At 35.5% G+C, this 122500-nt stretch overlaps 3 protein-coding genes and 2 long non-coding RNA genes across 5 annotated transcripts in view; 4 read left to right on the top strand and 1 right to left on the bottom strand.

The window, feature by feature from the left end:
* Positions 1 to 36756: 36756 nt before the first annotated feature.
* LOC127840807 (uncharacterized) lies at positions 36757 to 38183 on the top strand. Its single transcript, XR_008030558.1, has 2 exons — positions 36757 to 36870; positions 37738 to 38183. It is a non-coding gene; the product is annotated as an uncharacterized LOC127840807 (long non-coding RNA).
* A 4732-nt stretch (positions 38184 to 42915) lies between these two features.
* Positions 42916 to 45989, bottom strand: LOC127836857 (uncharacterized). The gene is made up of 4 exons (XM_052363531.1): positions 45605 to 45989; positions 45092 to 45300; positions 44280 to 44401; positions 42916 to 43094 (listed from the first exon to the last, which is right to left on the bottom strand). The coding sequence occupies exons 2-4, from the start codon at positions 45280 to 45282 to the stop codon at positions 42916 to 42918; spliced, it is 492 nt and encodes a 163-aa protein (XP_052219491.1). The 5' UTR covers positions 45283 to 45300; positions 45605 to 45989.
* Positions 45990 to 46191: 202 nt separating this feature from the next.
* Positions 46192 to 101021, top strand: LOC127836774 (eukaryotic translation initiation factor 4 gamma 2-like). Its single transcript, XM_052363418.1, has 24 exons — positions 46192 to 46257; positions 59083 to 59117; positions 61173 to 61292; positions 62896 to 62998; positions 63713 to 63823; positions 64508 to 64574; positions 68087 to 68176; positions 69252 to 69421; positions 71724 to 71834; positions 72766 to 72837; positions 73198 to 73363; positions 73713 to 73835; positions 74214 to 74396; positions 75488 to 75701; positions 76309 to 76456; positions 77319 to 77414; positions 77882 to 77964; positions 78337 to 78469; positions 82997 to 83255; positions 83820 to 84024; positions 85476 to 85584; positions 91659 to 91755; positions 98897 to 99018; positions 99340 to 101021. Exons 1-24 carry the CDS (start codon positions 46192 to 46194, stop codon positions 99397 to 99399), a joined length of 2943 nt encoding a protein of 980 aa, XP_052219378.1. The 3' UTR covers positions 99400 to 101021.
* On the top strand, positions 86277 to 86881 carry LOC127840794 (uncharacterized). The gene is made up of 3 exons (XR_008030544.1): positions 86277 to 86511; positions 86648 to 86715; positions 86784 to 86881. It is a non-coding gene; the product is annotated as an uncharacterized LOC127840794 (long non-coding RNA).
* A 5585-nt stretch (positions 101022 to 106606) lies between the features above and the next one.
* The window catches only part of LOC127836659 (uncharacterized), a 59554-nt gene continuing 43660 nt past the window's right edge, over positions 106607 to 122500 (top strand). Inside the window, exons 1-7 of the mRNA XM_052363379.1 lie at positions 106607 to 106714; positions 107546 to 107700; positions 108895 to 109011; positions 110835 to 110972; positions 112050 to 112264; positions 115175 to 115264; positions 117648 to 117976. Coding sequence (XP_052219339.1) covers positions 107599 to 107700; positions 108895 to 109011; positions 110835 to 110972; positions 112050 to 112264; positions 115175 to 115264; positions 117648 to 117976 — 991 coding nt within the window. The 5' untranslated portion in view covers positions 106607 to 106714; positions 107546 to 107598. The remainder of the gene's footprint in view (positions 106715 to 107545; positions 107701 to 108894; positions 109012 to 110834; positions 110973 to 112049; positions 112265 to 115174; positions 115265 to 117647; positions 117977 to 122500) is intronic.

The following is a 122500-nucleotide window of genomic DNA, read 5'->3' as shown; positions in this document are numbered from 1 at the left end:
TTTTGAACTCCAAGTTAGACCATGACCTTGGAGATATCGACGTAATTCTTTCGCATGACACACCGCCCAATCTTTGTAAACAAATGTATCGAGTAATTTTAAAATCTCACAATGAATGACATAGTTATGGCCCGGAAAAGATCATTTATGGCCATTTTTTACCTTTGAACTCAAAGTGTGACATTGACGTTGCAGATTTCGACGTAATTCTTTCGCATCACAAACCGTTTAATGATGATGAACAAATGTGTCAAATGATTTTAAAATCTAACAATGAACGACATAGTTATGGCCCGGACAAGATCATTTATGGCCATTTTTAACTTTTGTTCTCGAAGTGTGACCTTGACGTTGCAGATATCGATGTTATTCTTTCGCATGACACACCGTCAAATGATGGTGAACGAATGTGCCAAATGATTTTAAAATCTCACAATCACTATGAACAACATATTTATGGCCGATACATGCTCATTTATGGCCATTTTTGACGTTTGAACTCGAAAAGTGACCTTGATCTTGGAGATATCGACGTAATTATTGCGCATGACATACCGTCCAATCATGGTGAACAAATGTGCCAAATGATTTTAAAGTCTCACAATAAATGACAAAGCTATGGTCCGGACAAGCTCATGTATGTGCAACTCCAAGTGTGACCTTGACTTCGGAGATATCGACGTACTTCTTTCGCATGACACACCGTCCCATTATGGTGAACAAATGTACCAAGTCATTTAAAAATCTAACGATTAATGACATAGTTAGGATCCGGACAAACTTTGTGTTTAAAACGCACTAAGTGACCCCGTGACCTAGTCTTATACTAGAACTTGTATTTATTTCATTTAATCGTTCCTCTTTATTTTGATATTATATTATTCTGATGAACATTGAACAAATGAGTTGTGGTGTTCATGTTTAGCCAAACAAGTTTGTTCTCTTATTTTGTTGTGTGTATATTTTTATGATTGGTGTGCTGCATTGTACAGAAAATGTATCGCTTGCCTTATCAAAAGAACTACACATGAAGTTACACAGGCCGTGAGCCATGATAACCCCCTTTGGGGCCATTTTGTAACCCTATATTTTTTCAATCCTCTATATCACCCGAGTCTCAATTGACATGACGCCTTATCTATGATCGCTCCGCCCACTAGAATTGATCCACCAAAAAGCGATCGATTAATCGGGCGCACTCGTTATCAACGACCTGTCCGCCATTTTCTAGACAAGCTATATGTTTAGGTTCACTTTTATTCCAACGAGTTTCTTTTGTTTTCCTCTTTAAAAAACGATTAAAAATGGTTAAAATGTGTCAATGGGGATTATGTTACTCGGACAATCGATATCCTGACAGATTAGTTGGTGACATTGAATTTATTTCGTTTCCAAAGCCGAGCAAAGATCTTGAGGAGTGTTAGAGATGGTAAAGGCATGCGGTCGTCCCCACGAACAACTGAACATCAACATTGTCAACGACAATTACAATATGTTCGTCTGCACAAAGGTATTTTTGTTTCTTTTAACCCTTCGATTCTCTAATCGGTTTATTTTTGTTTGCGTGTAAACAGACAAGTTATATGAATTAAATTTATACCATTTCAAACGCGGCAATGCGCTCTTGACAAGAGCGAGTGGAAGCTTCAAGCCCTTTATAGAACATTAATTTATTTCACAAACTTGAAATGTCATATAAGCAATAACTAAGCATTATTAAGTATGTATTATTTCATGTGTGCATGTAAAATAATGAGAATTTTGGTACCCAATTCGTGAAACTTTACGAAATCCCCGTTAAAAATAGCGTTTCTGTGTGTGTCAGAAACAAGTGAAACCCGTTTTGTTATTATTTTAATAAAGACGTATCGATAAATGCTATTGTAAAAGAGTAATAATTACTGATATTAGTTAACCAATAAATGCGGTACCTTCGGGGAAGTCGGTACCTGGGCGAGCGTCTGATATTGGTAGGCTTATTAATTTATAATAGCCTGACCGTATTCCATTTCGTACAACGCTAATTTTATATCAGACAATGTCCAAACTTACTGTGTTGTATTTGCGCTTTAAATTATAGTGATTGATAAATGTCCCATTAGAAATGTTTAATATGATTAATATTACTTTTATACGCAATAACATGTGGGATTGAGGTACCCACCCGGCGTCAGAAAGCGCGTAAAACTTCACCGAATTCCCAGTTATAAAGCGCTATTTCGTTTCAAATACACGGTTAGGGGGGGGAATGTTTCGGTAATTATTTTGTTAAAAACACGGGTAAATACCGGTGAAGTGTTAATTTATTGCAAATACCACCATTACACGTAATAACGGGTTCGATTTCGGTAAGCGCGCAAGCGTTTGAGAGCGTGTTTAATGTACCGATTTACCCGTTATAAATAGCTGATGTTCTCTTTAATCGTATATTTTTTGCATTTGCAGAATAACTAAATGGCATCAACCCCTTTACAAGTGTAAATGGAGATAAACAAGTCCATAAAATCATCCGGAATATCGCGTAAATCTATATGCAGTCTATAGGCAAAGAAGCCATTTTGGTGTTAGCTTGTCTAGGTTATCTTCCTGCCGTGATTAAGTTGGCGGAGCGATCACTGATAAGGCGTCATGTCAATTGGCTAGCGGAGTGTTACGAAGAAATTTAACTTTAAAATATACGAGTGTAAAACGTGTTTTAATCAATTTTTGACGTTTCTGCTTCAGCGAAGCAGCTCGTCTTATTTATCAAACGTTGAAAAAAATCTTCACAATGTCGACCTATGAAAAGGCCGAGCCAGTCCGATTGAGTGAGCTACATTTTCTCAATCGGCATACCTGGATGGTTATCATTGATAAAAGTAAAGGCAGCTTGGTTCCTGTCCTCTTTCAAATTTATCGAGAAGTTCGGGACACTAACCAGACACCCAATGTTTTTCGTACTCAAAAGTTTTCGAACCCTTTTTTTTCGTACCCATTTTTTTCGTACCCAAAATTGTTCGTACCCAAAAAAAAATTCGTACCCATTTTGTTCGTACCCCAATTTGTTTTTATACCCAATTTTTTTATCATAAACAATATATGTACCGATACTTAGGCCCAATGGGTGAATTTTCCCACGGGTACTACTTTCCCGTATAGTATACTTCACCGTACATCGATTTTCAAATGATCCTTTGGGGTATCCCGGTATACCTACAGGTAACCCATCTTAATAATAAAAAAAAATCGTACCCACATTTTTTTCGTACCCAAAATTTTTCGTTTCCAATGTTTTTTCGTACTCAAATTATTTTTCGTACCCAATTGTTTTTCGTTTTTTCGTACCCAATTTTTTCTTAAACCAATTTTTTTTTTGGCATAATTTGTTCGTAACCAAAATTTTCGAATCCAATTTTTTTTTCGTACCCAATATGTTTGTACCCACATTTTTATCGTACCATATTTTTATCGTAATCATATGTGAAAATGTGGGTCTAACAATTTTTGGTGCGAAAAAAATGTGGGTACAAAAATTTTGGGTGCGAAAAAAATATGCCAAAAAAGTATCTTGTGCTTAATAAAAATTAACACAGAACTGCGGATTGTCTAAAAGTCCATGTACACTGCAGCAATGCCAATTCTTAAATTAATTATGCGGATAACTGACAAGCAATAAAAATTAAACAATTGCGGTGATGTAGATAAACTTAAATTGATGCTTTTATATCCATCCTCTTCAAAAGCATCGTCACACCAGTACTGTCAGTACTTTGATTTTAAATTACCTTGCACACACGATGCAAACTTTTAAAGAAAACAACTTTTTTTAATAAACAAAAGAATGTAATCATTCAAAGCCTACCTCAACTGTTTATATAATCATATTTTCTAATCAAAACATGTGTGGCACATATATATCGAACACATATTTGTATATGATTCACATAATATTCCTTTAACATACCTATTGTGTGTCAAACATATTATCATAATCACATTATTCTACCAAACACATACATTGCCGACAAGATTGGTAATTATGACAATAATCATTGTAACAATTATTAATCATTATGCTAATAATAACAATAATGGTGATAATAATAATTATGATAAAAGAGTAAACATCCATAGGAATACATCTCTTAGGCAAATAATTGACCCGATTATTACTAAAATTAGAAGACATTTATTAAATGGTATTGGTTAAATATTAGTCTCCATATAATGTAAACGCTTTGCTTTATCCGTTTTCACTGGCTTTTCATCAGCTGTTGCCAAAGACCAAGGTACTGGATACAGGGAATAAGAAAGTGTCCGTTCAGGATCAATATCATTCTGATCTGAAAGAAGGATCAATTGTGAAAATATGTTGCGTTCAACTTCTCATAGTCTTACTCACTTCTGAAATCTCTAAAATCTATTTCGTTTGATAGGATCATGGAACAAGACATTCTCTTAAATGAGCCGATCAGTGATAAAGGCTTCAATTGCAGCACGACAAATATCTACTGCCTCAATTAGGTTGGCAGCTGCTTCAGGTTCAGCTGGAATCGCCCTTCCCTCTACATTTGCCCCATACACTAGCTCTGATGTTGTGTTTGCAGATTCAGGCTGCCAGAATCTGATTTGTTTCTGATTTTTTTTGAGAGTTTATCTTTGAGTTCATAGGTTTTATATTTTGTATTGTAAACAGAACGGTTGTGTTCAAGAATGTAGCTAAGGTATCTTTTCTTTATCATCTTGAGCCGTTCCACATTATGTCCTAGTACAATATGCTCTTCAACAAACTTACATGTGTACTCGAAAGCTTCGCTGTGCAGAGATTGGTTAATGCATGCTTCCGAGCCTTGGTGACTTTCATGGCGAGTCCCAGATCTGTAATAGAATTTTCTTCTGCAGGCATTATGATAGATTGTTTCCCGCGCAATAAGGTCTTGAAAGACAACGCTTTAATTATGTTATTGTACATTTTTCTAATAGTATTTTATTTAAATAATTTCGCAATTTTGCAAAAGCCTAACAGTATTTCCAAATATAACGGTGTTTCCTTTTGCACATAATATTTTGTTCCTCTCTTATTCACAGTCTAAGTTCCAATGAAAATTACTAGGGTTTCTGTTTTCCGATCATTTCAAGGAGATACCGCGGTGACATATTCTTGGATAAACATATAAAGAGAGGGCTATATAAAATAATAACATAATAATATTCCTTGGATCAAATTAATAGATTTGCATTATAAAAATATTACTTGTTAATAGGACATCATATTTCGGTTTAATTATCACTTATTTTTGAAAAATACATTAAGATGTCTTTTCTGACTTAACAAAAGTGATAAAAGAATTTAGAAATAAAATTCCACTTACCTTTTCACGACATTATGAAACTCAAATTTTTGGTTTCGTCTGAAGAAATTTAATAAAATGTACGGATCCAAAAAGGGATATAACTTTTCATAAAAATAGTTGATAGTTACAATTGTGTGTATCAAATATACCCAAGTAGATTTCTCATTCACAACCTAATAATTCAATAGCATAGGCTGAGACACCATTTTTAGCAAGACAATCTCTTTAAAAAAATAAATAGAAGCAGTATTGCAAAATGAAAAGAGTAAACAGGCAAAATAAGGGGTATGCGTTTCAAAGTCCCATAACTCTGTAAAGCCCCAACATAATTCTGCAAACTTTTGTCAGGGAATGCCAACAACCTAGTGGGTTTAGAAAAACATAACATTGAAAATTTCTCTGGGAGGAGCAGGGTCATATGCAGCTCAAGGTCTTATATAATTTATTTCTCTACACGATGTCTCTTGATTTTTGGTATTCCTATTAGTCGTGATAAAAGTTTTGGCTATCTACATGGCTTAAGTCTAAGCACAATATGAAATTATATTTGTACATGCTATGTATTAATATGGTCGAAATCAATTCTTTAAAATCAATCCAATGTATAATTCGTTTCGCGAGTGTTGTCGACCTGAAGAGTACATGAAATAGTTTATATTTTATAACATTTTATAATGTTATACCACACAATTCTCAAAATAAACCGTTTTGCAACTTCATTAAATTGTAGACATATATGAAATACAAATATCAGATATTGATATTTCCTATGAAAAAAAAATTAAATTCTGTATCATCGGGTGCGTGGCGCATATTCATCTTGATTTACTCCGTGAAACACTTAGTTTCTAAAGACATACTTTTAAATACTTCTACTAAAACATGAAGCAATCCAACTTACATTATTGTATATTTAAGCGTTCATAAGCTATTACCGGTAGGAGATATTTCTTAAAACAATATCCTAAACAATTACATCAAATAAAAAAGGATAATAACTCATATAAAAGAACGTGCAGGGCGGTTGTTCTTGTGCAAGACACTTCTCATACACCTAATAAGTTTCATTATGATATATTATATAGTTTATGATATAAAGCCCTAAAAGGCTTAGTGACAGACGGGCGGACTGACGGACTGACAGACTGACGGGCGAACGAACGTACAACGTAAATTCTTTATCCTTCCGAATTCGCAGCGGGGAATAATAAACATGCTCTCCGCTTAAAGCGTGAGATCTAGCCTTTTCAGTCGTTGTATATACGCACCCAGCTGTATGTAATATATCTTAAGTAAACACAAACTCTTGAGTAACACACCCTGACTACGTCATCCTCTTAATGGATTAAGTACAGCAATTGAAACATTTAGAAATACAGTTTAACTTATTTTTAAATTCAGGTGAAGCCATACTGGAACGTTAACATGTGTCTTATTGCAAAAAGGGAGACGAGCACACGAACGGACGTGTTAATTGAAACAAAATTAAATCAATTAAAACCCGTACAAAGCCGGCATTGATTGACGTCGACTTGTTTAAATCATTGTTGGGCGTTTGGGGTGGGCATTTTTTGTACCTTTTTAATTTTAATGAGCTACTACACAACATTCCGCGATGCAAAGGGTTTAAACCGCATACGAACTGATATAGAACCCTTGTGTCAAACTCGTCGCTTTGAGTTTAACAAAGGAATACAATAGAACGGAAATTAACTTAAGTAAAATTGTTTGTCGTTATGGTGGATTATTTGAAAATAAAACATTCGAACGAGTTTGTGTCTACGGACAGACAGAACAGATGGACATGCAGACGGCAGTCCGCAAAGGCTAATCAGGGACGACACTTTCCGCTTTGATAATATTTTTCGTTTAAAGAAAGTATCTTATAAGAAAAAAAAACGAGTTAAGGCGGAAAGTTTCGTACCTAATACGCCTGTGCGGACTGCACATGCTAATCTGGGACAACACTTTACGCACATGCATTTAACCCCTTTTTCACAGAGCGCGGCTCATTTAAATGGTAAACGGAAGCAAAGCATGTCGTTCGATAAGTAGCAATGTTCCGTTTGTTACAGTGTTATGACTAAGAGTTGTCTGAGCTTCTCATGTCGACGATAGTTTTTACCCTAAAACAAGCTTGTTTGCATGTGCAATCTACAGCTTTCAAGTCGTACACTGCCTTTATAAATTATACTGTAAAACAGTGCCCTTTATATACAAGTTACACATGCTCATGAAAAATACATACTTGTTTAGTATGTTGATGAAATATATATTTACGATCTTCCTTACACATAAATTGTTTGACATTTTTTTGTACGTACATTGCATACGTGATAGCTTAAAACTGTTACATATAAATCATGTTACTTTGGATATTAAAAACTTTAAAACTGTAAACATATATACTAATGTGTTAATTGAACTTCGATATGTACGATACTTTTTAATGGGTACTATTTTATTCGTGTAGTCATTTTCTGTCTTCATAAGTACAAAATAGTTTTTGACGGGCGTTTAATTTGGGATTTTGGGATCTTTTGCTTTTCTTTGACTTTTCCAAGGCGCTGACTCCAGCTTTCAACATTGTATGTTTTTAGCGTCATTATTGCATTAAGTTTCCAGTATTATATAGACACTTGATCATCTGTTATTTTATATAATACTAGCTGGATACAATAGCTTCTTATGCTGGTTGCATGACAAGACATTCGCACACTCGTTGTATCAGACCAAAACCAAATAAATGTTTGCACAGCTGAGGAAAGTTCTCCTATATGACAAACTGACACGCATGACATCTTATCGGCGTTGCTAACAACAAAGATGAAGTTTACTGGTTCATAATTGCCTCTCAGGTGAACTCGTGATAAACCTATACGAGTAGCTGTGTTTATTGTATTTATGTTCATGATTTCTTAAAGCCACACACCTTGAAATGAAATACATGGCATAGTTAATTTAAGTTTAAAGAAGAAACATATTTTATTTATGCCAATAAGAATATATCTGGTGGTTACAAGGTAGAAATCCGTCTAGTTTGCGGTTTAAAACTTAAAAATAATCGCGTTTGTCGAAATGGTCTCATACGTCTATAAATCCTGTTTCGGTTTTAAAAGCCGTACCGTTTGAAAAATAATAAATGACTTGCTTACTAGGCTTTAGATTTGTTTTATCTATCTCCATTAGAATATATTTATATACGGAAAACATACATTTGTGATGGCGTTTGATTAAAATTCGAAGAAACCATTTAAACCGTCTGCTACGATGCCATTTTTGAAGTGATTTGGACTTATGGGAAGTGTATACGTTCCTAAACATTTTTAAAAAAAACGATGAGGCTAAGGGGTATGTCTAAGGCTATTAACTTTGTGAACCTGATTTAAATGATGTCCTAAAATTTAAGAAGAAACAGCAAATATTGAGACAAAGTTATAAACTTAGGTTAGACTGGATATGAGGCTGCAAACTTTGTCATGCTTCGTTTGTTTCAGGGCATCTCCCTGGCTCCTCTGTTCTTTAATTGTTCTTTTAAAGGCATTTATTTCGTTTTTGTGTTTAAAAAAATCAGCCTTCCATTTGTTCTAGTTTTTTCTATATAATTCTAGAGAACTTTTCTTTAAAGACTAATTACTACTCAAAAGCAACGAAAATTTTGTACAATATTTCTTTTAAAAAAGATAAACAATTAAAAATCATTGTTCCTTATGGCAATTGCCGAAAATTTGACGCCAGATGTGGTCTGGTCAAATAAATGTTTGTAGATAAAAATGCTCGTTTTTATTATTGTTTTGCATATTTAATTCCATTTTTATTTCCCGCAACGATATCTATTATACGACGCATGAATACTAAAATGGTACCATTTTAGTGTTCGTGTGTCGTATGAATAGATTTATTCGCGGGAAATTAAATTTGAATTAATTGTGTCACAAATACATTAAAACGAGGATTTTGTATCTACACAAATCTATGTAATCATACACCGTCCAGCATCAAGATTGTGGCTATTGTTATTATGAACACTGTACTTTTTTTGCGAAATACTTTACGAATGTGTCGTTTATTTTGAGCGTTTTAGAGGCTTTAATTATTTCATGTTTTTCCTTGATTAAGAATTTTAACAGTGAAGCGTCATTGTTTTAGTTATCACACTCGGAATTTATTGTAGATCTCATTTTATTCTAACAGACGTTTTCCGATTTATGTACGTCATAACTTAATGTTGTCGTTTTTTTGTATTGTTATCTCTTCGATTGTTTTACTATACTTTATATTCTGCGTCTTTTTCTTAATCCATGTAGTTGTCGTTTCTTTCACTAGCAGATGATGAGTCAGTATTATTAAGTTCTATCAGGGATTTTTCGTTTTTTAATATTGTGACGACCTGGTCATGCGTGTCGAATTTCCTGCACATATTGGGTTATAAGCTGACAGGATACAAATTGTTTGTCAGATTTTTTTTATTTTAGTTTATGATTGCCATCTAAATGTGTTTAATATTACAATACCCCATCCGCTGAGGGGAGGGTCGTTCTAGAACTATCATTTAATGTTCATTTAACACGATATATATTTACTTGTCGTTCTTGTAATGGTCCGTATAACAATAATCCCTCTATAGGCCAGTGAGTTTTAAACTGTCAGATTACGCACATTAGTTATTGAAAGCTATACCTGAAGCTTTCGTCCGTGTACTACGGACTTCATCAGCAGAATGAATGTTTACTGTTGGGAAACGTTAACGCCGCTAATTGTCGGGGTAAGCGATGTTAACGTATGGTCCCAGGTGTGCGAGAGTTGGTAGACTAAATATAATTTAGTCAGATAACTCGCATTGATGTTATTGCATAGATCTCAGTGTACGGTTTTACATTTTAACCGAAACTGGAAATTTGATATTCGTGTTTTATATTATATTTATAGTACTATCCTATGGCATGACTGTTCATTTACTTTTAATCGAGTTATGATGAGTTTATTTTGAGGTTCGGATTACATTTCAATCTGATAAAAGCCTTTATGATTTACATTTAACATTTAAGACGGTGATCCGAATGTAATCATTTTCATGGTACAGGTTATGTTTGATGTAGTGCGCTGCATTGTATAGGCAGTATAGGCAAAGGGTCAGAAGCCTTACATAATACAGTATCGGGTGTTATCGAGACGTTTTTTCTACTGTGGATGTTTCTTGATTAATTTTTTTTCTGTAATTTATTATAAACAATAGGCTCAGTGTTAGTTTTGACTCGCATTTTAATCGGTCTCATACAACAATTTGTGTTTTCGTTGATAGTTTCAAGAGGACAACCTTTTACTAATCAGTTTTGATGTAAGTTATGTTTCAATGCGTTGAACTCAGAATAAATGTTTTATGTTAAAAGGACCTTTTCACAGATTTTGGCACATATTGAAATGTGTGATTAAATGTTTTGTATTGATAAATGTAAATATTGGATCTTCAAATATCCAGTACAAATATCAGAAACACTATGTCCCCTTCTGCGCCGCTTTGAGGCTATATATATTTGACCTTTGACCTTGAAGGATGACCTTGACCTTTCACCACTCAAAATGTGCAGCTACATGAGATAGACATGCATGGCAACTATCAAGTTTCTATCTTCAATATTGCAAAAGTTACGGCAAATGTTAAAGTTTGACGCAAACACACAAACAAACCAACAGACAGGGCAAACACAAAATGTCCCCCACTATAGTGGTGGGGGACATAAACAGTAACCCTCAACTGAGCTAGAACCACTTACACCCGATGTGAAAGGCTTTGCTTAGACCACTCGGCCATCCGTGCTGATACCTTGAGAGTTGTATATTTTATTCTTTAAGCAATCCACGTAGTATCATAAAATATAACGACAACAACATAAATTGTTGTGATTTTGGCGCGACGCCGTGCGACGTCGCCGACGGCGCGAACGTTCACGTTTTAAGATGTCATCATTATAATTTATTGTTATTGTTTTTTTATAATTGTCAGTTGAATATTTAAAACGGTAGTAAAAGGTCGAACCTGGATTAACTTACTTTCCTTTCTCAAAACCGAACTTCATTTGCATTAACAATACGATCGCCGACATTGGTACCGTGAGAAAAAGAATACGAGAATGAATTTGCAAAAACTACAAAAAAAAACGCTCCGAGATGGCAATAAACGGGTTATTCAGCGACTCTGGCAGACGCCTATACGCAATCGCTCACGGAATTCATTGCCACACTCGACGCTCTGGAGAAGAAAGTCACGCAAGTTTCGTTTCTCAACGAGGACATATTATCAAAAGTGGATACAGAAGGCATTGCAGACGAAATATTAGCCACCGAGGCGTACATGTTCGAAATCGACATCAAACTTCGCACGTTGCGAACGGTACGGAGTGAGAAAGAGGGCGGCCTCCAATCTTCAAGTGTCGTGACGATGCCGCGATCCGAACTTCCGGTTCAAACACCAAACGCCCCCTCTGCTGCTGTTTTCCACTCTTCTGTGAAACACCCACACTCTGGTGTTGTTCTAAAGACGGCAATTGCTACTGTAGGTATCAAGGAGACGGCCGCCGATGCAGCTATTCTCTTCGACGAGGGCTCTCAGAAGTCTTTTATTACGCAGCAGCTGGCAGACCAACTACACCTCCGGTTGATGGTACGAAAATGTTGAACATTGCGTCATTCGGTGGAAACACAACGAGAGTCCGACACGTTGATCGCAGTACAATCTACGTGAAAACAGACGACTACGAAATGATCCCACTGAGCGTCCTGGCTGTTCCAACAATAGCGAAACCCATCGGCACAAGCCTCATGTCAGCTGCAGCCACATTTCCCTATCTCCGACGATTGAAATTAGCCCAACAAATCTCAGTTGATTCAATGCTAGACATTGCCGTTCTGATTGGCGCAAACCACTAATGGGACTTGGTTGAAGACACTATTATTCGCGGGAACGGTCCTACAGCTGTGAAGTCCAAGCTAGGCTACCTACTGTCGGGTCCTGTTCATATGGGGACATCCTGTACTGTCACGGTGATCGGTAATGGGATATCGTCCGGTAACGAGAGCGACAGAAGCAGCAGCGGTGATGAAGATAACCAAAACAAAGGCATCCAAATCGTTAAGCCAACCAACTCTAACCGCAGACGGTGGAGGAGCGCGGCACGGTCTCAACCTCCGGATCCGCTGACTTCACTTCCGGTCCAAATCGCAGATTACTACAATATTAACAATTGCTTCACCAAACCCTTGTTACCGCCAGCTGACGTCGACGAGATGGAGAACACTAATAATCACCGACGACGACGGTTGCGTACGCGAACAAAGAGTTTCCCGATCAGCGACGGCTTGATTCATTACCGAAAGTGGATTCGTCAATATCGGAAGTTCCGTATCACTTCATTCCCGACGGAGCCGTGTTCGACAACAAGCCACCGCCATTGCTGAAACCGCAATACTGCATACGATTGTTGATAGAGAATACAACATGGTCCCGGATATGATCATTCGGAAAGATAAGGACACGCGGCTCAAAGACGTAGAGGACAAATACACGCTTTCAACGACCCCAAAGAATGACAAACAAAAGAAAAGAAGGGAAAGGAAATCAAAGGGAAAACTGTAACACTTTACTTTTTCTAGATCTCTTTTTTAATTCAATTATTTAGTGAGATATCTAATCAACATTGACTTTTCTTATAAACTAGTGTTTATGTTATGTTAATATTACTAAACATGTGTTTTCTATTATTCGCGGCCGGGAGAATGTTGTGATTTTGGCGCGACGCCGTGCGACGTCGCCGACGGCGCGAACGTTCATGTTTTTAGACGTCATCATAATTGTTATTGTTATTTATAATTGTCAGTTGAATATTTAAAACGGTAGTAAACGGTCGAACCTGGATTTACTTACTTTTCTTTCTCACAACCGAAGTACATTTGCATTAACAATACGATCGCCGACAGAAATCTCCAAATTATCCAATCGTTTCGCGCTGCAACACTTTATAATTTTGAAGTTTTTAAATCGTCAAAAGATGCATATTTTGGATATTTTAGAGCATGGTAAATGTTCAGTCTTAATGTTTCCTAACAAATATCATAACTACAACGAAAATTTGGTGATCTGAAACATTTTGTTTTATTTTGTCAATTTACCAAAACGTGGAAAGGCCTTTTTAAATATTATGTTGCATTCATGCTCCAATATTTTCTAGGCAATCACTTCTAGCAAAAAAAAAACGTTAATCAAATGTTAATAAGATTGTATTCATGTTTAATTTTTCTGGAGCTGAAATGTTCATAAACTCAAAGAGTCATTGTAATCTGAACAAGCAAATTGTGATTTTTCTTAAGTTTATTATATTAAATTTCGATCAATAAATGACGACGTGTAACACACGTGAGTGAGAATTGTATTCATTCAAATTAAGGTAAAGAGCTTGGCACAACTTTTTTGCTTATTCCATTTAAATCCGTATGGATATAGAAACATGGAACAATCAAATGAAGTTCATGTATATATCACACCTTCCAAAAGAGAACAACTTTTCGACACATCGGTATTTTAATATGAAACTGTAGTACACAATGAAACACATCATTAAATACATACCAACCTGTCCACACCTAAAATCCTTTTGTCATGGGTTACATCAATAAATTGTTTATTCATGCTTGTGTCGCTGCAGAAAAAATAAATGCAAATTGTAAACGCATATGTACAACATACACGCAGCGCATATGAATATTATTGAGAAGTCACGATTTTTAGTTTTAACATATATATTTGAGCGTCTTTAATCGCCAATTTTAGTCTTTGGAACACAATTTCTTATATGGATACTTTTGAAACAATTGTAGATGTAATCGAAGTCGGGATCGCTTGATTGCATTCATTTTCTGTATTCATCTTTTGAAACTTTCGAATAATGTCTCGTAAACATAGCTTATCAATAAACTTGATTGGCATGTTTTATCCTACATGACTCAATTTATCATAAAACTGCAAAACTAAAAAAACTAAATTTTACATCAAATTTTGACATGCTTCCAAATGTCAGTTTACTCCCCGTTTTATGAAAGTATCTTTAACTATATAACTCGTATAATGAGGTACCAATTATAAATACGAAAACAATTGCCGTCTCAATCCCTGTGTTTGGAATTAACCGATATGACTTGCTTTTGTACATCCACTCATGCCCAAAGTCTTCATGGCACACTCTGATTACATTGTTTCCGTCGCTGTCTTTAAGTCGGCGAAATTTACTATTCCCGAGAGTTTTATTTACACTAGTCAAATATACTTGATATTGTTAATCTTCATATTCGTCGTCAAAAAGATCTATCTGATTGCAAAAGTATGACTTAGTAACGATGAGAGATTGGAACCGTCTTTTCATATCAGATAACAGAATCAATATTTCAACCCCCAGAACGTCTTCTATTTCAAACTTGTACACGGAGAAAAAAGTCCTGTTTTCGTACTCACCGCTGATTGTCATTAAATGAGGGTTTGAAGTGTGTTGATACAGAATTGATCTTGAAGTTTTTAAGTGTGCATTACATTTTGCACGTAAAAGGTCTTCTTGCAAGGATTCGCTTTTATCAAGTATGGCCATTTCACAGAGAAGGCATTCATAAAACTTTTCTTCAAGTTGTTCAACTAAGAATCAAATGTTGTAATATTGACAAAAATTGACACATTATTACTTACATTTTTAGAATATTATATATACACGCATAATTTTGGAAATGTTTTTTTTAAATCTTTTATCGTACCGAAAATGCATGTTCATATATAAGACCTTTATTTCCAATCCGTGTCAACTGCATGACTCAATCCATCTATTTTCAAAACAAATGCGTCAATATCGTAGTTTCATTTCTCCCAATATTTTGAAATGGTCTATTTTCGAAAACGTTCATTATATTGTCACCAGTTATGTCATATAACGAAACTTCACTATTCGTCAATAATACTGTTGATACCATTTCTATAAAAATCAACAAGGCACTGAAAAAAAAAGTCGTAATATGTTTATAAATGTTGAACAAAAAGGGTACAACTATTAACGCAAAAGGTTGAACAACGGATGTGCTATTCACATTACGTTTCTATCTTTGAATTCCATACATTTTTTAAAGTAATGACACAATTAATATTATCATATCATATCAGAAATTGCTATAAAATTAATACGGAGCTAGATTTTTATAGATTACAGCTTTTAAACAAAAAAGTTGTTGTTGTTTTTTGTTCTCAATAAAAGTAAAACATCATAATTGCCTATCATACATCAATTAGCAAAGAGGACAAATCAAATTGAAAATGTCTATCTTTAACCTTTCTGTCTCTGTGGCATACAATATCGCCTGCGCCATCTTGTATCACTGGATAATCAGCATCATATGATCCGAGAAGTAACATGAGATTTCCAGGAATAACGCGATTTTTATCATCGTAATTATTAGATGTACAGACGTCATTTATTGTGGCTGTTGCGTAAGGTTCGTAAATAAATAACAATACACGTTTTTGAAAACGATGTTTGACTGGAAAGAAGAGTGGGCAAATGTTGCATTGTAATTATGACAGTGTGCTTCAGAAATGTATCCATTCCCAATGAAGCATCTTGATATGTACAGTCAGGAATAACTTTCAAATTGCGAAATTCTGATGACAAATCAATATCGTTAGGTGCACGAAACATAAGAGTGCATAGACTGTTGTGACCTTGAAATATTTTCACAGTTTCATATGAAAATGAACCAAGACTCGGATTTCCATCATTAAGAGGTGGACAAATAACTTCTAATGTCCACGGAACGGTGTGACTGTCGTTATGACAGCGTGCACAAAACTGGTTATACTAAATAAAGCCCGTTTTGTAAGACAAGTGTGGAAAGAGATTTCCCCACGCAGCAGCCTTAATGCTACGACACGTATCATTGGCTCCGGGACATTTTCCTGTCATAAAATACCGCCCAATAGGTATCTTTGGGACTTGTTTTGTGTTGATAGGTGCAACACAAGAGCTCTTTCGCTTTTTTTCTATTCAGTAAAGATCGTCCTCGTAGAAACAGCAGTTTCTTCGGTGACCGCAGTTAGGATCGCATGAACATGATCGGCAACATGTTTCATTGCCCGATGATATGTTAATCGACCTCGCTTTTTCGCCGCAGAATGAACTTTACGGGCATACGTCAGCAAGATTTCTGGGTAGGAGGTATGATCCGGTCACCTCAAGGCAGCATATGGTATGCAGAAAAGCTTGTAGTCGTTGTCGCGACATGCTTTTGGTAAGAATTCTGACACAAAAATGAATTTTTACATTTTGAAAATGCGCACAATGTAAAAATTATTTGTCAAAGAGAATAAAAACAACAGTTTGACGTGTTGAGACAATACTTGTTTAACATATTTTAACATGGTTCAATTGTTTTAGGTAGCTCAATACAAATATAAAGAATAATGAACATCGAAAACCCAGCAACAATATAACGAGAGAAACTCGTGCTTTTATTAGGCACTATTATGCCAAAGATGAATATTGATTGCGAATAAAAAGCGACTGAAACATCAAGTAAAATCAATTTTGTTCCGAAAGAGAACTGACGCTATTGACTGCTTAAAAGCCCAGTTTTTCATTAAACAAACTGGTATAAATGTTACAGCAACAAACGTCAGTACATACCCTTTTTTCGAACTTAGTAACTTCGAATTCCTCGTCATTTCGAATTATTTGTTCGGTCTTTTTAACTTCTTAATTTCAGTCAAAGCGGTGTGCTGGAAATTCGCTTTTTAAAATATCGTTATTTCTAAACCAAACATCACCTATAATTTGAATGTCTAGTTTTTATTTCATTATTAAACATAGCGCGATATAACTCTATGTACAGAGTTGTTTTTATTAGCACAATTTGATCACCTATTGTAAACGTTTGTTTTTATTAATTAAAGCGTTGCAAGATAGTGCGAAAACGATCATGCACTGTAAAGTGGCTGTCGAAGTATTCATATATTTAAATTTCATACATAAATGTTTTATGAAAAAAAGGGTAAACAAACGAGAAAACAAACACTTAAATTAATTAACATTTCAAACCTCCATGCAATATGCTAAGTAGTGTCACTTACACATTAACAACGAAACTTTTATCTTAAGATGTATGAATCTTAGTAAAATAACCTTGGTTAACTTATTTACAAACTATGGGTACTGCAATGGGTAGTCCTATGGCGCCGTCTTATGATTCGCTTTTTATGGGAAAATTTGAAAAGTTTTTCTTAAAGCCACACACCTTGAAATGAATAAATGTTAATTATTACATATAGATGCAATTTGAAAGTGTGCCAAATTGTCGTTAAATCTATAGCCTAGTAAGCAAGTATTTTTATTTATTTTTTAAACCGGAAGAAGGATTTCTATACGTATACGTCAATTTCGACAAACGCGATTAGTTTTAAGTTTTCAAGCGCAAAAAGACGGATTTATGCCTTGTAACTACCAGATATATTCTTATTGGCATAGATAAAATTAAATCTATAGCCTAGTTAGCAAGTAAATTTTTGTTTATTGTTTTAAAACCGAAAGTAGGATTTTTATACTTATACGTCCATTTCGACAAACGCGATTATGTTTAAGTTTTAAAGCGCAAAAAAGAGGGATTTCTACCTTGTTACCACCATATATATTGTAATTGATAGATAAAACATGTTTCTAATTTATACTTAAATTTACTTTCATTTCAAGGTGTGTAACGTGGCTTTAACAATACGCCTATTAAACCATATATATGGCTTATATGTTTGGATGACATTTTTATTATATGGAATAGCTGTTTAGAAGATTTCAAAAACTTTTATGGATACCTTAAATAATGTCGATTCCACTTAAACATTTACCTCTAGTATATCTCAACAGTATGTATCTTTCCTCGATGTATCTATATCAAAAGGTGAACAAGAAACTATTGCTAAAAATACATTTTCTAAATCTACTTATATGCATTTATAGTTTGTATACTTAAATTTTTGTCATCTCACCCCATGTCATGTAAACGGTGTATTCCGTGCAGTCAGGCTAAGCGCTAAAGACGTATCATATCTGATGATGATGTATTTATTCAGTCATAATATAGTTTATTTAAATATTTTAAAAGTAGAAATTATCCAATAAATGTTATAAAATATGGATTTTCTAAAGTGAATAATATGACACAGGATAATGCATTAAGTGTTACTCAGAGAAATACTGATTCAATAATACCCTTTACTGTATGTTTTAACACATCACTTCTATAATATTGCTAAAATTGTACACAAATACTGGGATTTATTAAGATTATCGGATAAGGAAAGTGTGAAATCGATACATTCATTTAAGCCTATTTTGGCCTATAAACGACCTAAGAATTTAAATAACAGTCTTGTGAAATGTTCAGTGTCTTATAACAATACTCAAATACATTTATCTGGCAAATGTAACCGACAAAAATGCACACACCGCAATAATATTAACATATGTTAATAATTCAATAGTTGTGTTACCGCTTTATCCTATGATGTTGATTGTACTTCACGTAATGTTATATATCTGATGACATGTCATAATTGTTGTATGTCGGGCAAACTAATCCAAATGTATCCCGGAAAACTGTTCAATAAATCCTATTTCCCTTGTTGCTACACATTTTGCATCTTCTGACAATGATTGCAGTTTATCTGCTTTCTCTTTTGTACCTATTGATGTTGTTGAAAACAATCTAGACCGTTTATGCAAGGAAACATTTTGGATACATGAATTAAAAACTATGATTCCTAACGGTCTAAACAATAAACTGCTTTATAAGATATAGAATATAAGCATATTTCACATATACATTTGATGTTTGCTTACTATACAGCCTGTTTATAAAAATAATTTTAAATACTAATCATCTTTATTCGAAAAATTAACAGAATGCATACTTTAATGCACTTTCATAAGCGATTATACAAAAGTGAAATTTCAGAATGACATAAAACTATAAGCATTTTCAACATCATCATTCACTTGATCGGTCTGGTCATTAGAGGGAAATGAGGGACGACAAAACAGATTAATTCCGCCATTCTGGTTCATTGTGGGCCGTTGTGATTAGCTCATCCACGGTAAGATACGTCCAGTCTTTCGCATTATCAATCTAGCAATTCTTTTGACGGCCTCGATGGAAAACTATTTCTATCGTGTATTGTGAATCGTGTCTATTGACATGTCCAAACCTATCCAGCTTTTGTCGATTTACAATCACTTAAAGAGGTTATTGGGGCCAACAAAAGCTTCTGTAAAGTGCGTGCCCGTTGATCAATATCGGAGATGCGGAACAGTCTTCGTAGACAGTTGTTCTCCAAGACCTTATCATGCGTTCTGTGTCCGCGTGAAACTTCAAGGTTTCGCAGCCGTACAGTATGTCGGACACTACAAGGGACTTATAAAACCTGTGCTTAGCATGACAGCTGTTGCACCTGCTTGCAAACGTTTAAATCACTGCTGATGCCAATCATGATGTAATGGTCATCGGCGAATCTTAAGTTGAGGATGGGTCTACCAGCGATGGAGATGGAGATGTGGTGTCCAGGAGCGTCTCCTGCACTATCTGCATGAGGAAAATGTCACACAAGACGGGGAAGTTTAGAGAGCGCTTACGGACGCCCACTGATGTCCTGCAAAATATATCCATCTGTTCTTTTTCGCTAGGGGGATGCCAAGAAACTGAAACTACTATTTGGGTCACTTTTTTCTCACAGATGAACTTTAAGATACAAATTTTTAGCATATTTACTTGGCAATATGTCATTGTCGACAGCAAAAAACGTATCTGCATATTCGCAATTTAAGTTGTATGGTTCCTTACAATCGAAGGCAGCAAATATATTAAATTAGCCAGGGGTGGTATTCCAGAAACATCTTAAGTCAGATCTTACATAATTTCACTTAAGTTCAAAATTACAATGTTTTGCATTTCTTTACTAAATGAGGAAACACGTGTTTTTGTTTGATATTCCTGAAATAAAATTGGCATAATGGTGTTATTTAAATGGATAACTTGATGCCAATCTATTGCAATATAAAATGAAACACTTAAGAAGGTTTCCCAATTTAAGGATAAGAATAAAATTTTACTTAAGATGTTTCTGGAATACTACCCCAGGTGTTTATTTCTTAATAACTAATTGTTACTGTTTGGTGAAAAGTAAACAATCGTTTTGTGTAAAGTAAAATATCAGCATTACCAGCTGGAGAGAAATAAGAAAAATTAAATATATAGATCGAGGATATGTATTTTTGCAATACATAGCAACCAAAAAGAGGGCACAGCATCAAATGGTAAGACATAAAACACATACAAGCAACACAAAAACCATGAATAACAAGAGATTGCCAAGCAATATTGTCCCCTACCGGTGAAACTCCACCATTGTCAGTTATTTTTTTATTTGTTGCCATTAAAACCTGAATTCTTGACGTAGGAACAAAATGAAATAACGTGCATAATCTCCATATTACCATCTATTCATGTTTCAAGTTTCATGAAAAAATATAAAGAACTTTATAAAGTTATCGCAGGATCCAGAAAAGTGTGACGAATGATAGACAGACAGACTGACAGACAGACTTACAGACGGAGCACAAACCATAAGTCCCCTTCGATTTCACCGGTAGGGGACAAAAATGTTGTTACCGCATTCTGTCTGTATAAAACAGTCAGGAGCTTAACCATGCAGTGTATTGGTATAAGCAAAATCTTGAGATACGTCCGGATTTATTCGCAAAAGCTTTATACTCATAGCCAGTTTATAAACAGTTTGTAATTTAATTTTTTATTAATAAGTGACTAATATTTCTTTGTGTTTTGTTACTCTATTTGTAATGCAAGTAGTAATTGAATGGCAAAAAAATACAAAGTTAATTAAATGTTCTTTGGGGAAGAATATTCTAATCTACTTAAATTGTAAACGTGCTTTTTCACAAATAGAAAAATAGTTATAAGAAATCATAGTTTAAGTATAAACAAAATTAAGATTCAGCTGCAACAGCGTGGGAAAAACATAATTTTAGCAAGTGCTTCTTTATTTATGGCAAGAAGCCAAGCAAAGCTACATAAACGCAGGGAACACAACACAAAAATACGTGTCAAATGCACACCTATGAATAAAAATACGATCATCGCATTAAAATTACCCAGGCAACGCATATGGGTTTATGCAGATTAAAAAAACCTCCATACTTAAACTTGACCAGGAGTGTTTTTCTTCCGAAATATGAACATGTATAATCATTTAATAATAGTAAATTATACAATTCATTGATAAAAGAGAGTAACATTAATTTAAAGGGGCCTTTTCACGCTTTGGTAAATTATTCAGATTCGCTAATTTTCCTTGAAGTCATGATATTTGTGAGGAAACAGTAATACTGAACATTTACCATGCTCTTAAATATCCATCATGTGCATCTTTTGACGGTTTAAAAACCTGAAAATTATAAAGCGTTGCAACGCGAAACGATTGAATAATTAGGAGAATTCTGTTGTTGTCGTTGTATTTTTTTGATACTACGAGGATTGCATATATAAAGTAAAAAATAAATCGGTCATGGTGTGAGAGCGGATGGTCTAGTGGATAGAACAGTAGATTTTTGCTCCATGGCTCCAGGGGTCAGTGGTTCGAGCCCCGATGAGGGTTATTTTTTTTATTCTTTAATTGTATTCTTGTTTTTTTTACTAGAGATTTTTAGACCCAATGTTCACATTTATCAATATAAAGCATTTAATGACAAACTTCAATTCATGCCAAAATCTGTGAAAAGGCCTCTTTAAAGCTAAATCAACGGTTTCAATTACATCAATGCAAAATATGTGGCTCATTGGTTAACATTTCCTCTGTCATAACTAACGCTAAAAATCATAATAAACTTATTCAGTATGGTTTATTAATGGAAAATTAGGTTAATCCTTTATAAAACGTTGCAATTCGTTGATTGTCTCATACTTAGATTAATGACCAGTTTAGTGAAGAGCACAATAAGCACTGTATCAAGGTTATAACGTAAACTTTGTGTAAAGTGTCATATTCTTCAAAAGTATAGGTATATTGTTCCACGTTCAGACGAGTAAGCATATTCTTTAAAACAATAAGCTGCATTCTTTCTTGATAGTGATGTGATATTTATATTTAGTAGCACGCATGGCTCATTGTTTCAATCATCAGTTGTACTAGTTTTTATTTTAACTCCGAATAATATATATATATAGAAAAGGAGTAAATACGAGTTAATGCCCATTTTTGGAAAAATAATTCAAAATGTTTATAAAATTAGACGAACAAATGGTCGCGCTGAAAATTCCTTAAAGTGTTGGCATGGAAGGCGTCTTAAAATAATCCAAATAAAATTTCAACTAATACGAGCGAATAATGGTATAATTACGTACATTGAAACAGTAGTATAAAGAAAATTATATCATTGTATTATCGTTAACCTGTTCTGTCTGATTCCAATAAAGCCAAAATACGTTAATACGGTTGGTAAATAAAACTGGACTCTTTCACATTTTAAGGGGTTTTATATATGTACATTTTCTTTACGTTGTTTACAAACGCAACGCATAAACTGTCTAAATCAAAGTACTGAAAGAACTGGTTTGACGATGTTTTTGAAGAGGATGGATATATAGAGGATATTTGTTCGATTCGGTGGAATATCGATTTTCCCAGAAAAACAGCGAAAAATATCGATATTTTCACTGTTATTTTTCACTGTTTAAAACAGTGAAATACCAGTTTATTTCACTGACATTTCTGTATAAATCACCGGAAAGCATAAAATAAATAAGCATCCATTTAAGTTAATCTACATCACCGCAATTGTGTCATTTTTATTGCTTGTCATTTATTCGCAGGTTAAGAGTTAATGGTTGTGGTGCAATCGTTTTCGTTCTTGGACACTGCACTCCCTTCAATGAGATATATTTACCTAAATATCTCATATTTGAACTTACAATTCTTTTGGTAGTAATGGTCCAGACAACTGGATAAAACAGCAACAATATGCTAACCCATTATTTTTCGAGGAGCATAATTGAGAATTCCTGTGCTAGCCCCCAATCACAGTATGTTGGGGTATAATAATAGTCAAATTTTGTTTTTCTTCTCAAACGAGTGTCATAGATTATTAGTTGAGGAATATATCATCCAAGACTACAACTTTTAGAAAACCATTTTTTTCATTTTTTTTTTTTTGATAAACAAGGTTTTGTAACAATCTATACTATACATAGATAGCTTTAACAGCACAATGTGGCTCACCTGAAACTGATTGTTTCCTAGTGGTGTTAAATTTTTCGAGTAAAATCTAGAAAAAGGGCATTGTGAGTATGAACAAACTATCTGCGTCTATCCGATCTAGTTGAGCCTTGTTACCGAGTTCCTACTTTTATTTATTTGAACATTCTGATCAACTGCCATGAAGATCAAGTAAAAAAATGTAAGTGTTAACATAGATTTTAATGATTTTAGTTATTGATCAAATGCTTGGAAGCACATCAACCACTTTGGAACGTGACCTGTTAATCACTGAGACTAGACCTTGTGACCTAAATGTTGAATATGCTACTTTCAAGCTTGACTTTGAAATCATTTAAAATAATGTTCTAACCAATTTACAAGTGGATCAGAGAGAGAATGTGACCACTAAAGTATTAACAGACCTTTTCTTATATTTGACCTAGTGCCCTAATTTTTGATAGAATGTGAAACCCAAAATGACATAGAGGTGACTAGTTTCATAAGAATCTGGCAAAGAGGTGACACCCAAATTTAAACATTGTAAAATGATATCTTATGTGTTCACAATAAACTTTGGATAAAATACAACAGACAAAGAGTGATAACAAAAGCTCACCTTGTCACATCATAACAAGTGGGCAAAATAACCAAAACTATGACATCAAATAATTGCTCAGTTACTTCCAATAACAATAAAATGTTACTTTTGAAACAAATACAATGCCTTCCCTTTCTTACTACATGCTGTTCTAAAACAAGATAGCCCTGTATCGCTCACCCAAAAATCCTTCTATAGTGTCAAGATCTTGTGTGTGATTTGACTAAGTTGTAACCTAGCTTTAGCCTGCACATGACCAACTTGCAAATTCAGCTTTTGATTTGATTAAGATGGACATTGTAAGCAATATTTAATGAAAATCAGGAAGATAATGTGACCTGTAGAAAGGTAAAGGAAGTTGTCTATGTTTTGACATAATGACATAGTTTTTGACAAACTACCAACTTTCAAACTGAAACTTTATTTCATCGAGATAACATTCTGTCCAATTTTCATAAAGATCTGGAAAAAATGTGGCCTCTGGAGTGTTCACTAACCTTTCCTGTGATTTGGTTTGTTGACCTAGTTTGGACCACATATGACCTACTTTCAAACTTAACCTAGAATTGACCGAGATGAATATTTACCAACATAAGACAAACAAGGGCTGTTTGTAAAACATGCATGCCCCCCATATGGGCTGTCAGTTGAAGTGGTAGCCATTGTGTGAATACATTTTTGTCACTGTGACCTTGACCTTTGACCTAGTGACCTGAAAATCAAAAGGGATCATCTGCCAGTCATGATCATTTTACCTATGAAGTTTCATGATCCTAGGCCTAACTATTCTTGAGTTATCATCAGGAAACCTTTTTACTGTTATGAGTCACTGTGACCTTGACCTTTGACCAAGTGACCTGAAAATCAATAAGGGTTATATACCAGTCATGATAATTGTACCTATGAAGTTTAATGGTCCTTGGCGTAAGCATTTTTGAGTTATCATCCGGATACTATTTTACTGTTTTGAGTCACTTTGATCTTGACCTTTGACCTAGTGACCTAAACATTAATAGGGGTAATCTGCAAGTCATGATCAGTGTACCTATGAAGTTTCATGATCCTAGACGTAAGCGTTCTTGAGTTATCATCCGGAAATCATTAAACTGTTTTGACTCACTGTGAACTTGACCTTTGACCTAATGACCTGAACATTTATAGGGGCCATATGCCAGTCATGATCAATGTACCTATATAGTTTCATGATCCTAGGCCTAAGCATTCTAGTCACTGTGGCCTTATCCTTTTATGTAGTGACCTGAAAATCAATAGGGTTCATCTGCCAGTCATGATCAATGTACGTATGAAGTTTCATGATCCTAGGCCTAAGCGTTCTTGAGTTATCATCCGGAAACCATCTGGTGGACAGACCGACTGACGGACTGACCGACATGTGCTTAACAATATACCCCGAACAAGCCACATAAGATATGCAGCATAACACATTCTAAAAGTAAAAGACATCTGTGAATGATATCTTTTCTTCAAATGGTAAGATGAACAAACAAGAGGGCCTGAAAGGCCCAAAGTTGTTCACCTGAGATAGCAAGATATTATTGGGACAAATATTGTGACCAAAATGCATGAAGATCGGAAAATAAATGTGACCTCTCGAGTGTTAACAATGTTTTACTATAGCAATATAAGGAAAAATGCCCCACCCCCTGGCAGCCATGTTTTTCAACCAATTGTAACCATTTTTGAACTGATCCAAGATATCATTGAGACTTATGTTCTGGCCAAATTTTATGAAGATTGGAATATAAACGTGGCATCCACAGAGTTAACAAGGCAAATGTTGACGGCTCACGACGGCCATAAAGCGATAACAAAAGCTCACCATTAGCACGTTGTGTGATTACACTCAATGCGTTCAAAATTTTCTCACAGGCTTTGCCATTGACCTTTATAGTATGGATGGCTTTGTTATTATTTATTGCTATCACCTGCAATATTGTGTGTATGTTTACAATACAAAAAGCATATGACATAAATAGACTAATTGAGCTTATACTAATCTGATTACTATAGCCAGGTCAATTAAGGACTTAAAAAACATTTTTGTTGTATTGATTTCATGAAGACTTGAGATATTTATGCACATAGAGTTTCAAGATATGGGATTATCCACAAATAAAAAGTATTTTTGATCTGTGTTTGTGCAGGCTCTTTTTCGATGACAGTCAAAGTAAAATTCCCATGTGAAAAGGATGTCAATTTTTTCATTCAGCCATTGTGTATAAAGAACGGTTCTGTATATAATTTGCCATTTTGATAGGAGTGACCAGGGTGACAGAGAAAAGGGATATGCATTTGAGATCTGGTCAGTACTCCATATAAAAGTGGTTATATTTAAAAATGTTTAATTACCACATGACCACGGACTCTAGATCTCCGTGACGTGACTAAGGTTCTAAATTAATCTAGTATGAACATTTGAACTATATCTTTTTAAAACAATTAAAATATAATATTTGATGTACAAATTTAATCTAATAATGTGTACAGATACTACTAAACATATATTTGACTGTATTGAATGTAGGAACTAGTTAAAATATCCATTAGAAAAAGAGATCAGGATATGAAATATTCATTGCCTGAAGCAAAGACCCTGGCGCTATGTTTATATATCTTTGAACACACTGATTAAAGAAGTAAAACAATACATTGATACAACAGAGGTAAAATCGTCCCCTCTGAACAATATGATACATAATTATGTATCATATCTTATTATCTGGATCTGGATAGGTACAAAGCAGGATGTTTAGGTGTGCGCGCTGCGGGAGAGATAAAGGAGTTACTTATATTTTGGATTTAACTTAATTCACTGAAATTCATCACTGAAGTTACAGTATGATCAAATTTGATATTGATGAACATGATTGTATCAAGCAAAGTATATTAAATAATTATCAGTATTAATTTACTGTCATGATTTCAGTATCATTAAAATGATTTCAGTAAAGTCTATCATTCATATGCATCAGTTTTGTAAATACCAATATAAGTATACTACATGAAAACATTTTTGAAACAAGGGCTGTTTGTAAAAAATGCATGCCCCCCATATGGGCTGTCAGTTGTAGTGGCAGCCATTGTGTGAATACGTTTTTTGGCACTGAGACCTTGACCTTTGACCTAGTGACCTGAAAATCAATAGTGGTCATCTGCGAGTCATGATCAATGTACCTATGAAGTTTCATGATCCTAGGCGTAAGCTTTCTTGTGAAATCATCCGAAAACCATTTTACTGTGTCAAGTAAACGTGACCTTGACCTTTGACCTAGTGACCTGAAAGTCAATAGGGGTCATCTGCGAGTCATGATCAATGTACCTAAGAAGTTTCATGATCATAGGCGTAAGCATTCTTGAGTTATCATCCGGAAACGATTTTTCAAAGTTGAGTCACTATGACCTTGACCTTTGACCTAGTGACCTGAAAATCATTAGGGGTCATCTGCGAGTTATGATCAATGTATCTATGAAGTTTCATGATCCTAGGCTTAAGCGTTCTTGAGTTATCATCCGGAAACCATTTAACTATTTCGAATCACCGTGACCTTGACCTTTGACCTAGTGACCTCAAAAGGGGTCATCTGCGAGTCATGATCAATGTATCTATGAAGTTCATGATCCTAGGCATAAGCGTTCTTGAGTTATCATCCGGAAACCATTTTACTATTTCGGGTCACTGTGACCTTTACCTCTGACCTAGTGATCTGAAAATCAATAGGGGTCATCTGCGAGTCATGATCAATATACCTATGAAGTTTCATGATCCTAGGCATAAGCGTTCTTGAGTTATCATCCGGAAATCGTTTTACTATTTCGGGTCATCTCGACCTTGACCTTTGACCTAGTGAACTCAAAATCAATAGTGGTCATCTGTGAGTCATGATCAATATACACATGAAGTTTCATGATCCTAGGCATAAGCGTTCTTGAGTTATCATCAGGAAACCATTTTACTATTTTGGGTCACCGTGACCTTGCTATTTGACCTAGTGACCTCAAAATCAATATGGGTCATCTTAGTGTTTTTCCCAGGAGGGCAAAGGGGCATGGCGCATTACTTTCAAAAAGGGCATTTTAGCGCGCAGTTTAGGAAAAAAGGGCAAAAACGTTCCCTGAAAGCCTGAATAACATGTAATCGCATCAGAAGCAGTTGTGGAAAAAATAACATATAAACAAGCACATTTAATGGTAATAGAAGTATTTAACTTACTATGATTTATATTAATATATTTACCTTGCAATGTACATTTAAGTTCCATGCTGTTTCAATTAACTGTACAGCACGACAAACATAATAAAGCAATATATGCATATGAATCTGATTATACACAGATCCACTAACATATAAATGAAACCATGTTTGTCTTATCCCATTTTTTAACAATAATCTCGACAGATGTTTAAAATAACATTGCGAGTAAATTGATCGCTAACAATATGCAAACACTCTTTTCCGTGACATACATCCACCGAGTAGATTACAAATAAATAAATAATGCTGTTGCTATCGAAAACATTTTTATGCATCGTTGATTATCGCAGACATTTCATTAATTCCTTCTTAATGTATAATCTCCATCGTTAATTCGATCGTTTACGACGTTATTTGACATTTTTGCCGAGTCACAATTTAATTCTGTGTAGTCCGCCATGTTGATAAAATGTCAAATGATGTAAGCGACAGGTGCGCATAGCAACGTTAAATCGTATACGCGATTCGCATTTTGTTAAATTAGTATACGTCTCAGTAATTATTTCAATAATTAGATCTAATTATCTTAAAGACGAAAACGATAAAGAATAAATTTGTTTGTAAATTTAAATGTAATTATGCGTAAAAATATATGTTTCGATATAACTGAATAATGCATGCAAAGCCACGAGAATAACATCGAGTTTTTCATCAAAAGTCTCCGAAGTAATGATTATATCGTGGAGGAGTACACATTGCCGACCGAAAAGTGCGCTTGGTATAACATAGCCTCCAGCATTATCGATTGATACTGACACGGGGTTATTCACGCATGACTAATTCACAGCTTTGGAGCAGTTAGTAAGACCTACCTATACATCGAGCACTGTTATAGATAAAATCTGCTCAATTAAATATAGTCGATTAGATGTTGACGTCTCTCGAGTAAATCAAGCACAGTCGGAGCGTCACAGACAATCAAGGACGCTGATTTTGCGGACCAAGATAGATCGTAAGGAAATAAAGATGTTATCGATAAGGGCGCGTGGCGAAATTTGCCTTTGAAAAAAAGGGCGCGTGGCGAAATTTGCCTTTGAAAAGGGCAGCGTGGCGATCCGGGAGGGCGGCGTGGCTTTTCGCCACGCTAAAATGTCCTGGGAAAAACACTACATCTGCGAGTCATGATCAATGTACCTGTGAAGTTTCATGATCTTAGGCATGAGCAATCTTGAGTTATCATCCGGAAACCACCTGGTGGACGGACATATGGACATACGGACCGACATGTGCAAAACAATATACCCTCTCTTCTTCGAAGGGGGGTGGGGGCATAATAATACATTATACTGTTTGATATACTGTAAATAAAGCAACTACGCATCCAAGTTGTGAGTCCATCAAACTATTGCAACCGAAACACCTTGTGTGCCAAGTCACCAGCCGATCTTACTTAGTGCATTTTACTATTTATATTTGTATGCATTTGTATGTGTTTGAAAAAATGTATAATCTTAAATGACATCTTCTGACCATGCATGTCCTAGATTTCAAAATCCAGGCCCTGGTCTGACACATTGGTGACATTAACGTTAAACTGTTACCAGGCTTCTGAATTTAATTAGCCAGGTCACAGGAAAAGGGCAGTCTTATCAGTATCCAATTAAGCTATTTGTCATTGTCAGAAAACCGCTCTTAAGCAAACAGCTTTCAAGCAACTGCAGGCTGAACTGGATCTAAACTGGCCACAATCGCCTTAATGTCTCTTTTACTGGGATACAGTTCATTTAAAGTGATATTATGGGCATCTAACAGTTTATAGGTGTCTATCGCAACCGTTGTTTATTTTTGGTGTTTTCACTTCATATTCACTTATATGTTAATGCAGCATCAACATACTATAACAATATCCCGGAAAGAGAAAAATAATGCATTTGAATATCGACCTTACTTTCATTTGACAACTGATCATGCATGTACGTTTTGAACCTAAATATAGTTTTAGTGCAGATTCGTTCTTACGACACAAAGACACAATTTTGTTTTACGGATCATTTCTGCTTACAGGACTGGGTGGGTCACGTAAGAATATCGAATATAAAATATATTTTAATAAACAACTGGTAGCAAGATGAGTTGCAGAAAATTGATCAGTAACCACAATTTAACTAACTCTTTTGATCTGTTAATTCTTTTCAGCTCAATTCAACAGTGCAAAATGCCCATACTATCACTTTAACTTTAAAGGGATCTTTTCACGTTTTGGTAAATTGACAAAAATTGAAAAAAGTTGTATCGGACTCGCAAATTTTCGTTTTAGTTATGTTATTTTTAGGAAACAGTATTACTGAACATTTACCATGGTCTAATATAGCCAATATATGCATCTTTTAACGATTTAAAAAATATAAAGCGTTGCAACGCGAAACGATTGAATAATTTGGAGAGTTATGTTGTTGTTGTTTAATTGTGTGAAACTACAAAGATTTCTTATATATGGTATAAAATACGTCAACCATTTTTACTTTGCAGAATAGTTGAGCAGGCTTATGCGTTTTTACTCCAGGACTAAGGGGTTACTGGTTCGAGTCCTGCTGCGGACTTCTTATTTTTAAAGAATTTTATTCTGGAATTTTAACTGGAGCTTTTAAGATCCAATGTTTACATTTATCAATATAAAGCATTTAATGACTAACTTCAAAACATGTCAAAATCTGTGAAAAGGCCCCTTTAACATAATATCTACTCCTATAAATATGAGGTCGATACACATGGACTAAACGGTAAATTACGTCTAATTATTTGGACTATAATGATATCAACTACTTAAATAGAAAGAAGAAAGAATTCATACAAACCAGTAATTTGAGTAAAGAGTTTGTAATCAATGTTGTATTTCAGGACAGCTTGGTGATATGCAAATCCCATATGACATGTTGATATCGGGTATCATAGCCATTCAATAAGTCGCAAAATGCTCGAACAAAATTTATAAAGCAAAATGTGACTTAAATTGATAACAAAAAATACCAGTATCATCAGTATGCCAGTTTTGCCTTGTCAAGCTGTCGAGATCCAAAAAGTGCTTCATTCACATGGAATATATCCGTTGAATTCCATTTATTGTTGCATTACGAAATAGAGAAACAAGCCGATTTAAGCTGTAAGAAATGTTGACACGAGTGTTATTAAGTCTCTCATGGGCGAAGCCATTGTTGTAGAAAGTGATCCATTCACATCGAATATATCCTTCGAATTCCATCTTTTGTTGTCATAAGCGGAGATTTAGTTAATAAATAAATCATATATCATAAATGACAGCTTCTAAATAGCGAAACAAGCCAATTTATGCAGTAAGAAAGTTTTGACTCGAGACTTTCATGGGGGCGGCCATTGTTAAATGTTGAAACACGAACGACCACTCTGCTAGGAGAATGTTATCAATGAAAATCAACGAGGTCGAGGTATTTCGTTTAGAAAAATCGAGTTATCTCAATCGGACTGGCTCGGTCTTTTACATAGTAGGCCATTGTGAAGAATTTTTTGATGATTAACATACCATAGACGATGCTGTTCCAGCATCGTCAAAAAAGAGATATACGGTTGTATAAAAAATATCGCATTCCACCTGCGCCCGTAGTAGCTATCAATTCTAGATGTATGTGCATATTTTTTTTTAAGTCGTTGAATAACTTATGGATTTTTATCATGTTTTAATGTGTTCTAATGCGATATAAATGAATATGTATTCATAATAATATGTATAAATAACAAAAAGAGTATATTTATGGCGTTATGTATAATTCTCGGGACAATTACGCCGAAATTAATCATTTAACTTTCAGCAAAACCAAACAAAATAACTCGGCCTCATGTGCTGTTTTGTTAAATTATCTAAACAGTGGTCGTTAAAAAGGGTGTGCCGTATCGAAGATCAGTGCTCTACGGTTTTTCTAATCAGAACTAATTGCTACATGTCATTTTCTTTTTTTAAATAAAGTTTGCTTCTTGTTTATAGTTCATTGTACGCGATTTGCGAGAGGCTCGCGGAAGATCGCTTTATGCTGTAACATAGTCGTTGGAATACACACAAAAAGGAAAACGAAGTCCATTTAAGTTTTCATTGCGATTTGCTTTGGCTTTTTTATTTCTAACAGAACATTGTCCAATGTCGGTTAAATATTCTGAATAACAAGCTATATCAGGCGTAACGGCCGGGGCCGCCCCTCGACAACAACAAAGTGTGTGCCTTCCATATCCGGCTGTTTGCGTGGTACTGACCTTCTCTACTGACAATCAATATATTAAAAAAGATTTGAACACCCCATGGTAACGTGTGCAATTTCCGACGGGAACGTGTGCAAAATCACGTGTCCAAATATAATGACGTAATAGGCTGTATGCAACAGACGTATATGGACGTCAACCCGCTACTTACATGAGATTATACAACAATCAATTAGCTGCAGGTTACCCGATACATGACTAATTAATTAAACGAGCACTGATTAAATACTTGATGCGTTTTCCTCGTCTAGTTTGACGTTAACATATGGTGTCCATTTGTATACCTGTTAAGGAAGACACGACATTGAACGTGATGCAAAAAAAAATATTAATTTCTTTCATTCGTAAAACATATAGACCAAACGATCATTTGCAAACCACAATATGTTTTCATCTTCGACAATGATTATAATTAGTTACAAAATTATAATTATAAAATGATAACACAAAAACATGCTGGAATTAGCGAATATGTAAATACCTCTGAACTAACGACTTACTGTTACCCAAATAAGTTTTTTTTAATTAAGAACATTCATACGAAAGTTTGCCATAATTGGCCAGTTTTTTTTTTTAAAGGGGAATGGTATTTGAGACCGACAAAACATTTTAGTTAACTTAAAAAAAAAATAATGTTATATACATGCAACTTTGTGTTGTTTCTGTTTTTTAATTACAAGTGTTATATATTTTTATGAATAATTTATCTTCTTGAGTTGTTGGAATGTTTAAGAAAGTCCAAGAAATAGTGTGACTTCGATTTTTATAATACCAAACAGAAGCATGTATTCTGTTTCAACCTGGAGCATTTGTGTAATGAAATAAAATAAGTAATAACACATTTTCTGAGTGTTAGTGGAAATTGTGTGTTTGAATGATGTCCACGCTTTATTATTATTTTATAAATTGTGCGACCCTCAAAAATCTTTCTTTAATGTGCGAATGTGAGCTATTTGGATGTTTGATCTGACCTCTGGGTCAAAGGTTATGGGTAAATAAATGGGTAAATGGGTACAAAAACCTCATTTTACTAACAACATGCGACGCACATGATAATAACTTTTGACCCAGGGGTCAGATCAAAATTCCAAATAGTGCATCGGCGCACATATGCTCACAGCTACCATGTGTGTAAGTGTCAAGTTTCTAGTGTTAATAGTGAAGGAGGAGATAGTGGACAATTGGGGTTGAGGTCGGGCCTAAAATTTTGTTTTAATATAACTTCTTCATTTATTCACCATTTGACTTCAAATTAATACTGAACATCTCTTAGTAACACGGTCTATCTCGATCATCCATGTCCACATTACCCGCCCCAGGGCCATTGATAAAGGTAAAGACAGCTTGGTTCCCTTCCTTTTTCAAATGTATCGAAATATCCATGGGTACTACTTTCCCGTTCCCCCAACTTTTTTTTCTTACCCCAAATTATTCGTACCCAATTTTTGTCGTAACCATTTTTTTTTCGTACCTAATTTTTGTTCGTACCTTAATTTTTTCGTACCCCAATTTCCCAAAACCCACAATTTGTTTTCATACCGAAAATTTTTCGTACCCAATTTGTTTTCGTACCCAAATTAATATTCGTTTCTAAATTATTTGTCGTACCCATATTTTCTCGTACCCATATTTTGTTCATACCCAATTTTTTTCTTCGCATCCAACTTCTTTTCGCACCCAACTTTTTTTCGTACCCAATTTTTTTTTTCGTACCCAACTTTTTGTTCGTACCCAAAATTTTAGTACCCACATACTAAATCGAGGTGATGTAGATTAACTTAAATTGATGCTTTTATATCCATCATTTTCAAAAGCATCGTCACACCAGTACTGTCAGTACTTTGATTCTTTTTTTTGTCATTGATTATCCCCACGCTCCAAATTGGATCGGGGGTATCACGTGGTTATCTCCGACGTCTGTCCGTACGTCCGTCCTGGCCACTTTCTCCTCCTACACTAATAGCACTAGAACCTTGAAACTTACACACATGTTAGCTATGAGCAAATGTGCGACAGTGCACTATTTGGAATTTTGATCTGACCCCTGGGTCAAAAGTTATGGGGGTTTGGATGGGGCCGGGTCAGAGATTTTCACTCATGTGTTAGGTTATTTCAATTAACTTCCTTATTTCTACACCGATTCACTTCTAATTGATACTGAACTTCTCTTATGGCAATACGGTCAATCTCAACTTTGCATGGCCCCATTACCAACCATGGGGCGCCCCGCCCACATAGACCACGCCCACCCAAACTTTTGGTTAAACATAACTTGTTCATTTATTCACCATTTGATTTCAAATTAATACTCAACATCTCTTATGACAACACGATCTATCTCGACCATCCATGTCCACATTACCCAGGCCCGGGGCCCCACCAACATAGGCCTTGCCCACCCAAAATTGCCTTTTAATATAACATCTATGCGGTGTGGGGATACGCGTCGGCCTCTGCCGCGCCATTTTTCTGGTTCATATTATTCTGATACGCTATTACATAAATACACCGTGGAGACGGAATTAATTGCCTGTCAGTCTGATTACATTTCACAATTCATAATTATCGGCACAGAATGGATACTTCAAGAATTTTGAATGGATTTATTGAACCTACAAATACAACTTCCGTCATTATAATGTGATGATGTCAAAACAAGGGCATGTGTAGATAAAAGGCGACAGGGTGGGAACCTTGGTATACCAGGGTATGACAGGATTCTGCACCACTGTTAAGCGTGTTAATCCCTAGTCTGATAGCGATCAATGTTTATAATACAATGTTGATTTGATTGGGTGATGTCTAATATCCTATCTGATGCCAAACTGTCTTCGCCATAATCAACTTAAGATATATCCGTTGATAAGACACATTCAACACCCAAATAACAATTAATTTCATGACACCATATGCGCGGAAAAATACACAGCACTGGTAAATTGTGTCGATTTGAGATTCGCATTAGCTGGATATTTGAGAATGTTAAGAAAAAAATAAGAAAGCAATAATTCGCTTAATGACTTTTAAATTATTCCTGATAATTATATTATTATTACAAAATGAAAAGCTATTTATTGTTTATGAAATAAATACTAATAATTATGACCCATGCACAAAACCCATAGCATATTATATTTTAGTGTGAACATTTCAATAAAACGTACTAAATCATTAAGTAAATGGTGTCAGCAAACAATATTAATGTTATTAATATTTAATTTAATAGTCTTTAAAAAAAATGCTGTTACTAGTCTGTGAAGTAAACAGTTAATTATTTGGGTTCAATATCAGTATAACTAAGTTTACATTTTTATTTTTTATTCTCTCGTGATTCTTATAAGTTGAAAAAATATAATTGATAAGCACGCATACTATTTTTGGCACTTTCGATATTTTTGGTGATCCTGACCATAACTTATTTATAAGTTATTTATGAGTGGAAATGCATTTGTCCTTTTTATAGCTGTTCTGCTGGTTCACATATTAGTTCTTAATGATAAGCGAAGGGTTCAAAAATAACGTGTGTTTTTGTTACCAAACCTTGATGCTTACATGCTTATTATAAATAGAGGCTTATTAAATCGTCCGTATCTTTAATCTACATAACGGCATAACAATATTGCGTTTTCGTGTTCCCGGTTAGACTAATACATTTAGAATATTGTCGCGCAATTTTGATATATCAAAGGCATTTTAAGTTATTAAGTTATTAAATAAACCGGTGTGTATTTCGAAGTTACGTCCAGACGTTGTATGCACCCGAAAACAACATACTGAACCATGCCAAATTACGTTTGTCATGCAAAACACTAATTACAATATAAGTTTAAAATAAAACTTAACAAATAAACTAACTAAATAAAACTATATTTATTTTCAAAATTTACATTGAGCGCGAAGTGTTCAAACTCCACTCCGTAATAACAATGAGGGAGATTTCGAGTCATGCGCGTTGTGTCCATTTCACGTCACAACCATAATAGGTGGCAGAAATACCCGAGCGGTTGACGAAAAAACAAGATCATCGTTTACACCGTCTATCATCACCACCGGAAATAGATGACCAGCGAAGCGAGAATAAACAAAACAACCATGGAGAGCAGTGAGTATGTACCTAAAATATCTAATAATTACTCGCTCCTGGATAACCAATGCGTGTTAGGCATCTTACAGACAGATAAATATGTTTAAAAATGTGTATCCATTTTTCAATTCGTATTGATGACGCGTTATTTACACAAATTTATGACTGCTTGGTACCGTTTTGAAATCGGTACTTCTCGAAGTTACAGCTTTTCTTTTATGAATTTCATGGTTTGGCATCGTGTATGGAGTTGATTTCCTATTCTTATAGGCAATATATACCATCTGAGCGCTAGTTCTGGTCTTGGTTTGATTATTGTTCGTGGAAATCTATTCAAATGAAATAACTGTAGTGTACGGCGAATAGTTGTTTATGGCAAAAGTAGTGTACGGCGAATAGTTAAAGTCGTGTACGGCGAATAGTTGCAGCGTATTGGCATATTAACACTTGTCTGATAACTGATTATAATCACATACATAGTTAAGTGAAAATATTGCCTTGAATGTTAATTCATTTGAATCTTTAACCCATTTTACCACGCCTATGCAGTAAACTTCTATTTTTTTTAGTGGTTGCAAATACCATTTTCAGACGAAAACCACTGCAAACCGAATTTTTAATACGGTCTAACCCTAAACCCAGGGATCCTAAATACACGGGTTTGATAGAATTATTGAGTCGATGACCGTATTATAAGACTATGCTTGTTGTGGTATTTGGAGTGAGAGAAAGGTAGAGATGCAATGCAAACGAAAACAACGTGTGGACGTAATCATGAGTTAGAGTGAAAAGCGTGAATTAAGGATAGACAATTTTGAGTGATAAAGGCACTTCAATAAAGGCATTTCATACAACTTTCCTTATTAGTTTGTCTTCCTATTTCAGAAATGGATGAGTCGTTGGATGTTTCTGGCCTTGAAGAGAGCATCCACGCAGTGCATTTGTGTCAATGTGGGTATTACTCCACTGACAAGTCGAACTATAATAGACACATGAAACGATTCAGATGGCATACACCTGGATCACGAACAAGCACTCCTGCACAGCAGCATGTTTCTGTCCTTGAAGAGAGCATCCACGCAGTGCATTCGTCAGTATTATTACGGCAACCGGATTCATTTGTTCCATTTGACTCTTCCATAAATTCCTGACCTAAAGCAACGTTGGAGAGAGGGTCATGTTGGTCATCAACACTGCTACTCTCAAGTAACCTGACATGTTTCTTTAATGGACTAGCTTTGGGTATCACATTAGCTCTTGAAATATGAATGTAGCCTTTGATCTCATCAATTGTTATAGTTCGACCCTGCTCCCGATAAAGATCTGGTATAGCTTTGAATTTAATTGTCCGCATATGATGTCCATCAACTTTTCTGAAACGTATTTCATCATCTTCATGACAGTTTATTAGATGCAGTATCATATTCTTTAAGCATGACTGTTTCTCGGGGCATTAATAGCAAATGCATGTGGACATCTTTTTCCTGTACTAAATGTTATAATGTTTCTATACACAGACCGACCGACAGACAGACCGACCGACCGACCGACCTACCTTCATCGAGCAAAACAATATCGCCCTCTTCTTCGAAGGGGGCATAATTAAGAGAATAATAGTATACTATTTAACGTTTACGTTTGGCAATTTTAACGTTCAAACTGACGTAACGTCAATTTTGAAAACAACTACCCTCCCCAGGGTAAGAGTACTCGCCAATGTCTAAACAGGGTGTGTACTTAGTAATCAATAGGCCTTTAAACTGATTATTACTTAATCACGGAAAATATGTGAATTTAAAGGCAGAAAAAAGGAATTTCTATAATTCGAATTTTTAAGTTTTGAACATTAAATTGTTAACTGTCCATTTTCGTTTTAAGCATTTCTTTTATATTATATATAAATTGGAAAATCAAATGCTCCAAGAAAACCACGTTTTTGACGCAGGGGTTACTTAAAGTCGACTTGCGTGCAATTCATTGGGGAGCACGTGCATTAGCCAGCAACAAAGACGCATTGATACTTTTGCAACGCAAAGCAGTCTGTCCTAAAATAAAGATTTAAGAATGAATAAAGATTTCATTATTATCCCAAGAATGATGACTTTTAACGTTGTTTTTTAAGTGAAATTTATTTATTTCTTAAACTTAATTGCAAGACAAACTTTCTTCTATCAATCGATGATTGAAGAATGAATGAAACGTCATTTTGTTTCTCCAAAAGAGCGTGGAAATTAAACGGTTTTTGAAGAGGCCTTTTTGTTAACGTCAGTGTGTTTGTATACACATGTGTCTTGCATGTATGTGTACATGACAGTCAAACGGAACCCCATTAATGTGATCATTTTAATGTGTTTCATTTGTTCATGCATTTCCACTTTTTCAAAAAAAGACGAATTGCACCCAATTAGGATACAAACATATTTCAAATCGGGGAAAATGTCACCGATAAAAATAATCCCTTTCAGGGGTCCCCTTCTTCTACATATGGGGACGTTGTCGGCTTTCTTTAATTGCGAAGTTGGATTATTGCAAGGGGAGAAAATCTCACCTATATTCTCTCTTTGCTAACGACGTTGAACTCTTTTTGAGTAATAACAATGAAAACAAGATCACGTTAGACCAGCTATCTATTTATTTGTTATTGTTCGCATATGATGCTGTAAATTTTTCCGATACACAATAAGGATTGCAAAAATCTTTAGATAACCTGTACGAATATTGTACAACGTGGAACGATGGAAGTTGAAAGTCAATGTAGAAAAACAAAAGTAGTCATATATAAAAAGGGAGGAAAGAATTCACAGAACGAGCCAATTTTTTATAAAAATGAGCAAATAGAAATGGTTCAATCATTTAACTATCTCGGCATTGTACATCAAGTGGTGGGTCATTTATACAAACTACTCAAACTTAATCCGATAAAGGCTAAAGGGTATGGGGCCTTTTTTTGCAATCATCAAAGAATGCATGTTCCTGTTAAAATAATGTAAAATTTGTTCGATTCTTATGTTACTTCAATACTGTGTTATGCGTGTGAGGTTTGGGGGTTTGTAAATGCTGATGATATTGAAAGAGTTCATAGAAGATTTTTGAAGATTTTTGAAACGCTTCGTACGAATTATAAAATATATTTTATAAAATTGTATACTGTTAAACAAACTAATTGTATATTATATAGTTCACTATGCTATATGAGAAATGGTGCTGAAAATATAATACGATCTAACAATTGGATTACCAAAGTAAGGGAATTACAAAACACTGGTTTTGTAGATGTTTGGATGTATCCAAAATCAGTAAATGCAAGTGTATTTATTCCGATATTTAAAAATATACTTATTGATACTTACATAGGTTTGTGGCTAAATGATTTAAATGTTAAAAGTTCATTAACTCTATACAAAGAATTGAAACATCGATTTGAACTATGTGATTACCTTTACATAATCCAAAACTTTAATTTAAGAAAATACATCAATCAAAGTTAAGACTTTCGTCCCACATGTTAAAAATTGAATCTGGGAGACATATAAATATTCCTAAAAACGAACGCAAATGTAATATATGTAACTCAGGTGATATTGAAGACGAATACCATTTTGTAATTGTATGTCCTCTTTATACAGATATAAGAAAAATGTGTATTGACAAATTCTATTATAACCAACCTAGTATGCATAAATTTATTTTTTTTGTTAACAAATACTAAAACCAAAGTCCTAAATAAATTCGCGATATATTGTAAAAATGCTTTAAAAATGAGAACTGATAAATTAAATGCAAAAGTTGAGTAATATGATGGCCTAAGTGCATCTTTAACACCTTTTTATGTTCTATTTTGGTCACTTTCGCATTACTATGCATGTGCTTATTGCTTATATATTGTCAGTTATGTATATGTTACGATGAACTGGAAATGTTCAAGTAATATGAATAATTTTTCTGTTCTGTTCTGTGCATTGTGGGTTACCAAAATTAAAACTATTCGCCGTACACAATTAAATTTTATTTTGCTATACGCCTTACACATCAGGTGCTATTCGCCGTACACAACGAAGTTTATATTTTATCCAAACATTTACATACTACCTAGATTTTTGGGTTGAAGCTTTCAAAAACCGGTAGTTAATATAATTTTACTTGCACACCATTGAAACATTCAGCAAAATAAGTATACTTTCCTCGGACAAAAGGATAACAGATGCCCCAATGAACTTAACTTTCGGTACCAGGTAGCTGATTATTGATCTATTTCAACACTCGAATGTCTTAATAAAGAACTCCAACTCTTTACGATAGAAGTTTGATATGTCCACTTTTAATTTGTCACACAGTTTGTGGAAAACGTTCGCGATAAAAGTGGTATAACTTACTCTTTTCACGAGCACTACCTCGGTTGTTTTGTTTATTCTCGCTTCGCTGGTCATCTTTTTCCGGTGGTGATGATAGACGGTGGTTGTTTAGTAACAAAATATGTTTTGCCATTTTTCTTGATGATTTAAATCGTTTTAGAAATTATTTACTTTTTTATAGCAAGTTTCGCTATCAAAACGACATTTCTCCTTTAAACATCTGAAACCGAGACGATACAAAACGCTATACCGGACCATCTTTAACATTCCAATACCGGTCCTATTCTTAAAGCGATATCGGACCGTTTTGCATAACTTGTTTCAGACTCTGACTCGTGTATGCGATCGTGCTACACGTCCGTTATCGGGTTGTGTTGCCCGTTCAATTTGGGCAAATTTAAACTCTATATTGGACCGATGTGTTTATTTACATAATAATGTTTGCTTGGCATCTGACTCTGCATAAGCAGATATCTGTGTATTTGTTTAAATATTAAAATGCGTTGAATAAATCAATCAATCAAAAATATAAAACAGAGTATCACATTTAATACATTTACTCATGGAATCTGAAAACAACACATTTATGAAGGGAATAAAACACTAAAAACATCAATATATATGAGAACTAAAAACAAACATAGATCTACGTCCTTAGGTGAAGTTTTAAAATCATAAGATTTACAAAATAATATTAAAATTATATATAAAAAAACTGGATAATTATAACCATTAGGTTAACACTAAGCTTTTCAATTACATATTCGTTACATCAGGTCATTTGAGCAAATGATGCAAAATCCTAAAAAAATACGTTGTACAGCGTATCATACTGTAAACATACATGTATCACTACTTTACGTTTACATTAAATTTAACGGTTTGTATCAGTTTTTATATGAACTTTAGTATTCTATGGTACGGGATGTTTCTTTCCCGTTCGCTTTATTCTTTAGAATCACCTGCATGTTCGATTCCTTAAACAGGAATGCTACTTGTTTAACTTGATCTTTATGTGCGGATATCGCAGAATTATCTACTGAAATCGACTCACAAAAAATTCCATTTATTGTTATCTTCATCCCTTCTAAACACAGAAATTCCAGAAACGCATGATCCAGGGTTAATTTAAATAATTTGCGGGTTTCCAGCTTTAATTTCCATGTTTCTCCTTGCGACGATCTTGACCTCTTTTTCAGTCGGAGCCTTCATTCGTGCTCTATGCTCCTGTCCGTGGTTTGTGCAGGTTGTAAACCATTCAAATCTATAAGGATTCAAAAGGTATCCGCGGAGCGTGAGATTTCACCAAGTTCCGGCTATACATAATTGCTCCCTTTAAATGTGCATAATCAGAACCGACGGGTATTATCAGGTTTACACCTCTTACGCCTTCTCGAATCATATTTGGAATGATCTGATTATTCGCATAATCGCCTACCAAGAAGACCGGGATGACCGTCTTATTGTCAAACTGTTGCCGTGACTTTTTTTATGCTTTTTATGACTTTGTCAACAGAGAGTTTAAACCAGTTTGCCACATCGGAACTTCCTATACGCAGTTTGTTACCAGCCACCAACGGTCTGCTACTGACGTTAAACAAAGAAAGTAACTTTGGGAACCAGCTTTGATTGTCAGTGTGTTTATGAAGAATAGTGAGCAGTGAACTTGGCAGGTGGAATGTTATCGTTTCTGAATTCGTTGAAAACTTCTTCAGCTTTTGTGTCGGGTAAAATCAAAGAAGTCATCCAATGCTGTCGTTTGGAACTCTCCCATCACATCTTTCGTAAATGCTTTATTAAGAAATTTTAAAATAAGGCGATTCATATCCCACTCGCAAGTGATTTTTCCAACATGTGAACATCCATCGACCGATAATTCTACATCTTGCCCTGAAAGAAAAAAGCATATGCTTCAGGAAATAAGATTTCAAACATTTGTATAACCAACCAATTTGAAAAGGTAATATTTTAAAGTGACTATAATGGCATGTGCGGATAATTGTTTAGATGATATTTCGATGAAAAAAAATCTATAATGCAAAATGCATTCACACAAGTTGTTTACTTTCCAAGGCCTTGATGACACAGTGATATGCGTGATTGTATTTCGCAAATTCAGGTTTTTATCATCATAATCAGCAGCAGCAGCATCACCATCATCAGCACCCTCGTTTTCTTCCTCCTCCTCCTCAGCATCAGAATCATCATTGAACGGTCTTTCTTTTTGGGTGAAGGCAGGATGACGACACAGAGTTGCTACGTTAGTCAGGTCTTTTGTGGGCTTCAGTAAGTAACTCATCCATGGAAAAGGCTGCGACTTCCCTATAGCGTACCGTAGAGAACAGTATTGCTCAGAGAGTGATGGGCTCAAACCAAGCCAGCTTTCGTCCTTTGACGTTCGCTAGGAGGGGGGGGGCTCTAATTGTGTGTCAAAAAGTGATGCAGTCATTTTCCATACGTACTCGTCTTGTGCGCAATGAAGAGGAAGCAGGAAAGGCTTCAAGGTACACGTATTTCAAAGGACCTTGTCATCCGTTCTGTGTCCGCGTGAAGCGCCAGATCTCGCAGCTGTACAGTAGGATTGAGATAACGAGGGACTTGTAGAGCCTGCCATTGGTTCGGGAAGCAGATAAAGCTTCTTTTCCACAGCCTGCGCAGTCTGACCATCGCTGAAGTTGAAATAACAATTCTTATTCGCACCTAGGTGGCACTGGCATCAATCTGGGATAGAGTTGCTCCCGATGTCTTGACACTGGCCACTTCTTCCAGCTTCATGGCGTTCATATGAAAGTTTGCAATGGCGTTTTTCGTGCAGATATTCATGCTCTTTGACTTCTCCCTGTTGTCGAAAGTAATTTAAGGTCGATGAAGATGTGCCAATACTCACGTTGATGTTGCGCGTGTTTTCAGGCCTTAAATGTGTTTAATTTTTTAATGTTTATCTTAATGTTGTGACTTTTTCATGGGATATTATTATGTAAGTAAATTCATTTTAACAATTTTCAAACGTTCAAAAGACAAACCTCTTTAGCACTGATCTCATATATATGCATCTAATAATATATACTCACTTACCACTTATGTCGACAACCATACATCTGTTATCTAAATGTGTGTCAGTTGCAACCGCCTGACACCAAATAGCTGCCGCCTCCGTTTCCAGAGCAAGAGCCAATCTTTCGGTACATATGCCAGCTTGAACAAACATAAATTACCGGTGAATTCATACTTTAATACTGACACCCATTTTACTTACATTTGTATGGTTATTGAAACAGTATTTAAGATGCCTTTTCACAGATTTTGGAATGTATTGAAGTTTGTCATTAAATACTTAAAAGTTAAAAATGTAAACATTGGATCTGAAAAGGTCCAATAAAAACAATTATTAAATTAAAGAAAGAAAAATAGTAACCCTCAACTGGGATCGAACCACTGACCCTTGGAGTAAAGACTATCGCTAAGACCACTCGGCCATCCCTGCTCATACAATGAGTGATAAATTTTATACAGTATATAAGCAATCCTCGTAGAATCACAAAATACAACGACAACAACAGAATTCTCGGAAATTATTCAATCGTTTCGCGTTGAAACGTTTTATAATTTTCAGGTTTTTAAATCGTCAAAAGATGCATATAATGGATATTTCAGAGCTTGGTAAATGTTCAGTATTACTGTTTCCTCACAATATCATAACATCACTTAAAATTTGCGAATCTGAAACAATTTTTGTTTAATGTTGTCAATTTACCAATTGTATAATAATTATATAATAATTATGGCATTGGTTGAGTATCGAATTGGTAACACAATTGGCGGGACTAAAAACCAATTTACTTGATTAATATTGCAGAAAAAATATAGAGTAAGTAAATGAACGTACTGATAACGCAGCTTTCCGAACAAATTCTCTAGCTTTCATTTCCGAGTCAGGGACGGTTATAACGTACTGGATGTCTTTTTCAAGTAATCCTGACTTCTTGACTTCGTCTAGAAGTCGGTCATAGAGGAACTTGATTAACATTGTGTACACGGTATGTGCTGAGAAAATGTCCCCGTTTGTATCCCGTATCATGTCATCTTGAAGAGATTTCTGTTAGAAATAGAAGTTGTATTATGTCGGACTGTACAATTTACATTCTTACATTCAATTTAGCCATCAACAGCGTTAACTTGTTCAATGAGCTGATGACTATATTGCTTCATTTGTTTGCTCAGCTCATTTTCTGCGCAAACCGTGCGTCCGACATTTAGTACTTATGGGTAGATTACACATGAAATATTTTCAATTCAAATGTACGTGTTTTACAAAAGTTATTTGTGATCATCATCATAATATAAGACACAGTTAGTGTGATGACTACTTAAAATATATAAACTTAAAAAAAAATGTTTACCTTCCAGCCGTTCGCATTTATTCGAAAATATCGAAAAAGTCTCCACCCAACATTTTCGTCTTCTTTACGTAAACACAGGAATTTATGTTCGGCATCCACTCCAAATGAGTGACATTGTCCTTTTGGATCCACAAGGATGATAGTGGATGTATCACTGGTACATTTGATTGACTGATCTACTGCATCTGTGTTGCTTTCATGTTCGTAAGAGAAGGCACATCCGGAACGTGTCTTGCCTATGTGGAAGGCTGCGACCGCAAGGGGCTTGACGCTCGTTGTGTCGTTTAAAGCAAATTACGAATGTCTTCTTATCTGAAAATAACCCATCAACCACAGTGGACGTTTAACTATGGAACTCCTCGTCTATCACCTGTTGACAATTGATATATCGGAGGTTTCATTGAAATGATGTGGGTTTTAATCATATGATATGTGTTTATAATGGTATGCTGTGTGCATTGATGGTATGATGTGTGTTTGTGATGGTATGCTGTGGGTTTGTGATGATATGCTGTGTGTTTGTGATGATATGCTGTGTGTTTGCCATATTCTGCTGAGTGTCTGTCATGGTATGTTGTGTGTTTGTGATGGCATGCTGTGTGTTTGACATGGTATGGTGTGCGTTTGTGATGGTACGCTGTGTGTTTGTGATGGTATGCTCTGAGTTTCATTGAAATGATGTGGGTTTAAATCATATAATATGTGCTTATTATAGTATGCTAAGTGCTTGCCATAGTACTGTGTGTGTTTGTGATGGTATGCTGTGCGTATGTGATGGTTTGCTGTGTTTTGTCATGGTATGCTAGTTGTTTTGTCATGGTATGATGTGTTTTCGTCATGGTATGCTATGTGTTTGTCATGGTAAGATGTGTGTTTATCATGATATGTTGTGTCTTTGTTGCACTATCCTGCGGCTTTATCTAATATGTTGTCCTTTTCATTCGCTATGATTTAAGTTGGCGTTATTTTCATTCGAAACACTCGGTTCTTGTCAAACGTATGTCAGTCGGTCCGTAAGTTCATATTTCCGTCCGTCCGTGCGTCTGTCTGTTTGTCTGTGTGTCTGTCTGTCTTTCAGTCTATCTGTTTGTCTGTCTGTCCGTCATTCCGTCTGTCTGTCCGTCAGTCCATCCGTCTATCTGCCCGCCGGCCAGCTGGCCAGCCCGCCAGTCTGTTTGTCTGTCTGTCAATCTGTCTGTCTGTCTGTCCGTCCGTCCACCCGAAAGATGCACGGACAGTCGGAAGTAAGGACACACGAGCAAATGAGCTTACGGACATACGGACGGACGGACAGAGAGACATACAACAAAACAGACTGACAGACAAATAGTAAAGACTCACGGACAGACGAACAAACGGAAATAAGGACACATGAACGGACGGTAAAACGAACAGACGGAGGAACAGAAAGAAAGACAGACACACCGACAGACAGACAACAGACAGGCACACAAACAGGTAGACAGAAAGACAGACACACAGAAAGAAACACAGAAAAAGAGACAGACGCACGGACAGACGGAAATACGGACGTACGGACCGACGGACATACGTATGACGTAACTATTAGTTCTTTGACAAGAACCGAGTGTTCCGAATGAAAATAACGCCAACTTACATGATAGCGAATGAAAAGGACATCATTTTAGACAAACCCGCAGCATACCAACCACAACATACCATAATCAACACGCAGCAAACCATGACGAAAAAACATCATAGCATGATAAACACCTAGCGTATCATGACAAAACATAGCATACCATCACAAACACACAGCATACCATCACATACACACACCATACTATTGCAAGCACACAGGATACCATTATAAGCAAATATCATATGATTTAAACCAACACCATTTCAATAAAACTCACAGCATAGCATCACAAACACACAGCGTACCATCACAAACACATATCATATAATGTCAAGCACACAGCATGCCATCACAAACACACAACATACAATGAAAGACACACAGCAGACTATGGCAAGCACACAGCATATCATCACAAACACTCAGCATATCATCACAAACACACAGCATACCATCACAAACACACATCATACCATCAAAGCACACAGCATACCATTATAAACACATATCATATGATTAAAACCCACATCAGTTCAATGAAACCTCCGATATATCAATAGTCAACAGGAAACAGACGAGGCGTTCCATATTTAACAAAAGGAAACATAGAAGTATATCTAAATAAAATGGATTGTTCAATATTTTAACTCCTTCGTTAAAAGTTGTACTACTAGTAAAGATGGTGCATTTTTGGGTAACATCATATTTGTTACCGTATGTTTATGTCAGAAGATAAAATAAAATTCGAAGCTATGGACAAACTGAGATTTCCTTCGTAGTCGTTCGTAAATGAAGTATTAGTTTAGCACAAATAGAAGTAGTAAATAGTTCAGTCGTACTTTACATATACACAATAATGGATATTTACATGAACATTTGTCGTTTTATTTACTCTTTATTTGGTAATACACTTCAAGAAAAATGAACACTTTTGGTTCTTCATTTGTTTCCTTGTTTTAGTTTTTAAATTAGCTTTTTCATTGATATTATCGAGCTGAATATGTCATACTTATTATGATTATATAATTGTTTCTTTCTGTTAGAGTACGCGTCATTATCTTTCGGTCCTCTTTAATTAGGATCCATTAAAATTCGCGTCGATTGTGCTATCTTGTATCTGAAATTGACCTTTAAACGGCGATACTAGCTGCTGTTGATTAGAACCAATATGATTTTCCAATGATTTCAATCAACAATTTATATCTTTCATTTCTTTCTTTATTTGGTATCGATTTCGATTCAGTTATTCAACGTATCCAGATATTCAAAATATAATATTTTCAACAATCTTTGACGCACATGATTATTTCCTGTTGTATAAATTCTATTTTTCTTATACAAGGCAACAATAAACCTAAATCTGAAACAACGTCTTCTTGAATATATTGTTTTATGATAACACTTTGTCGTTAGTATATTCGATATAGTGCTTTCGATTTCTATTCAATAATGGTAATAAAATACATGCTGGCACATGCTTCTTAAATACATGTTTTAACGTAACTTTTATACCTATAACATGAGTATCCAATTCCTTTTAGAATCAAATATGCGACCATTCTTTCCATGTAACCTGTATATGCTTCGGGCAACGTTCTGTAATTGTTTGTAGTAACTAGTTTTAGTCAGTTAACTTTTTCAATCGAAATACCGGTACATGAAATCAATCAGTGCGAGCATACTGTATATCTCTGTATTTAGGGTTACGAAACGTTTCGCACAACAAATTTTTACGAACGGTAGCGGTGAAGTACAACTCATATCATACCTGTCTTACAAGGATTTTGTCTGCATAATTGTATGATTGTCATATGCACTCGCGAGCATGTTGTCACTATTTTAGACTCTTCCTCTATTTCTGAAATCCATGAACATGTTAGATTAAGATAGAATCAATTTATCAAGCTATATAAAGCACATAATTGCCTTTAGATTTAAATCCGGATGTCATAGCTTAAATTCTTGTATAAATCTTTTAAGCATGATCTTGAACAAGATACAATTGAGACAAGTTTCATACATTTATATTGCCATAAAATAATTGTATTACAAATCCCAAGTTATGTGGTCTTGACTGGGTTTTAAAATCGCGATCCTCGGGTGTGTAGTACAGCTCTCAGAGCAACTGAAATCACAGTTATAGTCCGAAATGTATCTGAACCACTCTCGAAATAGTGTCGCTTAACATCGTATCACAATCCATGCTTTGTTATAGAAAACTATTTCATGCAAAAAAACGCAATACGGTTAAAGCAAATATTGCGTTGCTGGAACAGCATTTTAAAACTGTTAATGGCGACGACACTGTCTTTGATTTCACTGGCGATGAATCACAGCCAACTACCTTATATAATAACGATTTACTTAAAGCCGAGATAACATGCGAAGAAATCGAACATTGTATAAAGTTGTTAAAAAACAACAAAGCATGCGGCTTTGATTAGATTTTGAACGAACAAATTAAAGCATCCTTTCCAATTATAAAAGATTTATATGTAAAATTATTTAACTTAGTATTCAAGTCTGGTATTGTACCTAGTAATTGGACTATAGGGCTAATAAATCAAAATTAAAAAATAAAGGTTCTGAAAACGATCCCTCTAACTAGCAGACCAATCACGTTATTGAGCTGTATGAGTAGTAAATTATTTACTTCAATCTAAAACATACGTTTAAAAAAATCATCGTGAAATATGACCTTATTCACAAGCATCAAGCGGGTTTCTGTAAACATTTTTCAACAGCGGAAAATATGTTTGTCTTATTTGCGCTGATTAATATTCTTAGAACTCAAAAGAAAAAAATGTTGTGTGCATTTATCGATTTAAACAGGGACCTACACATGTCCCTGATTTAAAGGCTGAATTTGATACGATCAATAGATCATTATTGTGGTATAAGTTAGGCAAGTACAGTATACGTGGAAAGTTCTTAAATATTGTCAAAAATATGTACAACAACGCCAAATCATGTATCATGTGTAATGGCGAAAGATAAAACTATTTTTCATGTTCAGTTAGAGTTAGGCAAGGAGAAAATGTATCGCCCATAGGAGGTTTTGGGGATTCCGATTATGACGTCACGTTTGCGCATGCTCGAATTTAGGCCGTCAATACTGCGGCCATTTCGCTATTGTTTGCATTTATGAACCGCATCGTGATTAGATTATCATACTAATCTCTACTTGACACATATTTGCGACCCTTTTTAAGAACAACAAAATACTCAGAAATTGAAATTCTTTCAGAATACATTCAATTCAATGAACGAACACAAATAAGGACGAAAATAAACAACAATAGATTGATTTAATATAATCAACATATAGAAGCTGATTTGAACCTATATGCCTGTAAAAACTTACCTTGTTAAAGATTAACTAAATCCTCTTGATAAATGTAACTGTTTTTTTTTAATTGTTCACACCAATTTGGACACTCTTTGTTTCAGCATTTATACCCCAGTGTTTAATTGCACCTTTGTTCATCACAAACCGATTATCTCGTTTTAATCGGGTACTGTCCAGACAATAACTAAGAAAACAGAGTGTCATAAACCCGAGGACATATACCCTGAATAAACCAAATGTGTCTGGTAATTAAACACAATTTATGATACCTCCAGGTCATCTCTTGGCATATTGAGCAGTCATTTAAGCCAAATACTTGACAGTTGCTTTAATAAAATATTTGAACATATTTAAAAAATATACATTTGTCATAAATGGATTGACAGGAACTGTACAGGGTATATATATTAGCCAGTTTAAGCATAACAATAAAGTGTTTAAGAACTATAAATTTAAAATATTGTACTAATTTACTGCTACACACTTAACGTATTTAACGGGTACCTGCAAATGTAAACTCTGGTATAACGTGTAAAGATCGTGCGTTACTGCGGTTTTCGAAACATCATCATGAAAACAAGCAATCACGTTTGATCATAGTAGGGATATAGAATACTTGCGTAAAAAAATTAAATGTATAGATTTATGGTATCATAAAATGCTAGATATCTATCGCTCATTATCACTAGTAAAGTGTTTTCAATAAACATGTAAAACAGTTCAATTTTCAAAATATGCAGGTGTTTTGTTCTCCATTTGTAAGCTAAAATTTATTAATATTTTCATTCAATGTAAAACGAAACGAAAATTCATTCGATGTAAAAGAAAATTAAAACTACATTGAAAGATTGAAAGATTGTAATGTAATGCGTTTTTTTAGGGCTTGGTTTTTTAATTGATTCAATGCACCTCTTACAACAAATTTCTATCGCTGATGAAAAATGACACTATCGCATCCACACCACTTAATTGTTATAATTATAATCAAATTATTATATGTTTTATTATTTTTAAATTATCATTTATTTAAGTCTTACTTTAAGAAAGAATACGGGTATTTATCGTTGTGTTTTGTGAAATTGTCAGTATTTAGTCTTCCGACGATCTTTACACTAATACAATGTAAACGGCCGCGATCGAGAGGTTTGACGGCCAATCTATTTTTAGTAACGGAAAACCCCTCTTGTGACGTCACGCAAAAACCTCCTTTACTATTTTCATTCTTTTTAAATGACATACGTTCTTATTTTGATAATAGAAGATATGAAGATGGATTAAATTTTCATATCCACTCAAATGTCAACGATATGTTATTTTTTTTAAACTATTTGTGTTGCTGTACGCTGACGACACTGTTATCGTAGCAGAGTCAGCTAAAGATCTACAAAATTGTTAAAATGTTTATTCTCAATATTGTGACACATGGAAATTAACTGTTAACACAGACAAGTCAAAAATTGTTGTATTTAGCAAATGTAGACAAGCTAATCGTGTATTTTACTATAAAAACCATCCCCTTGAAGTTGTTAAAAATTATAAATACCTCGGCCTTTTATTCTATAGTAGCGGCTCTTTTTTACAGACAAAAAAGAATCAAGCCGAACATGCAACCAAAGCTATGTACTGTCTTAAAAATAAATGTAGTAATCTTGCTTTACAAATAGACATTAAAATTGATCTATTTAACAAGATGATTAAACCTATTCTTTTGTTCGTTTGTGAATGTTGGGGGTTTGGAAATAACTATGTATTGCATTTCAATAACGTTTGGGTACCGCTTAAATACATGGGATCGTTTTTATTGTATATCAATAAAATAATCGGGGATAAAGTATTATTGTGAAATTTAAACTCCATGCAGAGATACCGTATTGCAGTTTAGATTTTTGCTCTGTGCTCGACAACGATGTATGTTAACGGATAACCAATGACAATACTAAGAAAATGCGATCGAATACCTTCAAATTCTTACTTGCAAGCTTGTGGTTTCTTGTTGCTTTTTTTGGTTATAAAAATGTTTTTGTGTGACATAAAAAGTATTATTGGCAGTGAGGGCAGGTGGGGGCAAAATAATCAATGCTCGATTTAACTGTGTGTAACCTATCAACTTGTTTTAAATTATTGCCTCAAATTAAATTTTTTCTTCGATTATAATAAATAAAACATTTATTTATAATAAAATCAATCTGATTGAATATGATTTTAATATGAAAGAGATAAAAATAAAAATAAATTAATTCAGTGAGTCAACCGGAAGTAGTAACCAGTCCACAGCGAAATTCACGAACAAAGCGTCACAGGTAATTATTTATGAAATGTGTTGATAATTACCACGTATCTTATTATTTGTCTGCATTTTCTTGACAAAAGATGCCTTCCTTTCTTGTTTAAGTTAGTATTTACATCACACTTCATAAACGAATGAAATAAACGGGCACATAGACATGGTTTATTATTGTCAGAATTGGCATGTCAGACATGACAGATTCACTTGAATTATGAAAGAGAAAAATAACAAGTTAACTTTTAAAATCGAAAAAGGTATTCACAAAAATAGTTTGTCACTGCAGTAAGCGTTTGTGAACATTTTGTTTGAAAAGCAGGTAGAAAATGTATGTTCATTTTAGTACAGCATATTGTTCATAGTAGACAAAGGCTCAGGGTTTTAGCAAGTGAGTGAAATAGGTAATTCTGTCACTCAAAAGCTGCTGACATTGCTTTTTCTTAAGATGACAGAGATATCGCAATCACCTAAATCTTGAGAGCTGATTTAAGATTGATTGCCAATAATGTTAGCCCAACTAAAGCCCCTTTAATGCAGAGCGTCATATTGGATATTAGACATTTGCCAACAAGAGCTACACCTACCTGTTTACTGCAGTAATGTTGTCTGCTAAATGCAATTTACAACGCTCCAAGCACGCAATAAAATGAATTTCAGACCATTTCAAAAGTGTTTTTTTTCCCACCATTTTGGGTATGGGGCCGGCTCCCTTTGGTTTGGGAAAAATTGTTTCGTTTATTTGGGAACCAGGGGTTTTTATCTGATTTTGGGGAAAGGGCCTGGCCTTTTTTAAGGGGAAAAAAATCGCATAAAAAGCTGGATTTTAGGGGGCGGGGTAAAACACAAAACGCCGGATTTTGGGGGAAATAAGGAAAGTCTTTAATAATCAAATATTTTTTTTTACTGTTTTTAAAACAAATTCAAGGAAAAAGAAAATTTAAATATGCAATATTTTTCTATATTCTACACTGGATCAGATTAACTTATATAATTAAAGGTTTAAAAACATTTTATTTTTTTTTTGAGGGGAAAATGAAATCTAGGAGAAAATTTACCAGCTGAGGGGAACAAAAAATCGGAGGGGAAAGGGCTGCAGGGCTTAACACTAAGGCACGTCCGAACGACATTCACTGCCTGTACCTAGGTCCGGGCTAGCCAATGTTCCAGGAACATGCCCGACCGGTTGTGTGTATTTTGGGAGAAATTATGTGTTCTATTTCAATAAACTGCATTTTAAATAATACAGTACGATCAGATGACAAATTAATCCCAGAATGAAGTCGGAGACAACAAACGGATCCTATCTCAAAATAGATTTGGAACCCCCTGATTGCAATCAAAAAGAGGCCGATAATTCAGAAAATCCCCAGCAGTTTTCCTGGTAAAACACGTCAGTACCTATTTTTAAACGGAATTCTGCTAGATTCGGTTTTTTTATTGGTTTTCTCGTAGTGACGTGTTTTCTTGATAAAAATACGTTAAAATCTAAAAGCCGGGATCGCCCAGGATCGTCCGAGGTGGATGAAGGCAACTCGACATTAACACAAAGTTACTATAAAATTGCAATGTATTAGTTATATATCAATTTTAAATAATTGTAATTTATTTGATCGATTAGAAGTGTTTTGACAATATTTTTTATGCAATTCAATTAGCAAAACTAATATTAATGGTCGATCCCGGCTTTTAGTAGAGAGTTAACCCTGTACAATTGTTACGACTACCGTAACACGTTATTTTGCGAAACCAAAGATTCACTTACTATTTGTTGTCAGACAGTAACCGCAGTAATCTATGTATAAAAAAGGTTTGGCTTTACGGGTGGGAATGGGGGTTCCTCAGTTAAAAAAAAAAAAGGAAGGAGGAAAGTAAGAGAAAGTATGAGGACAAAAGGAAATTTCTCCCGAAATGGCGTGAAGATTACAAATAGATGTCTTAAGTAGATGAATATTGAATTCATTAGAATTAGTAAGGCAAGCTTATAAGAATTACTGAATCATAATTGCGCATCTCTTCGCACAAGAAAATACAAGTTGAATGATAAATATAAAGGTTTTGATATACTTGGGTCAGGGCACATCAGGGGTGGTGAAATCTCAAAAAACTATACTTGTCCACGGACAACCAATTAGGAAATTGAACTTGCTCGTTGCTGAACTACACTTGTCCTTTAATGTTTATATAAATTATAAACGCATTTATTGATTAATGTTAAATAATGTGGAATATATCAAAATGAGTATGATTTGCTTGTTTTGTTTATAATTGAATTTCAATGGTACATTCATTATAGCAGGCCAGTACATTATAAACAATATAAAGACTTTCTCAAACTTTAACCCTTGCGAAGCTAGTGTTATTAAAACATGTGCTGAACATAAGTACATTGTAATCTTAACAAATTAAACTAGTCCAATATGTGGACCTCATCAGACTGAGGCTCCGCTACTGGTAACAATTTGATTATATAAACTGGTAACCATTGAAAATCTGTTAGTCAAGTTTCTTGAAAAGTTCTGGTGCATTTACTTAGATCATATTTTTTATCATAATCTTTCTTAGTTTTTTGGGAGGTGGGCTGCTCAAAGATTCGGGTTTCTGCTCCGTTGTTGAAGATTAAAAAAAATTCATCTTTACCATTATAGTCGTCTTAAATAACAAGGTAGACCGTGTTTGATTATCTTAGATTGATACTTTTTATTTCCGTTTGATTGTAAAAGTAAAGAAACCAGTCTGTACACTGTCTAACATTCGGGCCGAATGTTGAAAATGCGGCATGCTCCCGGTCTCTTATAGAGTAAGGGAGATCACTGCGCAGGAAAGTGCACTTATTTTAGCTTGATTGCTCCGCAAATAGCACTGACAATGTAATCGCGTGTCAACATCCGGTTTTGTAAAACTTAATTACGGCTTTAATACAATGTTTTTTTGTATACTTGGTCGCGACTTTTAAAAAACTTGTTGTACACGGACAACTTAATTGAAAAGTCAGTTGCCCAGACAGACAAATGTACGACTCGGACAACTCGGACATTTGATTTCGCCACCCCTGCACATGAAAGATTGGTCAGGGCTAGTAGGTTCTGCATTTACAAGCCGGAATGGGCTAGTTGAAAAAAAGTTAGTGTTAAGCCCTGGGCTGATTTTTGGCGGGTCACAAAGAAGGAAAAAAAAACTGGGAAATTAGTGTTATTATTTTTTAGTAAATAATGCTTCAAAATTTAGAATACAAGTGTTTTCATTATTATATTAAGTAAGGTTGAACTTAAATGGATGTTGTTGTTTTTTGGAAACCTTCCATTTGGGAATTTTTAGCTCCCATTTGGGAAAAATATATACTTTTGAAGTTCTTTTTGTATAGATCAACTAGGGCTGCAACAATATACCGGTATATCGGTATATATCGCAATACGCAATCCGCATATTGTATTGCGATATGATTGTCATCATACCGGTACGAAAATTTTACAAAAATTCATTCACATTTCGTCCAGAAAAGCCATCCGAAATAATGATAAAAAGGTAAACAAAACAAAGCAGTGTAAATTATTTTTTACGTAAAAAAAGCATTCTAAAAAGTGTATTAATACGGAGTAGCGTTGTTACATGGGAGCATTCATTCGATGCTTTTGAACAGATTATCGTTGAATTAATTGCGCACAGCTGTAAATGTTTCGTTCGATTCTGATTTGAGCATTATTTGTAATCCGAATTTCGGAAACACGCTTCCAAATTTGAATGCTAACGCGACAATAAAAAAATATAGCGTCAAAAAAACGTGCTTTATCCTTTGTCTCAATAAAAAGCGCGCGAAAATTATACAGACATGTAGAACGTCGCATGGAAAGTATGGGTGTATTTTGTGTTGTATAAAAACGGGAACATCACGTCAGCTGAATTACGCGTGTTCAGTGGGAAAAACGCCCCGGTTGGACGTTATTTCATCACATCTTTAAATAGTAACAATTGCAAAAATGTATGTGATACTTAAAAAAATTTGCGAATGTTTGTGTTTCTTATTATTCTTGAGCACATTTATAGTAAATATTTACCAGAATTTGCTTTAAAATTGGAATTTATGGGATTATTGGGTAATTGGCAAGTTATAATTTTGGTACAAGTTAGCAATATATTGCGATATATTGCAATACGGGTTTTTGAACTGACAATATATTGCAATACGGTTTTTGGCGTATTGTTGCAGCACTAAGATCAACATTTATAGTTAATCTCCCTTCCAGCTTGACAAGTTACACTTTATTAAGTTTTATATTTAAAACACTTTAATTCTTATTTTGAATCATTTGTTCCCAAGTTTTGTCAAAACTCCGCAACTTTTCCCAATCCAAAGGGACCTGGCCGCTTTCCCAAAATGGTTAAAAAAAAACACTGCTTACAAAATAAAAACGGTATTTGGTGTTTATGTTTCTTAAAAAAACAGCTATAAAGTGATTCGTACTGATACAATTTTATTCCTTTAAAGCCTTTCACACATGGATACTTTAATTACATCTTGATTCTCAAAGAAATCTGTATAAGCCGGACACTTATCTATTAAGGCATTATGTTACAGCAACCATTACCAATAATTAAATTTCATCACAACTTCCATTTCTAAAAAGCAATTTTGGTAAATGTTGATGATTATTGTGCTTAACAATTTCATGAACACAAATGCCATTTTTTAACAGATCAAATTAATTTTGGCATGTATAATTATTTAAAGATTTAATGGAGTAAACGTTAAATCCACTGAAACAATGTGTGCGCATTTTATACTGTTCATATTCAGTATTCTACAGTGGTTTTCCTCACCACTAATGGAGTTAAGGACTGGTACTGGTGAAATTGGGGGAATTTGTGGCTTTTTCATTCAAAGTAGGAAATTATCAATTATACTGAAAAATTTATAAAACATTTACAAAATATAAGTTGCACATTAACATCAAAGTGATGTGTGATTTCTTGTGAAATATTGTTTAGTTTTGACTCGATTTTCTTAATTTCAGGGGAGGGTGCGCTAATTTTTATGTCCCCCACTATTGTAGTGGGGGACATATTGTTTTTGCCCTGTCTGTTGGTCTGTTGGTTGGTTTTCGCCAACTTTAACATTTGCAATAACTTTTGCAATATTGAAGATAGGAACTTGATATTTGGCATGCATATGTATCTCATGGAGCTGCACATTTTGAGTGGTGAAAGGTCAAGGTCATCCTTCAAGGTCAAAGGTCAAATATATGGGTCAAAATCGCTCATTTAATGTACACTTTTGCAGTATTTCAATATTCAAGATAGCAACTTCATATTTGGCATGCATGACGTGTATCTCATGGAGCTGCACAATTTGAGTGGTGAAAGGTCAAGGTCATCCTTCAAGGTCAGATGTCAAATATATGTGGTCAAAATCGCTTATTTTATGAGTACTTTTGCAATATTGAAGATAGCAACTTGATATTTGGCATGCATGTGTATCTCATGGAGCTGCACATTTTGAGTGGTAAAAGGTTAAGGTCAAGGTCATCCTTCAAGGTCAGAGGTCAAATATATGTGGCCCAAATCGCTAATTTTATGCATACTTTTGCAATATTGAAGATAGCAACTTGATATTTGGCATGCATGTGTATCTAATCATTCTAATGGAGCTGCACATTTTTAGTGGTGAAAGGTCAAGGTCAAGGTCATCCTTCAAGGTCAAATATATGGGTCAAAATTGCTCATGTAATGTCACTTCTGAATAATTGAAGCTAGCAATTTAATATTTGAAATGCATGTGTATCTCATGGAGCTGCACATTTTGAGTGGTAAAGGGTCAAGGTCAAGGTCATCCTACAAGGTCAAACGTCATATAGGGGGACATTGTGTTTCACAAACACATCTTGTTCTCAATTGTGCTAGTATCGGTACTTTTTGCAAATTATTTGCAGTGATCAACATCAATAATACATATTAATTACAAGCTTTGATACTTCTATTCAACACTCTGCAAATTGACTACAACTCAACCCATTTTGACCTTGAATCTGACATTGACACAATATCGGACTAGAATAGATACATGTACGATTCTAAAACCTCGGCAGCAGTTTTAATGAATTAAACATCTTATTTTATTGTTTCTTTCAGATGAATACATCAGATTTAATGTGATCCTGCAGAAGTCAAGTTCTTTTGTTGTTATATTTTGTACAAAAGATATCCACCGTTGACAATAAACAACCGGCAACATACTGGACGGAAAGCAGAACCTGGGTGGTACTTCTCCACACGCAGGGGGACAGTATGTAGTATTAATGATCTCATAACATTGATCTGGTTGTTTTCCCTTTGAAAATTGAAACATTGGTCTGGTTGTTTTCCCTTTGAAAATTGGAAGGGTTGGAGTTGGTTGTCTTTGCCAAAAATGGACACTGTCTTAATTATAATAATGTTGAAAATAAGCATAATACAATGTACCTGAACCTGCAAACTGCTTCAGTGTAAAAAATGTGTAAAGCTTTGAAGCGTAGCAGCTGACAAATTCAGGTTCCCCTTATTAGTTTTATGTGTTAAATTGTAATATATTGATAACATATGTTACAATAACACAAAGTAGGCAAAAAAAAATTATACATTGAAGACGAATTTTATAAAATGCAGCAAAGACAAATTAGCGCCCATTGTGACGAAGATATTTAGTACATATTTTCCTACAATAACGGAAGTATTCGTCTTTTTAGTTAGTGATCGTGTGTCGTTTAAATAGATATCGTTGCAGGAATTTCAAATGAACCGTTAAACTAAATTTTGATTCACATCATACACCCATGATTTACATGCAGGCGAATTTGACTGTACAGACATTTTTGATTTCAGAATTAAATATCTGGCTTATTTTTCATTTTCGACACATGTTCTTCTAAACTTTTATTTTAATTTATATTGAAATATATGTTTAATAAGTTTTTTACACATTTTATATAAATTAATAAATATTTGACAATGTCGTATAATCTCGCTTTAAGGAATATTGTATAGGGGTGCGGCTGTGACTGTCCATAGAAGTATAAATCACTTGTGAGCTTAGAAGCTTAACAGACGATATGATCAATGAATGATATATAACTGTTTGAATCACTGTGGGATCCAGAATTTGAAAAGCACTTAGTACAAAATAAATTAGTTGACTGCTCTGAAAATAGTGCCGTCCAAGTGGGCTAGTATTTTGGATATTATTTATCATATGTAGATCGGGTTAGCGAAATTTAACATACCTTACCTGTAAATTTTTGAAGGAACATATTAGACTTATGAATAAATGCTTGTCCATAATTTATACTTTTAAGAAAGCCTATATTTTCTACTACACTAAAAAGTATCATAAATAATTATGGTCAGTTTTACCTTTTTTACCCTGTCTTCTATTTTAAGCAGGGCTTTTTTTCAGCTTTTTGGAAAGATAGCCCATGGCTTTGGAATTGGGAATTTTATCGGCATTTTCAAGAAATTGGGAAAATAACTTGGGATTTAAAACAACATGAATGAGTTCAGCATCTTTAAACACAAACACCACAAACACCATCATGATCAACAGTTTTCCACCTAATAAGCTCACACAAAGTCTTGAGTCACCATTTTATGTGGCGCTTCATCTTCTGGAGAACTACTGCTTTTAACATGTTGAATATCAGTCTGCACTTTGCTTTCCGAAATCAACAATGACAATGCAAAAGAGTCACTTTTTTATTAAATTACTATCATTAACAATGGAAGGAGTTTCGATGGGAAGACTTGTACTTCTTGACGATGTTTGTTTATTTTATGACTCTTGTTTAAAAAAATCAACAGTTTTAGCTTTGCTGCCAAGTTTTTGCTTAGGAATCTTTTTCTCGTTATATTTCGAATTGCGCGACATCTTTGTTTTCCATTCAGCCGAATCACAACACACTTGAATTTCATCGCAAATATAATAAGCGCTGAACAACACGGAGAATATCTTGCACACGAATAATGCTGATGTTATCCAAATTGATGGAGGTATAGTCTATAACCCTTACGAGACCGGATCAGATTATGCTTTGTTCAAAAGCGAAACTGTCGATATCATTAGCGTTTTTTTCCCAAATGGGAATTTTTTTGGCAAATTTTGGGAAAAAAGTACACTTTGCGATTGGGAATATAGCCGAAGTTCGGCTATAAAGTCAGGCCAAAACAAGCCTTGTTTTTAGTTACTCGGATTTATTTCAAAATGATTAAAACATATAGTTTAAAACTTCATGAGAAATTAGAGTTAAGAAAAAAACTAAGTAGGAGGTCTTTAGGAGTTGCACACTTGTACTAAGTTTGTGTATTTTAGGGATGAGAGATCAGTCTCAAGTCCAGCTACAGCGAAAAGATGGATTCCTCCCAGTAGCGTGAAACGAGATGTCCTCACCCTTGATGAAAAAAATGATAGTGTTTTTAGAAAGGTCAGAGGGTAAGTACTGCCACTTATAATTTAATGACTTGCCTATTTCTATGGTAATTTTATAGGTGGTGTTCTTTTGTAATTTTAATGGCAAAAATATCATTGTTCACAAATCCAATTCTAAAATTACCAATTGATGGATTGACTTTCAGATGTAAGGAAAAAAAGCTGAGAAGTGTTAAAAAAAACTAATTTAAAGTTGTTATACATGTTTATATTTTACTGTTTTGTTTATGATACAACTTTTATTTTTTTAATAGTTAAATAAAATATATATTTCAAATGCTAAAAATCAAACCACAATGCATTTTCAAAATTTAGCTTAAATAAACACTGAGTTCAAAATTGTAAGGGTGTAGGTCCTATGCTGAAAATGGTGAGAAAAGGCCTTATACATGTATTATTTTATTTTATGCTGATTTTCAGATGCTTTTACTCACAAAGTTTGATCAGTTGTCACTATTGATTATAGAACGACAACTTACATATCAATGAAAGTTTCTGCTGGAAAACCTTCTCTTAATGTAGCTATAGTACATGTGAAACTAGTTTTTATACTGTGAAACCATTATTAATTGTAGGGCATTAAATTGTGTCTATTTCGTTAGTGGACCAAGTGACAAATTTAAGATCCTAACACATAATTATGTCTAACGTTTTAACAAAATTAACACTGAATTACTGTAGGCATGAGAAATTAAAATCCAACCCAGGCATACATACTTCATCTGTTTTCATAGTCAAGATAAATCCAATGTTGACACAAGGGGTGCACATTTCACAGTGTATATAACTGACATGTGGCATTGCTGTAAAAACCGTTTGTTTGGGTTGAAGAGTAATGATTAGCGCTTATTGTTAACGACTTTATTAACTATTTTATGTATTGTGTTTTTCAAGGGTGTTGACAAATTGGCGATTGGCTTTGTTGTTTCAAACACTCGCTATCTGTTATTCTGTCCTGCTAATCCGCTTATCATAAAAAAGAACTTGTCAATATTATACAATAATAAAGTCCCATTACTATCATCCGATTACAAAAGACTATTTCATCGGCATGTGACAAACAGGACTCCCAAGTGTCCTCCCTTTTCCCCACCACGATTTTTCGCAACCGCAAAACCATGTTTTAATGCAAAAATGTATTACAAACAAATCTGATATTGACTGACGCATTTTTTTTCAAAATCAATATAAGCGAATGTAAGTGCTGACAAAATAGTCTTTTTCTTTCAATGACACATTTTGTGCTGAAGAAAATAAATGGTTTATTTCAGCAAATAATTAGTTCTGACATTCACTCCGTGGTCAGAGGCATGATTACTGTATGTTCTTACCTCATCTAACTTGCACATGAGATTTTGTCTCTTGTAAATCACACCTATATTTGTGTCTATTCATGTAAATCACACGTGTGTATGTCTATTCATGTTAATCACACACATGTACATGCATATCTGTTCATGGGAATCCCACATGGGTATTTCTGTTCATGTTCATCACACAAGTATGTCTTTTGATGTAAACCACATGTGTTTGTATCTGTTCAATTTTATGTAAATCATATGTATGTATGTTCATTAAAAAAACACACATGAATGTCTTGTTTCAGAATCCTCAATAAATTGTCCCCAGAGAAGTTTGATAAGTTGAGTTTGGAGCTTCTGAATGTAGGCATTGAATCACAGATCATCCTCAAGGGAATCATCCTCCTGGTAAGCACAGATATACAGGGCAATTGTGAAATTTCTCTTTTAGCTGATGATTTCTTCCCACTTTGTTTGCCAAGAAATAAAGTTTCACAATCAGTCCTTAGCTCTTCATGGAAACATGTAAAAACATAAAAGAGTTTCAGACAAACCTTTGCCTTGGTAAGTTACATCCTTTTCTTAGGTTGTATCAATATCGCACCCTTTGACCCATTACTTGCAGTGTTTATTTGTGTGATTGTTCAATTGGGTGCTTTATTGCTGAAAGGGATCTCCTTTAATTTTATACAAAATCTCTCTTGGTATTAGGTTTTTAAATTTCAGTGTTTTATGCCCGATTTTGGGAATGGGTCTGGGTCCCTTTGGATTTAGAGAAATCGTGTTATTTGATTTAAATTGAGAAGTAAGTGTTGATGGTTTTGTGCTTACAAATGCTTTACAATTAAATATTAAAGTGATTTCAATGTGACATTTTGTTAGGTTCAACTTATGGAGCTTTATGGGAAATTAACTGAATGTTCAAACTTTATAAAAAAACAATATTCGGAAACCTTTCATTGGGAACTATTTGGTCCCATTTTGTGAGGAAAAAAAACTTTCCAATTTAGATATACCTTCTACAGACCCCAAAATTGACAAAAAGAAACACTCAACGTTTTGTTTAAAATGTAAATGTCACTGTGGAATATGTTTTGTATCAAATGTTCCTCCATGTTTCAGATCTTTGAGAAGGCTCTTGATGAGCCTAAATACAGCTCTGTTTATGCTAAACTATGTCACCAACTATGTGAAGACGCACCCAACTTTGAACCACCCGACTCCAATATTTCAGTAAGTGGAAAATTAGTAATTTAACAGTGTATTTGTATTATTATTCGACTTGTTAATCTTAAAAAGTACTCAAAGGTATTGGACGCGTGGCCAAGTCATTGTGACAAAAAAATATATGATATAATATATCTATACAAGGTAGGTATCTCTTGACACAGGAAAATCACCTACATCAACATTTTTAAGCCATTAATTGCCTAAATGGCGGTCAATTTTCGTTAATTATGTATCATTTTGTTGGGAAAGGTTGCCTTGTGACGAAAAATGACCCAAAACGGCTACTTGCCAACATAAAGTACAAGAAAACACCTTTCAAACTCGTAGAAATGCTAGGTCGGCTCCCATCTGACCGAACGTTCAGTGCCGATTTTACAAGACTATAGATATCGAAATACCCCAGCTACGGAACATAATGCGCATTAATATTTTATTAATATTTTTTATTCCAAAATTTCTTTCCATCAAATGAATAACAAATTATTTGAATTTATTTTTTACCAAGAAATTCGCCATTAAGGCAGGATTAACTGCTCTTAATAGAAATGGATAATTGCTGAATATTCGAAACTTCATTTTCTTTAAATATATAGTTACCTTAAAAAATAAGCATAATTAAATAAATTATGTCAATTAAGTCTGGTTATTTAATGACCTGTTCAATCCTTGCACCTTGTTTGTCTGCAGACCTTTCGCCGACTCCTTTTGAACAAGTGCCAGGATGAGTTTGAGAACCGATCAAAGGCTACCAATGGTAACGCACACTTGTGTCTTGATTATTTTATGCTCAATAAATTATTATGAAAATGGTTTTTAAGAGAAGAGGCATAATATTATATTGGCTAACAGCTTGCTTAACACAATGTTATTTATTGTGAGAGAATAGTTACTATTGCTAGAAAAGTAGTGTGACCCACACATGATATAGTATTGCAAGTCAGACTGAAATGTACATTAAGTGCCAATCAGACAGTTGACATTCTTGAATCACGTCAACTTTAAAGCACTTAAAGGTCACCGTGGCGTTATGTGTGTGGTGTCCTAATGACAGGGAGATCACGGGTTCGATCCTCTCTGTTGGAGCATTTTTAGCTCATCTTTTTTTGAAAAAAATTATGAGCTATTGTCATCACCTTGGCGTCTGCGTTGGCGTCTATGTTGGCGTCCGGTTAAGTTTTGCGTTTAGGTCCACTTTTCTCAGAAAGTATCAATGCTATTGCATTCAAACTTGGTACACTTACTAACTATCATGAGAGGACTGGGCAGGCAAAGTTAGATAACTCTGGCAAGCATTTTGACAGAATTATGTGCCCTTTTTATACTTAGAAAATTGAAAATTTTGGTTAAATTTTGCGTTTAGGTCAACTTTTCTCAGAAAGTATCAATGCTATTGCATTCAAACTTAGTACACTTACTTACTGTCATGAGAGGACTGGGCAGGCAAAGTTAGATAACTCTGGCGTGCATTTTGACAGAATTATGTGCCCTTTTTATACTTAGAAAATTGAAAATTTTGGTTAAGTTTTGCGTTTAGGTCCATTTTATTCCGTAACTATCAAAGCTATTGCTTTCATACTTGCAACACTTACTAACTATCATAAGGGGACTGTGCAGGCAAAGTAATGTAACTCTGACTGGCATTTTGACAGAATTATGTGCCCTTTTTATACTTAGAAAATTGAAAATTTGTTTAAGTTTTGTGTTTAGGTCCACTTTATTCTTACAGTATCAAAGCTATTGCTTTCATACTTGCAACACTTATTAACTATCATAAGGGGACTGTGCAGGCAAAGGTATGTTACTCTGACTGGCATTTGGACGGAATTATGGGCCCTTTATACTTAGAAAATTGAAAATTTGGTTAAGTTTTGTGTTTTGGTCCACTTTACCCCTAAAGTATCATAGATATTGCTTTCATACTTGGAACACTCGCAAACTATCATAAGGGTACAGTAAAAGGACAAGTTGCATAACTCTGGTTGTCATTTTTACGGAATTATGGCTTTTTTATGTCCCCCACTATAGTAGTGGGGGACATATTGTTTTTGCCCTGTCTGTCTGTTGGTCTGTCTGTCTGTTTGCGCCAACTTTAACATTTTGCAATAACTTTTGCTATATTGAAGATAGCAACTTCATATTTGGCATGCATGTGTATCTCATGAAGCTGCACATTTTGAGTAGAGAAAGGTCAAGGTCATCCTTCAAGGTCAGAGGTCAAATATATGTGGCCAAAATCGCTCATTTTATGAATACTTTTGCAATATTGAAGATAGCAACTTGATATTTGGCATGCATGTGTATCTCATGGAGCTGCACATTTTGAGTGGTGAAAGGTCAAGGTCAAGGTCATCCTTCAAGGTCAGAGTCATCCTTCAAGGTCAGAGGTCAAATATATGTGGCCCAAATCGCTTATTTTATGAATACTTTTGCAATATTGAAGATAGCAACTTGATATTTGACATGCATGTGTATCTCATGGAGCTGCACATTTTGAGTGGTGAAAGGTCAAGGTCATCCTTCACAAGGTCAAGGTCATCCTACAAGGTCAAACATCATATAGGGGGACATTGCGTTTCACAAACGCATCTTGTTGACTTAGTAACTTTGAATATATGGTTAAATTTTTTGTTTCGATCCACTTTACGAATATATGGTTAAATATTGTGTTTCGGTCCACTTTACTTCTTAAGTATCAAGGCTATTGCTTTCAAACTTCAAATACTTTCATGCTATCATGAGGTTACTGTACCTGGCAAGTTGAATTTTACCTTGACCTTTGAATGACCTTGACTCTCTACGTCAAATTATTAAATTCTGCTAAAATTGCCATAACTTCTTTATTTATGATTAGATTTGATTGATACTTTGACAAAACTACTCTTACCTGACATACCACAATAGACTCCACCCAAACCATCCCCCGAGCCCTCCCCTCCCCCCCCTAATTTTTTTTTCTTTTTTTTTTATCATCTCACAAATGACCACCACACCCTCTCACTAAACCCCCCCCCCCACCCCACCCCCCCCCAATATTTTTTTAAACGGTTAAAAAACACAAATATTTTTTTAAATATTTTATGTTTGAAATACAGTCCAACTTACACCCAAGAACCCCCCCCCCCCCCCCCCCCCCCCCCCCCCCCCCCCGTCCCCCCACCCGAATCCCCCCCCCCCCCCTAATTTTTTTTTTTTTAAGATCATCTCACAAATGACCACCACACCCTCACACTATACCCACCCCACCCCCCACCCAATTTTTTTTTTGAAAGAGTTAAAACAAACACAAATATTTCTTTTATTATTAACCAGGTTTTCCGAAGGAAAAAACTGGTTATTAGATTGGCGAATGCGGGCGGCCATAACTATGTCGTTCATTGTCATATTTTAAAATCATTTGGCACATTTGTTCACCATCATTGGACGGTGTGTCGCGCGAAATAATTACGTCGATATCTCCAAGGTCAAGGTCACACTTTGAGTTCAAAGGTCAAAATTGGCAATAAATGAGCTTGTCTGGGCCATAACTATGTCATTCATTGAGAGATTTTACAATTATTTGGCACATTTGTTCACCATCATGGGACGGTGTGTCGCACGAAAGAATCAAGTCAATATCTCCAATGTTAAGGTCACCACAACTTAAAATAGATTTATTTTGAAACAAACTTACAAAGGGGGTTAATTTTGTTTGTTCATTTCAAAAGTTCAGTTTGAATTGTCTCCCTTAATCAGATTTTTTTTCACAATGAAAACCTGGTTTTGTGACAATTTTGTCCCTTGTTTTATGTTTGAAATACCGTCCAACCATCGCACCCAAGAATCCCCCCCCCCCCTCCGAAATTTTTGTTCGCATTTTTGGAAAATAATGTAATAAATGTCCACACTATACACCCCTCTTCACTCCACCCCTCCCTCCTTTGTGATTGAAAATGAGAGTCCCTTCACCTTTAAAAAGAAAATAGATGAGCTCTTGTTTACATCTCCCCCAGAGGCAGTTAGTACTGGTTTTAGTCACAGGAAACAGATTTGAGAGCGTTTCAAGTAAGCCTTAGTCTTTCTATGCAATGAAGATAAAATAAATAGGTTTCAATTAAAAGCACTTGAAGCATCAGTTTACTTTCAACAGGATTTTAAAGGAGAGGGATTGTGAAAACAGTCTAGCCTTGGAATTAAGGTTGGTCTGTCTTAGCAATTTGAAGACAGAAAGGTAAGCAACTATTGCAGTACTACAATGAATTACTTAAGTTTGCTCTGTGTCCCTTTCAGCCTTTGACAAGGATGTCTCACTGTCGGAGGAGGAGTTGGAGCAATACCACATTGCCAAGAGAAAGATGCTCGGAAATATCAAATTTATCGGTGAGATTAGTTACTTTCTGTAACTTTTTATGGGAAAAACTGTTAAAACGCATAATTTTAAATCGTGAGTTAAATGTTAGCACTGTAACAACTCCTTTTTTATTTATTAACGAAATGGCCAAAGGATTTCAAATATATGTTGTTTTTATGCCCCCTGATCGAATGATCGGGGTTTATTGTTTTTGGCCTGTCTGTCATTGTATGTGTGTGTCCCAAAACTTTAACCTGGGTCATAACTTTTTCAATATTGAAGATAGCAAATTGACATTTGGCATGCATGTGTATCTCATGGAGCTGCACATTTTGAGTGGTGAAAGGTCAAGGTCATCCTTCAAGGTCAAAGGTCAAAAAATTAAATTCAAAGCGGCGCATTAGGGGGCATTGTGTTTCTGACAAACAAATCTCTTGTTAAAATAATTATGTAATAAATAACAACAAGAGCACCGCAAAACGGGTGCCAATGCTCGGCTGCGGGTTAAGTTTTGCATAAATGAAAGCTTGTCAGAATTTTTTTTAGAGGTCACAGTGACCTTGACCTAGTGACCCAAAAATGGGTGTGGCGTGTAGAACTCATCAAGGTGCAGCTACATATGAAGTTTTAATGTTGCAGGTGGAAGCACTTTCATTTTAGAACCAATGTTCAAAAGGTTAACAAAGGTTAACACAATGTTAAGGTTTAAGGACACGACGAGCTGGCTATGATTATACCTCGAGCTAAAAACTTAGCTAGCTTAGCAACCCTGTTAAGTACTCCTGTTGGATGTTGTAAAGATTTCCCCATTTATGCACATGACATACTGGTAAGACTTATTTTCTTTAGATAGACAAGAAAACAAGCGTTGATTAAATCCAGTTCTACCAAAGCCACCTTGTGTGAAAATGGGTTATGCCACATTGGTCCAGCATTTGCACAGTCTGGTCTTGAGCTACCCTGGCCTCTAATGTGACCAACCTTGTGTGAATATATAGTAGACAGGGTAGCTCCCAATTGAATTACCTGGCTGGTTTAGTCGTTGTTGGTGGCATATGGCTGGAGTTCCATTTTAACCCAACACGTCTTGAATCTGTGCTGCAGGAGAGTTGGGCAAGCTGGAAATGCTTCACGAGGGGATCCTGCACCGCTGTATCAAGCAGCTCCTCGAGAAGAAGAAAAACATACCCCTGGTTGAGAGTGCAGAGGACCTGGAGTGTCTCTGCCAGATAATGAAGACTGTTGGACGTCGCCTTGACACCCCCAAGGCCAAGGTAGTTTATGTTTGCCAGATTTATTAGCTTAAACAGTTAAGATGCTGGCAGCATAAATAAAAGCAAGTTGTATAATTCCTTAAATTAATAATGAATATGCTTAGTTTTAATCAGGAAAATGCTATTTATGGGATAAAATTGTAACAAATTAATAACACTTTTTATTTTGTCAATATAGATAGACAATGCCTCCAGATTACAGTCAAGCATTTTCAAAGAAGGAAAATATAACGGCAGGGATTTCAATAGACGCAGAATCCTGCATTTTGACGCGAGCAAATTAAAAACGACTCGCTTTTGACGCAACCCTTTTTTCTGCCGTGCGTCATTTTGACGCATAGAAAATTCGACCAGTGCGTCAGTCAGTTAACATCTCGAGTTCAATGGTAATAAATACTGTTGTACTCCTAAGTATTTAAAACTCGGTCTATAATCGAAGGAATACCCCGGGCATTGTTTATCTTATCTCATCTCTTCCAATACACACCGTCTAAATAATGCGTGCGCACTAACTGGGTAATTAGCAGCAGTGATTACGTGATAATCGATTGACAATCCGATAATTGCAGGGTTTTTGACGACTTTGCAGTCGGCACGGTTAAAGAAAGTTGGCAAAATAAAGAAAAAATAAAATTGATCAAAAATCCATTAATTATGTAGATCCACTATTAAGTCCAGCGAGTTTTGTCAGTTTGTTAACCCACAGATAATTACGAGTAACATATAAACTGGAATCACAGTTCATTTTTTTATACTTACAAGTCGTAATACTACACATTAACATTAAGAAAACAGATTTCCTTGATTAGATATAAATTATCCGAGTAGAATTAAATTGCTACGTCAAGACCTTCGACATTGTAAATGCAGCATTATTGTAAATTAACATTCGACCGCGTTCAATTCAAAGCTGGGGATTCAACAACAACAGATTCAAATTACAAATAATGGCTTTTCAATAATGGAGAAAGCATTAACTGGATTTAACAAACATTTGATAAGGTTTGTTAAACCAGATAACAACAAGGAAAATTTGGATTATTAAAGTTAAACTACTACAGGTAAGGCATTCTTAAGTGTACATATTTCGGACATGTATAGTATTCGGATAAACAGTAATAGATATACTACATGATCCATGCAGTTAGATTGTGTTTTGTTACAAAAGCTATCATTGGGATGATGATAATATACATGTAATGATGATAAATATGTGATGAAAAGGTGCTACCGGTATATATCTTAAATTACTTAAATGTCTTAAAAGACTTAAATGTGTTATGATGAAGTAGATTTTAATGAGCATTTATTGTTTTAACAAATAAACATAGTATAGTGATAGAAATAATAAAACTTGTGAAACTAACATGTTTTGTTTTTGAAAAACTAAGTCGATATTGTTCGCACAATTATTTATATTTTGTCATTATCTTTGTGTACCAATTCATTAAATTATGTTGTGTTATGTATCCTGGTATTGTTATTTAATAATTAAAAGCAGTTTAACTTTTTAAGATATTGTGTTACTCTTAGAGCATCTTTTTATCTAAAAAAATGAATAATACAGACAAAAACACAATTAACGCGCTTCAAAATTGACCCCAGCATTTTTCAATTTGACTCCTCAAAATTTCAATCCAGGGGTCATTGACTCCTGGTTTCTAAAATCTATTGAAATCCCTGATAACGGTGATTCCCTTTGTTGAGCCACTAAATCTCCAAGAGCTTAGGTTCCTGTTAATCTAATGGACTTGATCCAGAAATAATCACTATGTTCATTTACATATTGAAACATTAAAAAAAAATATGTTGATGTTCAAAGGGGAGAAATTCTGCAAATTCTGAAAACGCTATGTTTTCATATTTCAGCAAAAAAAAGTGTACTGACAGAATGATGTTAGATACATGTAGGCTTCCTATTGTAGATACAGTTTACCTTTCTGAATGTTTGTTGTTTTGTTTTGGCAGGAAAAAAGAGTTCAGAAAATGAATATGATTTAATTGCATTGTATAAAGAAATGTGAATATTACAATGTATGCATGTTTTAAATGTTCAAATTTATAACAAAGTGATTTTCACAATTTTTACAAGTTATTGACTAATTTTTTCACGATTCTCAACTGAGTTTTCACAACTTTTTACAAGTTTGCAACTCATTTATTCACTATGTAAGGGACCAAAGGCCGATTTTTTAAGGCAGTAAAAAGGCCTGTTATTGTATGGATTTTTGTAGCCTGCAATCTTGTTATTGTGCATGATGTGTTTTAAGCGACATACCTGTAAGTGTGTATATTGTTGCAGGCATGGATGGATCAATACTACAGTAGGATCAAGTTCTTTGCTGGTCAGATGGAGCTGCCGTCCAGGATCAGGTTCATGCTGCAGGATGTCCTGGAACTGAGAGAGGCAAAGGTACAGTGTTTGTGACATCAAATTTCAGTCCATCAACATTTTCATTGTCATTTTTATACGCCCGTCTATGACGGGACGTATTATGGTATACCCCGCGTCCGTCTGTCCGTCCGTCCGTCTGTTAATGTCGTACGCTACGTCAAATATCCTTCGATGGATTTTTTTCAAATTTTAACACAATCTTAATATTGATAAACCCTGATCCCCTTTCGTTTTTGACGGAATTCTGAATTGTCGTTCCAGAGTTATGGGACTTTGTTCGTCAAAATTTCGTGATTTCATTGAATGTCCTACTGTAGCTCAAATATCCTTCGATGGATTTTTTTCAAATTTCAACACAATCTTAATATTGATAAACCCTGATCCCCTTTCGTTTTTGACGGAATTCTGAATTGTCGTTCCAGAGTTATGGGACTTTGTTCGTCAAAATTTCGTGATTTCATTGAATGTCCTACCGTAGCTCAAATATCCTTCGATGGATTTTTTTCAAATTTCAACACAATCTTAATATTGATAAACCCTCATATACTCAAAAAAAGATATGGTATGAATGTCAAGGAGACGGCGCTCCATGCTCATGTACTTATAAAATAAACCATGTATTCAAATACAAATAAACTGAAGTAAAAAAATGATTCAAAGGGTTATTTATTACCTTACTACTTCATTGGCGAACGACGGGCGTATCATGCGCTCATGGCGCAGCTGTTTATTGGCTATTTTATGTGCTCTATGGAAACAGACATTATAGCCCAAAACGTATTGTTCTTTAATCAAATGTACCGGTCAGTAGACATTTTCATACTATTAGAAGTAATGCCACCATAACTTACAATTTTATAATGATTTTGTTTTTCCATATTAGGAAGAAATGTTTAAAATATGTGCATTGTATAACTACACAGTGTATGCATTGTGTGTGCTGTTTCAGTGGGTGTCTAGGCGGAGTGGATGGGATCATGGACCAAAGACCATCACACAGATCAGACAGGAGGCGGCAGATGTGAGTACTCACCTATGTCTTGTACTATTTTGTTCTCTTTACATGCATCCAGAATGCCTTGTCTATTCATGCATATTGTCAATTGTTTTAAATTCTTTTCTTTGTTTAAACAATATTCTTATTAATAAAGGTCAGATGTTCAGTATATATTAAGTTTCAGTTTGAGGTATCATTAATTTGTTCTGATGAACACAATGATGAGGTTGGTTGAGTTGATATGACAGTTATATTAAATATTCAGAAATATTTTCATAGAACACGTGTTTTGCTGACTGTTCAAATGACCAATACAGCTGGTTGTTTGTGATCAATAATGTTCTAAAGAACAATATCTTTAACCTTACATTGGTTATATCTCAGGAGACAGGAGTGTACATTCCCCAACAGAACAGGATGGGTGGTCCTCGCCCGCCCATGGCAGTAAATGGCAGTCTAGGGGCCCACTGGAAGCCCGGGCTCCCCTCTGGGCAGGGTGCTGGCGGGGCGTTTGGGGACTTCTTTGGCATGTCCCCTCCTGGTATGATGGGTAAGGCAGGAAACTGACCTTGACGTAAGAGTTGCGTGATTACTTAGAATAAAGTTGAACAGAATTGCTGTTGTTGTTGTTCTATTTGGTTTTACTTTAAATTATTGAAATGTCTGCTAACCATTCGTAAATTCAGCAGATATCCAGGTAAGGACTTAATACAATAATGATTGAATTTACTGGTTAAGTCCACCTCCAAAAAGCCTGAATATTTCTAGAATGTTATTGGGCATATGGATGATTTGATACATAAAAATATTTAGGAAGCTAGCTATTATTACGCAAAACTGTTAAGGAAGCCAGCCATTATTGTTCTTGAAGCTCTCATGTTGTTGCCTGTTGTTTACAGGAGGCCTTGGTACAGGCCCAGGCGTGATACAGGGAGGACTAGGGACTGGGCCAGGCGTCATCAATCTGGACGGCTTTGTGCCCAACTACAGCAATAAACCCAGGATGAACCAGCAGAACCCAGGTTTGTTTTCATAATTTCATAATATGTCACTTTAAAAGTGTTGTTTCATGGTAGGTCTTGTACTTGAAAAGAGATATGTCCAAACAAAATCTTTATTGTATTGTTTTTTGTACAAATATTGGTTCAATGCAGTTTTCTTAGAATGGTGAAAAACAAACTGGACACCTATCTCCCTACTAGAAATAATTAAATGTGCAATATTTCTTAGTTAAATTCAAAAATTAATGTTCATAATGTATCATTATAATAAGAACAAACAGTTGAAGTTGTATATCAACTTCTTAAGCAATAAGTACTACTCTGTACTAGTTGGCTTATTGTTTGAATTGCAGAGTAAAGCCTGAGTAATTAAACTAACCAGCTGCCTTTGTGTTGCAGGTTTCAATAACTATCAGAAGCGTGGTTCCCCACAGGATGGTGGTGGTTCCCCGCGTGCACAGAGACACAACTTCCAGGCCCAGCAACAGCAGCAACCGAGTACCGGCAGGCTGTCCCCTCAGAACCTGAACCCAGCCCAGCAGGCATCACCCACTGCCTTCAACCAGCAGCAGAAGAAACCCAGTATGTAAAATTTAGTTGTACCTATAGTTTTATGTTGGCAGAATGTGTTGTGTTAAGAAATATAAGGAGCGAAATCCAGGTTCAACCTTTAACTTGCATCTCATAAAATCAACAACAAAATATAACAGGTGTGATGTCATGACGGCAAAGCGTGCATGAACATAACCTAACAAATGGCGCTTTATATGCATCAAAGTTACGAAATCCCAACAAGCTTGAATGTATGTAGGTATTGTTAATAAAAGTTAGACCTTTGTTTGGACCCATTCCAAATGAAAAAAGTACATATTATCCCCAAATTGAACGTAAATATTTTAAATTGAAGGGTTTCCTAAAAAAAAAGCACTAAAAGTTTCAACATTTAGTTATCTCTCATCCAGCTCTATTAGTTGAACCTTAGAAAACATAATATTGAAAACACCTTTATTCCTATTTTTGAAGTCTTTGTGAGCCAAAAAATAACAATACTTTTTTCCCAATTTTATTAAAATAATAAAAAGATCCCAATCCAGAAAGACTTCATTAACAAAATGGTGCAAATAAACTGTTGCCTGAATACTTGTGATATTATCACTTATTGTCCCCTACCGGTTTTACCAGAGGGGACTTATGGTTTGCGCTATGTGTGTCCGTCAGTCTGTGAGTCTGTCACACTTTTCTGGATTCTGCGATAACTTTTAAAGTTCTTAATATTTTTTAATGAAACTTGAAACATGGATAGATGGCAATATGGACATTATGCATGTCATTTCATTTTTTCCTACGTCAAAAATTCTGATTGCTATGGCAACAAATAGACTAGAAATACTGCTGAAAATGGTGGTTTTCTGGATCTTGCGATAACTTAAAAAGTTCTTCATATTTTTTAATGAAACTTTAAACATGGATAGATGACAATATGGATATAATGCACGTGATTTTATTTTGTTCCTATGTCAAAAATTCTGGTTGCTATGGCAACAAATGAATTTTTTTATTTATTTTTTTATTCTGACAATGGTGGATTTTCTGACAATGGTGGAGCCGGTAGGACATATATTGCTTGGCAATAGTCTTGTTTTATCTAAAATTAACATCATGTTGTTCCTCAGGTAATCTGCCACCTCGTCTGGCAAAGCTTCAGCAACAACAACAACAGCAGCAGATGTCAAGTGGTCCGCCAATGCCGGTGTTGCCGATGGTGCCGTCAGGGCAGCAGGTGATGATGATGATGCAGGACGGTCAACTGCCCATCCCCCTGCCCAACACCAGTGTACCACCACCACCTCTACAACCCAAGGAGGAGATCAGTCTCAGACCCACCAGGTAAATTTAAGTTGAAAAATACAAGGAACCAGTCCATATCAACAAAATAGTTTGAAATTCTTTTGAAGATTTTTAGAGGAACTTCCAAATGAGAATAGAGCTGCTGTATTGTATATTTTTTTTGCGGGTTTTATAACTAAAATGTTCTATGTTTTAAAGTGCTATGAAGGTTAATATTAATGATTTATAATAATTTCAATCATTTATTTCATGTTAATTATTAAATTTATAATTATCAGACACAGAACAAGTACAGCTGTCATTCCATAATTGATACTGATACAGCACTTTGATTGAAACAAAGTATTTAACAACATTGTAGAAATGTTTAAGATAGGTAGGTGTAATGACATTGTGAAAATGTGTCTCATGCCATGTGTGACCAGTGTAGTTCCAAACAAGCCTGTGCAATCAGGTCAGGAGCAATCTTACCAGTTATAGTCACTCACGGTCTAGTGATCTCATAAGCAGACAGGGTAGCACCCAGCCAGATTGTGCGACTGCTGGTCTTGTGCAACGATGGCCACTTCTGGAAAAAGAGGGAATGCATATGACCCAGTTAATGATGAATATTCTTAGTATACACTATGCCCTTTTGATTCCACAGGTCGTTCATGGCCCCCCTGCGGCCCAGTGGCCCTACCATGCTGCCCAAGTCTGCCCAGGCCTCCCCCTCCTCCCACCCACCACTTATGACCAACACAGTCCTTGATCAGCAGAGGGCCAACAGTCTCAACCCTCTACTGGCTAAACAGGTATGTACGCATTGGGCGCCAATTGAGTCGTGCTCTGAGACAACTGGGCATAATGCATGTGCGTAAAGTGTTGTCCCAGATTAGCCTGGGCAGTCCGCACAGGCTAATCAGGGACAACACTTTCCACCTAAATTGGATTTTTTCTAAGAAGGGACTTCATTTAAACTAAAAATGTCATAAAAGCAGAAAGTGTCGTCCCTGATTAGCCTGTGCGGACTGCACAGGCTTATCTGGGACGACACTTTAAGCACATGCATTATGCCCAGTTTTCTCAGAACAGGACTCAATTAGTCATATCAGTCGGGAGTGAAAATCAATGGCTTCCACAATCATTTTATGAATATCAATCTAAAACCTAGTTGTATTAATATATAGGTTAACTGATTTAGTGTTATAAATATAAAACCAAATTTATTAGAATTTTTATATAAAACCGAATTTTATGAGGATATGTAGCCTATATTTTGCTTCTCAAACACAAGTTAGATGATGCTTGTAATTTTAAGATGGAGAAGTACCTTTCTTACTTAACAACTGTTTATACTTAATTGTGTCTTGTTCTGACAAAACTGGGCATAATGCATGTGCGTAAAATGCTGTCCCAGATGAGCCTGTGCAGTTAGGGACGACTCTTTCCGCTTAAACTTGATTTTCGGTAAGAAAGGACTTCCTTCAAACTAAAAATACCATAAAAGTGGAAAGTGTTGTCCCTGATAAGCCTGTGCGGACTGCACAGGCTAATCTGGGACGGCACTATACGCACAAGCATTAAGCCCAGTTTTCTCGAAACAAGACACAATTAATCACATGGGGCATGACCCTAACCTTGGCTTGATGTGGTAATTGATCAACACTATTTCAGGCTGCAGTGACAATCAAGGAGGTCCCTAAGGAGAAGCTAAATCCAGTCAAGAAGAAGGCCAGTCTTCCAAGCAGGGATGACATACAGAAAATTGTGGTAGGATATCTGACATTGAATCATCTGGTCTAGGTTTTCAGTCTATTCTCGTTGTTAACATATAATATAAACTAGTCGTTTGTTTAAATTTTGGACATTTCCTTGATATAACACAGCCTGAAATAATGCATCAAAGCAAAGACAAAATATAATCTTCTGTCCAAGTTAAATTTTGTTTTTGCATTTTTGGTTTCCAATTTTTGTTGCATTCATTTTCCCCTTAAATAGCTTGGATCTTTGCTCAATTAAGCCTCTTAGTCAGTGCAGAGACATGTAGTGTGATTTCTTCTCACAACTGATAACTTCCATTTCAATGCTTCATAGTTTTGAATATTGTGCTTAACTATGCTGGATCCATTGACAAGTAAGGTTTTGAAGAAATTTAAGAGTGGAAATCGACCTTATCATAAGAACACCCCTGAGGGATCATTGAACCAGGATTGACGATTGGATGTGTGTGATTTTAGAGCTCGGTGGTGAGTGAGTATCTGGAGGGAGGCAGTCTCCAGGAGACGGTCTTGGCCATCAAGGATGCCAACCCCCCTGGAAAGTAAGTCTCACATGGGCCTAGAGCATCAGCAGCCTCTTGGTGGGCAATCCATATGCATTTGTTGATTCTTTTTATTCTGTTTGAACAACTAAATTTTTTTTTTTTAATGGTGGGTTTTTACTTTGTGTGAACTCAGTTGTTTTCTCTTAACATTTTTTAGGCTTTAACATTTTTTGCCATGAAGTTTTTGTTTAACAAGTGTATAATGTTAATTAAAAATAATCACATATTGTAAAAACAATATATTTACCAATAATTGTGATTTTAATGGGATTTTTTATTGATTGGCTTGTTTTGTAATCCACAAATTAGTGGATATGTCCAAAATCTAGCATGTTCTGGTTATTTTAATTCTCTCCACTCTGTGTGCAGATTTATGCCTGAGTTGCTGGCGTTGATGATGACAAGCACGGTGGAGAAGTCTGATACTGACCGAGAAAACATCATGAAGCTGGTGCTAGCTATCAAAGCTGAGAATCTCATAACATCGCAGAACTTTATGGATGTAAGATGACTTTTAATAGAGTTTTCAGTAATTCTTTGCTGTTGACAAAAAAAAAATTCCTATTATGTTTACCACAAACTGAGATCTCATTTCACAAGCTCCCTTAGATATTTGTAAATCTCAAAATTGTCTATGTTGCAATTAATTATGTTTACTATTTGCTGTTTTGTAAAACAATGTCCTTACTAAAGCCAGGATGTTTAAGCACTTATGAAGAATAGTGTAATTTTTAGCTCAATCATGCTTATATCATGGTCCTGTGTCCGTCATCCGTGCGAGCGTTAACTTTTTCTTCAAACATCTTCTCTTAAACTACAAGTCCATTTCTGATTAAACCTCTCACAAATGTTCCTGGGGTGAACCTCTTCAAATTTGTTCAAATTATGCCCCGGGGGTCAATAAATTGAACATATGCTTATATAAAGCCAATTTTGTGCAAACTTTAAAAATCTCTTGTCCATAATCATTGGGCCTAGTGCTACCACATTTGCTATGTAGTGACATTTAATAGTTCTCTACTTTGTTTGTTCAAATTATGCCCCTGGGGTTAAATTTGACCCTGCCCTGGGGGTCACAAAAATGAACATATGCTTATATAAAGGCTATTTTGTGCAAACTTTAAAAATCTTCCCGTCCATTACCGTATGGCCTAGAGCTACCAAATTCTGTATGTAGTGACATCTAATAGTTATCCCCCGCCAGAGGCGGAGGGATATTGTTTTTGCGTTGTCCGTCCGTCCGGCTGTCAGTCCGTCCGTCCGGCACTTTTGTGTCCGGAGCCATATCTTGGAAGTTCTTTGGTGGATTTCATTTAAACTTTGTATGAGTATATATATGCATAAGAGGATGATGCACGCCAAATGGCATTGTACACCATCTGTTAAAAACGGACTTATGGCCCTTTGTATCTTGAAAAAATGCTTTTTAGTGTCCGGAGCCATATCTTGGAAGTTCTTTGGCGGATTTCATTGAAACTTGGTATGAGTATATATATGCATAAGAGTATGATGCACGCCAAATGGCATTGTACACCATCTGTTAAAAACAAACTTATGGCCCTTTGTATCTTGAAAAAAATGCTTTTTACTATAGGCACTTTTGTGTCCGGAGCCATATCTTGGAAGTGCTTTGGCGGATTTCATTTAAACTTGGTATGAGTATATATATGCATAAGAGGATGATGCACGCCAAATGGCATTGTACACCATCTGTTAAAAACAGACTTATGGCCCTTTGTATCTTGAAAAAAATGCTTTTTACTATAGGCACTTTTGTGTCCGGAGCCATATCTTGGAAGTGCTTTGGCGGATTTCATTTAAACTTGGTATGAGTATATATATGCATAAGAGGATGATGCACGCCAAATGGCATTGTACACCATCTGTTAAAAACAGACTTATGACCCTTTGTATCTTGAAAAAATGCTTTTTACTATAGGCATTTTTGTGTCCGGAGCCATATCTTGGAAGCACTTTGGCGGATTTCTTTGAAACTTAGTATGAATATATTCCCGCGCCAGAGGCGGAGGGATATTGTTAAATTGTGAAGGCTTAAGAACCTTCCTTTGTCTTAGTTTTGTGTTATTGTCCTCCGTCCGTCCATCTATCATTATGTTCATACGTCCAATTTGCACCCATCCTCAAACAAAGCATATGTTGCGGGGGATACCTTGGGCCTTTCAGGCCCTCTTGTTCTCTACTTAGTTTGTTCAAATTATGCCCCTGGGGTCAAGTATGACCCTGCCCTGGGGGTCACAAAAATGAACATATGCTTAAATAAGGCCTATTCTGTGCAAACTTTCAAAATCTTTTTGTCTATAACCATATGGCACAGGGTTACCAAATTTGGTATGTAGTGACATCTAATAGTCCTCTACCAAGTTTGTTCAAATTAAGCCCCTGGGATCAAATTTGACCGTTCCCCAGGGGTCACAAAATTGAACATATGCTTATATTGGGCCTATTTTGTGCAAACTTTAAAAATTCTTGTCCATAACCATTGGGCCTATTTCTACCAAATTTGGTATGTATTAAAATCTTAAATTTGTCTACGAAGTTTTTTCAAATTATGCCCCTAGGGTCAAATTTGACCCTGCCCTGGGGGTCACGTAAATGAACATATGCATAAATAAGGCCTATTTTGTGCATCTTTTAAAAATCTTCTTGTTCATAATTATAGAGCCTAGGGCTACTAAATTTGGTATGTAGTGACATCTAATAGTCCTCTACCAAATTTGTTAAAATTATTCCCATGGTCTCAAATTTGACCCTGCCCCGGGGTTCACAAAACTGAACATATGCTTATATAAAGCCTCTTTTGTACAATTTTGAAAAAACCTTCCTGTCCATAACCATTGGGCCTAGGGCTACCAAATTTGGTATGTAGTGACATCTTATAGTTCTCTACCAAGTTTGTTCAAACTATGCCCCTGGGGCCAAATTTATCCCATGAAGGCTCCCATTAATAAGTTGTTCAAGAAAATTTGATTGGTAAAAAAATATGGCCACAGGAAGTCGTTAAACTTTGCATGTTTATGCAATTTTGCTATTTATTCATTATGGGATGAAAAAAACTATTTTCTTCTTAAATTAAAAGTTTATCAAATACACTTGGAATAACTTTTTAATTATAAGAGATTAATGCATACATGTGGGCGTGAAAGGAAGACCAACATGTTAACTATCCATAAATGTTAACCCTTCACCAAACGACACATTTTGGACTGCCCCAAATTGAAAGAGATTGCAGACGAGAAATAATATTGTTAAGGACTATTTATAAATTGGCTGGGTGGGGTAGAAATCATTGTGAGAAAAGGAGAAATTGCTCATCATGAGCAGTTTCTCCTTTTTAAAACCGGAAGTCCTGTTTTCAAAACATAAACAAACTCTTCAGAAGGAGTTTTGGCCTATTGGAAGGTCGAGAATGGCATTTGGTACTTAATCATCCCATATCTACAAAGAAATTAAATTTACAAGCTTTTGTTGTCGTTAATATGATAACCCATCAGTTCAAAAACTAGATTGAAAACATTTCTGCATATGCGCGGACCAGTCTAAGACGTTGTTTACATAATTAGTTCCAAGGTCAAAACAACAACAACAACAAACCTACATGCATGCAGGGGAATCATGTCTTTTTGCATCCGTTTGTAGACATTATCTTTACTTTTTGAAGCATGGGAGATGTTTATCAATAAAATATCTATCAATACATGTAAGCAGGTGCACAACTATATATTATTTTTTGGAAATCAAGGTTTATACAGACCATCGGAAATTGGGTCACAAAGCTGTGGGAAAAAATGTTGATTTTGTTGTTTTCTTCTGATTTTCTTGTAAACATGAGATAAAACCCTGTCATTTAGTGCCATTTTAGATCAGATGGTGACTGCTTACAAAGGAATTGAAGTAAGAACATGTGTTATGCATGTTTTTCTTATAAACTGAAAAAAGTCAGGTTTTATTTTAATATGTGGAAAGTGACCATATATGCGGATAAAAATATTTCGGATGACATGTTAATTTCATGTCTATTTTGAAGTGTTTAAACTAGTTTATTAATATCTTATGGATTTTAAAAACACAACTTCCATGAACATAATTATTTCAAAAGAAGTCAATATATGATACTGCATGGTAAACTAAAACTTTGTATCCAAGAGAAGGACTGCCTTTCGGCACCTCATGAACCTGAAAAACTCGTAACTTTATGTTTCCTCAGGCAAATATCTTCTTTGCACAATAAACAATTTCTTCACCATGTTAACAATCCTGCTACACTTACTTATGCCTCAAGAATGAAGTAAAGTTCAAGTGATCTACGTCATTAGGTATTTTGCATATGTCATGAACTATATAAGTAACAGAAACATTGAAACCTACAAACACTTTTTGGAATTTTGGAGAAAGATTCATGATTGAATGAAGGAACTTTTATTAATCTTGTAGAACATGCGTAGATTTGATCTTTAGCATCTAAAAATATGTGAAAAAGAAAGAACAACAATATCTTTTGGAGAGATAAATGTACCTACGTTATAAGCAAAGGACCTGTGCAACAATTCCCGGGCTTTTAAGTCTGTTTAGTTAACAACGTAGTAACGTTTTCCATATATAAAAATGCTCACCCTTCCAACTTTAAGTGCCCAGTGGGACGAGGGATAGAAAGAGAAAGTCATATGCTTGAGTACATTTCAACCCATGCACATTGCACGATTTTTTCGCATAAAAAAACAGTGGAGCAATACATGGCCATCATGGCCCTCTTGTTAAAAATTATTGACAGTTATGAAAACTTCATTTGGTTATTGAATGTTTACTGACACACAATTCTGAACAATTTGTACCACCCTAGCTTCTCTCCACCCAGTTGTATAAATGGGTTCATGTGAGGGAAATAAGCCTATGCGCCCTAGCTGCATACTGGGGAATTGGTAAACTTCCTATAACCCAGTTCTCAAGATGAAAATCTGAAAGTCTGCTGAAGATTTACGTCGCTATAAACCCAAAATTTGTACTTTGACAGGGTTTCCGGTCCGTCCTTGAGCAGATGTCTGAACTTGAGGCGAATGTTGCCCTCATCAAGACATACGTATCAGGGTTTGCGGCGTTTGCAGTGACCGAGTCGATAGTTACGCTTCAGGAGCTTGCGTCACCCATGGAGCAGGGCATGTACTACCCACTGTTCCTGATCTGCCTCCAGCAGATGCTCAAGAGGAAGGACAGGGACTGGGTGAGGAACGTTTTCAACGAGAGCAAGATGGACCTGCAAAACATGCTGCCTGGTGAGAATAAACATGCAACAGAAATATGGCTTTTTTCCCTCTTAGAGATTCGCAGTTTTTCACAAATATAGGACTGCCCAAAGCAAAGTTTCACAATTTCAGAAAGTTTTTGACTCAAATGTTTACAATGTTTAATAGTCCTGACTCATATTTCAACAAAATTAAAATTCAAAAGCCACTAAACAATGATGGGAAAAATCCCTGATAAGTATTTAGTATGAAAGTGTTTGCTTTATTTTTCTGAATCCTGAGAAGCACTTATGAGATCACTTGTGAACTTTTTCAAATTGAATTAATTATAATTGTATGTGTCCTATCCTTATTTTCTTCACCATGTAGGAATATTAACAATTTTATACAAAAACACACTCAATAAAATGAAGAAAAAAATCTGGAGAATAAATGTTTAACGTTCATCCTTCATGGTGCTATTTTGTCTATGTCACTGTTTTACTCTATCCATTTGACTTTCACTCTGCATGCCCTTCTACAAATGATAACTGCAGCAATAGAGTCCAAGTTAGTCTCTAACATTACAACACCTATCTTTGCGTATTGTAACAGAAGTGGACCGCAGCAAGGAGCGTATGATGGAGATCCTGGAGGAACGCAGCCTCAGTTTCATGTTCCCACTGCTCCGTGTGCAGACAGACATTTGGAAGCACATTCAGACCGAGCCCACTGCCAATGGACTTTCCAAGTGGATTGAGGACCGTGTGAGCCCTGACCTTCAGCACACACCCGGATTTATCAATGTTCTAACTACTAGGTAGGTGTTATAATGTCCAACCTGACTTAGCAGTAATTTAAGGACAGCAGTCACCTGCATACATTTTTCAGTGTTGATACCCCCAATGAAAATCATTATATAAAACACCTGATTACTTATTACTACTTCCTTATTACATCTTCGTTCTTTCTTGGCTATGAGACACTCGTTATTTCTAAATTAAAGATCAAAATTTCCAAAATTGTTGTAAATAGTTGTGTTTTTAGCGAGGCTGTTTTCGGAGAAAACCCGAGCTATTGTCATAGCCAGCTGGTCCGACGTCAGCCATAGGCGTCTTGCTAAAACCTTAACATTGGCTCTAAAATCAAAGGTTTTCCACCTACAACTTTGAAACTTCATATGTAGATGCACCTTGATGAGTTGTACACGCCACACCCATTTTTAGGTCACTAGGTCAAAGGTCAAGGTCACTGTGACCTCTAATATCAAACTTTAACATAGGCTCTTAAATCAAAGTGCTTCAACTACAACTTTGAAACTTAATATGTAGTTGCACCTTGATGAGTTCTACATGCCACACCCATTTTTGGGTCACTAGGTCAAAGGTTAGGGTCACTGTGACCTCTTATATAAAACTTGAACAAAAACCTTAACATTGCCTCTAAAATCAAAGTGCCTCTACCTACAACTTTGAAACTTTATATGTAGATGCACCTTGATGAGTTCTACACGCCACACCCATTTTGGGTCACTAGGTCAAAGGTCAAGGTCACTGTGACTTCTAAAAAAAAAAAAATCTGACAAGCTTTCGCAGCCGAGCGTGGCACCCGTTATGCGGTGCTCTTGTTATAAACAAGATGTGCTTTCTAATAATTGGAATATAAAAAAAAAAATGTCAGATACATTTAAATTGCACTTTTAGTGAGAAAAAAATTGTAAATAAAAAAGCTACAGCACATTTTTACAATTCAGAAACACTGAGATAAATATATATGTTTTTATATATAACAGCAAATTTTCTCAACCATAACAGCTGAATGTTTGATCAGACCTCTTCGTCATTTTATGAAAGTTGTAATTGCCAATTATCAGTAATGTTTACTACTTGGTTATTTAAATGTGTACTTCTGGGAACTATGCTATTGGAGACTTACTCAAAGTTTTATATTTAATACCAATGTCTTACACTTGCAAAGGGACTATTTGGGATCATTGAAACTACTGCCTTTGGTAGGGTTCGTGAAAATTGATTATCTAGGTTCAATCCAATGTGTTTAAGTTTGACCACCCTTAACAAATATTGTCCCCTAAAAAATATAATTCATTTGGGCTTTAAGCCTTGGTAGACATTACTCTCCTTGGGGTGCAATACATATATTAACTTTACACCTCAGTTGCCTGTGATATTTATATATAACACAAAATATTGTTTATGTTGGGAGCCAGAAAATGTTCATTATAAGTGCACATTTAAATTGTTTGTTCATCAGTATCCTGAAGTATGTGACTGGTAAGACAAGCCTGAGTGATGACTGTGACAAGTCCAACCCCAGCAAGGCCGTGCAGGAGCAGGAGAAACAGCAGCTCAACAACATGAAGGTAGGCACTTAAAGAGTAACAGTGAGGAGAAACAGCAGCTCAACAACTTGAAGGTAGGCACTTATAGAGTAATAGTGAGGATAAACAGCAGCTCAACAACTTGAAGGTAAGCACTTATAGAGTAACAGTGAGGAGAAACAGCAGCTTAACAACATGAAGGTAGGCACTTATAGAGTAACAGTGAGGAGAAACAGCAGCTCAACAACATGGAGGTAGGCACTTATAGAGTAACAGTGAGGAGAAACAGCTGCTCAACAACTTGAAGGTAGGCACTTATAGAGTAACAGTGAGGAGAAACAGCTGCTCAACAACTTGAAGGTAGGCACTTATAGAGTAACAGTGAGGAGAAACAGCAGCTCAACAACTTGAAGGTAGGCACTTATAGAGTAATAGTGAGGAGAAACAGCAGCTCAACAACATGAAGGTAGGCACTTATAGAGAAATAGTGAGGAGAAACAGCAGCTCAACAACATGAAGGTAAGCACTTATAGAGTAACAGTGATGAGAAACAGCAGCTCAACAACTTGAAGGTAGGCACTTATAGAGTAATAGTGAGGAGAAACAGCAGCTCAACAACATGAAGGTAGGCACTTATAGAGTAACAGTGATGAGAAACAGCAGCTCAACAACATGAAGGTAGGCACTTATAGAGTAACAGTGAGGAGAAACAGCAGCTCAACAACTTAAAGGTAGGCACTTATAGAGTAACAGTGACACATGAAGGTAGGCACTAATAGAGTAACAGTGACACATGAAGGTAGGCACTAATAGAGTAACAGTGACACATGAAGGTAGGCACTAATAGAGTAAAAGTGACACATGAAGGTAGGCACTAATAGAGTAACAGTGACACATGAAGGTAGGCACTTATAGAGTAACAGTGACACATGAAGGTAGGCACTAATAGAGTAACAGTGACACATGAAGGTAGGCACTTATAGAGTAACAGTGACAAATGAAGGTAGGCACTAATAGAGTAACAGTGACACATTAAGGTAGGCACTTATAGAGTAACGGTGACACATGAAGGTAGGCACTTATAGAGTAACAGTGACACATGAAGGTAGGCACTAATAGAGTAACAGTGACACATGAAGGTAGGCACTAATAGAGTAACAGTGACACATGAAGGTAGGCACTAATAGAGTAACAGTGACACATGAACGTAGGCACTAATAGAGTAACAGTGACACATGGAGGTAGACACTAATAGAGTAACAGTGACACATGAAGGTAGGCACTAATAGAGTAACAGTGACACATGCAGGTAGACACTAATAGAGTAACAGTGACACATGCAGGTAGACACTAATAGAGTAACAGTGACACATGCAGGTAGACACTAATAGAGTAACAGTGACACATGAAGGTAGACACTTATAGAGTAACAGTGCCACATGAATGTAGGTTATTCTTGGCACTTGTCAGTAAATGTGGAAGGAAGGCATCGCCTGTCAGCTGTGTTATCATGATGAACAAGTACCACAAGGTCCAAGCTTTTTTATGAGATTAAGTTATAAAAGCTCTCTCATGTTAAGAACTTAAGTGCAGCCCTTCCACTAGCTTTCATAAGTTGGAAGGACGACTTCCAACCTTTAAATTTTCAATAAATATTTTAGTAAAACCTACCGTCAGTGTTGAACATACATGATCCAACTCTGTCCATTACCCCATAATTCATAATATTTACAATTTCAATGTTCAAAACCAAAATCTGACCAGTAATGTGTTTAAGAATTGTATAAACACAAACATCCACCATTTTAAGCGCATCTGCAAAGTAAAATGCTGGATGGATCATTCCCATTGAACAGGCATAAATCAAGTCATGCATTGTGCGAGCAGCGAGCACTGTTCAATTGGTTATAACAACCATTTGAATGGGTGACTTTAATTTAATCTATTATTCGTAACTTGGCGTATTTTTTCAATAGTTTCAATTGGTCAATACTTTCTCATTTTGTTCATTAATTCAAATGTTATTTTTTCATTCTAAAATACTACATGTACTGAGTTGCATGTCTTTATTTAGTTACATCAAATGGTCTGTTTCAACGCGCATGCTTTCCATGGGTGGAACTTGACTCTGTCATCAACAATTTCGTGCTCTTATTAAAACATGGGTTTTACATACATGTATAGTGAAAGGTGCAAGGGGCCGTTTCATAAACGATCGTACGACAATTTTAACTTACGAGAGAATTTTGTAATCTTAATAAGTAGACGAACTAGCTCGCCATGCTCGTCAAATATATACGGCGCTTGAGATGCCAATGTTATTAATTAAGTACTCAAAATTTATAAACATATGATATAGACTTAAGCAATTATGCATGTTTGAAAAATGGATCGTATCATAAATGTGTATTACGATGTTTATTGAAACGGCCCCCAGATGCGTACAAAGGGACTTAAAATCATATATTATCATGTGGCTGTAGAAAATTTGTGTAATTCAGCTCTATAAATTGACAAGATGAAATATACTTGTACTAAAATTAAATTGTTACGGCAGAAAATTTGTAACGGGTATTGTTTTTATGCCCCCGGTAGGGTGGCATATAACAGTTGAATTGTCCCTCAGTCAGTCGGTCAGTGTGTCAGTCCGTCTGTCCGTCCGAAAACTTTAATGGCCATAACTTTTTCAATATTGAACAAAGCAACTTGATATTTGGCATACATTGGCATCTCATTGAGCTGCAAATTTTGAGTGGTGAAAGGTGAAGGTCAAGGGCATCCTTCAAGGTCAAATGTCAAATATATGGCGTCTGTCCCTCCGTCCAAAAACTTTAACATTGGCCATAACTTGTTCAATATTCAAGATAGCAACTTGATATTTGGCATGCATGTGTATCTCAAGGAGCTAAACATTTTGAGTGGTGAAAGGTGAAGGTCAAGGTCATCCTTCAAGGTCAAATGTCAAATATATGGCGTCTGTCCGTCCGTCCGAAAACTTTAACATTGGCCATAACTTTTTCAATTTTGAAGATAGCAACTTGATATTTTGCATGCATGTGTATCTCATGAAGCTGCACATTTTGAGTAGTGAAAGGTGAAGGTCAAGGTCATCCTTCAAGGTCAAATGTCAAATATATGGCGTCTGTCCGTCCGTCCGAAAACTTTAACATTGGCCATCACTTTTTCAATATTGAAGATAGCAACTTGATATTTGGCATGCATGTGTATCTCATGGAGCTGCACATTTTGAGTGGTGAAAGGTCAAGGTCATCCTTCAAGGTCAAAGGTAAAATATATGGCTTCAAAGCGACGCAGTAGGGGGCATTGTGTTTCACGAACACAGCTCTTGTTATAACTTACTTACCATAACTATTTAACTGCTCACCATTTGCATTTAACTTCTCATAAGGAACAATTGTTTATGGTAAAAAGGTGTGTTGGATATTACGTAAAGTTTTAAACTGTGATTCCTTGTTAATCAATCTGCGATAAACGCTTACTTCATGATTTACATCAATAAAAAATAATGATGGCCAGTTAACCCTGCCCTTATACTTAATTATCTTTACCGATTGGACGCTGAACAGCACAGTTTGGCGACTGGATAGTTACCTGAGAATTCTTTGTGGTGCATCAGTGTCAGCATACATGGATGTGTAATGTTACTTTATCATTTAATACTCTGATATCTCTTATCAGTGGATGATCTATTACCCCATGTCGCTTTTATGGTGTTAATGGAGTGAATGACCAGATATACTGTTGTGATTTGTATGTCCTGTGTATAAAAAAACAGTATACATGAGGATTATTGGTCCAAGTGACTTCCACTATTTGTAAAATGGACGTGTGACTGCTGTTTTAGGGCGTTATTTAAGTCCAGACGTCCATTAATGGAAGAGCTGCTTCAGTGCATTAAAGGGACCCATGTTTTTGTAAATTGACAAAATAACAAAAAAATGTTTCATATTTGCAAATTTGTGTTGTAGTTATGATATTTCTGACTAAACAGTAATACTGAACATTAACCATGCTCTAAAATATCCATAAAATGCATATTTTAACGATTTAAAAACCTGAAAATTATAAAGCATTGCAACCCGACATGATTGAAAAATATGGAGAGTTCTGTTGTTTGCGTTATATTTTGGAGGATTTTTTATATAAAGTATAAAATATTTCACTCATTGTATGAGCACGGATGGCCGAGTGGTCCAAGCTTGAGACTTTTACTCCAGGGGTCAGCGATTAGATCCAAGTTGAGGGTCCCTTTTTAGCTCACCTGATTGCTCAGGTGAGCTTTTGTGACCGGTCTTTGTCCGTCGTATGTCCGTTCGTCCGACCGTTAACATTTGCTCGTAAACACTCTAGAGGCCACATTTCTTGTCCCTTCTTCATGAAACTTGGTCAGAAGCTTTGTCCCAATGAAATCTCGGTCGAGTTCGAAACTGGGTTGTGCTGGGTCAAAAACTAGGTCACTAGGTCAGAAAAACCTTTTAAACACTGTAGAAGTCACATTTCATGCCCAATCTTCATGTAACTTTGTCAAAATGTTTGTCTTAATGATATCTTGGTTGAGTTCAAAAGTGGTTCCGATCCGTTGAAAAACATGGCCGCCAGTGGGCGGGGCATTTTTCCTTATTTGGCTATAGAGAAACCTTGTAAACACTCTAGAAGTCACAATTTGTGCCCAATCATCATGAAAGTTGGTCAAAACATTGGTTCAATTGATGTTTCGGAGGAGTTCCAAAATGGTCAAGATCGGTGAAAAACATGGCCGCCAGTGGGCGGGGCATTTTTCTCTATATGTATGTAGTGAAAACATGTGAACACAGTAGAAGTCACATTTTTGGCCCAATATTCTTGAAATTTGCTCAGAACATTTGTTTGGATCATGAAACTTCATAGATACATTGATCATGGCTCGCAGATGACCCCTATTGATTTTCAGGTCACTAGGTCAAAGGTCAAGGTCACCGTGACTCAAAGCAGTAAAATGGTTTCCGGATGATAACTCAAGAATGCTTATGCCTAGGATCATGAAACTTCATAGGTACATTGATCATAACTCGTAGATGACCTCTATTGATTTTCAGGTCTCTAGGTTAAAGGTCAAGGTAACGATGACCCGAAATAGAAAAATGGTTTCCGGATGATAACTCAAGAACGCTTAGGCCTAGGATCATGAAACTTCATAGGTACATTGATCATGACTCGTAGATGACCCCTATTGATTTTCAGGTCACTAGGTCAAAGGTCAAGGTCACAGTGACCCGAAATAGTAAAATGGTTTCTGGATGATAACTCAAGAACGCTTTTGCCTAGGATCATGAAACTTCATAGGTACATTGATCAGGACTCGAAGATGACCCCTATTGATTTTCAGGTCACTAGGTCAAAGGTCAAGGTCATGGTGACCTGAAATATTAAAATGGTTTCTGGATGATAAATCGAAAACGCTTAGGCCTAGGATCATAAAACTTCATAGGTACAATGATCATGACTAGCAGATGACCCCTGTTGATTTTCAGGTCACTAGGTCAAAGGTCAAGGTCACGGTGACCTGAAATAGAAAAATGGTTTCTGGATGATAACTCAAGAACGCTTATGCCTAGGTTCATGAAACTTCATAGGTATATTGATCATGACTCACAGATGATCCCTATTGATTATCAGGTCACTAGGTCAAAGGTCAAGGTCATAGTGCCAAAAAACGTATTCACACAATGGCTGTCAAGGTCACAATCACTCAACTTAGAAAATTGGTTTCCGAATGATAACTCAAGAATGCTTACGCCTAGGATCATGAAACTTCATAGGTTCATTGATCGCAGAATAAATAATGATGAAAATTGACCAGGATGTTTGTCTGGACAATATTTGGGTCAAGTTTGACATTTGGTAAAGATTGAATGAACCAAATCCTCTCAGGTGACCGAACTAGGGCCATCTTGGCCCTCTTGTTTTTTTCTTTTCTCATTGTATTCTAGTCTTTTAGTGGAGCTTTTTAGATCAAATGTTTACATTTATCAATATAAAGCATTTAATGACAAACTTCAATACATGCCAAAATCTGTGAAACAGTCCCTGTTAACTAAATGTGACTGCTTTTTCAGGAAGTTCTTCAGAGGTATGTCCAGGACAGCGCCCTGTTGCAGATGCACTGTGTGTATGCAGCCCAGGTGTTCTGTCACATCAATGGCTTCCCAAAGGGTACGGACACATAGGAATAGGGAAAGGGTTTCTTTAGCCTTTTTACTATTGTATTGTTGCACCTTTATACATGTATTTTCATGCCCCCAAAGGAGGGCATATAGTCCCCCCTAAGGAGGGCATATAGTGATTGGACTGTCCGTCTGTCTGTCTGTCTGTCCATCAAACTTTTTGGAAAAATGCTCATAACTTCTATGTCCCTTCAGATGTAACCTTCATATTTGGTATGCATATGTATATGGACAAGGCCTTTTCATACACACACAAATTTGGACCCCTTTGACCTTGACCTTAAACTTAGGGTCCGCGTTTAGGTTTCGAAATCTGCGTTTTAGGTTTCGAAAAATGCTTTAACTTCTATCAAAGCGTTTTTTGGGGGCATATGTCATCGTATGGAGACAGCTCTTGTTAATTTAAAAAACTTATTTTGATGTCATTTTTTATTTCAACAAAAACATCCATGTCCTCAACTGATTTATAGGAAGTTATATTTTATAACATACATATATTTGCACTGATTTTTAATATCATAAATACGTTACCTGTTATCTCTAGCTTACCCCGTTCCAAGGGAGTTATTTCATCCAGAAAATATTCAAGCGCTGGGAATCGTCCACCTCTATAAAGAATCCAAATCAGGTTAAACATAGTACAATGCAACCTAACAGGAAATCAAGAACCACAACTCATCTTTCCTTTCCGGATAAAACCATGTGCACGCCTATTTTAGGCTCAGGACTTGTGTGTTCTTTTCACTGTGTTTTTGTCGGAGTTTAAAAGGATAAAGTTTATTTATCTTTATTTGTATCATTCGGTTTATATTTCTATACTTCTTGTTGCAGTAATTGTCATATTTTTGCTTTTGCTGGGTTTCTTTGTTTGTATCGTCGCTCATGTACATGACGTCATGAGCACGTGAACCACGAGGAATTCATGCCTATTCCCCAATAAGTAATTTAGGTCAATTGGACAGCGTTCTTTGTGTTTACATTTTGTGGTTTAACTTTTTATTTGAATTTATAATCATTAATTTGTCTTTTGTAGGTTCTTTCTGTTTCTTTTATTTCAGAATGAACTTACAGGATAGAGGTTCTTGTGGTCAAATCAAGGCAAGGTGGGATTCCCACGATACTTGCCTGGCATGTACCGGTTGCACATTTAATAACAAATGTGCGGTTTGCGATTTGTGGGCTTACGACGTATGGACGAAAGCAGGTCGCTGGAGGACGTCGATCAGCCGCAAACGCAACGAACCTCCATCCGACGTTGTTTACCCGGTGACTCCACTGGTCAAGGATGACCAGCGGTTTTGTCAGTCACTGGGTACCGGGCAAGATGGTGTTGTTGTCAGTCGATCGTCATCAGATCTTATGACTCACACCATGCATACCGGCGACATTGATCATGGAACGACTGGATCAATGTCAGACTACATGGCCATTCTACGGTCTTTGTCCGGTCCGGTCCGGTCATTGATGTCCGGTCCGGTCACCGGTCAACAGTCATCAGTTAGGCCTGCCACTGATAACACCAATCGCCGGTCAAGAAGAACTCGGTCTTCATCATTGGCTTATTCTTCTACATCCGATTCGTCGTCGAATACATCATCTTCATCAAGGAGTGGACATCGGACACGCTCTTCTTTGTCGAGCAGTTATCATCGTCGCGGCGCTCATAAGCGATCACGTCGTCACTCACGGAGACGGTATTCCAAAAAATCTCGATCTCATCGCAGCCGATCCACATCTCGACAGTGCAGCCAATCCAGATCTAGACATTGCAGGAAACGAGGACGTCGGCAACGTTCACGTAGACAGCATCGGACCTTCCATTTGTATAGTCGTTGACCATCGTATTCCGTTATGGAATCGCATGTTTCCATGCCAAATGTGTCGGTTCCAACGTTGACTGCCACAGGTATTGCATCTTCAGGAGCTCATCTCACCACTACGGCGTCAGTGTCAACACCACGGGTATCATCTACCATATCTAGTCGTGTACCCCCTACAGCTACCCTGTCGAATCCTGATACACTATGGATACAGAATTCGGCGGGACATTTTGTACCGGTCAATGCTGATAATTTTCCATCTTCCGGTTTACATTATCAGTTTACTGACGTCGGGGATGATCATTCGCTGTTACCAGACAATTACAATCCGGTACAAGATATTCTCACTTCTGTTCCTGCTGATTCTATACAAACCGCTGGTGTTGTAGAGAGTGAGGCTGATTCAGATGCAGAATCTAATGTTGAGACGGATCAATATTTAGCTCCGATTGGTCAGATCTATGAACTGATGTTTCGTACTCTTGTCGAAGATTACTGTCCAAGACCTGCTGAACTGTCTTCAAATGCGAGGATTTCTGTGACAGAACAACTTTTTCGTACATTTGATCCCAACAGGGTTATTAAGTCGACGGCTCGTCCTGACCCGCGACTTCCCATTGGTTCTACTGTTCTATCTGTTCTTCAATCATTGGAATCAGCTAATAAGACTATTCCAAAACGAGGAGAAACATGGAAAATTCCTAAGGAACTAGCTGATCCAAAACACCAGGAAGGTAGTAAAAGTTACAAACCTCCTGTACCACATGCAACATCTGGGTTGGATTTTTCAAAACTTCCGGTTCCAGATCCGGACATTAGCAAGCTATCTCTTCAAGTGGTTCCAATTCAGTTTCTGTTCCGTTCTCAATGTTGGAAACTTGAGAAATGAGGGAACGTAGATCATTAGGTTTGACTAACCAAATTGGCTTTATGCTAGCGACAATTTTACAAATGGTGTGTGATTGGTCGGAATCTGTTCCGGAGGAACTCCGTGATTTGTTAATTCATCTTTCACGGACCACACTGGCCTTATCTCACACTTCTGCTTCTTCAATGTCCGAGATGCTAAGGATTTGTAGAGATCTTATCCTTACTCTTTACCTAAAGATTTTCTGTTGGAACCTGGTATAAACTCGCTCAGAACAGCTCCTCTCACATCAGGGTTCCTTTTTGGTGGAAGGATACAAGAAGCAATCACAGCTACCAAGGATGACCAACTTCATGCTTCTTTAGCTAGAAACAACTCTGAACAACGCCAAGGGGTCTTTAAGCATCCTGCTTCTAGGCCACCAGCAGTTCCAGCATTCAAGACGGCTAAGAGAAATAACCTTTTCTCTAAAAAGCCTTCTTTTAATCCACGGTCAGGTCCTAATAGGCAGTCTTCCTATAACAGACCTTCTTTGTCACACAAGTCTTCTAATAAAGATTCTGGGAAAAAGGGCAAACCCAAGCCGGGACAGAGGAATTTCAAACCTTCTACCGGCAGGGGCGCACCTCCTGCTTATCAGCCCTAGGTCCCTTCCCTTTCTACCGCCACAACCTCCGATGCCGGAAATACCAGTCGGGGCCAGACTTTTCCACTTCTCAAATCGATGGCTTCAAATTACTTCAGACGCATGGGTTCATTCTCTTGTGACAAGAGGCCTGACTTTTCAATTCGAAAAAAGGCCTCCACTTTCTCGCGTCCCTATAGAGCTGGTATCTCGGCATCCACATATTCCATAGTCCATTCTCGGGCTCTTGGAAAAACAGGCGGTAGAAAGGGTTCAAGATCCTTATTCTCCAGGATTTTACAGTCGTCTTTTTCTTGTTCAAAAGAAAAATGGTTCCTGGAGACCAGTAATAGATTTAAAAGTGTTCAATATGTATCTCCTCAAACCAACTTTCAAAATGGAGACTCCTTCTTTCATACGGGAATCCATCAAACCCCTGCACTGGGGGGTGTCTTTGGATCTGGAAGATGCTTACTTTCATGTTCCTATACATCCCAACTACCGGAAGTACTTGCGATTCGCCTTTCAAGGCCAAGTCTACCAGTTCCGGTCTATGCCTTTCGGGTTGGCGACAGCCCCAAGAGTTTTTACCAAACTAATGTCGGCAGTCGGATCACACCTCAGAGTTAACGGGATTATTCTTCTTCAGTATTTCGACGACTGGCTCTTACACCAGATCGATCGTCAATTGCTTCTGTACAACCTAGAATTCTCCAGGAAGGAACTCCTCTCGTTAGGGCTCCTTCTCAATGCAGACAAATCAGACCTCATTCCTTCACAGGACTTTACGTTTGTGGGAATGAATTTCTTGACCCACATCAATCGGGTCAGAGTGTCTATTCAACGTATATCAGACCTTCTGATGAAGGTCAACTGGGTTTTGTCTCAATCTCATATAACAGCTCAAGAATTCCTCTCTCAACGGTATCCTGAGCTCAGTAGCAGACTTTGTGCAGTTGGGACGTCTATTCCTACGTCCTCTTCAGCACTATCTCTCATCTTGTTGGAAATGGTCTCCAGGCAATCTATTAACACAGATTCCAATCCTTCCCTCCTTAAGGTCTCATCTTCAGTGGTGGCTAGACGAGGAGACTCTGTTGGCAGGAGTACCCCTTCTTCCTCCGCAACCGTCACTATATCTAATAACGGATGCGAGCAAGGAAGGGTGGGGTGCTCACCTGGAACCTCTCAGTCTAATAATTTCAGGATTGAGGTCTCATCAGGAATCTCACCTACATATCAACAATCTAGAAATGCGAGCAGTATTTCTAGCTGTATCTCATTTCCAATCACATCTTCGAGACTCTTGTGTGATGGTGTCAACAGACAACACATCTGTGGTGGCTTACATCCAGGCACAGGGGGGAACACATTCTCAATCCCTGTATCTGGAAACCAGAAAATTACTTGTTCTTTGCAAAACACTCAACATTCATCTGCTGGAAAAATATATACCAGGTCGCCTCAACGCCCTGGCGGATGGTTTGTCTTGCAAACACCAGTTACTTGCATCGGAGTGGACACTTCATCAAGCAGTGACCAACCAGATCTTTTTCAAGTTCGGTTATCCCCTGGTCGATCTATTTGCGACCAGACACAAGCACAGACTTCCTCTGTATGTGAGTCCAGTTTACGATCCAGCAGCGTGGGCAATCAATGCGCTTTCGTTCGCGTGGGACCAACTGGACGCTTACGCCTATCCCCCACCCATTCTAATTCCCCAAATATTGGGAAAAATCAGGGTGAGCTCTTGCAGGATACTCCTGATTGCCCCTTGGTGGCCCAGAAGATCTTGGTTCAACGATCTTCTCAGTCTCCTGTACGATTATCCCAGGAATCTTCCTCACAGGTCAGATCTTCTGTCTCAAAGCGGCAGACTACATGCGGACCCAAAAATGTTCCACTTACACGTCTGGCCGTTATCAGGCAATCTTTGCAGAAGAAATGTTTTTCTGTCAGGGCTTCAACCCTCGTTGCTTCGGCAAGGAGAAAATCCACCAGAGCAGTCTATGATGCTCGTTGGAAACTCTTCTCCAATTGGTGTTTTCGAGGGAAAATTAATCCCCTCAATCCCTCTGCTAGACGAATAGCGGATTTTCTCATTTAGCTTTTTGATGATAAGAAACTTTCTCTTAGTTCCATCAAAGGATACAGATCTATGATTTCGCATACATTGGCTTTCACTAAGTCCTCACAAGTCTGTGCTGATCCAGCTATTTCAGAACTTGTTCGAGCTATGGAACTTAGTCGTCCTGTATCTCGTACACTTGCTCCTAAATGGGATTTAGCTTGTGTGCTAGGTTCGCTTATTAAGGCTCCCTATGAACCTCTTGATCAGGCTTCATTACAATTCCTAACATAGAAGACCGTTTTCCTTCTTACTATGGCTTCAGCCAAACGGAGAAGTGAAATTCATGCTCTTTCTATCAAGGATAGTCATCTTCGTTTTGACTCTTCTGATGGATCCGTTACATTGTTATGTCAGTCAGGATTCCTTGCTAAAAATCAACTCCCCTCTATGGCTTCCAAACCCTTCAAAGTTCCAAGTCTATCTAGAACTTGTGGACATGAAGATGATGATAGACTCCTTTGCCCGGTCAGGGCTTTGAAGTTCTACCTTAAAAAGGTAAAGTCTATTCGAGGTTCTTGCAAGAGACTTTTCATTCCATTAAAAGGGGGGGGCGATGTGTCTGCGGCTTCTATTTCTCGTTGGATAGCCTCGACTATAAGGAAAGCTTATTCTTCTCTTTCATCGAGGGATTTATCCACATGAATTAAGAGCTCTTTCGGCTTCGTGGGCTTATATTAATCAGACCCCACTATCTGAAGTGCTTCAGCTGCTTTCTGGAGGAATCCGACCACCTTCTCCTCTTTTTATCTTCGTTCTCTTGAGTGCCAACAAGACAATTTGTATAAGTTGGGTCCTCTTGTAGTGGCTCAAACTGTAGTTTCTTCTATGGCGTAAGTACACTTGTGCCATCCGAGAATTAAGTACTATACTGTACTAACAAAGATTATAAGAGGACGTGATTCTACTATCTCTGGCTGTAAACCCTCTATATAGGTTCTGCTGTGATGGGAAAAAATATGCGAACCTTCCCGCCGCAGCTGCAAAATCAGCTAGAGATAACAGGTAACGTATTTATGATATTAAAACAAATTTTCTTAAAGTAAAATTCATTTTAATTATTAAATACTTACCTGTTATCGGTAAGTCCCACCTCCCAACCCGCTCATCGCCTTTTTATGTTTGCGTAAAGGAAAGATGAGTTGTGGTTCTTGATTTCCTGTTAGGTTGCATTGTACTATGTTTAACCTGATTTGGATTCTTTATAGAGGTGGACGATTCCCAGCGCTTGAATATTTTCCGGATGAAATAACTCCCTTGGAAAGGGGTAAGCTAGAGATAACAGGTAAGTATTTAATAATTAAAATGAATTTTACTTTAAGAAAATTTGTTTTAATATCTTTATAGTTAACAAAGATGTATACGTTTGACTTGCATATTTGCTTGATTTAACAAGACAGTTGTCCATACAGGATGATGTCACACACCAGTCGTAAATGGCCCAAGTTAACTTTTGACATTAAGTAGAACTTTAAGGTATTGAGGCGGGATATATATACGCAACCTTCAGTCTCATTAGGGAAGTAATTTGTGGTATGGTTTCTTGAAACTGAATGATGAATGACAACTTTAAATAAGATTGACTCTGGAGTCATTTGTTAGATTATGCTATACACAGCCTTCAACAGGGTGGAAGGGTGGGGGTATACAAACAGTATGTTACAAGGTTTTTGTTTGCTGATTGTGCAGGCATGCTGCTGCGTGTGTTCATGAACCTGTATGACATGGAGGTGGTGGATGAGGACATCTTCCTTAAATGGAAGGAGGAGGTCAACAATGAGTATCCAGGCAAGGGCAAGGCACTCTTCCAGGTATGATAATGTTTGTTCTACAGGGATGGGAATAATGTTATTTGTACTTTTCCAGTTAGTGAGTCGAATGATTCTTAAGGAATGGTTAATTTCGTTGCTTGTCCAGACATAAAATTAGGAATCAAGGTCTAGCAGTTTATTAATCAACAAACATGACAATTTTAATATATCCTGGCAGAATAAGGTAGGCAGGTAAGTCTTTCTGCATTTACTCAGCTTCAAAGTGTGTCAAGTAACCATGAAGCGTATATATGCCATATTATTATGGGACCATTTGTTTTTATTATGAGGCAACTCGTACACTGTAAACTGGTGTTGTAGGTGAACCAGTGGCTGACCTGGCTGGAGGAGGCAGAAGAGGAATCTGAGGATGACGGGTAGTGACCTACTGCAGTGTAACCTCACTTCCTGTGGAAAGGCATCACTGGAGGAAGTGCAGGGGAAATTTTGTGAAAAAATATCTGCTAAAAATTAAAAATTAAAAGAAGAAGTGAAATAAGATGAGCATATTTTCAAGAATGTGGATAGTGTTTAAGTGAATTGTTTATAAGGAAAACTATATTTTAACTGCGAAATTATTTGTAAAATCAAAAAAAGTTGATATTGTAGATCTGTGAAAAAAACTAAATACATGATGTAACTGTTATAGTGCATGTTTTTGTAGTTTTTATTTTTATTTTGTAAAAGAATAAATTGTGTATGAAGTATAAAATGAATTTAAGTGAACAAAAACCAAATGATGAATATGGACATTTATATTATTATTATATATATATAAACATTTGTGGTGTAAAAATCAAGTGCATAGGATTATGATGACTATAAAGAAAGTGAAACTAAATCAACTGCTGGTACTGTTCATTTTATTGGATGTCTAGCCTTGGAAATATATGACCTTCAGAAGTCATGTTATACAAAGTACACAATGATTGTGTGAACAGCACTGAAGATGAAGAACAGATTTCCGTTTGGAGACTCTTATTTCCAAACAGACAAAGAATAATCCAGGCTTCTCTTTTATAGGAGTTTTTCTTGTGTGAATCATGTTTTTTTCATTGTTGGTTTGTTGAGATCATGTTTTCTATATATTAGCCAGTTTTATTTTGAACCATTATCATGAACTGATCAGTGTCATTTTGTTAGCATTCAGCTTTGCTTGTAGCATCATGTTATAATCTAAAAATAAGTCTATCACATTTTTTAAATGAAACATTGTAAGTTATAATCTTTGTGTAGTTTTTGTTTGAAAGTAAGGGAAATATTCCTATCATAGCTCTTAACATATGTATTGTGTGTTTTGTCAAGATGTAAAAATAAGAATGACTATTTAGGTGTTGTCTACGGTTTTGATTTATTTGGAAATCATGTTTTGATATTGTGTTTTTTCTATAAGTTAACTAGGCCATTTATGTCACCATTTGAAATTGCCAGTATGAACAGAGCATACATTAATTAGGTATGAAGTCTTTAATGTAACAGTATACTATATATATGTTTGATTTTATATCTGTTGTCTAGTAACACCACAATATAAATTATGTGAAGTGATGTATTTACAATAAATTTGGTGCTTGTAGTGTATGTTGACCATTAAAAATAAATTTTTCAAGGCAAACATCAATACAATTTTCAGTAATACTGCAAACTGGTTTGAGCTGTTTCCAATTTAGGAAATAATTTCCCAGTTATTATGATGTTAACATGTAAGCTATTAAAGCAGGATATTAAAAAAGCTGATTTTCAGGGGGAAACATACATGTAAAGCAAATTTTGAAACAAAAGCTTATTTAAAAGGACCGTTTATGACCGTTAGCATTGTTTAATGTATGTTCCTAGTTCTGCAGTATTACAGATGCTGTAGTGTATGTAGATGCATGCTTATCTTGTACGTCTGCGTGTACCTTAGCTGCTGGGAAGCATGAGGTCCTATAGGGCTGTGTGTGTGGGTGTGTGGACATGTTTGTGTGCGTGTTATCCAGGGTCAATAAAATAGTAGTATTTAATCTGTCTCTTCATTTCTTTTGAATTACCAGTCACACAGTTTAACCCATAATACAGATGGGCCCTTTTGTAAAGAAAGTTTGGAGCTTTCAATGCAAGCATTTCTACCAGGACCGTTTTGGCTGTCTACAATAACATATTCAATGATAATGATGCTTCAGGGCGTCTTTAGAAGCCTTGTAAGTACGGCTGATAATCACGTTCATGGCTTGCGCGAATCGTTGTCACATGTTTCAATCACCAAACGCACTTTGCTTGAGCCAACAGGTTTTTCAAGTACAGTTATAACCAAGATAGGAACTAATGATGGATTTGTATGCCAGGAACGTTTTTCAGTTATGTGCGTCACTCTGTCCTCGTGCTCAAATTGCCCCGTCTTGATAGGTTCTTAGCTTAAATTAAAACATTGAAACTTGTTTTTTTCCTTATAATAAGAAGTTGTGAATTTGCAATTTGTATGGCCTCATATTAAAAATTAAAAAGTCATGCCACGTTTCAACTTTAAATTTCTTTAACATTAATTTTACTATAGACTTCATCAGAAATCACAAGGCCCAAAGGTTTAACAATTGGTATATAACATGGGTTATGGTGCTTTGCAAACTGAAAAAAAACTGCCTTTGACTGTAATGTCCGCCAATTCAGTCCCGACTCCCGAGCATCGGCGGACATTATAAATTCATATTCTCAGAAGTATCGGAAATATTTGTCAAACTCGTTTAGGTTTACAACCATACCATTATGCAGCAACTGAACTTCGTCTTCTGAAAATTCAATCATGCTGCAGAAACATGTTTGTATCAAAAAATCCAATACGTTGAGTAACTGGTACGGCACTTATTCTCACAGTTACTTAACTAAAATGTACTAGCCATTTGTTATGTAATGACACTTTCATTTCGTTCGGAGATTGTGATGGATCAAACATGACTCCTTGCAAAGTTATCTTATTGGCAAAAAGGTATATCATAAAGAATTTGGCTTCCAGACTAAATTAAACGTTGGCTTTCAGACTAATGTTAGAAGAAATATTCACATCATCCATGGAGGCGGGTTTTCGATATAAAAATCAATATCTTAACGATGATATTAGTATTCAATATAAAGCTTAATCGGTTCTGCAATAGCAAGTTTCACCGATTGCCAATTCGCTTAACCCTCAATACTTTTGATGGGTAAAAGCAATCCCCTTTCGTGTTTCTGACGTGAACGACTGGACAATAAATAACTCGGCCATGCGAAACAATATGCAAAAAGGAATGCCTTGTACAAGTCGTAAGCCGTTTTCCGACAACAAATACCTCTTTTCAAGCCTATCTACGGTTATAAATTTAAGTTCAAGCTAAATCAATGATGGGTGGTGCAAGTTCAAGCTAATAAATGATAGTTGGTGGTATACATGTGTTGGTTGCAAATCACTGATCGGTTAACGTACCTAATAAGCATTCCATCTGATATTGTCCACGTTTTTTATCTGTTAATGTCCACGTTATCATCAAAGTCTTTCCGGTGTATTTGCAAATGTAAATATAACTTTAAACTCGCAAACATGTACAATGCACATCGTCATGCTATATAATTGAACATAAAATAAAAGAAATAACGTATTTGAAACATATATACTTAACAAGTGTTTATGTTTTACGTACCGTTGTGCTGTCATTATTGAACGTGCAGGCTTCAATCGGGTCGGATTGAACACCAGGCTTACATGTAAACAACGTTGCGAAATAAGATTGTCCTTAACTGTTCCGACTTTTTCTGTTCTCATTTATTTAACTCACCTGTTCATGATTTTGTTAAAATCTTAAAAGGATTTGCAAAATGCAGTTCAGCGTTAATCCCAGCTATTATTGACGTTTTACTTTCACTTAAGCATTGGCTAATAATTAACACTACTTTCCATTTATCGACAAAAACAAACAGATGCCATTGCCTTTTGTTACCACATGTAGATAAACTAAAAACACTAAAACGAGCAATCCAGGAACTTTCCGAAGATGTATGTTTAGTAAGTGTTGAGTAAATCATTATTAAACAGGCAAACAAAACAAAGCATTCATTTAACATTTTAAAGGGGCCTTTTCACAGATTTTGGCATTTTTTTAACTTATTCATTGAATGCTTTATATTGTTAAATGTAAACATTGGATCATAAAAGCTCCAGTAAAAAATCAAGAAAAAAATTAAAAAAAGGAAAAGAACATTGCCCGGAGCAGGTTTCGAACCAGTGACCCCTGGAGTCCTGCCAGAGTCCTGAAGTAAAAACGCTTTAGCCTACTGAGCTATTCCGCCGAGTACACATTTGTACGTATTTTATACCTTATATAAGCAATCTTCGTAGTTTCACAAAATTTAACGACAAAAACAGAACTCTCCAAATTATTCAATCGTTTCGCGTTGCAACGCTTTATAATTTTTAGGTTTTAAAATCGTCAAAAGATGCATATAATGGCTATATTAGAGCATGGTTAATGTACAGTATTACTGTTTCCTCACAAATATCATAACTAAAACGAAAACTTACGAATCTGAAACAACTTTTTTCAATTTTGTCAATTTACCAAAGCGTGAAAAGATCCCTTTAAAACGAGAAGAAATTATCATAATTGTGTATGTAGCCCTCAGCCAACTTATTTGCGAAAAGAGTATATAAATTATAGTATTTTAGTATTCAGGGTTCGCACAGGGCTTGAAAAGTGCTTGAAAACGAGTCCAAGGCTTGAAAAGCCCTTGAACAAAGGTTGGCCTTGAAAAAGTGCTTGAAAAGTGCTTATTTCATGTAAAAAAGCCTTGAAAATGTTTATTTATGCTCAAAATTACTTTTATCATCGCTTTAATTATTTTACTTAAAGGGGCCTTTTCACAGATTTTGGCATTTTTTAACTTATTCATTAAATGCTTTATATTGATAAATGTAAACATTGGATCGTAAAAGCTCCAGTAAAAAATCAAGAATAAAATTAAAAAAAGGAAAAGAACATTGCCCGGAGCAGGTTTCGAACCAGTGACCCCTGGAGTCCTGCCAGAGTCCTGAAGTAAAAACGCTTTAGCCTACTGAGCTATTCCGCCGAGTACACATCTTTGACGTATTTTATACCTTATATAAGCAATCTTCGTAGTTTCACAAAATTTAACGACAAAAACAGAACTCTCCAAATTATTCAATCGTTTCGCGTTGCAACGCTTTATAATTTTTAGGTTTTAAAATCGTCAAAAGATGCATATAATGGCTATATTAGACCATGGTAAATGTTCAGTATTACTGTTTCCTCACAAATATCATAAATAAAACGAAAATTTGCGAATCTGAAACAAATTTTTTCAATTTTGTCAATTTACCAAAGCGTGAAAAGATCCCTTTAAATCGTTCTTACGGGAAATGTTATGAAAATTTATCATAAATTCCTTCGCGCAAAAAAAGTTGAATACGAAATATAAGTTTCGTACACTATTTAGTACGAAACGTTATGTGTACACGTCACAGATTATGTGTACTACGTCAGAGGTTCTCCATTGTGATCAATTTTTGCGAGTGAAAACGCCGGATCTACGGTAACGTTGTATTCCAAATGAATTAATCAGCCAAAGAGTATTCTTAAAAGTAGTGCGGTGTTAACTCCGCCCACGAAGGGAGATAACTTAGTGTGTTGTAAAAAATGGCGGTATTAAAATTTCCCTCTTTTATTGACGCCGACAATTACATCAGAGAGGAAGAAATCAAAACGTGCGAACGTTTTGTTTTTTTGGCAAGACGTGGGTCACCGAAGTCTACAGGTATTTTAACAGTGCGATTCCAGTGTTTTTTTTATGGTATTCGAAGATTTGTGCCTGTTAAATGCTGCACCTTGCTTATTGTTTACACCCCTCCACTCCAGCATTTTGAAGTTACTGTTCTGTTGACCTGCACTTCCGCAGATGCATAGTGTGTTATATGGTGCCCTTATTTTGGCAAGACGTGGGTCACCACAGTCTACAGGTGTTTTAATATTTCGAATCGAATTTTTGTGCCTGTTTAAAACCCCACCTAGCTTATTGTTTACACTTTCTCTATGGTTTTCAAGATGCTGTTGACTCGTTTCAAAAGTGAGTTCACACTGATAAAGCCAAAAGGGGTACATGTACATGCAAATAAGCGTTGTCCGAATCGTTAACCTTGGCCACTGGCTATAGATTTAAAACATTACATCGACATGACCAACAAATGTAAAGCTCTAGAACACATTAATCATGCTTAAGACTTGGGCTAAGTTTATATGAAATTCACTCGCACAGAACATTGTCATGCATATCGATTCACTATACTGACTATGTGAACATTTTTTAATTAAGCTGTACGTTTACCAAAAAACATACTGAGGTATTGTCTGTCAATTTGCCTTTACTAAAAATTTGCAAGCAGACTTGAAAATCTCATTTATCTTGAAATCATTATTTACATGTTTCTTGCATAATTTTTTAACACAATCGCTCCTTAACACCATGACTAGGTTCGCCCTACATCAAAAATAATTCAGGACTTTCTATCACTTCAATCTTTTCCCACTTACTACAAAATTATGCTACTTTTGCAAATTACATACCACATATGTTATATTTTTGGCACATTTGCATCAAATATTTATATGAAGATGTCAGTGCCATTGATCGTTAAGAACAGAGACGCAAAAGACATAATGGGTTTAAAGAGCATGTGTTGTTTCTGCTATTGCGCCACCATTAGCAGAATGAAGAAAGGACTCCAGTAAATAATTAGTTGTAAAACTGCTGTTATGATCTAAAATAAGTTTTTGTATTTAATTTTTAATGATATAAGTAAAATTAAAATATATATTGTGCAATTGAAATTAAATAAATAAATCAGTATTATGTGGCCCAATGTCTTGTGGCAAGAAGTCTCCATATTTCCCCTGTGAAGTAAAGAAAAACACGGAAAACAAAGAGTGAAAACTTCAAGAGAAAGCCAAAAATTAACCATTAATTGCTATTTTTGGAAATGAAAAGAAGTGTGCATTAAATCTATTTATCACATTAAATTTTGACACCCAACATGTTTAGGAAATATGAAACAGTGTGACTTGTTAATATAATATTGTGATTCTAATAAGGTCCATGGAAAAAGTTATGCAGAAATCTACAAACTAACACTGGCTTTTTAAAAGTTAAAAGGTGTGAATGGAAATTTACTTACAATATTTATTTGAATTAAGCTTATTGTGGAAATATTAAAATTTGAAACAATCGTGTGAAAGCATTGAATTGGTTTAAAAGGCAATAATATTGAAATTTATTGGATAATACACCAAGTGGAAGGAAAGGAGATGGACATTTGTTGGATTGTTTGACGTCAACAATTTCTGGTGTTTGTAAGATATTCATTGTACATGTACATGTAAAATTGTACAATGTCAATGGGTACTTATCAATGCCATCAGCAAGCACACAAAAAGATCTTAAACAGGTAACAAAACATACATTAATTTTATTTTGAATATTTAATGTTTATAATTTTATTTATATATATTTGTAATTTAAGAATAACAATTTCAGTCATTTAATATATATATAAATTTAAAATTTGTTACTTAAAATGAGCACGTCAACTCTTGATCATTTTAGAAATGTACTTCTGAAGTTTTTTAGAATAGAAATTTATCAGCATTCAACAGCTTGGACAGATGGCATAAAGGTATAGGTAAGTTATATATATATATATGTATATTTGGTTAAAGCAGCAGTTTAAACATTTCGCATTATTTATGACTGTTCATTGTTTTTCAACTTTGTTCATGTTTGATGAAAGTTCATACCCAGTTTAATCAAGGGAGGGCTTGACTGATTATGAAGTTGTTATTTCCTAAAATAATGTTTGCCATATATATACATGTATGAAAAGGTAATATTTCTTAGATGTTTACAAGTAATATGCTATTGTGTGAAGAAATGTTACTAAATCCTGCATTAATATCACAACACTTAACACTTTAAATGGCAAAGTCTACATCTTCTTTTACTGGTCAATTTAACTGTGTGTTTTTTTTCATACCCATGTTTATGATACTACAATCTCAGCGATGAGAAAAAAAGGCAAAATAATCATCCGACAAGGCTCATTATATCCGTGTCGATGAGACTCTTTTGCCTATGCTGTTTAATTATATGTTCAGAAGAAACTACATTTAATGTGAAAATGACATTAATTCTTTCATAGAGGATGAGTCATAAATGAGTTTAAATTTTTATATTAATTTTGGTGTTTTTTTTCCCCATATTTTTTAGGTAATACGTGATGTACCTGTGTATGCTTTTAAATTGTGTTTATATTTTTTTTTTATTGTACAACGCCATTGAATATGTTTTATACCTAGAAATAGGCATTCAATGAAATGCTCAAGTTTCAAGCTTACATTTATAGACTATATATAAGAAACTTAAATGATTTTTTTATGTGTTTTGTGTTGATATAAATGTAAAGTTATACTGAACTTATTGAATGTCTGTAGCTTTATTGATGACATGATTGTAGAATTAAGCACTACGGATGGCATTGTGTTTCGATTCTACGAAAATCGTGGTTCCATGCCAATACCATTTGATGGATGTCCGTTCGTGCAATTGGGAACAGAAGTAAGAGAATGCCACTACGGTCCTAATAGGAAGGAAAGAAAGAAAGCTCAGCCGGTATGGTTGTCATATAACACAATTTGTGACAAAATAATGAAAAGACACTGTATTATTATTGAAAATGATATTTTTCTGGTATTTTTAATTATTTGGGTAACATCTTTGTAAGCATGATTGCTTGGGTGGAAGAGAAAGTGCCAGGACAGTTGTTATATATCTACCAGTTGGGCATGGCATTGTAAGCATTCTTGGCTTATCAATTGCTGTGCAGTGAATAAAGTTGTTTACATTCCATGATGTCATTTGATGTGGTAATAATGTAATGGAAATTGGAATGTAATTGGTTAGTCGAATGAAAACTATTTGTGATGGTTATATTATATGGGAAACAAAGTATAGCATGTGATACATAATTATCGGATTTATCCATAATCATATTTTGTAAAGTCTATCTATCAGTTAAGGGTCTCACATTAACATATATTTCTTAGTGTTTAAACAAAATGAATTAAGCTAAACGTTATTGTTTTAATGGTATCTCCGTGTCCCTTTTAAAAGCATCTGTGTCAAACTAAAAATAATACTTTTTCTAGATATTATTATTCACATGTCATTCATGCATGATGTCACATTAAAAGTCAACTTTTCTTATGGTTGTCAAACCATTGGGTTACATTCTATCTAGCTTCATGGCATAATTAATAATACAACTGTTTTTGACGAGTAACAGTAGGTTTGACAAGTTATTCATTATTTGTTTGAAAAGTACGGATATGGAGACTTTTCCCGCGACAAGCGTCATTTGCCATCATCCACAGAATGTATGTCATTGAAAGAAAAGATGTTGGGAAATTTCTTCGTGGTCTTTGTGCTGATGATTGTCGAATTTTCAAGATGTTTTGGGGAATGCTCACGCAACTAGTTGCTGGAAAATGTCCTCAGATAGGGGCCTTTTCCCCATGTGATAGTTGTGGTATTGGATGTTCTATTTACAAGACACATGAAAAAAAATCTACAACAGGCTATTACAGAAGAAATAGGATGTCATCTTATTATTTCATGAAATGCTGAAGTTTGTATTTTGCTCATTCACTGTATGTAGTGTGTTTCTTCTTATATCAGTATTTTGCTTCAAATTTCACTGTAAAACGTGGACAGAATTCACATTGATGACCTGTTCCTGATATATTTCATAAACAGAATCCTTGATTTTATTAATGCATGTATTTCGTGCATGAACATGTATTTAAGAATGATCCCGAACATGCATACGCCGGTGGCAAGAGGAAAATAATTCAAAACACAAAGAAACACGGCTGTTGCTGCCAGATTCGAATGAAAACCATCTTGCGGTTCCCAGACTATAAGGTGAGATGATTTATTATAAATAATGAAATAGAATTTTAAAAATCAACTGTGTACTTTTGAGGAAATTTTTAAGGCAATACTTGTTTAAAGAAAATGTTAAAAATAGATCAAAAGAAATGGAATGAACAATCACAAATCATGTCAGAAACAAATTTAATATTGGTTTGTAATTTTTAAGCTCTGCTGTTTTCAGAGAATACCCGCAGTATTGTCATAGCCAGCTTGTCTTGTCAACCACCGTCTGTGTCATGCTAAGACCTTTACATTGGCTCTAAAATCAAAGTGCACACTGTGCACAAGTATATTCTTTTTGAATGGCCTATGAAACTCCAGAGTAATGTCCCCTCAATTGTTTAAATTGATTTTTTTTCTCCATCTTGAGCTTTTCCTCAGTAACTGTTGCATTTTGAATCACAAAACCTTAAATTGATCTTTTCACGCTTTGGAAAATTGACAAAATTGAAAAAAGTTGTTTCAGATTTGCAAATTTTCGTTTTAGTTATGATATTTGTGAGGAAACAGTAATACTGAACATTAACCATGGTCTAATATAGCCATTATATGCATCTTTTGACGATTTTAAAACCTAAAAATTATAAAGCGTTGCAACGCGAAACGATTGAATAATTTGGAGAGTTCTGTTTTTGTCGTTAAATTTTGTGAAACTACGAAGATTGCTTATTAAGGTATAAAATACGTCAAGAATGTGTACTCGGCGTAATAGCTCAGTAGGCTAAAGCGTTTTTACTTCAGGACTCTGGCAGGACTCCAGGGGTCACTGGTTCGAAACCTGCTCCGGGCAATGTTCTTTTCCTTTTTTTAATTGTTTTCTTGATTTTTTACTGGAGCTTTTATGATCCAATGTTAACATTTATCAATATAAAGCGTTTAATGAATAAGTTAAAAAAATGCCAAAATCTGTGAAAAGGCCCCTTTAAGTACGTATTTATCATTATACTGCAGTGGTTTAAGCACACTTTCTGTTCTGATAGTCTTCATAACTCTAGAGATATGCCCGGCTTATTGATTGAAATTTAGGATCTTTTTCAGTCCGGAGGATTGTCTCGGGTACTATTGCAAGGAAGTTCATGAATCTTATTACCTTGCTGTACACATGAATTCTGTTTGTACATTCTTGGTAATTTCATAGTTATTCCTTCAAAATGAATAGAATTGTTAGTAAATTTTTGTCAGTTTTTAGCTGTTAAAAACTGCATAGAATTATATGAGCTAAAAATAAAAGTGTATCATCATACAGCAGTGGTGCATGCATTTTTGGGGGGGATTGGCTTAGTATCTCAAAAGTTATGCTCCTTAATTGAATTTTTTTGCCATGAACGGTTTCTCAACAACTATTGTATGAAATGTATTGAAATTAAAAATTAATGTTTAGTGTTATATTGTGCTGGCACATTTGGAAGTTTGTTGGTTTCATTAAAAGAGTTATGGCCCCTTAATTGATTGAAATTGTGTTTTATGCCCCCGGATCAAATGATCAGGGGTAAATTGATTTGGCCACATCTCTTGTTTGTATTTAATATAATGCATAATTTACATTTGATTTTTTATATTCAGGTCTGTGTAATAAAATGAATCCTTCAGATAATTTTTTTTCATGTAACCATATAATTTAAAAATGAAATTGCCATTCTAGCTGTATGCCCCTCTAAAATGAGCAAATAAAAAGGATATGAAATAGTAATTACTGTAAATTTGATGTTTAGTTACTTTTGTCAGTGTTTTAAATTAGATGTGTCTTTGAGGGAGGTTACTTAATCAAATTTTGTACTTTCTTCATTGATGGCACAATACTTATGACATAGCTTGAAGGCACAGACACAAGGCGGAAAAGACAGGCTGTCATAGATCGGCTAAAATCAGCTGAAGTCTCTTCTTTGAGAGGCGAAGTGTGTGTTCTTGTTGCCTATGTTGGAACCCACGAACATCACGTAATGGGCGAGGTTTGTATTACTTGTAATGGGAATCAAGATCAATGTAAGATTATACTTTTAAAAACTTAACAATTATTGTGTACAACAGCAAGTCATAGAGATGAGACATGTCACATGCAAGATAATCTGGAAGATCTTAACCCAGATTTTCAAATTCTGAGCCCTTCCTTATCAATAAATGTGTTTATGCAATTTATGATATTTGGTATTTTAAAATCTTAAATATTTATGAAACTGCAGTCCTTAAATATCCATTTTCATTTGGCATTGAATTTTGTATAGTAGATCTCACAAGTTATTGTTAATATGTTGATTCTTTAGGGCATGATACATCATCAAGTAGACCTCAACCACATTTTATAAAATTATGGCCCTGTGTTAAAAATTATCTCGGCACTTGTGGCCAATCTTATTCCTGTACATGTAAATAATAAAAAAGTCCCCAAATCATCCCAGAAAGAAACTGGAGGTAGAAAGTTTTTATGTCAGATCATCAGATACCTGTTAGTGAAACTATAACATTTGCTTGTAAGTTTGCTTGTATTCATGTAAGTGACTCATGGCACACTTGGGCCTCTTGTTTGCTTTATCAGCACTTACATGGTAAAAGTTTTTAAATATTAATTACAGTCTGTGAAACAGGTATCAGGCCTTTCCCCATACATTTGCTAATGCACTGGTGTAAACATGCGTGATAAGGGTGATACTGTGGTATCTGTTTGAATTTGTTTAATTTTTAAGTTGCTACATCAAAACTTATTATACTGTAGACGGTTCATTTTTTGTACAAATAATTAATATATAAACAGCATTTGAAACGATATTCAACCTTTTAATTTCACATTGGTTGTCTGGTTGATTTTACATACATGTTGAAGAATGAAAGCAACACAAATTGGTGAGGACAGTTAATAAATGAAAGATTTAGGCACAGGGTTTCCTGGTTTTTAAGCACCTTGGAAAAGGCCTGAGATATTTTGAAATAAGAGTTGTAGAAAGAAACCTATAAAACATATGGAAAACCAGAAGGAGATAAATACTTTATGTATGAAACTTACAAAAATAAAAAAAGTTGAATTCTTGAAGGAGGCTGGCTATGGGCAGCGCCTGGACAAAGAGATTTTGCAAAAGATAAAGGAACTTGCAATGAAGGAGGGCATAACAAATGCCACTGAAATGAAAAGCCACATAGCATTGTTTGTGAAGAGCAAGTACAGTCACATTCCCAAGTCAAACAGAAGATTTCATCCAACTATGCAGGACCTTCGATTCCACATATCTTCTGCTTTGAAAAGCAATATGTAAGTGAATATAACTAACAAAACAGTAAATAAAATAAAAGAGATTGAGTAATTGAAAGATAGTCATTTACTTTATAAGATCATTTTCTCAGTTTTTGTTTTTAAGAAATCATTGGAAAGTGCACATGCTCTAAATAAAAATAGTGTACTTCGCAATATGTAATTGATTTTTTTACATGTGTTTACAAATGTCAAATTCCTTCACTGTACTCAATTATTTACAAGAAAAATGTGCAAAGTTCTATTAATTAAACATGACCAACTTTAAAAATGATTTAAATAAATTGCTCAATTAGGAATAGCATTAATACCCCTTTATTGATAAGGCTATCAACTTGTACACCAACCAAGAGGAGCTATTGTCACGACTCTCTAATTGTAATAAGCATATACTTTTTTGTTCATTTCTCAGAAATGGTCAAAGAGATTTGGATAAATATTTTTTAAATTTTTTACCGTTAGAAGGGAAAGGAATTTAACAAGGACAGGTACCTGGTTACCCTTCATTTAATTCAGACAAACTAATGTTACTGAAAGTTAACATTTTTATCGTTGTGTTACTTGTTGGTTCAGAAACCATCACATGTTTTTAGCCCAAATTGGTTTGCATGTTTTGGGAAGATCTGGAGAGAAATAGGCAGATGCTACACACTGCTTCTGTTTGGTTACACTTATTCTGCCCCAATGGGATGGTCAATGGAGAAATTATGAATATCTTGCAAATATTATATAATGTGGCTGAAAATTCAACAACAAATGAAACAGATGTGTCTAAAACATCTAATTGCATGCATCCAACTTTTGGATACCCTGGATATAGGCAATTATCTTAAAATGTCTGGTCCATATCTCAACCCTGTTTGCAGCAACCTGTATTTTTTGGAAGCTAGACCTTTCCACAACTTTTTATTGAAACATGGTTAACATATTTCACATGAGTACCAGGAATTTTATTGTTCAAAATAGAAAATTTGGTTGCTGGTTACTTTTTGTTTATAGGTATATTTATCAGATACCGCTGAAAGAGATTTGGTCCAATTTTTCCATGCATGTTTACAATATGAAGGGGATGTCATTTCACCAGGTCAAACCAATCAGAATTTATTATTGTTTTGTTTTATGACCTAATAGTTCAAGTAGATTTTATTGTTGAAAAAAAATATTTTCAAAGTCTTATTTTTTGAAGAAAAAAAAAACAACATAAAAGATTCCTTTTTATACGCCCGTCTATGACGGGACGTATTATGGTATACCCCGCGTCTGTCCGTCCGTCCGTCCGTCTGTCCGTCTGTTAATGTCGTACGCTACGTCAAATATCCTTTGACAGATTTTCTTCAAATTTTAACACAATCTTAATATTGACAAACCCTGATCCCCTTTCGTTTTTTACGGAATTCTGAATTGTCGTTCCAGAGTTATGGGACTTTGTTCTTCAAAATTTCGTGATTTCATTGAATGTCCTACTGTAGCTCAAATATCCTTTGATGGATTTTTTTCAAATTTCAACACAATCTTAATATTGATAAACCCTGATCCCCTTTCGTTTTTGACGGAATTCTGAATTGTCGTTCCAGAGTTATGGGACTTTGTTCGTCAAAATTTCGTGATTTCATTGAATGTCCTACTGTAGCTCAAATATCCTTCGATGGATTTTTTTCAAATTTCAACACAATCTTCATATTGATAAACCCTGATCCCCTTTCGTTTTTGACGGAATTCTGAATTGTCGTTCCAGAGTTATGGGACTTTGTTTGTCAAAATTTCGTGATTTCATTGAATGTCCTACTGTAGCTCAAATATCCTTCGATGGGTTTTTTTCAAATTTCAACACAATCTTAATATTGATAAACCCTGATCCCCTTTCGTTTTTGACGGAATTCTGAATTGTCGTTTCAGAGTTATGGGACTTTGTTCGTCAAAATTTCGTGATTTCATTGAATGTCCTACCGTATTTATTTATTACCTTACTACTTCATTGGCGAACGACGGGCGTATCATGCGCTCATGGCGCAGCTCCTCAGTTTAGTTTTAGTATGTATGATAGCTGTTGTAAAAGCAAACACTAACAATGGCAGATAAGCTTGAATATAATTTTGCCAAATGTATGCCTCATTTTGAACAGAACTATGTTGGTTGAAACAGGAGAGACTAATTTCAAAGGGGCATGTTACTTAATACAAATGGCTACCACTGGGACATCAAACACAAAGGAAGGTGGCGCGCTCGTCCTGCACCGCTCATGTTTTAAAAAAAATTCATGGTGTCAACTGACAACGCTCTTGTATATTATATCATCAAAATATCAAGTGTTGTTAACATTTCAAAGAAAACAAATGAAATATTTACTTTTTCATTAAATATTAAGTAATGTTAATCGCTGCAATGAATATTATCATGCTCAAGTTAATACTGTATAATTGCTGAGATAGAAAATGTCTTTTATTGATAAGAATATTTTATGAAATGTATTACTTTATTAATAATATAATATGTCTTTCTATATCTGTTGGATCAGTAAATAAATCAATATGATAATGAGTATTAAATGCCTATGCATACCAAAACTCAATAGGGCATTGTACCAAATGTGACTATCTTACAAATTAATACAGTATTAAGAAATAACTTAAATGCACTAAAATTGCCCACCATATTTCAATAAAAAATTTTCAATTGTTTATTTAATAATATATTGTATCAGATATGTAAGTTATTCCCAACACATTTTCATACATTTATTTAATTGTGAATTTAATAAATCATATTTTGCCAAAGGTTGAGAAAATTGTGCAGCCAGTGTGAACTCAATATCTGACCAGTTGTCCCTCAAATTTTGATATACTTTTTTTATTTTTCAATTTCATGTACCATTTTTTTAAATATACTTCCATGAACTCTTGCTTTTTGCAGACACTGTTATGATGATCAGGGAAATTTGACTGCTTTAATTTCTGAATGGAAGAAGGAATCTCCTTCAGACAATTTCCATTTTCGTCCAAGGTAGGCTCACATTGAAAAATATAAATCCATCATTGTTAAGTTGAACTGTGCACTGAAGGGTCCTGTAAAGTATTGTGTGGTTGTTGGTTGTCTCAGTGGCATACTCGTATATATTTCCATCAGGAAGTTGCTTCAAATGACCATTTGTTCCAAGTAAGGGTTAGGCAATTTTCACAAAAATTCTTTTTAGCATCATTTCAAATATAATTTTCTGCCGCCAGAGCGTTGTTTTTTTTATGCCCCCAAAGGAGGGCATATAGTGAGCGGACTGTCTGTCCGTCTGTCCTTCTGTCACACTTTGCATTTAGGTTTCAAAATGCTCATAACTTCTATGTCACTTCAGATAGCAAATTGATATTTCGCATGCATGTGTTTCTCATGGATCTGCATATTTTAGTGGGGAAAGGTCAAGGTCATCCTTCAAGGTCAAATGTCAAATATATGGCTTGAAAGCAGCGTTGTGTTGCTGTCAAACACATCTATTGTTGATGTTTGTCAATAATAATTTCATGGAATTTAATGAAACTTAAAATAAATGTGTATCATCTAATTGCTGTGGTGCATGTATGAATTATGCTGGGATGAACTTCGTATTCAAGAGTTAGGCCACCTTAATTGTGCTCCCCCCAAAAAAATTGGGGGAGCATATAGTCGCCGCTTCATCTGTCCGGCCGTCCTTCCGTGTGTGTCCGTCCGTTCATGCAAAATTTCTGTCCAGGCTATTTCTCAGCAACTTATGACTTGAATTCAATGAAACTATGGGAAGCTTAACTACCAAGAGGAGTTGTGCATATTATGGTCCGGTTATGGTCGGATGATTTTTCACCAAGTTATGGCCCTTTGTAATTTTCCCTTAACTGTACATATAGTGCAGTTCTTGTCCGGGCTATTTCTCAGCAACTAATGACTGGAATTCAATGAAACTTTATGGGAAGCTTTACTACTGAGAGGAGATGTGCATATTATCAGCCAGTTCTGGTCGGATGATTTTTCACAGAGTTATGGCCCTTTCCAATTTTCCATTGTACATATAGTGCAATTATTGTCCGAGCTTTTTCTCAGCAACTTATTACGGAAATTCAATGAAACTTTATGGGAAGCTTCACAACAGGAGATGTGCATATTATCAGCCGGTTATGGTCGGATGATTTTTCACAGGCCCTTTGAAAAATTTTATAAACTGTACAAATAGTGCAATTCTTGTACGGGCTATTTCTCCCCAACTACTGACTGGAATTCAATGCAGCTTTATGGGAAGCTTCACTACCAACAGGAGATGCGCATGTTATTTGTGGGTTCTGGTTAGATGATTTATTTAGAGAGTTATGGCCCTTTGGAATTTTTAAGTTGCTAAACCATCCATCGTATTATTTTGTCCAAAGTTATGCCCCTCAAGACGTTTCCTTTTCAGGGGTGTGTTTTTTCCTCCTTTAGCTGATTTCCTCCCTTTCAATGTAAACTTATTTACAATTAGTTATAAACTTTGCTGGATCTATATACAAATGAAGAGTTTAACTAAATTCTGTAAGAGGGTTAGGGCAGTTTCCTCCCCTTAGATGGTTCTTAAATCACACACTTGCTTTTATCTGAAATATTGTTCAATATTGTGACAAAAAACCCTTGGGGAGCATCATCTGTCTCTGACGGTTTCTTGTTTAGTGAAATTAAGTATTTTGTTCTGCCATGAACTGTTGTATAACTATTGTATGAAAATCATGCATATAAAATAAATATTTGCTATTTTATTGTGCTGGTAAACTTGCCAGTTTTGTTGAGTTCAGCTCTAGATGTCTGGTCCTTTATTGTTTGAAATTGTTAACTTTGTGTGTCTGGTTCGATGTAGAGATTGTAATGAAATTCAAATTGAATGTGTTTTTTGTGTTTCTGACATAAGCTTTGTCAAGATAATTTGGGTAGTTCAGATTGTTTTCATTAAGCGATTGACAATGACTGATTTTTTTTAATTCTTTGGGGGATACCAAAAATTAATTGAATTTTCTTGTTATACTAACTATTGCGAGACTTTTCATGAATCTTGCAATATCTGACTGAATGAAGTGTTCATTCCAAATTTCTGTTTCGAGTTTACTGAGAGCTCCATATTAATGGCCTCTAAATGGATTTAATTTTCCAAATCTGTCCAGCTGGTGCTCTTTCTTTGATATATCACTGTAGTGAGTGATATAATAGCCCCATTTAAACCCTCTCGTCGCATACTGTGGGCCAGCTAAGCTTACATAAACCTTTGGAGGAAAAAAGTTAAAGGGGCTTAAGAGAAAGAAAATCAAAACATACTGTTATTAATTATATAACTATAAATATGAAGTTATAAAAACTGTCATTTCTCATTTTGTCACAAATAATAGTGAATGTTTTGTTTTAGTGGAATTTCATCAGAGGGTGTTCCGCAAACATTGCTATTTGTGCATCAATCCGAATTTCAACGAAAAATGTTAATGAAGTATGGGAGCACAGTGGTGATGGATAGCACATACAACACTTCCAAATACAATGTATGTGTCTTTTTTATGGCTGTGTTGACTGGAACAGGATACCTCCCAGTAGGGACTTTCCTACTGGAGAAAGAGACAGCGCATGAGATAAAAAGTGCGTTGGAGGTCATCAAGGGCTGGTGTCCAAACTGGAAACCAAGATCCTTTGTTTGCGATCTTGATCAGAGAGAAATCTCTGCCGTAGAGGAATGTTTCAAAGGTAATTCAACTTGTGCTGAACTTATAAGCATTAGTATCTTGATGTCAAATCCTTATAGTTGTTTTTGATTATTGTTCTGCAATAGTGATTTACAACTGGAGTGATCTTTTAATTACACAATAATATTAAACCTGTCCTAACAAAGTTTGGTATTGGATGTAATATTAGGTTCAGTGGAATCCATTCGTCAGTCAGTTGGTCTGTTGTTAGACCCAACGTCATCAGAAAGATAACTTAAGTTCTCTTTGACACTAAGTTCTCAAAGAAATTTTTGGTGTTGATTACTCAAATGCAACAGTCTTAAGGCCACATGAACAAATTTCCAACAATCATTGTTCGATTCAAATATCATGCCTTTTCTTCAAATTTTGAAGAAATGGTTGTTAACCACACGATGAAGACCTCTATTGAATGTGGCATTGATACATTTAAGTACAATATCACAAAATCGTGTGAATATATTTTCTTTGACAGCTTTATTATCCCCCGCCAGAGGCGGAGGGATATTGTTTTGGCGTTTGTCTGTCCGTCCGGCTGTCCGTCCGGCACTTATGTATCCGGAGCCATATCTTGGAAGTGCTTTGGCGGATTTCATTGAAACTTTGTATGAGTATATATATGCATAAGAGGATGATTGCACGCCAAATGGCATTGTATACCATCTGTTAAAACAGAGTTATGGCCCTTTGTATCTTGAAAAAATGCTTTTTACTATATGCACTTTTGTGTCCGAGGCAATATCTTGGAAGTCTTGGAATCGGAAATCTTGGAAGCGGATTTCATATAAACTTGGTATGAGTAGATATCCCCGCCAGATGCGGAGGGGATATTGTTTTTGGCGCTGTCTGTCCGGCTGTCCGTCCGTCACTTTTGTGTCCGGAGCCATATCTTGGAAAGTGCTTTGGCTGATTTCATTGAAACTTCGTATGAGTATATATATGCATAAGAGGATGATTCACGCCAAATGGCATTTTACACCATCTGTTAAAACCAGAAGTTATGGCCCTTTGTTTCTTGAAAAAATCTGTCAGTTTGTTCAATCCGTCCAATTTGCATCCATCCTCAAACAAAGCATATGTTGCGGGGGATATCAATTCTACGAATTTGCTTGTTGAAGTGCTTTCTGAATGTTTGTTTGAAGACAAAGAATTCTATTCATTTTTTGTTTTTACTCCAAATGTCAAGGCCACGCTGTTGCTAAATTGCCTTATTTGCATGGTCTGATGAATTGAATAGAGTTGAATTATTGGCAATTTATCCAAAGAAAATAACATTGTTTGCAAATATTTCTATTTAAACTTACAAATTTCCTTCTGTTCTGGAAAATAATATGTTAAAAAGATTTGAATATTTGGCTTATTGTGTGTACTGATAAATTTCCTTTTTTGTAGATTGCATTGTATTTACATGCAAGTTTCCATAGAGAGCAGGCATGGGATCGTTGGTTGCGAGTTCATGAAAACAATGCACTGCAGCACAAGGACGCTATTTTGAAAAGGTTTGATTTTAAAACAAATCTGAACTAATTTAAGATCCCGATCTTGGCCTCACTTTTTGTTCAGGTCCATTTCTCAGAAACCATGAAAGATATTTCATTCAAATTTGGTATTAATTATTACAATGTAGGGGAACATATTTTACAAAGGCAGTTACCTAAAATATGTTTATTCATACTTATTGCCATTTGTAACCAGGTTATTCGATAGGTGGGCGGAACAAGCTGCTCGGGCCATAACTTTTTCGTTCATCATCAGATTTTAAAATCATTGGCACATTTGTTCCCCATCATTACACTGTGTGTCGCACGAAAAAATTACGTGGATATTTCCAAGGTGAAGGTCACAATTTAAGTTTGAAGGTAAAAAATTGCCATAAATTAGCTTGTCCTGGCCATAACTTGTGATTCATTGTCAGATTTAAAATCATTTGGCACATTTGTTCACCATCATTAGACGGTGTTTGGCGGGAAAGAATCGCGTTGATATCTCCAAGGTCAAGGTCCACAATTTGAGTTTGAAGGTCAAAAATGGCAATAAATGAGCTTGTCTTGGCCATTACTATGTCATTCATTGTGACATTTTAAAATCATTTGGCACATTAATTTTGTTCACCATTATTGGATGGTGTGTGTCACGAAAACATTATGTCAATATCTCCAAGGTCAAGGTTGCCACAACTAAAAATAGATTGATTTTGAAACAACTCTGTAACTATGAACAATTAGTAAGAATGCACATTTTGATTATGAGTTGTCTCTCTGTATCAGCCATTTTTTCTAAATGAAATCAAAGTCAATTTTACACAAGGTGGTTAACAATACACATTTTTGAATTGTTTCCCTATATAAGACTTTGTTTCAACTGAAAACCTGGTTTTGTGACAATTTTTTGCCTTGTTAATTAGTTATGTTATTGTTGATTGATTTTTTGTTTAGATTCATTCTCAGAGATCATCAAAGATATTTGAATCAATATTGCTTCCCATATAAACTATCGTATGGGTATCACATTTCACAATTGCGGACAACCTGAAAATTAATTTGTTATAGTAATGGCCTTTTTTTAGCTCGACTATTTTATATGAAATATATATAGTGGAGCTATCCGACTCAACCCGGCGTTCCTGTTCCGGTTAGCGTTAGCGTGCAAATGTTAAATTCTGCGTACTACCCCAAATATTTCCTATGTCCCTTGATATATTGCTTTCATATTTTGCATACTTGTTAACCAACATGACCCCAACCTTTTAAAAAGAGCAGACAATTGTATCAAGCATTCTGTCAGAATGATGGCCCCTTTTATACATAGATAATTGAACATTTTGCTTAAATTGCCATACCATCTTTATTTATGATCACATTTGATTCATACTTTGACAAAACAACACTTACCTGGCATACCACAATGCACGCCACCAAAACTGTTCCCCATGCCAAACCCAGAATCTCCCCCCCCCCCCTAAAAAAAAAATCCATTACTTTAAAAATATCATCTATTAAATGACCACACACCACTCACGAAACCCCCCCCCCCCCCCCCATCTCCATGATGGCTTTCGTTATACTGTCAAGCAATCGAATAGTCGACCGCGCTGTCCTCTTGTTTACTTTTTGTTTACAGCTCTTGTTTACAATTTGGTCAGTCCATTTCTCAGCAATCGTCAAAATATTTGGATCAAAAGTAGTATACTTGTTAACTATCACCAGAGGAACTCATTTTAGAAGCGATGATTACCATACATTTAATTTTGTGTTTGTTATGGCTTTTTTTTCAACTTTGTAATTTTATTGGTGGTTTACCTCTTTGTTAATGTCTATTTTTTAAATGTCACACATAATTGTTAAAAAAAATGTATGAATGTTAACTGTCATAAATGAAAAAGATTGCACAAGGGCATTTAACTATAACTTTAATTTTGTAAAATGTATGGATCATTTTCAACACTATATCGAGTGTTAAAGGGGAAATGTATTGCAATAAAAGTTGACTCCACTGCAACTCATTTTAATAATTCATATTAAGTTGGTACGAGCACAACCAAAGATAATAAGGGTGTTTCTTTAAATGAAGCCTTGGCCATGCTTGATATTCCATACATGTTTAATTGTTATTGGTGATATGCTATTGTTTATATATTGTTGAAAACACATAAATTAAATATGGTTTGCTTATATTTTACGTTTATGTGTTATGTTTCAGGGTTTTTTTTCCACTTTTTGGGAAGATAGCCCATGGCTTTGGAATTGGGAATTTTATCGGCATTTTCATGAAATTGGGAAAATAAATTCATTAGCCTTTTTTCCACATGAAAAGTCCACTGATTAGGGAAATGCTAAATTTGATTTAACTGTTAATAATCATTCAAATTAAAAGAAAAAAAACATATAATCCTTTGTTAGATGTAATTGAATTAAAATTGAGATAAAATACACATACGACTTCTTTCTAAAAAAAAAAATTTTTTTTTTTTCATTGGGAATTTTGGGAAAAACAAATACTTTTTTGATTGGGAACATAGCCGAATTTCGGCTATAAAATCGGGCAAAAAAAAAACTGTGTTTTTATAATTTGCTTGAATTTATGTTTCAGTCTGCGGAAAATTGCAGACTCTGACAATGAAGATGAATTGTCTGTCAACATAGAGTTGCTGAAATCCTGTGATTTGTATAGCAGCAATGTTAAATTAAGAACTGGATTGAACGTTATTGGCTGGCGAATAAGGAGGTATTTTTTATATTCTTAGTCTGATGCTCTTTTTAAATGCTTTATTGATTTTTTTTGCAACACTTTATTTCACATAAACACAAATTGTCATGATTGGCCTATTGGTTAGACCTTTGTTAATAATGTTCAGTGCATTGTCAACTTTTACTGTGGGAACACTAGAAAAGTCTCATGTCCATGAAACTTGTTCAAAATATGTGTATCATTAATTTTTCTGACAAGTTCAAACATGCTCTCAAAGGCTTACACAAACAGGGGTGGGCCAGTATTTTCAATATGGAGTCTGTGAAAGCTCTGAAGT

Source organism: Dreissena polymorpha, chromosome 1, assembly GCF_020536995.1.
Source record: "Dreissena polymorpha isolate Duluth1 chromosome 1, UMN_Dpol_1.0, whole genome shotgun sequence".
In the NCBI taxonomy this organism is placed as follows: domain Eukaryota; kingdom Metazoa; phylum Mollusca; class Bivalvia; order Myida; family Dreissenidae; genus Dreissena; species Dreissena polymorpha.
Note: the sequence above shows the minus strand (reverse complement) of the source record. Positions and strands in the feature narration are given on the sequence as shown.

Bases quoted from the DNA above. Each gene is read 5' to 3' on its own strand.
- LOC127836857 (XM_052363531.1), bottom strand. From the start codon at position 45,282: ATGATACGGGATACAAACGGGGACATTTTCTCAGCACATACCGTGTAC. The intron at 44,402-45,091 runs AGTACGTTCATT...TATGTTTGTTCA, and splicing joins GTTCGGAAAGCTGCGTTATC to AGCTGGCATATGTACCGAAA. The intron at 43,095-44,279 runs GTAAGTGAGTAT...TTTTTCTTTCAG, and splicing joins TATGGTTGTCGACATAAGTG to GGCAAGATGTAGAATTATCG.
- LOC127836774 (XM_052363418.1), top strand. From the start codon at position 46,192: ATGGCATGCTGTGTGTTTGACATGGTATGGTGTGCGTTTGTGATGGTA. The intron at 69,422-71,723 runs GTAGTTTATGTT...ATATTGTTGCAG, and splicing joins TTGACACCCCCAAGGCCAAG to GCATGGATGGATCAATACTA. The intron at 71,835-72,765 runs GTACAGTGTTTG...GTGCTGTTTCAG, and splicing joins TGGAACTGAGAGAGGCAAAG to TGGGTGTCTAGGCGGAGTGG.